Raw genomic sequence first — 135,113 nt, forward strand, 5'->3', positions numbered from 1 at the left:
GCCTTCAGTTGGCCCTGTGTTTCGGATATCCAACTTTCAGACAGTCAATCTTCAGTAAGACTTGTATCCCAGCAGCATTGTCTTCAGTTGGCCCTGTGTTTCGGATACCCATTTTGAAGAAGTGCAGAAATTGCTTATTCAACTGAAGTCATACTTCAATTTCTGGGGGGGCAAGAAGCACTCAGTGCAACTATGTTCGGCAGAGTTGAAGAGAAGAGCATCAAAATAAAGCAACTTAAGAAAAGAGCATCAAAATAAAGCAACTGAAGAAAAGAGCATTAGATTAATATTTCATGCTCAAAAATTGAGCTACAAGTTCAATAATTCAGTATCGGCAGCCGCCCACAAGCGGAAAATAACAGCTGCCGAAATACGTACATAAGCAAAAAAAATAAAACTGCTGTACGACAAGGCAAGCTGAAGCAAAAAACAAGGCAAAAAACTCAGAAAGCGGCAAGTCTAAAGTTAAGCACATGATGAACCGCAAGATTCTGAAGACGACTGCCCGAGTTCCTATGCTTCAGCCTGAGGATCAGACTGATCAGCGTTGAGCCCCATGGTGGCCTCAGCCCCAGCAGCAGAAGAAGCGGGCTTTGCACTTTGCCGAGCCTCCCTTTCCCTCTGCTCAGCTTCCAACTCCAGTCTTTCAGCTTCCTCTTCGGCTTCCTCAGCCTTAAGAATTTCAGCTTCGGCTGGAGTTGCATACTTCATGTGAGGGTCTTCGGGATTCTGGACCCACTCAGCACATTTAGACCAGTCCAGCTTCGGCTCAGCATGAAGGCAGACTCTTCGGCATACTCGGAATCCGTTTCTGAAACCCATCTCATATTCCTCTTGGGTATAAACACGGACTTTGAGTAAAGCCTCAGCATCAGCCAGCTTCTTCTGGGTCTCCTCCAAGTCTTCCTTGGATTTCTTCAGCTCATCAGCGACTTGGGAGGAGGAACCTTTCAGCTCATTCAGCTCTTGCTGAATTTGGAAAGCCTTTGTCTGAGCCTGGGCCACTTCAACTTTCTGGATCAGCAATTGATCCTCAGCCTCTTGGAATTTAGCTCTTTGGGCTTCAGCAGCAGCAGCAGCCTCTGAGAGTTGGACGTCTTTGGCCAGGAGCAACTCTTCAGCAGCCATTCGGCTGGCTTCAAGAGCCTCTAGACGCTGCTGCACTTCAGCTTGTGCAGCAGTTCCTTCTTGAATTCGGCTCTCAACAGCAGCCTTGAATTTGGAGACGTCCACTCCCATATGCTCCTGGAGGAATTTTTCCCCTTCCATCAGTGGGGGAAAAACTTCCTTCTCCATAGCATCGCAGAAGGTTTTCAGGGCTTCGGCAGCTTTTTTCCCGTACTCCTCAACCTCCTGCTGCTTCTCTTCAGCTGCTGCTTGCTTCAGCTTAGCAAGCTTAACTTCCTCTTCAGCCACCTTCTTTTCGTGCACAGCAGCGTCTACCCTATCTTGTAGGGTATCTATCAGCTCTACAGTGAGAGTCTGATTGTGCACGAACTGAAAACAGGAAGACAAAAATAAATAAAAAAAAAAAAATATATATATATATAAAGAGCTGAATTTCGGAGGAAATGAAGGAAAATTACCTGCATCATCAGCAGTTGGTTAGACCTGGCTGGGTCAGGAACTGATCTGCTGGATTCGCCCATCCCAGCAGTGGCCTTCAGCGACCAGATCCTTGCCCTGTCTACTTCGGACATGCCAGCAAAATTGCCGAAGTAGGCTGCAGCTCCTTCTCGGTTTTGACCCCATATGAGGTCCCAGATGTGATCTGGGATTGGAATTCGGGGGGCCGAGAAACCCATTTCTCCAGAATGCAGAGTCTGGAAAGAAGGGAAGGATGACGATGGAGCTTGATTAGCTTTGGTTGTCTCAGCATCATCCTTCTCAGAGGAGTCAATTACTATGACCTCCTCTTCTTCAGGGGTGAGGACGAAAGCCTCAACCTCTCTTGCGATGTCTGCCGTGAAGCCCTCAGCGCTGGACATCACGGCATCCTTATTTTCGTGCTCATCAGCACTCTTCTTCATTTCTTCTTGGACCCCTCCCTTAGGTTCGGGAGTTCTCTGATCCACCTCCATCTCAGGAGGTGGCGGAGGGGTCTTTTGAGGAGATTGGGGTGTTGGCTGGGGAACCCTCGGCGATCCATTGCCTTCCTCAGGTTCCCTTATTGCGACGCCGATGGTCATCGGCCTCTGCTGAAAGTCATGAGGGCCGATGATGGCCATCCTTCGGCGCCTTTTCAGAAGGGGCTGCTCGTCCATATCTGAGTCTGAAGACTCTTGTATTTGGTCTTCGGGACGAACAGGAGCTTTGCCTTCTCTGTGTCTGTTACTCTCTTCAGACTGTAACAGACAGGGGGGAAGAAGAATGTGAGTAAAAAAAGAAAAGAGAAAAAAGAAAAGAAAAAAGAAAAAAGAAAAGAAAAAAGAAAAAGTTGTCTGAAAGCTCACCGAGGTCTTCAGCAAAGCCTCGTCTTCTTCAGCTGCTCTAGCTGCAGCTTCGGCTTCAGCAGCTCTGGAGGACCCTTCTCCTCCTTCGCAAGCCTCAAGTACCCGTGCAACCTCTTCGGCTGTGCGGGCAGCTTCAGCTTCTTCGTTCAGCAGCTAAAACCAAGGGTCTCTCTTCTTCCACCAAGGCTTCTGCCTCTGATACAGAGCAACAGCCTCAATTTGGAAGTGGGAAGAATCCAGATGAACTTCCCTATGCCTCGGCTCAGTGATAGACGGGGCCCGTTCAGTTACAACTCGCTCTCGGTTAACACCAAGACGAGCGTAGTTAATACCAACGTTGGTCTCGTCCCGCTCTGAAAAAAGGAAAGGGAAAAAGTTTAGCTCAGATATGTCGGCACAGCATAAAAAAAGCAAAGCGAGAGAAGAAAAAGAGGTAGTTAAAAAGCCTCGGCCCCAGCCGAAGAAGCTTACCATCCTTAAACTTTCGGCTGAGGCCAACAGCTGCTAGCATGTTCTCTTGGAAAACGTAATGCGTATCGGGGAGCCAAGTCTCCGGGATATGCTGCATTCGACCACTTCCCCCCGGGTTCGGCAGCTTGCCGAAGATATGTTGCTGATCCAGGTTCGGATCCGCCCCGTTATCTGCGGGGGGACCTAGACTTCCCATTTCGGGATCAGGCTCAGCTAAGTACCGGGGAGCGCTGAAGACGCAAGGGTGGCCCGGATCTGTGGGTGCCCTAACCCAAATCCATTGACCTCTCCAGTCCTTGTCTGAAGAGTCATTTGGCCACATGGTCAAGTATTGGGGCCGGGACTCAATCCGATACCACCCAGAACCATGGCTTCCGTGCCCACTTTGAATATTTGGCACTAGCCGATGGAGCTTTCTGAAGCAGTGCAGGTTCGGCACGTACTTGAAGAACTTGCAGACCCATAAGTATGTCATCACCCTTCGGATGCTGGTGGGGGTTAGCTGACATAGGGAAATGTTGTAATGGATCAGCAAGTCTCGGACGAAAACGTCCAAAGGGAACCTCAGCCCATACTGAAGCTGTCTCGTGTACACCCCCACATACCCCGGGGGTGGACGATGGATTCTATCGGATGCTGAGGGCATTCGGCACCAATATCCATCAGCTTCAAAAATGCCGTAATGCAACTCAATTTGCTCGGCAAATCGATATTGATCGGCGTTCTCTACCCACCATGAGTAGGGGCGGTTCTTTATCATGGCCGAAACGACTTCGGCATTCTCCCACTCTGAAAACCCAGGGAGGATATCCCAAAGGACAGCGGGAACTTCATCATCCCGTCCAGAAGCGCTCGGCTCATCCGTTCTTTGAGGAGGAGCCGAGGAAAGGGGAGTCGCCCTAATCCCTTCAGCAGGGTCAGACTCCGGCCTTTGACCATTCCAGGTCCCAATCCTGTTCCTAGGATCGGGAATCGGCCTTGCTCTTCTTGGAGCACGGGCTCTACCTCTAACTCCTCTTGCCATGGATTATTTCGAAGAGAAAAGTCGAAAGAAAAGGGGAAGGAGTTCGAATTCGAAGAAAAATAAACTGAAATCAAAGGAATTTACCTTAATCTGAAGCGAAAGTTGCCGATTTACGAGTTCGTAGTGGCAAGTCTCAGTTTCTAAGCTCAATGCTCGGGGAATTTGCGAAGTTTTGATGCGGGTTCTTGGTTTCTCTCTCGAGGAATTCTGGGTTTGTGTTGGTGAATAAGTGAGGAGAATGACGCGCCTCTGTTTATATCTCCAGGTATGGGATACGAAGAGTCTGTGCTTTAATTTCTCTTAAATACCCACTAAGTAACCATTAAACACATGTCTTGTGATTAAACTGCCCATTATCCGTCCAACTTCCGCAAATCATTAACCGTTGTTATCTCATTAATTACGGTTTAAATTCAAATTTTTGGATCAATTAAATCATTTACTTCCCTCCTTTTCTGAATTAAATCAAACCCGACCCGTCATCCTTCAAAATCGGGTCTGGGGGGCAAGTTGTTTGGGTCCAATTTAGTCAAAATTGGGCCTAAGCACTAAATGATCCAATTAAAAGCCCAAGGTCAAGGTTCAACTCTCCAATTGCACAAAAGTCAAAAGTCAGCCTACAAAGCATGCCAATTGGGCTAAGGCCCAACCTCACCATGTATGATGAGGTATAAAAGCCATCATATTGACACATTCATACATTCACGTTCAGATTCATATGCTCATTCTTGCATTCAGAAATATTCCACAAAAGCCTCAAGCTACAAACTCTCTTGCATAGTGTCTTCCTTAGATACATTGTACTGACTTTAGCATCGGAGGGGCCTTCCTCGGAAACACCCCCGAGGCTAGTTTACGTGTGTTCACTGCGCAGGAAACCTTCGGCCCAACACAACTTGGACCGAATCCAGTCTTCTCCATTTCAGCGGACCTTCGGCAAGGTCCCATTGTTTTCAACCGAAACAACATCAATTCATAATCGCTACATATAGCTATCAGAATCTAAGAGAATAATGTAGAAGCTAACTAATTAATTGAATGCCTCAATAATATAAAAAGGTAGATATAAGAGGACCAAATTGAACCTAAATTAATTAGGGTGACCAGTAATAAAGATGTGATGCGATTGCACAAAACAAATATAAAAAAAAAAATAAATAAATAAATAAAAACGTGACGTGAGAGGGATGGTCCAGTGCATGCAACTACTAGTAATTTAGTAAGCTGTATATGTGTGATATTTTGTCTTAAAATTGTGGTTATTGGTTGATATTATTATGATACAAGCTAATAACTAATAAGGCAGTAAGGCACAAGCTAAGCTTTCATGGACGGCTTGTGAGTAATGGCATGGGGTTCGCTTCGCCTTTTTCTTTTCTTGCTGCACGCCTTTGCCCCACGGATAGGGAAAGGAATGTACTACTGTTCTTATGTCCTTTCTTCGTCAACCTTTTTCTTTCCTATCTTTATTCGATCTTAGGGAAATAAAATTTATGGAGTACTTATACTTGCATTCATCTTGGGGATTTATCACAAAAGGTTTTATAACTTGTATTTGATGTTATAAGCTAAGATTGCATGTACCAACGTACCATGCATAGTTGCTAAATTATTTAGACATACTATTATGGATTTTAAAAAATAAATAAAATGAATTATCTATGACAAAGAAGCTAAAAAAGAAAATATTAAGGATAAAGTAACATTAATTGCACAGAGTCAGCTTAATTCCATTTTAAAAAGTATATTAAATACTTATATATAGCCAAAAGACAACATATATCATTACCCATATTTTTATACTATCAAATTTCAATTTTGTTGAAACATAAGTGTTCCTTTTCTCAAGGTGGTCATTAGGAAAGTGGGCATATGTACATTTGAAATTAAGATAGAGATATCACTATCATTGCATTACAATATATTAATCATTGCTCAAATTTTTTCTTTTTGAATAAAAGATGATAAAGTTTTACTTTCATTGTAAGATTATATATCACAAATCATCCATGCTTCAGTACTAAATTGGGGCTATATATCACAAATCATCTATGTTTAGAGTTTATTCACCAAGTTTAGCTTGAAATTGAGTCTAGACAAAGAGACTAGAGTGTGAATTTTCAATGTGCAAGCAGCAATTTATAGAGGAATAACGTATTTCAAATGTTAGATCAGGCCTAAATACAAGGCTAGATTTCTCGGCCCGTAAATATAAATTGTATTGCTTGGGCCATCAAATGGGAAATACACCTTATTAAAAGCACGTTTATATAAAACTCAATAAATATTTCATCAGAAAATACAAGAAGCGCAACACTATAGAATAATAGAACAGCGTTTTTTTTTTTTTTTAATTAGGACACAAATTAACATAAAACCAAAACCAATTTGGCATTATTCATGGAACACCTTGTTGGTTAATAACATCCGTGGCTGAGGCAGCAGGTGCACCACCCGAAGGGGTGGGTGCATCGGTCCCGCCAGCGCCACGGCCGGGCGTTACATCCTTGTGGCCCTCGGTACCATAGCCTTGTTGCTTGTAGTCTTCCAAGTCTGTGTATTGCACATAAGGACTAGTCTCAGTTGGCAAACCCTCTAACTTCTTTGCTTCCTCTGATTGTTTCTTGTCTTCAGTTTTTGGGGTGCTGCTGTCTTTCTCCATCTCTAAACTTTTTCACACTTAATTACTTCTTTGGTGTACGTAGTTTCTTTAGTTTTTGTATTGTTATTTCTAATTAAAGGATCAGATTTTATAGTTTTGTTGATATACCTCAATTTATGTAATACTGCACCACCTTTATGTTATGTAAATACGTGTCAAGTTTTTACATAAAGATTTCAGTGCATTTTGCATGGTTTTCATCTAGTGCTTCCAGCAATTGTTTCGATTTTCAGAACTATATCTCTATTTCCCGTGTTTCAAGACCATGGCTCCTCTAGACACGTATAGATAAGGAATTTTATGAGTATTGGTTCAGTAATTTCTTCAACGTATATTGAATAATCTGGTGATGTGTGCATAAATTTAAATGATCTACAATTCTATATATCAAATAAAAAGTCCAAATTCAACTTAAATAAGTACATCTACTAACTAATCTGAGTTATAAAAGTTTTGGATCATGTAAATTGAATACGTTTGAGATTGTTAATAATGTTGAATTGTGAAAAGAAATACTTCGCGGATAATACTAAGGACATAATTTAAGTATTCTCCGACTGTAAATTTGAAGGGATAACCGCGTAAAATTGGAAGGAAAGCTCTAATCAATCCTTCACTCTCAGCATCAGTCCATCATGGAACTGAAGAAAGATGACATTGATAGATGAAAGGAAAGGGCTGGTCAGTTGCTATCTGCAACATTAGGCCTTTTGGGCCTTCAGTGAAGCTCAAAATGTGCGGCCCTGAAATCTTAATAGAATTGATTCCCTCTTTTTGAGCTGAAAAACAATACATTATCTTATTTATCTATAATCACTACGGAGTATTTCTACTATTTCGTATACGTATAGGTATTACAAACAATAGCCTTCATATGAGTGATAATGACATAGTTGTGGCTTTAGTTAAGTACTACTCAACATTTAAAGTAGTTATTTAAAAGTACAAGTCTTTGATAAGCTTATTGATCATGGTTGTAATCTAGTAAACTACTTAAGCTTGTGGATACATGTGAATGTTGGTATAAGAACTATAATTATCAGATTAGTAACAAACTCAAAGTTACAACTCTAAATAAGTATGTCTAGCTATTAAGGGTAGGAATCCTAACCATTTAGGGCATAGGGCATGTTCTCATTGACTGAACACAACTGAATTGAACTGAGCTGAGCTGAGCTGAGCTGAACTGAATATTTTATAAGAGAAGGAAATTAAAGGCTGAACTGAACTGAACTGAAATGAAATGAATATTTTATAAGAGAAGGAAACTAGGAGCTGAACTGAACTGAACTGAACTGAGCTGAACTGAACTGAACTTCAACGTAAGAGAACAAGCCCTTAATCCGGTGTATTTCTTTTTACTATGGACTAGTAAAAATAAAGGAGTTTTTTTTTCCTTTTAATTGTTGTAAATAATGGAATATTTAAATGTTGATAATAAAAATGAAAATTAAAAAAGCAATAAGAAAAAAAAAAGGAGCAAAAAGAGGATTTAAATGAATACGCCAAACTTGTGTAGTGTGAAGACACAAAAATATTGGAGATTGTCAATTATACTTGGAAGGATTATAATAATTGAGCGATAAGGATAGTGTGAGATGCTGGATTCAACTACCACTGCATAACCCCAAGTACAAAAATGCATTATCAAAAAAGCCAAAGCTGCCACCCTGTAAAAATGAACTCTTGATTAATAATTTCTCTTTGGATAAAAATCATTGAACAATAGAACATTGGATGCAAGTACATGATTATTTTGTCCTGTTCTTATCTTGAAGAACAGTACATGATTTTTTTTTCCACTCTTCAGTGGCACAACAATTCAAATGTCTTTTTTTTCAAAGTAAAATAATAGACTAATAGACTAATGGGGGAGCCTTAATCTCAGGGCTTTGGTAGGTCTCTAACCATGGCCTCATACCCGAATTTCGGAGGCAGCACCACCTGAATGTTAACTGACTGTTCAATTCCGTGGTAATGTGATGCTACTTGTTGCACATATTCCTGAGAAGCAAACATTATAAATCTCTACGTACTATACTCGAACATAGTGAGCATTGACTTAACCTGAAATCACCAAGGCCAACTGCATTTTCCTTTCGTTGTAAGAAGCTTTATTATCACGACCAGCTAAATGCAATCGGGCTAGCAACTACATGCTTACCATCCGCCCAATCAATCCTAGAAAATCTCATTGTATCTGAAGGCATTGATCCGGCAGAAAAAGTTACAGTGTATGATTTCTTATCATTCATCTTACTGAAGCTCAGAATTTCTGGCTCCACTGATATCTTAACCTCTGGTGCCTGTGAAGTAACGGTAACCTGATATGAGCCGGGAGGGCCAACATTGGTCAAGGTTCGTGTGTGCTTCACCACGGTGGGTCCACTGCTTGGACTTCCGGCTGCGTGAGTTGTTGGGCCTGTTTTAAAGGAGACTGCAAATGAAGGGTAATTGAAATCTGATATGCTGTAAGTCTTAGCACTGTCACAGGTGAAACTTCTCCTAGCAACTAAGTTTATTTGTGATGGGGTGTACTTCAATGCACAAAGAAAACCCAAGTAATCGTCGACTGTGAGATCATACACGAGACCAGGATTCAGGGCAGATACAGGATCGACGTGTCCAGCCCCATGATCCAGTGGTGTGGACGGCTTCCCAGTAGCAACATCCTGCAGTATCTGCCCGTTTTTGTAGGTAACATAAGCTGTAGTCATCAAAGCAGATTTAATGGCTGCAGGGCTCCAATCAGGGTGCACTCCCTTCAAAAACCCTGCAAGGCCGCTTACATGAGGGCAAGACATCGATGTCCCTGAGATAATGTTAAACTCAACTCGCCTCGAGTCAGAAGCCTCTCCGGTGGGCCCCACAGCCCCTGTCCACCCAGCTAAGATATTGACACCTGGTGCGATCATATCAGGCTTCAAAATTTCAGGGGTGATCCCATTAGGACCACGGGAACTAAAGGCCGCCACCACAGGGGACGGTTGCACCCCAACTTTCGTTCCCTCGAAAAGGATGGTGGCAGTCGCATTCAAGTCTGAGATCACATAGTCCCTTATTGCATCTCCATTCTTCTGGCCCACCGTTGTGGCTGGCAATAAATGTGCATCAGCAACTAACTCCTCCCCATTTGCCTCGGTATTCGCTAAAATCATACCAATACCACCAGCTGCTTTGACCACCGCACCCTTCTGTACCCTCGCATTCACCCCACGATCACACAAGACAATCTTATCTTTCACCTTCTCCGGAATTAATGATCCAGTCATACATAAACTGCCGCTTTTGCTCGCATTTCCTGCAATAGTATCAGAGTTCACATTGTGCCCATCATCAGTTACAATTTTGTAATTATAATTGCAACGTCATGAATAACAATATGAATTGGCATTAAAATCTTATTGGCTGCAAATTGTTGGCCTGTCATTCTTTGTATTATTAATGTGTAGACGCAATGAACATCCAAATTATCACATTGTTCTAGCTAGCATACATTTGTTGACTATACTGACAAGAGTCACAGGTAAATTTGAAAGCAGAAATCATGTTATTCAAAACACTTGTGATGCAGTCCTTGTAGGGTCTAATAAATTAGTTACTTTGTCTAAATTTGAACCGATAATGTGACAATGGAATCCCAACAAAGGCCATATGCTATAGGGAAACAAAAACCATAGAGAGAGCTATTCGGTAACTAAACTTCCCTTCCAGAGTCCTAGATGTTCCCAAAACTGTCCTACTCCATATTTTTGTGTAGCACCTTACACCCCGTAATGCGTTCATAGAGCAACAACAACAACAAAGTCTTAGTCCAAAAATGATTATGGGGTAATCCGTTCGGGAGCATATAAAATAAATAATAAAAAATGAATAAAAAAATCTTGATCACAGGATTCTGAATTGTTAACAGTATTGCAGTTTACCTACTTTTCTTTGAATTTAGTTGCAGCTTCTAACTAATATTGTACTCCATAGTAAATTTTTGGTTTTGCTCAAAACTAAAATCTATTCAATTACTTAACCACTAGTAGTGTGGAAACAAAGGCTTGAAAATAAATTTTCTTGTCATGTCAGATACTTGACATTCACCCTCAAAACTAATGGTAGATTGCATATCACCTAAATTTCTGGTCTATATTGTGCCATGGTAAAATATTACCACAATCATGGAAAATGTATAATATATCAATCAAAATTCAAGTTAGTTGAGAACATTGTCGTGAGTAGCCCAAAAGTAATCAGCTCTATAAATGAGGAGAGGTTGAGCAATGTGGGGAAAATCAAAATAATAATCTTTAGCATCACTACTTTTTTTGGTGTTTAGCATCACTAGTTAAATGGTCATCATATCAATGTAATGAAAACTTAGTACTAAAACGGATATATTACAAGCTAGCAAGGACGCTTCAATAAAGAGGCAGGTTTGTGGCAATTACTTACGGAGTATATCTTTAAATCTTATATCATAGACAGGAGTATAATTTTATCTATTAGTCTTAGTATTAAGTTTTGTGTTCATATCTTGCCTAATCAAAATCATGTATTCAAATATTCATACTTGAACTGTATTTTTCAAATCTTCAGCTAGCCGAATCCACGTCATACAACTCTACTCCATATTAGTTCTCATGTAAGATAAAATGTATGGAATAAGCTACATTTTGAAGATAAGTACCAAGTATTTAATAAATTATGATGGTTAGCAAAATAATGTACCTGCATAGACAATTGGAACCATGCTTTTAGGCAAGGATGCACCACGGAAGAGCGAAACTCCAAAGTATTTCTTCCCATTACTAAGGCTAGCAACAGCCGGGAAGTCCCGATCCAATGTACCAGCCCCCACGGTAGTAATCCACGGTGCTACATTCGACAAGCTAAAGGCAGTAGGCCCTGCATTCCCTGCCGAGCACGACACCAAAATCCCCCGTTGCATTGCTGCAAACGCACCAATGGCCACACTATCTTTATAGTAATCCGACATACCCCCGCCTAGTGAAAGTGATAGCACATTGACATTATCCTCAATCGCCTTATCAATTGCCTTTAATATATCCGAACTGAAACATCCTCCTTTCCAGCACACCTACAATAACATCTCCTACATCAGTAACAAATTCAATACTCCCTCATAATTACTCGCAAAATCTCTCCTGTATTGCAACAAATTTATTCAATAACCGATATTTCCTCTTTTCGAAATTAGTTTTCACATTGTCCCTAACTTCACAACCTTACAAAAACTATCAATTTCAATTAAACAAATTATATTTTTCTCCCATCTCTATCAATCCAAATTAAGAAATTCGACCCCATATCATATCTCTACACCACATTTTAAGACAACAAAAATAGTACACGTAACTATTAATACCAAGTAGATACAATATTCTAATCTTAAAACGACAATTAATACGAAGTAGATGAGAATTAGTTAATACTACGGTTGAGATATAATACAAGTATTAAAAAGCGGAGAAAGTAAAAACTCACCTTGTAGACAGCTACTCTGGCTCTAGGGGCCATACCTCTAGCCGTGCCAGGAGCGTACCCAAAGAGGCTAGCTCCTTCCACAGAGGATCCAGCTGCAGTACTTGCCGTATGGGTCCCATGACCATCATCGTCACGTGGGGACTTCGACTCACGTGACCCATCAAACGACCCCACAACAGCCTCATACCCTTGAGAAAAGTACTGTGCGCCGATGAGCTTCCGGTTACAACTAGACGCGCTGAAATTCATCCCTGTCATACACGCGCCACGCCACGTGCTTGGCACGGGACCCATTCCTTTATCGTCGAAGCTCTTACTCTCCGGCCATACTCCCGTGTCTAACACCCCGACAATGACGTCACTTGCTGTCTCCGAATCAAGAACAGCGTCCGGAGTTCTGTCGAGTCCGAGGAATGACGGTGTTCGAGTCGTGTGTAACTCGTAACGTGTCTCGGGCAGCACCGACAGAACTCCGGGCAGGGAAGAGAGTGACTCTGCTTCCGCGTCGGTCAGCCTTGTCGCGTATCCGTGAGCAGCGTTTGTGTACGTGTACATCATCTCCGCCGTGTCGGAAACCTGTCGGAGAGATGACTGAAACCGCTCTAAATGCTGGTCAAAGGTTGCCGGCATTCTTGACTTCTCCACGTGGACAATGAATGTCTTCTTCTCCGGCGACACCGATGAGGACACGTGGCAGATACCCATTAACAACAACATGATTATCGACATAATTGGATAAGTATTTAGCAACCCCATTTTATTTTATTTTTAATTTTGTAATTTTTAGGTTACAAAAATGAAAATCTGAAGTTTAGAGTGGAAGTGAGGGGTATAAATATTGAGAGAAGTAAGATTATGAATTTATGATGGGATGAAAAAGACAAAGGGAGAGACAAGGGAAGTGAGTGTGGAGCAGAGAGCATTAGCTAGGATCAGCTTTCGTCACGTGTGATCCTTTTTTCTGTTTTTTGTTTTTTTGATTCGTAGTTTTTAATTTTTTTTTGGAAATTCTCAAGAATTTCTATTTATCGAGATTCTGTTTTTTAACTTTTAAGTACTCCGTAATTAATAGAGTAACCTTTCAAAAAAAAAAGTAATTTGTAGAGTAAAATGTTTTGGTGGATGGTATAATTAGGAACTGTTTTACGGAGTATAACCAAATGATAAGATTGTGAGAAGGCCAGATTGTGGAAGGTTACCCATCTAAAGAAGGAATTGCCTAAAATGGTGTTGGCAATTCTTTCATTTCACGTAATTTACTACTTTCTTCGATTGTGTAGCTTGTCACATTTTATTAGTTTTTTAAGTGAACCTTTTTTTCAGGAACTTTTGAGGTGGATATGTATATGTTTGTTGTAAAAAAGAATGACAATTGTCATTCTCTTTTCAAACAATTAGGGTCTGTTCTTATTGACTAAATTGAACTAAACTGAACTCATTAGAGCTGAATTGAACTGAACTTATTAGAGCTGAATTGAACTGAATATTTTATGAGAGAAGGAAATTAAGATAAAAACTGAATTGAACTGAACTGAACTGAAAATAATCGTATGAGAACAGGCCCTTACTTACAAAAGATACTGTAAAATTTCATTTCGTCAATTTTAGTAGAAAAATAATAAATGTAGTTTTTATAGCTACACGCAAGAGGCTTACAAGGAAAAAGATTTACAATAACTAAATCATACTGTCGATTGATACATGATTTTGTCATAAAAAAAATTCCAATTTGTACCCCTTTAATATTTTATTTAAAATACTTATGTCTTAAAGCCATTAAGGCTACATCGTCACAAATTATAGTATAGGCTATACAAAAAAACACTAATTAGGCCAGAACATATATAATTATAAAGTATTTCGTCAATATAGGTTAGGAAATAATGAAGGAAATCGTCAACTTATTGTTCATCGTTCTGGATTATAATTATAACTCTAATATAAAGTAATCAATAATCTAGAATCCCTCATGACATCATATCATTGTAAAATAACAGTAGTTTGGTTATAGGTATTTTAAAAAGCATAGATTCATCATTGATTTTTTTTCCCTGCATATTTGCATAAGCATAACAACTTGTAGGATAATGAGGTCCGCATTCCACAATGAATGAAACAATATCCATGATGCAAAGCTTTCGGTGGTCACTAAAACTCACTATTCCTACACTTTTTATTGTGGGTGATGTTGAACGCAATTATGTAAAACAGGTGAAATTTCTTTGTCTTCGAGTTCAAGTTCACGGGTTAACTTGCATTATTCTAAATACTAATATACCTTAATCTTTGTTGTCTCATTTGCCAAAAGAATCATAATGGGGAAAAGGAATTAAGATAATGAAATCTGCCCCCATTATAAATGCATCCTTAATTTGGTACCTTGATTGAGGGTATTCATGGTATTTGCTTTTCATTCAACAAGTTTAGTTACAGGAAAATTTAATGTATATGGATCTACCTACACATTGTCATACAACAATAAATACAACCACTAATGGACTTGCAAGATTAAATAGAAGAATCTTCAATGTTAACAAATAACAACAATAGATCGAGTTACATCGGAATCGAAAACTTGTAAAATGAAAGGAAGTAGTTGTACACCTCAGAGTATTGTTATTGTATACAACATATTTAATCATCAAATTAAAATTTAGAATGACTAAACATGTTAGTGAGCATATACAATACACCTTTTAATACAAAATGTTGTAGTATCTTTGACTGACATTGTACGTACATATTTGTTTTTTTTAATGGAAACACAGCGAGCAAAATATATTAATTAAGGGACAAAGCGTCTGAGAGTACATAGGGAGTAATTTATGATGGATACTGATTAACCCATACTTGTTCTACCCCAAAAGGTATCACCTTTGCTAATACAAAACTTTAACTAATGATATCCTTAGGCCCCGTTCTCTTCACCTTATTTTTGCTGAACTAAAATTATTTTTACTGAAACAAAATTATATTTGCTGAACTTAAATTATTTTTACTGAACTTAAATTATTTTTACTGAACTGAAATTATTTTTGCTTCTATTATAATTCTTCTTTAAGAAAACTGAATTTTACTGAACTGAAATTATTTTTACTGAACTAAAATTATTTTTACTGGACTAAAATTATTTTTACTGAACTGAACTTATTTTTACTGAACTGAAATTATTTTTACTTAATATTATTTTTTTAAGGTGAAGAGCACAGGGCCGTATTAATGATCTATTATTAATCAAGTAATCCATAAATGATAAATGTTCATATATAAAAAGTATGCTTTAAGATGATCCTAATAAGTGTAGAGATAGAGGGATCAGAATTTCTCTTTTTCTGTGAAAATGACAGAAGCCATTCAGATAATTAACATAAAAACAGTTGGGAGTATAAAAATAACAAAAAGTCCAAGGACATGTTCTCTTCACCTTAATTTTAGTTTAGTTCAGTTTAGTTCCTAATTTTGTTCTGTCATAAACAATTCAGTTCAGTAAATCAGAACAAGCCCTAAGTTTTCATACGAGTAGTAACCACTAAACCAATTAAGGCGGTACCATTCCATGTTTTTGCTTTTTGGAAAATTTTTAAACTGCAGCCATTTAAAACTTGTATTTTGCAAACTGTAGCCATTTAAAAAAAAATTGCAAATTGCAGCCCAAAAGGTACTCACATTATTTTTTCCCAATTCCTAGCTCAATTCGGTCCCCTTAAGAACTAAAATGGCCGCTTAACCTTAAACGGACATTTTTCAACACGCAAACCAACGAAAAACTGAATTATGCTGCAATTTACAATTTATAACAACTTTTGGGCTGCAATAAAACTGGCGAAACCACCTCAGCTCGGCCGCCTTCCCTCACACCTCCAACAACATCAACCACGAAATTCGCACCGAAAAACCCCCGTAACCACCTCCACCACCACACAACGAATTCCCACCCCTTGCACCACTTCTAACACCCCTCCAGCCACCAAAACCCCCCTACAACACCCCTTGAACCACTTTCGACACCCCTCCAGCAACCGAAAACCACGAAATTCACACCAAACAACCCCGGCAAGGCCGTAAACACCTCCTTTCCCCACTCAAAACCGATAGCCACCACCATTTTTCTTCCATTCCAAAACAAAATTAGCTACTAGCAGTCGAGATCGGCCATTTAGGGTCGAATTTGACCACTCAGGCCCTAATCCGGCTGATTTCAACCGATATTCGCCATTTTTTGTGGTGGCTAGGGTTTATGGAGTTGCGGGCTGGGGTCAATCGCTGCGTCTAGTGGTCGATAGGGTTTTTCGGGGTTGGTTAGGAGGGTGGGGGTGGCTGGGTGGACTCTGGTGTGGCTTAGCGGCAGTGGGGGGGTAGTGCCAGCGGTGGGATGTAGGGACTGCCGGTGGTGGGCTTGGTGGCTGGGCTTAGGATCTAGTTTTTTTTTTTTTAAACCAATATAAGTGACACGTGTACTTGGTGGGGTCCACAAACGGTTTTTTTACGGCATCCTCTAGGCGGTGGTGAAATCAATTTTTTGGGTTTTTTAGTGGTGTTATAATCAAAATCGTGGCTTTTTGTGGTGTTATAATCAAAAGCGTGGCTTTTTTGTGGTGTTATTTTCTAAAATTTCCTTATTATTTTTTTTGGAAGAAGTAAGATAATTAATCAATAACCCATATGTAAGTACAAGTTATCTCATATTGATAGATAACAAAAAGTTTAATTTGGTCTAACTTGTACTATCAATTTATTAACTACCAGTAAATTAGAATTATAAGGCTAATGAACTCATTTATTAATTAAACGATTCATTTGACTTATTTACACACTTTGTTCTGAAAAGAAAATATAAAAAAAAAATGAAGTTTGGTTTGTAGATAGCTGAGGAATTGAGGCCTTTAGATCACTAGATTGTGTAATGGTGTAAAAACAAAAACAAAAAAAAATATATATATATATTCATCCAGTCATCATTAAAATTTAAGCTGTTATTTATCAAAAATATAAAAAACAAAACTTTAAGCTGTTTTCCGGTGAATCAAAGCTAGTTTTTCCACCTTTTGTATTTTAAAAGACTTGTAACACATTGACCTCTGAACTATTTATTTACTAATATAGACCATAATTTTTTAAAGGTATATAAGTGATATAACTATATACGTTTTATATTTTCTTAAATCAAGTACTAAGTATTTAAAACCAATAGATCTTGTATAAGGCGGGTGTACGTTATTTTTATTGTAGGACCTGTTCTTTTCAGCTTAATTTAAGTTCAGCTAAGCTCCAATCAGTTTAGTTCAGTTCCTAATTTCCTTCTCTCATAAGCAATTCATTTCAATTTAGTTAAGCCCTAATCATTTCAGTTAAGTTATTTTCAGTAAATCGGAACATGCCCTAAGACGGTCAGTTAAAGGATAACTTTAACTATTTTTATGGTAACTTTAACCACTTAAAAGGTAACTTTTAATTTGTTATTGGTTTGAATTTTATTTTAATTGTAATTTATTATATTACATACTATAAAAGCTAATATGATTAATCTCATACGAAGTACATTATAAGTTTTTTTCATAAGATAAAATACTAACATTATTATTAGAAAAATAATACTGGTAACTTTTGTAGTATAAAGGATAACTTTAAATAATTTTATGATAACTTTAGCTCATTTTACAATAAATTAACGTACACACGCCTCTTTTGAGAATTTGTGTTTTTAAAAACTAAATTTAACATTAAAATAAATTATTTATAAAAAAAAAAAAAAAAAAAAAAAAAAAAAAAAAAAAAGCTAATACGAGTAAGTAGCTAATATCTAAAAGTCAGAGGACAAGACTAGATATCGTTTAAAGCCCAAACACTCCAAACAATTGAAACAATAACTAGATACGGAGTATCATTTACCCGAGTCACATCAATCGGTGGGTCGGCACCAACGCTGAGTCGACTCACCCCGATTTCTACGGCGCCGACAACGTTTCCGAGGTTCTCGGAGTTCCGGAGAACCTCGGAAATAATGTACGGGCTATGTTAAAATTGATTAATTGTTAATTGTTTTGGCAATTTTGTTTATGTTTGATTTATTTGCATTAATTTGTATTGTCATGACAGGTTACATAGTGTAGGGTTGTGCTTTGTCATGACATTTTTATATATTTGCTCTTACAAGTCTAGGTCTATGATTTTCATCATATTTATAATTGGCATTTGCTTTAAGAAACGCTCGAGCTCGCTGCTTGTCTGTTGAGCATTGACATTGGTAATTATAAGGTGTGCGTAGGCTAATGTGATCGAACCTATTAGGTTCAATGGTTAATATATGGAAGGTTTTGCCATCATTCAAATTTGGTTTATTTGACTAGTATATGAATCTGGTTGCAGATTCTTTCTGAAATTTGCCACAATATCAAGTGGACTTTCGGACACAAATTAATGATGAACCCTAGATTGTGAAATTGGTGTTCAATGAAAAAAAAAAAAAACACCTTACCTAAGAAGATTGTGAAATAGGTATTCGATGAAATTAAAACCCATGAGCTAATGCTGAAAATTGGATCATCAGAACAATTAATCAAGTTAAAATGATACTAATAATCATGGAATAATCGGAATATGTAGTGCTATTCCTTACCTAAATTCTTTGAAAAACCCTCAAAAACACCCATTCTAGAGAGAGAAAGTGAGATAAGAGAAAACAGCAGTAGCAGCAGCATTTCTCTCTGAAAAATGGAGGGATATCAGGGATGAACTCTTGTTCGGTGATCTTCTTGATTGCTGTGACATGTAAAGCTTGTCTTCGTCGAGTACTGCTGCAAATTGGTGAGGGAGTTTTGGTGGGAGGAAGACAGAGAAGGAGATGGGGATGGAGCAGAGAAAATATGGGAACCGAAATTAGCAATTGAGATAGGCAGAGAAAGGGAAAAAAGAGAGACAAATTTACAGTAAACATCAGTACCTCAATCCACATCCGACCAGAAGATAAAAATCCCTATTCTTCAGTACCTTGTTCCTTATTTCCTACCAAAATAATTTTCACGTTATCAGAAGCATGTTTCTGAATATTGCGTAGCTAGTTTCTAATATCTGAAAAAAGCAGAAGCAAGATTCAGTTTAACTCTAAATGGAAGAACTCTGAACAATTAACTTGTAACTCTTTAAGAATGAATTAAAGAACGTAAAGAGCATATTAGACTCCCAAAAAGTGCAAGATTGAGCCAACATGGTCAAGTACGGCATAACCCACAGTACAGTACAACTTTGTCCAATTACTAAAAAGGCAAGAAATGATCAGCTTTCGCTCAACACACCCTAAAAATCATTTATGATTCACAATAATTGCCAATCACCACGATAATAGATCAAGAAGGTTATACAAGGCCAAATTCCTGGTTATAAATAAATGAGCATGCCTCAAAGTATACGTTGTAATCACACAAACATGCCAAAGATTATTCTAACAATGAAAAGTCACATAGAAGTTATACCCAATACCTGAGAGAATCAACACTGACCAAATCAATAGGCTGGAAGTGTGACTGCACCATACTATTACCTGAAATATTTCTGCTAGACTCTCAAAGCTTATCATATATGAAACCTGACTCCAAAGGTTCAAGCCACTTATATTCATGCAGCAACTGAAAAAAGGCAGCATGTCAGCTAACAAAAGGTTGGAGAAATTAACATAATCCATTTGCAGTGACAATGACCACAAAAAAAAAAAAAAAAAAAAAAAAAAAAAAAAAAAAAAAAAAAAAAAAAAACAGTACTTCATTCAAATTCTCTATAAGTATTACTTCTTCCATTCACCTCAGACCAGTACACCTCTGAAGAGAGGCAACAAGAGAACAAAATGCAACAGATCTGAAGTATGGAAATAAGGCAGATAGGATGTGGTTATAAGATGATACATATATGACAAACATTCATCTTTTACCTTCTCTCCAACGGCTAGGATAATCAATTGACCGTCCTCAGCATATATTTTTTTACTACCGGAAACAAGACCTTCAAGAAACCACCCACCCTTGGATATAATTCCCTGCATATCAAATTAAATTTTGAGTTTACAAAGAGGAAAGTCTTTTGAAACAAAAAATATTAAAAAATGAAGTATGATCCAAAGCTCAGATTGGTAATTAATCAACTAAGGCAGTGAGGCTACAGGGAAGATAAAAATTTAATCACAACTCAAATTACAAAAATTCAACAAAGCACCAATAAAGGGCTTAAGAAATCAACTTATTAGGTAGCTTAAGATATCAACAAATTCCATCTAAAAAATAGGATAAACTCAAACTTCAATTGATTTCCAATGGTAAGCTATTGCACCAAATCATCAAAACCAAGAATCTCCAATCAACTTTCAAGTAAATTTAACCAAATTAATGCAAAGGTGAAATTTTTATAAAAAATTTAATACGCAATTAACGATATTTAGCGATAAGTAAATGAAAATCAAAAGTTTTGATCTGATCTGAATTTATTAAGGAATAAATAATAAGTATCTGAAATAAGTTGAAGAAAACAAGTCCTTAGTGGTTTGACCAAACAAAAAAATGTTAGTGTTTGGCAAAGTAGTGATTAGGGTAGCTTTTAGTGGTAGATGTAGCTTTTATGAAAAGTTAGAAATATTAGCTTTTGAAAGTAGAGGAAGCTTTTGAGGTAGCTGTTGAAAATTTAATCTATAGTTTTAATATAAAATATTGATTTTTATATGTAACAGCTAGTCAACCGTTATTTTACCGAACACTCATACCTAAATTATTTATCTTCACAACTACAGCTAGTTGACAACTAACAGCTACCTTCACAGTTATATTTTGCCGAACACACCCATAATTGGCCTAATTTTTTGGATAATTTGACATATTTTGTAGGATTATATAAATGTAAATATATTATGTAGTGAAAATTCTTTTTGATAACTATTCACTTTCAATTTGATCAAAGATCATTCTTATTTTGATAAATGTTCATTTATATATTAGTATATATAATCATTCAAAAAATAATAAACGGCCATTGAAATTCTAATACTTCCTCGGGTTGTTTTTAATATTAGACCACTTGCCTTTTCAAGAAGTTTCACAAATATTATACGAGTACCATTTTTATTTTTCGACAAATTTTTTTTGTGTTCGCACTACAAATAACTAACTGATACAAGAGGTTGTCCAATTATGATGGAGGTTTTAAATCAATTTTAGTGTATTTTCAATTCTTTTAAGTTTGTTATTTTTGGGTTTTTAGAAAGGAATCTTTTCTGTTATGAATGTGTGGTTGTAATTACACTTGATAATGCTTATTTAAGCACAAGTGAATGGTAATTGAAAGAAAATAATTGAATTAACAACTTCTCTCTCTAACTCTCTTCTTCTACTTCTCTCTTTAAAATTCTCTTTGATCTTCTTCTTCTCTTCTTGTCTCGATCCCGATCTTTCTCCCGTCCCTTTTCTCGGTCCCTCTCTCTACTTCTTGAAGAACTCCTCTCATGATCACGTACGTGAACCATGCTGAGATTTGGCATCATTGTTTTCATCTACGCCCCCATGATCATTCTCTTGAGGTTGAGGAGATGAACCATTTTTATCAGTATTATCCTGGTATTCCAACATCTTTCAAGGCTAATCTAATTGAGCAAAATTGAAGGGGATTGATTGTAGATAAATATTGAGCAAAAAGATAGCGCTTGAACGACATTTATGAATTCCACAATGCTCTTCCATTGAAGATGCGGAATGACAGAAGACGAAGGCAGCGGTTGGCTCTGATACCACTGATAAGGGAGAAGTAATTCTCCAAAAATATGCAGAGAAGTTAAGAGAAGAGAAGGAAGAAGAAGATAAGAAGAAGAAGATCAAAGAGAATTTTAGAAAGAGAAGTAGAAGAAGAGAGTTAGAGAGAGATGTTGTTAATATAATTCTTTTCTTTCAATTACCATTCACTTGTGCTTAAATAAGCATTATCAAGTGTAATTACAGCCACTCATTCATAACAGAAAAGATTCCTTTCTAAAAACCCAAAAATTACAAACTTAAAACAGAATTGAAAATACACTAAAATTGATTTAAACCTCCATCATAATTGGACAACCTCCTTGTCACTAACACACCCATACTTTTTTCTCTTATTCAATTATTATTATTATTATGGGAGAAATTATATAAAAATTATTATGATTAGTTTTAATTATATAAAATCAGATTTTATAATGTTTATGATAAATTAATTCAAAAGGTTCATGTACATATAGTTGGGAGGTTTTAGTTTAATTATTTGTGATTACTTGTTAACCTTATATTAATTAAGGTTATATTTATTTGTAGGGTGTTTTTGATCAAGATTCTTGAGGTTTCGTTTGTGTGTGTTGCTAAGCAAGGATCAAGGTACGTTAGGTGGCTAGATACCTTGAAAGTGATTGGTTTGAATAAGCATGTTTGAATGATTTTGATGATTGAATTGAATTGAATTGAATTATGGTTTATGAAATAAAAAGCATGTTTAAATAAATTGGTTTTGATAAATAAATTGGAGTATTGATTTTATATCATGTTTTAAATGAATTAATTATTATTCATGTTTTAAAAGGGTTTTATTTTGAAAGCATGTTGAATTTAATAAAGAGGAGTTTTGGAAATTTTTATTAAAAGTTGGATGTATTGAATTTAAAGACGATTTATTGAATTATTATTATTAATGCTTTACAAGCATGTTCGTAATCCCACTATCCGGATTTGGTTTATTGATAAGGCCTTGGACTTTGTATGACCGGGTCTTTCCTCAAGAATAGCCTTGTAATATAAGGAGACTAGCTTGGGGGGTGTGCACACTTGGGTGAGGAATTGGTTTTCAAGGAATTGGATTTTTAATATGAGGAATTGGTTTTATTGACTATTGATCTTGGAATATTGAGATTTGGTTTTGAATCATGAGTTCGGAATTATTGGATTAACTATTGGAAATTGGTTTTAAAGCATGTTTGCGAATAAATTGAGTTTAACTATCTTGCACTTATCGTACTTAGCGTATTTTGCTAACCCGTACTTCTTATTCGTTTTGGTTCGCCCTGTTTACCGTAATGGTAAGCAGTGTTTTCACGTGGGAGTCAATAATTGATGCATTGGAGTCCCGGGATTGGTTTCACTAATTAGGAGTTTTGGTCTTTGCATGTAATTTGAGTACTCATAACATTAGTTACTATTTCTAGTTATTATTAATAAGAAGAGTATTGAAGTTTCCGCTGCAAAGTATTGGTTTTAGTTAGTGAGTTGAGTAGCCTTGCGTAATCACGCGGCGGTAATACGCCCAAGTCTATCTCTACGGTATAATTATACGTATTATACTGGTATTTTCGTAGAGGAAGATTTGGGGGTGTTACACCGAGAATCGCATTATAGCCTGTAAGCTCTTTAACCACTAGGAAGCGGACGACCATGTCCCTTCCTTCCCTCTTCTGTCCGAAACGGACGGGCAAGTCAATCTGCCCCACTGGGTGAATAATATTCCCCCCAAACCCAACCAAGGGGTGGGTGATATCTTTGAGGGCATCTTCTGGAAACTTCAAATTTTTCAGGGCGACCAGACTGATGATATCGGACGAGCTGCCCGTGTCAATCAGTATTCGGTCCACCTTCAGATTGGCTATCTTCATTATAAAAACCATGGGGTCATTGTGCAGGGCTTTGATCTCTCCCCTGTCAGCCTCGCTAATGACTATTTTAGGAAAGGGTTCAGGCTTTACAACATCCGCCTGCATCATCTTTCCTAAATTCCAGGAGTCTTGCTTGATTCCTTTCATTGTGGGGCCGCCTGAAGCAAATCCCCCCGATATTACGACCACAAAGCCCGAATCAGTAATGTTCCCATCATCTTCCTTATCATTCTTTTTCTTTTTCTTTTCGGACGTATTCTCTGTCCGGGTGTAAGTGAACTTGGATTTCATCACATATGTATTCAACATGCCCTTCTCGGCCAGTTTATCCAACAGCTTCTTCAAATTGATACAGTCGTTCGTGTCATGCCCCACATCCTTGTGGTAGTGACAGTACTTGTTCTTGTTCCTGAACTGCGCCGAGCCTCTCAACGGCTGAGGCTTCTCAAAATCAAATTTATCCTTGATTTCCATCAGGATTGAATAACAATCTTTGTTGAACTCATATTGCGGCTCATACGTTTTCAGCTTTTTTAACTTTGGCTGCTAGCTGTCTGCTACCCAGACTTCTTTCCTTTTGCTCCCTTCCTTCTTTTTACCGGTCGAGTCTTGCTGAGAAGATTGTTTCTTCTCAGCCCCCTTGGCCGGCACTTTTGCTTTAGTAAGGGAACAAAAATCAGCTGCCTCAATGTAGGCTTCGGCTTCCCGCAGAATGCCTGCGTATGTCCGAACCTTTTTTCTTACCAAGTCAAACTTAAAACCATTATGCCTCAATCCATGGAGAAATTCAAAGTACGCCATTTCATCCGGGAGATTATGAATCTGGGCTTTTTCCTGGTTGAACCTTTGCACGTACGAGCGCAGCCCTTCATTCTTTCCTTGTACAATTGTTGCCAAATTGAGACTTGTTTTTCGAGGTGGAATGTTATAAGAGAAATTTCCTACGAACAGTAGGCTAAGAGTTGTGAAACAGTTAATGCACCCGGCAAAAAGGCTGTTAAACCAGTCCTGCGCCACACCTTTCAACGTGCCCGGGAAGCATTTGCACCATGTAGCATCGTCGACGCTTTGCAGATACATCAGATTTCTGTATGAGGTGATGTGCTCCTCTGGGTTGCATGTACCATCATAGGCTCCCACCAGGACACTCTTCACCTTAGCTGGCTGTGGTGAATTCAGTATATCTTGCAAAAACGGAGGCGGCTTGTCCCCAAGAGCCAATAAGTGCATCTGCCAATCAATTGGCTGCGGCTGCGCGGCTTGTCCGGCCATATATGGGGCCTGACCGAGCACCTGGGCGTACTGCCCGTATTTCCCTAAGACCTGGGGACTATGCGGCATCATGCCATTGAAAATCTGAGGAGGATACTGAAGTGGTTGAACTGGGATGGGGGTTGGAGTGCAGACAACTTGACTTCTACTCGAGATGGCCGTGTTGGTATGTTGAGAGAGTGAATGGTTAGGGAACTCATCCGACATTGTTGGAGTTGAGGCCGTGTTCGAATAAGCGGCACGCTCACGTTGTTTGTGCCGAAGGTAATCTCTCGCGTCCCTCCATCTTCTAGACGGCTCTGGCTCCTCTCTTTGAGGCTGTCCGCGTCTCCTCCCAGCCGGCTGTGTTTTCGCCATCATGCTTGACAGATTGGTCCGCGGGACCCTAGGAGACCTTCCTTTTGGCCGACGGAACGGAGTGTTCCCAGCATCTGTTGCATTGGCCGCCCTGCTCCGAGTTCTTTTTGAAGCACCTTCTCCCTCTCTCCTAGGCTGCTGCTTAGAGGTAGAAGGTATGTTGCTTTCAAACTCCTTACGAAGTTTGTTGAGCGCGGCCTGCAAAGAAGTAACTGTAACCGGAGGATCCTCGACCTCTTGGAATGAGGCGATCAAAGGATCGTTGGAATGAATGGTAGTTTCTATATGCTCTACATGGCCGTCCTCACCAGGACGAGGGCCAGTATTCGGTGCCTCCCGTCTATTGCCATAGCGTACGAGTGTCCCCACAGACAGCGCCAAATGTTTCGGGTAATTTTTTGATATCCTCGGACACTGGTAGCGCTCTACTGGCAAGTAGACTTGGACACCTGCAAAATGAACGAATATTCCTTTCACGGAATATTCGCCTCCGACGATCAAGTTAGAGATCGGAAACGGAAAAGCTAGAGAGAGTAAGTAGAGAGAAGTTGGAGCTATTTAATGCTCTGTTTTTTGGTAATGTCACAATCCACCCCTCCCATCATAAATGATTAGGGTATTTATAGGGGTAGGAGTTTGTGCCCCTTTAGGTTTGTACCCTAAAATTCTGTAACCTGATTGGCTACGCAATCAGGAGCATCCACGCGTAGTACGGGGCGCCGCTTTGCGGCTTTCATGAACATTCTCTCGGAATTTGGGCCTTGATGTATGACAGCCTTCTTTTGCACTGATTTCAGGTGTCCTAGTGAACACAAGCCACGTGTCATCTTCCCACTGGGCCATGTGTCGCCCTCTGACAGGGCCACGTGTCGCTGCGGGATTGGACCACGCGTATGGGGTATTTTTTACCCTAAACACTAATTGTTCAGTTTTTTTTTTAATTTTTATTAAATGTACAAATTATAGATGTGGTGCATTTAAAAATAGGTGCACCATATTGCACGTAATAACTATTGATCCCCGCTCCCCCACCCACTAAATTGAGACCCATCCCTACCCGTTAGAGCGGGTCTTTTATTTAACCCGCCACATTGACATCCCTAAAAATAAAGCCGTGTTTAGAATTTGTTTCGAACTAGCTTAAGGCCCGTGCCATGCACGACAAGTTTAATTTTTGGAATAATATCCAACAAATAAAATTTGATTAAACATACACATCAAATGTAGAAATTATAATGTCATAATCTATATTAATAGGCAAGCAAAAAATTAAACAAAAATGGATTTTTTGGGCTGCCTAATCCCGAGAGTTTTTTTAGGCGGGGCTTAGTTTGATCTAGTCTAGCTAGTGGCTATATTAGTAAATACTTATTTATAAATAAATTTTTAAAAAATATAAAATATTAATCAAACAACATATGATATTTTACCTTTTTCTAGAATTAGACTAAAATTAATTGATATTTTACCTTTTTCTAGAATTAGACATATGATATAATTGTCAAACACAACGTTTATTTTATAGTTATACTATACTCTATAAGTCCTTAATTTGTAACAATATATACGAATTAGTAAAATCTCAGAAACAAAATTATAATTAATTTGAATTTATAGTCATATTGAATTGAAATAAAGTATTAGCTAGAGGAATTGGAAAAAAATTAAGTATTATTTTAAAGTAATTTCTTTAACATCTTATATAAATCAATTTATTATTACATTTTTGCAAAATATAATAATAATTCATTTGAAAGACATTAAAAAGGATCGTGTATAGAAGAAAAATTATGAACACCAAGTAAAATAAAGGAATATATTTGTCATAAAGATAATATAAAAGATTTAAAATGATATTAATATAGAATTAAAATCAAATGTTAAAAAAAAAGTTAAAAACGAAAAGGAAATTTTAGAGGGAAAAAAACTGCACCAAAATATGACACTTGTTTATTTTAATATTAAGTTATTAATAGAAAGAAATTGACGGACATTATTTTAAGGCCATGACTACAAGTCTACAACTAGTACTAGTCTACAAGTGCTCTTATAAAATACGGGTCATGAGCCCAATCATTGTCGATAAGAAGGTAACCCACAATTACCCGCACAAGAGAAGCCCACCCTAGATTGCTTATGCTTCGTATAAATGAAGGCATCTGATCTCGCAAATTGGTTGTGTTAGGTATCAATTGAATTGAATAGAGGGAGAGATGCCGGAAAAAATGGTGGTGGAAAAGAGAGGGGAATTGAAGAATAAGATGATAGTAGGGGGCGTGGTGGTTGAATACAGGGACCCTTTACTTATGGCACCTCGTGATGATCGTGATATTGTTTACTATGTTTTGGATCTGAACACTGCTGAAGTCTCATCACTTCCTCGTATCGTGGTTGGTAATGGTTGTAAGCCTTCCGTGGGTGTTGTGGGATCTAAACTTTATGTTTTTGGGGGCGGCAAATCGTTCTCCTCCGGTGATGGTGATGATTCCGCAAAATCAAAACCCAATAAAGGTAAGAGGAAACAACAAGGCTTATTCTCATGTCATATGCTAGATCTTACCAAACCTAAAGATGGTTCATGGTTGGAGACTAGCCACCGCTGGGCTCGATCAGTCACCAGCCGCAAGGGTCAATCAGTCGTGGCCAGAAGATGTCATCGAATTTGGTGGGAAGATTTATATTTTTGACAACTCCGAATTTGGTTTTGTTTGCGAGGTTTTCGATCCTCAACATAGTAAGTGGCGTCGCTTAAAGTCGCCTCCGTTCCCACCGCCACCGTGTGGGGATGGGGATCAGTTGTTTGATTACCGCACACTAACTCTTCCGGTTATGGCGGATCACAAAAGAAACAGAATCATAACGTACTTCCAGTATATCTCAACGATGTATGCCTATTATCCATATGAGGATCAATGGCGGTGTCTGGTTGAGGACCTTAATGGTGGATGGCTTACGGGAGGAGAGGCCGTGACTATCGCAGACGATGGGGTTATCTATATTCATAATCCTATAATGAAGGCATTCTTTAGGGCTTATGATACAGTCACTAAAGAATGGTTGAACGTAAGACTGTCCCCTGAGGCTGAGGCTAAAGGCGACTATCAATCTTATCTTATTTATACCAGGTATCGTACCTTATTACATCGGTGCAATGGCGTGCTGTGCTTGATCTTTTCCGCTGACGTGAACCCCGCCTTTGATCATATTGTCCAATTCAAAGTCCAACTCGTCAACTTGAATGCCAACTCTAAGGAGGTTCTTGTCACTCCGCTTTCTTCCCAACACTATAATCTCCCCTCTCAGTGCAGTACTTATTTCTACCTCCCTGTCTAGGTATGCTAGTTAACTAACCTTTTGTTAAGGCTATTCAATTGTAACATGTTCTTGATCATTATAAATAATGTGTTCAATTAGTTTATATTTGCTTGCGTAATTTCTATGATAGAAGCATTTACAAGACTCTTGACTATTGACAATCATTCTTTGTATGTTAATCTTCTTGCATATTATTTTTATACTTTATAAATTGTTTATTTGTTTTCCACCTTTAGAAAGTGTTTTCCATCAAAACATACGGAGCCTAAATGCTCCTCAACTTTTTCATTGCTTGTTCAGTAGTTCAAACATGTCATGAATCAATCAAGCCTTTGTGTCCTTAACTTTCTATCGTTTAAGCTTCTCTTGAACATAAAATTGGTTGAAAAAGTACAGGTGAATGAATTCCTGTAATGCTGCACATTTGTCTCTCCAACTCATGAGATGCGTAGTTGTTGATTTTTACTCTTGTTTTTCATTACTGTTCAATAGTTGATCTATGTCCTGAGTCAGGCCTTCATTTAGTCTAATTCTGTCTTTTAAGCTTTACTTCAAGGTATCTACCCTCTTCCCTGTCCCCTGCTCTCTCGTATTTGGGGTGAACTTCAAATTGTACCTGTTGGACTATTTTAATACCAGTTTCTGCATCAAATGTCATCACTCTTACCATGTTCATAGGGTCTTGGAGTTGAGGGTAGGTTTTGCATCCATTATGGATAATGAACCTGAACCATATTCCATTTCTTCCATTTCCTATGTCTCTTTTCATTTTTTTCTTCCTTATGTATGCTCATTAATATAATGCGGAATTAAGCAGTCATTACAAAATGTAGAATTAAGCGTATGAGTTGTGATGGATATGTAATCTTGAGAATTGGTACAAGAAAAGAAGGTTAAATCGTTGTCTGATTTTGGCATGACATCTTAATTTTGAATTTCTCTACAATTTAGAAGTTCCATAAAAACATTATTGCCCATCACTGTGAAGATTTCAGTCTATATCAGTCGTGCATGATTGTGGGTTGTTTTCCTAGTTGGGTTGGGTGGTAGAACTATCTTCCTTTTTTTTCTGTGTGTAAACAAGCTTATACTAGCTGGTTGTATTTGAACACAACCTGTGCTAGTACTGATGGGTGTTCAACTCCTAAGCAAAAGGTTGTGAACAGCTGTTGTGAAGTAGTACGGCTTTAGTATGAGTTCTAGCAGCCAACACCATTGATTGATAGCTTAAAAGTCATGCCTTCAATTTCTAAAAAATAATTATTTGATGAAGTTCTCTTCATGAATTGGAGTTTGGGATGCCTTAAGTGAAGCATCTTCCGGATTCTTCCCCCCTTTCTCTTCCTAAAAATATGTTTAAATACTAGTCCTGCTCTTCATTTATTCATTGTAATTTTCCTGTATAAGAAAATGCACCAGAATTCTCATAGTACAGTTTGACTTCTACAGCTATCACGTTGTGATATGGAAAGTCTATTAGAGAATTTCTTGGTCTCTACCAACTTGAGACCAAGTTGGTCTCTAGTAAGGGTAAGAAGGTAATTCCGCATAAAAGCTTTCCTTCTGTAATAATAGAGAAAAAGGAATGTGGGCCCAATTGTGTTCAGTAAATTTGAAGTGTAAAAATTGGAGAGAGAAAGCATTTTGAGGGTTTTTGGCGAGGAGATCAGAAATTGTAAAGAACTCAAGAATTTCCATTCAAAAGAAATCCCATTCCGGAGAATTGTAGCTCGTAGGGGACGATCTGGAAGCAGCATTGTCGAACACTTCTTGGTAAGTCTGTTTTTATTTTTTTGTTGTGTATAGTTAGGGTTTTTTCATCCTTTTAGTTTTGTTTGTTTAAATTTTGATGATGAATAGGGGTTTTTGTTGGTTAGTTAAAAAAATTAGTGTATAGCATTTGTACGTTGTTGAATTACGATGCTACGAGGCTGTGAATTAGGGATTTTTTGTTGAATTACGATGATGAATTAGGGATTTTTGTTGAATTACGATGATGAATAGGGATTAATTAGGGATTTTTTTTTGTTGAGTTTGTTTCTGGTGTGGAGAATTTGTAAATTGTTGGAAGTTGATGATTTAAATATGTGAATTAGGGATTCTTTTATGTTTAATATGTTTTCTGGAATGGAGTATGTGGCGTAAATGGATTTCTTGGTGTGTTGTTGTTGGTATTTTTTGGTGATTTAGTTGAATATCTATTGTCTTGGATTGTAGATCATTTTGACATAGTGAAGAAGATTTGGTTCCTTGATTGAATTTGGTTACATCTTGTTCATATACCTGTGCTGAACTTCTATCTTCTACTGCTGGTGCATTGTTGTGGCATGTGCATGTTGGCCTCGAATTCATTTGAGATATCCTTTTTTGTTTATCTTTTTTATGCCAAGGTTTATGCTCCTCATTTAGCAAGTTAGCATTCTTGATATGGAGTAGTTTTTTTATATACGATATATATTCCCTTTTTCGTGTTAAGAATTGGTTATGTGATTGAAAATGGGCGAACATTGCCAAATTTTTGTAGTAGTCGATAATGGTGCTTTAATATGCAGTTTTTGGTATTGAATTGGTTGGTATTGGTTTGTAGTCATATATATGCTATATTAGATACCATCATGTTGTGGTTGTTTTGGTGAAAATGTTAGGCTTAGGTACCGTTGATGTGGTGTTTTCATTATAGATATGTGTGTGTGTGGGGGGGGGGGGATTTCAATTCCTGTATTTAATGAAGTGTATTTTTCCGTTGTTCTAGTTATGGTGTCGGAGAGGTCCGGTGACTCCTCAATAAGCTGCAGACGTAATTGGGGGGTGAGTGTAATGAAGTTGTGTTGTATTAAGTTTGTATGTATTAGCTTCTAAATTAGCCGGTTGTCTAAAATGTTCTCCGTGATTTTTAGGGTAGCTTGAAAAAAATCATGAAAAAGGTACCTGCGACTTCTTCTAGCAATCAAACGGATAAGAGGAAATTGAAAGCTGTAGTCGAGGATGTAGTAGTTGAGGATGCAGAAGAAGACCCTGAGGATACAAATGAGGTCAGTGAAGAACGTTCTGAGGATGATTATATTGGAGAAGAGGTCGAAGAAGATGATCCAGAGGATGAGTTAGAAGGTGGTGAGTACGAGGAAGAGGTGGAGTACGTACAACGTACTCGTAGCGGGCGTAAGCGGAAAGTGGTTGAGCAAGAAAATACTCTGGCCACTACTACTACTCGCAGCAGACCTGTTCAAAAACAGAAGAGGATAATTACAACGGTGAAGCGTCCGGCAGCAGCAAAGAGGCAATTTGTAGAGAGGCCGCAGGGCGCAATGGAGAGGCAATATGTGGAGAGGCCGGCAGCAGTAGAGAGGCAATATGTGGAGAGACCAGTACAAAGGCAATATGTGGAGAGGCCGCCACCAGTACAGAGGCAATATGTGGATAGGCAGCCACCAGTACAGAGGCGACGATTTGTAGTAGAACAAGATGATCAGGTGTAGTAAAGTAATAAGTGTGTTAAAAAAGTTTGTAGTTAGGTGTTGAGTATATAATAATGCATTTGTTTTATGATTGTGTAGATTGATCTGGAACCGGGACCATCGGTCGGTGAGAAGGTGAAAATGAACGGGGTTGTGGTTAGTACGCAGTTGAGGATGTGTGGGAAGGTAAACTGAGCTTAAAATTCTGTTTTAACTGGTAATGTATGTTTAGTTGTTGTGCTTAAAATTCTAATGATGGCCTTTTTTGTTTGAATTTGGGAGCAGTCAGCAAATTACAATTGCCGTGTTTCTGCTTTTTGTGACCTGATAAGTGTGTTGACAATTGAGAAGGATAAAATTGACCTCGTGGAGAGGTGTGGGTTTGGCGGGTTGTTGAAGTTGAAAGTTAAAAAAATTGATCGCAGGTTTTGTTACTGGCTCATGACGAGGGTAGATCATGAGAGGAGGATATTTGTTGGAGGTGATGGGACGGAGTTGCCATTAGGAACTGAGCAATGGAGGTGTATATTTGATCTTCCACGGGGTCCAAAACCTGTGCCGGATACTGTTGAGGATCCAGTCATGCAGAGTAAAGTTGACGACATTGTTAGGAATTTTGGTGAGGTGAATGCTAGTGGGCGAGAGAATATTTCGATTCAAAGGGCGTATGATTGTTTAGGATTGATGCCAATTGGAACAGAGGAGGAGAAGGACCATTTTATGAGGGCGTTTCTAATAGTTGTGTTGGGGTGGATTTTGTGTCCTACGACTAATGGTCAGAGCAACTGCTGCTAGTGAGTATGACTGGTGTTCTTGTGTGCACAGCTGGGTTGATGGGTGCTGTGTGTGACTTTCACAAAAGGTTTGACCCTAAAGGGTATGCTGCTGGTGGGGGTGGATGTGGCCTATTTCTAATGGTGAGTTTCCTAAGTTTGGATTGTCTTGTGTATTTATTTCTGTTATGTGTACAAATGGACTCATATTACTTTTGTTGTTGTAGATTTTGTATCTTGATCATCTTGCCTTGCCTCCACTGAGTTGGGGCAGACTGTCGAGAATTGATGTGTGGACTGAGAAGAAAATTAGTGCATCTATTCATGCGGACTTGTTGCCTTCTTTAGATTATGGAAAATTGAAAGTAAGTCCAAGTGGTGTGCCAAACCAATCTTCCCCCCTCTGTTGGTAATCCCTTTTTCCATGTTGTTGATTTGTTTTTTGTATTTTTTTGGTCAGTTGCTTGACGTAGCGTACGGGGAAAGCCATCCATGGGAGCCTAGGGACTCCGCGGATTCATTAGAAGTGAGGGTTGGAAAGGAGGTATTCGATTTAGAATTTATCATGTATTTAAATTTGGTATTTTAAATTTGTAGGTTATTAGTAATTTTTCATAATTAATGTATGTATTAAAGTTTTAGCAAGAATTAATGGGCATTGATTATAAGTAGATGTTGTGTTAATGTTATCAGTAGTTATATTTTGGGTTAGTTATTATGTTCTGTTTTTTATGCTATTTGTAGGTTCTGAAAATGTTGAAGCCGTGTTTGGAGAAATTTGAGAGCATGTTCAATGCTGCTAACAGGGGGTTTGTTAGGAATGCTCCTAAGGAGAGGTCACCAAGTGAACAAGGGTGAGCTTGAAGAGACGTACAGACAGTTGCAGGAGGTGGTTGGTATGAGTTCAAAAGACCCGATAGCACATGTGGTTGAAGAAGTAACCTCAGCCGTGACTGAAAAATTTGGTACGGTGGCAGATCATGGTGATGGTGTTGTGGGAGGTATTGTGGATCAGTCCCAAATCAGTGAAGCAGCTCCCTCAGTTGTAGCTCCCGCTGTTGTAGGGAATGAGGGGCAGGATGAGATAGTTGGGGACAAAAGAATAGATGATGTATCTGGTGTAGGGGGGAAGGGGAAGGAAGTGCCTGAGGAAGGGAAAAATGGTGCAGGTTCTGAAAATGGTGCAGGAGAAGAGGAGAGTAATCGGGACCGAAGCGTTGGGAAGCGAGCATTGAAGCCGTCTTCTAAGGTCTATTCTGATGAATACATTTGTGGTAATCGAAAGACTAGTACGTTAGGGTCTGCAGACACCACCCTTATCAATTATTGCAGATCGTGGACTTCCCAAAGTGGCAGGTAATTATTGAAGTTCAATATAAGATCATCTGCATTTATAGAATATGTACTGTGATATATGTTAATAATTTGTAAATAATTGAATTTTGTGTTGTTGTAATTGAACTATGTTAATAATTTGGATACAACTACTGAAGTCCGTACTTGTTGCATTAGTGGTCCAATCATGTTGCAATGTGATGGAGAATTTGCTTGTCGGGATTCTTGTCATGATGTTCTTCACTCTCGGAGGAAAGTGGGTACCCAGTACGTTTGTGTTGTGTCAAAGATGTATACAAAGGAATGGGCTATTAAATATGAAGGCCATAGCAAACGGATCATGATGCATCCTGCTTATGGGGTCTGTCAATGTCATTTAATGCAAAACATGTAGTCATAATGCAGAACATGTTTTGTTAATGTTTATGGTTTTATGTGCAGATTAAGTTGGTAACTGACATGGACACTCCCGCAGTCCTTGCCAAAAAGCACGGCCAACCAATGCGGGGTGTAGCTGCTAGTCAACTAGCTGTGGTGAGTTTGAGAATTTCTTTTTAATACAGTTTTTAATTTTAGGGGTTTTGATGTGAGAGTTTGAGGTTTTGTTTTGTGATGTACAGGTATTCGTGCCAGTTGTGAAGGAGGATCATTGGTGGTGCGCCGCATTTTCTTTCAAGGAAGAAAAGGTTTGGATCATTGACTCGATTTTTGCTGATCCTGTTGCGCAACACAACGAATATCTAAGCAAACTGGTATAAGCATATTATTTGCAATTTGGTTATTAGGTGTTACAGCTTGATTACATCCCTGAATTAGCGGTGATATTAGGTGTTATTGTTTCACTGTTGTAGGTCACTGCAGTGGATGTGCTGGTGAAGTATCACGATCAGACCTGGCCCGAGGGTTCCATTGGAGCATGGCCTATCGAGTCATTACGTGTCGTTCAACAGCCAAACCTGTGTGTTTCACATTGAAATTAATTTTGCTTATTTTTACCCCACTGAAATATATTTAGGTGTTTTGTGATAACTTTAAAACATTGCGTAACGTGGGTGTTTGATAAACTTGGTTGTAGTGTTTGTTGTGGAGTGGTGATGCTAGCGTGCATCAAGGACAGTACTGACCGATTTAGGACTAGGTGGCAGATGGTTAGTCTCTCGTACCGTATGAAACTCAAATCGAATTATTGACTTTGTTTTGTATTGGTTAAATATGAAACTTATGTTGTTTTGTTGAGCTTTGGTCAATGTTGCAGGATGACGTCAAATCTGGACGGATGCAGTTGCTAATTGAAGACCTCCGATCAGTATGTAATGAACGGCGACAGGAACTTGATGGCCTTATTACCAAAGCCCACGGGCGTTAGTTGTGCTGTTCTAGAAATGGGGTGTTTGAAATTGTGTTACAATTTTTCTGGGGTTACGTACTTAATTTTTTGAGGTGGTAATGGTGTGTTATCTGCACCTATTTTTGGGAAACTGGTTGGTCGTAGAACGATTTCATCACACACCGGCTTTGTATATGATAAGTCCGCGCTTAGTATATGATAAGTCGATTTAGAAATCTTTGTATGGGGTTATTTGACCATTATATGGTTACTTAATTATATCATCCTGACCGTAGATGGTACCTTAATATTCTTCATTATACCATCCTGACCATAGATGGTACATTAAATATACCATATGTGTGTAGTTGGTACCTTATTACTCTTAATTATACCATCATGACCATAGATGGTACATGTAATATACCATACTGACCGTAGATGGTACGTGAAATATACCACAATGACCATAGATGGTACCTTAGTATACCATCTTCTGCCATAGATGTTACCTTAAATATATCATCCTAACCATAGATGGTACTAAGTTTGGGGAGAAGTGCAACTATTTTACTACTTCATACAGTCTGAGAAAAACCCAGAAACTGATCCAGTTTTGGGTTGGTTCGCTGGAGGTCCTGGTTGTTCTTCCTTTACTGATCTTGTTTTTGGGCATATTGGTAAATACACATGTAATAACTTTGTTTTATCTTCTTGATTCATTAAGATCGTGGCATATATATAATTATTTTGTACATGCATGCCGAGTGTTAATGAAAATTTATGACATAAAATAAGTTTGTCACGAGAGTGCGTAGCTATTTTATTTTTGCTAATATTTATGATTACGGGCATGTTCACTTCAGCTTAATTTCAACTCAGTTCAGTTCAACTCCAAATTTGTACTTGGTATCTTTAAAAATTCCTTATTTTATAAAAATATGAACAGACGTACGAATTTTTGTAATATTGCACTTACATTTATTTTCTAATAGCCTTTTGTTGTAATTATAATGCAGTAAAGGGCCTCTATCCCTTGATTCAACAATTGTGTACGTAAGTACCATATTGATTCAACTACACAGTAATGACTACAAGGTAGATCGTCATGTGAGTTCCTTTTGATAAATTCAACAACTGTGTAAGTAAGTACCATCTTGAACTTGGGTACCCTAATCATACCATCCAAATGACAAACTGATAGTAAGACAGGAGTGACCGTGTAGATTGTGCCTTGATTCAATAATCAAAATCAGCAAACTAAGACAGTAATTGACTACAGTAGTGTACCATTTTCACCGTAGATGGCACTGTAATTATACCATCATGACAGGTAGGACTGTAGATCGTACTGATAGTTAACACATTCATAGGTGTAGTTGGTGTTCTGGTCTCAAAGTTGGTGCTATACCCAAGGGTTTGTAGTACACGTTTTGCTGACACCGCTCTACTTAACAATTTCGATATTTTTAGTGTTAATTTCCAATTAAGATAATACCGTGCAGATGTTGGATGGTTTTTATTTATTAGCTATTATCTTATTGCCTTTATAATGCAATGTATTATTTGATTACTTTTGTAATGCAATGTGCCAGTGGCGAATACCAACAACGCCTTAAATGGTACTGTAACGCAGTGGTATTACAACACCATGTCAACATCGTATACGCACTTCATATATCGCGGTGTTAGTTAATATCCACGATTCCGTACTCTTCCTTCCACTTGAGGCTCGTCTCTTATGGAATTAAAACCGAGTGAATAAACAACTAAAATGATAATGAACTAAAACTTTGCACCCATCGAAAATAAGGGGAAAATCTTAACCACAACTATTACCCAAATTACAAAACAACATAAAGTACATAACTGATGGTATTTTTAAGTAATAATTTCCAAATAAATTAGACAACTAAAATCCAGATACACCAAGCACACAGAATACTTAAAACTAAAAATTAACAGTACTCAGAACAAGATCACCAAATAACCATGGTACCAACAAAACGTTGATGGTATTTTTAGATATTAAATTCAGGTAGTTGGTATCGACGACACTTATGTTGTGACTCAACAACTATGTGTAACGAAACCATCTAAACCTAAGACTGGATGGTCTCAGATCTCTTCACTACCATCCGTGTCGGACGAGTCTGTGGTGGTGTACTCCGTTCCAGAACTTAAATCCGAATCCCAAAACAGCCGGTTCGTCATCTTCTTGGCAGCCAAATCCATTTGTTTCTTGTAATATTCAGGATGGAGATCGGTTAAGTATGGATTAGTAAGTAGAATATCCATGTTTTCCATAACATCCAACCCATTCGCCTCCATCATCATGTTTTTGAACGTAAGGAAGTTTTCCTCGTCATCTTGGAGTTCGTACCTCAAATTTTCATGGGAGAAGTTCACCCACTCAAATGTGATGTTGATCTTATCGGCAACATGAACACCCACCCCACTTTCGCCGGAAAACTTGCGGCCTAAGATAACTATACCCCATCTACCCAACTCCAGCACATTCTTCTCAAGGTGTTCATGAACATCTTCCAACCAAGCTTCAAGTGGCTTAAACAAGGCAAAGAATTTCCCCAACCAATTGTATGCACGTTTATTTTGCATGCATTTTGGCAAGACTTTTTTTAGCTTCACCACATCAAAAATAAAAGCCATTTTGTAGACATCTAGTAGGTGAAACAAGAAACAATATGCATCTTTTTTGAACTCTGATGGTGGTCCTAGTTGTAGAAGTGTTAAATAAGGATAATCGGGATGATACCTTAATCCCTATATAGCACCCGAACCTTTACCACTAAAAACAGCAATTTGAAATGGCCGAATTAGACTCTTTGACCGATTCTCGAGAGCAATCGCACCGATGGAACCCTTCACATCCCGTTCTCCGGGTTCTTCAAGCTCCTTACATATATCAAAATCTTCCACTTTAGCTTTTCCTTTCTCGGCATACGTGTACCGACGGGTCATGCTCCTTGTGGTTATTTTGAGTGATGACGAAGAGTCACCATGTTCGTAAGGTTTGTTTTCCATGTTCAAATATCAGATATGTAACAATTTAGCAAAGTTTGTTCCTTGGGGAAGTTGAAGCTTTAAGTGACTCACTGTTGTTTTGTTTTGCCGGGTTGCTTTGGAGGGTTGCAAGTACAATCCTAGGTAGAATGTATTTATTCTGATGCACTTTGCTTTGATTTAAGTTGGTGTGTACGCTATAAATGTCATGTACGGATTAAACGAGTATCTCTTGTTCAGACTACATGTTATTATACTATCCGAATCCACAATGGTATTTATATCGAATTCAAGTACACCATCCAACAATAGGATGGTATTCAATATAATCACACTATCCACAAAAGACATTTTTATTGCTAACACCCCCCCATACATAAATACATGCGCAATACAACTGGTAGCTAGTATGGTAATACAACTGGTAATATCTACGTCTGGGATGGTATAATCAGCCAGTTAAGGTGAATCAGTGTATCTAATCTGACAATCCCGTGGCTGTTATCCTAAAAGCACAACGACGCCCTTGTAGGTGTGAAGTGCTGCTCTGTATTACCATCCACTCCCGGTACCATGATTAAGTGTCTCTGTTGAATTGCTTCGAAATGAACATATTATTTGGAATCAGACCTTCCCCCCAAGAAGTCCCCAAGGCTGGCTTCACTTCCCGCCCTGAAGTGAAAGTTTGCAAGAGCTCCCCCAAGCATCTGGAGAGAAAAATACATCGGTTACCTCGTTCACCACAATGAATGCAATGTTGTAACTTTTAGCGATTTGTTTCATTTTTCTCGCTACAGCAACTAACAACCGGTGACGTGCGAGATATCCTTTTGATGTGTTATCATGATCATGCCGGAATAATTGTGCTATAGAGTCAAGCACGACAACCCTCAACTGCAAACATATTTGTGTTTTACCCACCCCACTTTCACCGTAAATTTCGGTTACCTCACCGTAAACCACCTTCTAAGAGCAAGTCTAATCTTTGACACTTGGTCTTACATTTTTGAATCATTTTTAGTTTAGTTTTTGACTAGTTTTGAATGAACAAAACAACTTTAATCTGCTTATATATAAGGGGTAGTGGAATAGATATCTACATAATGACTTGGATTACATTATCCACAAGTACATGCAAGATAAACAAACACGTGAGTCGATATTCTGTGGATGATGGTATGATTTACATCCTGATTGGTTTTGATGTAGCATAGATATACAGAATCTATCCCTTGGATGGTATGTGTAATTGTTCTTTTGCATACCTTCTAACGGATGGATGGTATGTAATGCATACCATCGGTATGCATGTTACATACCATCCTGACCAATTTTGGTATTGAACCAGCTCAGACAATTACAAGGGGTCTGTATTAGTATGCACAACCAGTTCAGACAGTAACAAGGGGTTTCTATAATAAATAATAAATAATAACAAAGTTACACTAAAATATTTACTGATTTATAACGTCAGGACAAACATGTTGAGTACGTCTAAAGTCAAGTATTATGTAATGAAGAATTGGGATGTGGATTTTGCATATGCGTATTACGCTGTATGCTCGTGTTGGGCACATATGCCGGGTTGATAAAATGCCTACCATTCCCAAACTGGACTTCACTGTACGCATTGTTGGCGGTGAAGTAACCAACTGCCTCACTATGTTGGCTCATATGAATCCCACCAGCTAGCATCCTCCTGTTAACCGATGGGGAAGGGCCACTCCCACTTCCGGTGAACAGCAACGGGTCACGAGCATAATATCCTTGGTTGAGCTATATATTACCAACAAATGAATGTGAATATTCACTATCTCAAACACCAACACTTACAGACTCAACATGACACTTTGGACATAAAACTCCATTCAACTAATTTATTTCACGTACCTGAGTATTGGGAAACATATCCCCAATATGATGGCGAGATGGAGGAGCTACATTTGGGAAAGCAACCTGCACATAAATGTGATTACTTCACCATTACTAAATAATCCAAAAAAAATGTTCCCATAAAAATCAAACACTTAAATCAGAAAAACTTACTTGTTGTTGCATGAACTCACTAGCTGGATGTTGGGTATCCCCAGCTGTGGTTGTCTACTGCCCTATTTCTTCTTACCCCCTGTCTTCGCAGCCTTAGCCATGTCCTTTTCCGCTGGGGATACGTACCGTGTTGCTCGAGGTCTACCCTTTTCTTATTATTACCCTGAGGTTCAGGATCTTTCACACATGTAGAAGAATTTGGTGTATCCGCGGAACCAACAACACTACCTTTATTAACTGAGCTTGGGGTTTTGGGAGTTGGAGGAACATGTTTCACAGGCTCCAGTTCACCACTAGGCCTTTCTTCCCCATCCCCACCCGAACCTTGGCCTGACCCATCAACCATCACATGTAATTCATCAACTTTCAGGCTCATTAGCTGAATCAAGTCCATTAACACTTCTACAGCTTCATCCGAAGCAGAAGCACGCAATACAATAGGTTCAAGGGCTAACATCAGCTTATCATATCTTCGAACCTCTTCTGTTTTTGATGCATCATGATACGCAACTTTAACAAGCGTATGTTTCCTACTAATATCCTTTCTCCACCTATCCACAACGTACATGGATGGAACTTCAGTGACTCCACTCATGTCTAACACCTTTATGATATGCCTGCAAATAATTCCATGACATTCAAAATGTCGACAGTCACAGCTTCCCTCTTTTCTTTCTATATTATACATAACAGTGTATTCCTTCTACCGACCTTTGAGGGGAGTCTCCTTCTTCTTTTTCTTGCAGTAAATCCACACACGATCTGAAAACACATACTCCTCCTCATTATGTGACACTGACTTCTTGGACACAAGGGTGAGATATGCTACACGGTTGCACTGGTTTTGTACTTCCACAAACTTCGCATCCGTATACACCTTCTGAAATTTACGTTCCAACGAAAATTCCGATATTAGAGGCCTAACGAAACGTGCACAATTAGCATCTGCTTCCTGCTCATCATTAGCTCGGCTTTCCATCGCCTTACAGTAATTAGGAGCAAACTCATACAATCGGGTGTGCCTGTTAATATAACCATAAAAAAAACTGTTTATGCTCTCAACACGTTGAGTTGTCTGCATTCCTGCCCAGAACACACCTTTCACATATGCAGGGATCCACATCTCTCGCTCCTCGTACAAACCTACCCACAACAATAATAGCATGAAGCAAAGCACACCACCAGCTTTAAAAACAGAAAAACAGCATGCAAGGGAAGGGGATCAGGAACAAGGGACAGACCAACATAAATAGCAAAATGCATCAATAGTAACCACAACACAAAACCAGCATGGTTTTTAAAATAAATAACTCAGCATTAATCTTGTTTATGTTAAGTTATGAACATATATCCAGAAAAATATTCAGTCAACCAACAACAGTGCAGAAATCATAAAAATGTTTCAACTTATTTCAGTGACAGCGCAGATTTCAGAGTGTGTCTGATCATTTCAGTAACAGAAATTAATTTAATCCTATAGCGCGGCAACAAAATACATGACTTTAAGGAGTAACTTATTCATGCTACTGACCTTCCAGCCACTCGTAGCAGTCATACTGTTCTAGCTTGAACTTATTCACCACTTCCCACCAAGATTCAACAAATTCATCCGGTGTAATGCTGTTGTAGATCACATGCTGCAATGCATCTTTTACATCTTGGTAATCAGATAGAGCACCCAATTTTGTACCAAACTTCTTCATGATGTGCCACATACACCACCTATGCCGTGTTTCTGGCATTGGGAATACGACTCTTATTGCCTTCCTCATCGCGGCATCTTGATCTGTCATGATAGCCGCCGGGCGCTTTCCCCTCATGCAAGAAAGCCATGTCTTGAATAGCCACTCAAACGTCTCAGCATTCTCATGTGATACCAAAGCACAGCCTAATAGGATTGTCTGACCATGGTGGTTGACACCAACAAAGTTCGAAAAGGGAAGTTCGTATTGGTTAGTAAGGTAAGTGGAGTCAAAGCAGACAACATCTCCAAAATACTGATACGCCTCCCTGCTCCTAGCATCAACCCACATGATGTCTTTCAATCGGCCCTTGTGATCAACCCGATGCATGTGGAAAAAATTTTGATTATCGACAGTCATTCTATCAAAATACTCAAGCATAGCCGAGGCATCACCATTTTTTAACTTCAATCTCCTCTTCCTATTAACCAAATTATGAATATCTTTTTTCGTAAAACCAACATTCTCCACTCCGTGTCTTTGGCCCGCCATGTTGTTGAATATCTAACTTACTGAGGCACCAGAGGAATGGTCATTTTCAATCCTATGCTCCAAATGCTTCGTAATCTTTTGCTTTCTGTACATTGCAATGTGCCTTGATAGCTCAGGATTCACACTGTGATTGTGCTCATTAACCGCTTTCTTAATCTGCCACACACCATCACTGTGCCCTTGCCCATACAACATGACTGGACAGTCACATTTTTTACTCTTCCTCTTCTTCGATGGCTCGTCATACACCACAACCCTCTTCCCATTAACCCTCTTCTTGTACGCTGTAATTCCATAACACTCGCACTTCCAAACATAAGTGCTATATGCCGCTTTGTTGTAAACATCATTATTTCTCCCACCTATACACACAACCCCAAATCCCTCTTGCTCTCCATATGTACGATAGTAATTATTCATGTTGTCCCATGTACTAAACTCCATTCCTACTTCTGGATGAGGTACTGCAGCTGCCCCTATACTTCTACCCGATCCTGAACTGTATAAGTGTCCACAATCATTATTCAACTCACCACCATCCCCGGAAAAGCTACAATCAGCGGGGTCCTTATTCAAATGGGGAATGCTACAACCACCAGGGGCCTTATTCAAATAAAAAATCTCCCCACCATCAATATTCAGATCTTCATTCAAATCAAACTGCAAACTATCATCACTATCTGAAGAGCTATCTGAACTGCAGTTAACATATGTGCTCCCCTCCATAACATGGTTGTGGTTCTGAACATTACAATCCTACCCAAACAATCCAAATATTAATCAAAACTAACTCCTCTCACATTATAATAATAAATTACACAGCAACAACACAAGAAGATTAAGACACTCCTACCAAAACATAATTCAGACAACTGCAAGATCATATACTTGTAATCAAATCAATCTATCCCTCCCACAACCTTTAATCTATTTCAAATTTCACCAAAACAATAACAACCCAACTACCACACATAACAAAACAACTTTATATCATTCATTAATATCCACCTTCTTCTGTAATTCAAGAATTTTGTTCAATTGAAACAACTCCATTAAGATTAACATAGGAACAGAACCATATATAACTTATGCAATTCCAACTCAGTCCAATTGAAACTAGTTCATATCATCTCAATTACAATCACAAAGATAACTTAACTCCCTATATATATTTGAGCTTTGCCAAATAAATAGAATTTTTAATAATCCATGCAAAGCTATAATTCATGTCTATTAACCACTACCTATAATTCAGTTCTACTAACAACATTTACTAAAACAATTCCGAAAATAGAAAGCAACACTTACCTCAATCATCTCAATTTCCTTCGAAAAATTATCATAACTCATTTCGCCTACCGCTAAGCTTCTTCAACTCACGGATTAATTGATGAGTTCTAACTCAAATTGCGCGAATTAATTTATCAAAAAACTAAGGGTTTCCCACGAAAATTGGCTTTGAACACTTGCAAACACCCCACCTCCTCCCAGCTGGTTTATTGCTCAAGTCGGCCCTTCAAAAAAAAATGGAGGGGACTCCATTAATTTTTCCCCAAAAATTTGAAGAGGAGGGAAAATTTTGGGGAATTTCGATCCCGCCATGATTTTGGGCTCAAAGTTTTGGAGGGGGAGGAAAAAGAAAAGGTCCCTCCTGCTGTACTTTTCTTTTCTTTCTTTCAGTTATTTTGTTTGTATTATGCTTTTTTTTTTTTTTTTACTAGAGACCAACTTGGTCTCAAGTTGGTAGAGACCAAGAAATGCTCGGTCTATTATGCCTTTAGCATAAAAAGTTATGTAAGTTCTGAACTTCTCATTTGTTGTTTTGCGTGCCTACCTGCAGATAGGTCTGTTGCATCTTGAGGGCCAATGAACGAGCTTCATGTCTAAGTTGGAATTGTGAAGAGCTGTGTTGATGTTGAAAGTCATGTGTTGATTTTAGCTGCAATAGCGATTGTAACAGAGCAATCATAATTTATTAAGGCATGTTATTAGTACTTAATTTATTCACCTTGGATCCGACAATGTAGACTTTTTTATTAAATTGCTACTCTCGTGTTATTAGTCCATGTTGTATATTTGGAATTGTAGTAGCTTGGCTGGTATGCTTAAAAAGAAGTCTTATTTCCTGGATGGTATGACTTTTATCTTTGCTACACACCATTAAACTTTTATTATCAATGATACACCCAAATATAACCCTGATTAACAACAGTAAGTATAGTGTTAATCAAACATTAGTAATATTTTTTTTTTAATTTTTTTTAAAAGGAAGTTAATTAACAACAAATTTGACTTAACATGACTTGAGTAAATTGCCCCCCTGCTAACTGCCAAAATTAAAGAAAGTCTTTTTGATCGTTCATCTTCTTCCTCTAACTCTCTCCCCTGTTTTTGTCTCTGAGAAACCCTAATTGATGCACGAGTGAAGCAAATTTCCAGGAAATTTAGTGCTTCTTTGTTGATTGAAAAAGGTTAGTGCTCTAATGTGTATCAGTGGTCTCCTCTGATGCTTTTGTTCATGAAGCCTACAAGTCGGGGTCGAAAGCAATGCAATTAATGTAGTGCTTGTTGTCAATAACGCCCCAACTAGTTTTTCTCCTATTTATCTAAATTTTGATGATATTGGAAAAGATAGCCCAATGTTTAATAGTTTTATTTGCTCTCATGTTTGTAGAAAGTGTAATACCGTAGCTTTGAACCTTTGGTGGGAATTGCTTGATAAAGTGAGAAAGAAAAAAGAAACAGAAGAAATCCTAAGAATGACATAGCAAAGAGGAGCATGTATATATAAGTCAAATATGGTGGAAATTGAACCTTTATTAAATAAAGGAGGGAAATGTGGGAGGGAAGGTACATGGAGAGTAAATAGGAGGGGCAGTAGGTATTTTCATTGTTTTCCAATTAATTAAAGCGTGTATTATTAGGAATATTTTTTTTTTTTTGAAAGAAAGATTGAGGCATATATTAATTAGGGAGATAAGTCTATCTCTGCCAATGTTACAATACTTTGAGGGAATACACTAAACCGAATAAGCTCTTCATTCCCCCCTATCCCCCTAGCATCTAGGTGAGCTACTGTATTACAATTTCTTTTGGCATGAGAAAAGAGACAAACATTGAAACACGCTCTATCTAATCTAATATCATCATACACGACATGAATTGGGGCACGTCCACCAGTTTCAGGAGAGATAGCTTTAATGACATTAATAGCATCCGATTCCACCCACACGTTCCTATAACCAAACCTGCTAGCTAGATTAAGGGCATATCTGACAGCCTGTGCTTCGATGTACTCAGGGGCAGCAGGGGAAGTCAGCTTCGTTGCTGTCAACAAGATGCGTCCAGCAGCATCTCTAAAAACCACCCCCATACCCGCATTACCAACAGCAGGAATATGTGCATCAACGTTGGCTTTAACGCACCCTTGAGGGGGACACTTCCACACTACACTGCTCGACATGGTTGCTATAACAACAGGAGCAAAAACCTTCTTAGCACAATCTGTGTAATCCTCAACGAGCTTACAAAAACCTGCTGCAAGCATCACTACATCAGGGCGCTAAAATTATCAAGTTCCTGTAACGCCAAGCAGCCCACATCAGGGCTGCCATACGCCTCAACACACAAGACGATCCTTGACAGCAAGATTCCCTTTGACAGCTCCCCATAAAAAATACTAAGCTTAGGTGGCCCTTGAATTCTCCACACCGATCTCCAACAATCCTCGTTGCCCCTAACATCTCCCACAGCCATAGCTACATCTCTAGCCAACCAATAGCATGATTTGACTGTGAAAAAACTACCCTTTGCATAACACCAGTATGTATTGTCCCCTGGTAGCATGCTGCGGTAGAGGGATAGTTAGTATAGAGGTAGCCGTTACATTATCAAACAACTCACAAATTTTAGTAGCATCCCACCTCTTCAAACCCTCTGTCATCAGCTCATTGACAATCATATTTTCATCTAAACCAACTGGTTGTTGTAACAGCATAGACTTGCCATCTTTCACCAACCAAGCATCCTTCCAAGCTTTAATGTCACGCCTATCTCCAACTCTCCAAGCTAAACCATCCCGAAGTAAGCCCTTTGTGCCCCACAAACTCCTCCAAGTAAAACTTGGATCGTATCCTCTATTTGCAGCTAGCACATTTGAGTTCTTGAAATACCGAGCCTCCCATTCCCCCTTTTGCTTTAGGTAGACACAGTTTCTCCCAACTTTGCCAATGCATTTTCCTACTGTTTACAGTAGACCCCCCACCAAAATCGACATAGGAGACTATGAATTTCATCAATAAGGCCCTCCGAGACCTTAAAAATACTCATCATGTAAGTTGGGATCGCTTGTGCCACTGCTTTGATTAGCACTTTCTTCCCCGGCTTAGAAAGTAACTTTTCTTTCCAACCGTTCAATTTTTTCCAAATCTTCTCTTTCAAGCACGCAAAGATGGCCTTCTTCGATTTACCGATAATTGTAGGGAGCCCCAAATACTTCTCATGTCTATCAACCTCTCGAACCCCCAAAGTGTCAACAATGGTCTGTCTTCTTTCTACCGATACACATTTGCTAAAAGCACCTCTGTCTTATCTAGATTGACTTTCGGACTAAATGCTCTCTCATATAAACTAATAATCTCAGCTATTTTCGAACATTCCTGCATAGTAGTTTTTGCAAAGAGAATGTTGTCATCGGCAAAAAAAGATGGGACACCCTCGGAGCAGAGTTGCAAATCCTCACCCCATGTATTTTCTTCTCATGTGCAGCTTTAGATAATAAGCCTGAGAAAGCATCTGCACATAAAAGGAACAAATAGGGAGAGATTATGCTTACGGTAGTTATTTAGGAATACTAAATTCAGGTTAACATTACTAGGAATACTAAAGTCAGGTTAACATTATGCTTACGGTAGTTATTTAGGATTATATTTAGGTGTATCATTGATAAAGTTTAACTATGTGTAGCAAAGATAAAAGTCAAAATCACAAGTAAAAAACCTCTTTTAGGCCCCACCCTATAATTTTTTTTTAAAATTTTGTGAACACTCTAATGTTGCAATTAAATCGAAACGAAGGGATTAATAAACATATACACACATATGTTAATACTGAAGGAAAATTTGAAAAATACTAACATCAATACATCCCTTTTTAGAATTAGCACATCGAATTATTTATTTTCTTAAAAATTTATCACCTACAAAACTTCAAAACATCAAATGTTACCATTACTACTGAACTGAAAATAAACGTATGAGAACAAGCCCTAATTGGGTTTTTTACGGGCTTGGTTCCACCGAAAAGGTTGGCCCGACCCGATTCCGACACTATTTTATGACCTTTACATCCTACGGAGTACGGACTGTACAGAGAGATGTCGAGCACAGTCGTTTCTGAAATGGCCGCGCAATTCCAGCGATCTTATTTTCTCTCTCCTCCACTGGAATTGAGTCCCAGAGAGAAGGCTAGATTTGTTCTGCAATTCATTTACCCGAGTCGGTGGTTTGGTACCAACGCTGAGTCGGCTCACCCTGAGTTCTCCGGCGCCGACAACGCATACGAAGTTCTCGGTGTTCCGGAGAACAGCTCGTTTGAGGATATTAAGGCGTCTTTTCGGAAGCTTGCTAAAGAAACGCACCCTGACCTCGTTTCCTCCGCTGATACTGATCATACTGTCGATCCGAAACGTTTCGTCCAAATTGTCGCTGCTTATGAGGTACACTACTCTTTTGTCGCTTTTGATTTCTTCTGTAAATTAATGTGAATTGCATGGGATAAGTGTTGGAATTAGTGGTCTGAACTCTGAAGTTTCTACAATTTCTAATTTTGTTGGTGATCATGTTGTTCAAAAACTATACGAATTATGTTCAATTGATCAATTGTCAATTGTTTTGGCAATTTGTTTTTGTTTGATTTATTTGCATTGTTCAGAGTTAGAGATATGGTTAAAAAAAAAAAAAAACTGGTTACATAGTGTAGGGTTGTGCTTTGTCATGACATTTTTATATATTTGCTCTTACAAGTCTAGGTCTATGATTTTCATCATATTTATAATTGGCATTTGCTTTAAGAAACGCTCGAGCTCGCTGCTTGTCTGTTGAGCATTGACATTGGTAATTATAAGGTGTGCGTAGGCTAATGCGATCGAACCTATTAGGTTCAATGGTTAATATATGGAAGGTTTTGCCATCATTCAAATTTGGTTTATTTGACTAGTATATGAATCTGGTTGCAGATTCTTTCTGAGCCTACTAAAAGAGCTTTATATGATCAGTATTTGCAAACTGGAAGACACATTGAACAGAAGCATTCAAGAGAAGGTTCGAGTTATCACATGTATGGTTCTTATGTGAACACAACAAAGCAAATGGAGGTTGTTGAGTGGTTGAAGTGGTATAGACATGCTGTGAAGGATATATTATCAGAGAGAAGTTTGCCGTCTGGTTCAGGTTATTTTGATGTGCTTCAAAGAGAATTTTATTCAGCCATGCATTCAGCGTATTTTGGTCCTGAAATCCTGTCTCTGGACCTTCTTCCTGATCGTTTTGAAGCTGAAGAGAGGTCTGTATTTGAAACACCTGAGGTGTTACACTTGGTTTCAGGGCGTGATCTCTTTGGAATTGTCCGCATTGTTGATGATGTTCCTGAATTGTCTGATGTTTCTTATAAAAAACTGACTACTGCACTTGAGGATTTAGAATTGTGTCAGCCTGTGGACAATGTCGGCTGTCAAACAGATTTTGCCAACAATAAAGCATCTGCTGAATTGCCTCAAAACAATATGAACGATATCCAAAATCAAGCTTTAGATGCATACAAAGATTTGGAGTTGCATGTGTGTGGGAGGTTAGTTGCTATGGCAACTAGAATCCCTCCAAAAAAATCTTCTGGTGCAAGCGATTTTCCTGACAAGGTCGATGAGGATAGTTCACAAGATATGATACATATTTTTCTTAATTCGCAAGAGGATCCAGTGCATTTCAACCGTTGTCATTCGAATAAAAGAACCTTGCATGGTTCAGTTTCAAAGGTCGTCTTGGGCACAATAGCTGGGCTTGGAACTAATCCTGATGAGAGCTCCTGTTATGTATACAATAGTAATGGTTCAAAGAGTCATGTGATTCTCAAGCATAGAACACCACTGGTTTGTCTGACTATCTACCCTTTGCTCTATCTTACTGTGGGCTCCATTTTTTACTTACTGTATATATCTTTGCATATATTATATGTTCATTTTGAGTACTGTCGTAATTAGGATCACTTCACTGGTTCACCCTGTATTGTACTCTCAAATTCAGAGCCTCACATGTGTCTAAATTAAATGGCAATCATCCATTCAGTCCTATACATTTATGATTTTACTTATGTTCGTTAAAGCTGATAAGTTAGTTATGCATTCATGTTTTCCAAAATACAAAAAAAGATCATATACTTAAAATTTTGCAAGCAGAATTTATTTTAATTGTCAAACTTATTAGTTTCTAACTTACTACGGAGTATACAGTAATTTTGAGCCTGTGTTTTCTCTCAATTGCCCCCCCCCCCTCCTAAAAGGTTTTTAAAAATGTTTTCTTGTTCTACTGTTTGTCTGCCTTTTCTCTTGCCATTGTTGAAGCAAAGAGTGGAAATTTGACAACTTAAAGTATCTGTTTTAGGTCAAACACATGCACTGGTTTCAGTTGGGAGATGAAGTTTCTATTTGTGAATGTAGATGCACCAGGGCTCGATTGCCATCAAGCAAGTAAGTCTCTTCCTCTACAGGGAATTCATGGATGCGGAAGATTCTGAATTTCATGATTGGCTTTACTTCCTGAAGTATTCTTCTCTCTATTAATGGGGGTGGCAGTGAATTTAGAGTTACAGAGACGCTTCCTTTAATTAATGACTGTTCACTTATGAGGCCTTTCAGGTATAGAAGTAGACTTCCTCAGGTCACTTAAGAGTATGAACATAGTGGTATGGGGTCAGATGTTTACATGGTACAAAACTGGTTCTTTTGTGTGTGCATACAACTTAATTTGCAATGAAATATGTAGTCATTTTGTAAGTTCCTAGGAACATAAAGATCCCCGCTCTTCAAAAAAAAAAAAAAAAAGGAACATAAAGATCCCCGGCAAATTTTAAGGAACTAGAAGACTAATTTGTTCTTTAATCCCCTTCCTCCAGACACAAAAGCAAGTAATGTTAGTTTCAGAACCATTTTCTGTTGATGGAATCTACAGTATTAAGAATCCAAGAAATGTAGATATGTACTCCGTAATCTATGTGTATTCTAATTTGTTTCTGTAATCATTCTTTGGGATTAGCATGCTTGCACATTGTATAGCATAGCATCCATGCTGAAGTTTCTGGAACAGTTCCATTTGACTCTTTAAATATGTGGTTCTATTATTGAATCTCATTCTGAGAATGATTTTTTTGGTAAGTTTCCAAAGATTTATAGCTTCTAGACAATGTGTGTAGTGAGTCCTTATTTACTTTCAACATCATATAGCCGTTGGAATCCAACATGTCTCTTTCCTTGCAGATTTTGGTTGTTTGAGCCACGCTGTAGCACACATGATATTGGTGGATGGTATGTGGAAACATATGGGCGGGATAGGAAAAGAAAAACTGTTCCATCACAAAGATATTGGGATGGCTTTGAATCTCACCAAGAATGTGAAGAGTAAGTGAACTTTGTCATCGTCTTACAACCTTTTGTGTTTTCAAGATCAAAAGCTCAGTTTTTGTTTAGCTCCATGTTTAATATTTGATTTTACCTTATCATCCATATATTTTCTGCAGGAGACTCCACCCGGCAGTATATTTGCTTGCTCTAGCATATAGGACTCTCGATATAGAAAATGCAAGGCGAACAAAGCAAACTTTCTGGGATATTACTCAAGGAAAGTTATTCAAAATGTTTAAATGGTGCAAGAAACTTGTTTAATGACAAAAAGCTCCTATGCTACTTGGTTGCAGTCTTCTTTTTTTTTTTTTCTCTAGATCAAATCTGTCCCTGCAGTGTTTGGTGGTTATTGAGGAGCTTACTTCTATTATGTTTTGGGAGTTCATGGCTCTAAGATCCTATCTGAAGATCAACAATCCGATTGACTGCTCCTGTGTTTCTAAAATTGAAGTTCCAGATGCTTGTCTTCAATTTAGCCCTTCAGCTCCTCTGCTAAGTGATTTTTCCTTGGGAGGTGAGCATTTGCTTTGTTAGTTATTACAGTATATTTTGTGTCTCACTGTGTACCCCTGGCAAATTGCACCATATGCCAGTAAACTAAAAGGTCATTAGTGATTTTCCAGCTTTAACGCTTTGTTTGGATGGAAGGAGATGGAAGGAAAAGAAAGGAAGAGAAAGGGAGGGGGACAAACTCTCTTGTTTGGGCAAAGGGTTGGGGAAGGAAGAGAAAGGAGAGGGAGGGATCCATTTTCCCTCTCTCTTTAATTAGCATAATCCCTCCAAAATTCGAGAGATTTGGAGGGAAAATGGAGCTCACCTCCCCCTCCCTTTCTTTTTCATTCCCTTCCCCTTCTTTCCCTCCCCTTCCTTTCCTTCCTTATTTGCTATCCAAACAAAGTGTAACTGATTAATCCTATTCTTGATTTGGTCCTATTTTCTTTCCTCTTAGGGGGAGGGGTTGATAAATGAGGTCAAATATACATCAATAATTGGAAACATAAATATTATGTATCCCTTTAAATCTGCAATAATGCTCAGAGACATATTCTTGTGTTTTTCCTTGTGTATTTTAGCTATGTAAAGTCCTGCTCAGAGAGGTGCCCTTTCATACAGATACTTCATTTCACACACCCTTATGATATATTGGAGATACTTATACAAACTCTTGATTCCAATCCATAAAATATGATCATTTTAATGTAAAGACAATGTTGTATAGCATTCTATCTTAGTAGATCCTCCCATTTGCAATATTGCCCACCTGCTAATGCTCTGTAATACCTATCTCTGCAGTAGACTGGCCTTCCATCTGCTGCCTCTGCGGCTGCTGCTGCTAGGTCATCATCTTGCTTAACCTCCACTGGCAGCCTCAACAACTCCTCCTTTCTGTGGGAAAAAAAATTTGAAAGTAAAAAGCTGTTAGATTGAGAAGTTGCCTATATTACTCTAATGGTAGAACTTATCTTAGTGTACCTCATATTAAACTTAGTGTCGACATTTGTGCTTGAAATTTCCTGAGAAATGTCTTTTGTGGTGAAAATGGCTTGGAAATAATTCTGCACTGGTGTGGCAAAGATAAATAGCAAGACTCCAGATACAAGCAGGGCCCCAGTTCCAACCAGCGTTTGCTTCAACATTTTGATTACCGGTTTCACCTAAAGGTATCACAAATTTATTAGTTCGTCGACAAGTTATATGCTTAAGAGCTGAATCTTGTGTGTATATTTATGCATTTGGCAGTATAATGTCTTTGTAGATCTCTTATTTCTTTGCTTATTAATCGCTGATCACCCTGGTATAGTATGAAAATTAAGTTGGAACACATGTCATACCTTATAGGATCCCAGCAGCCTATCACGAGCTAGAACCTGAAAGGACCAAAATATATGTCAGAATAATGAGTTACAACAAAAGATAGTTCTTGGGCTTGAAACAGTTGCAGAAGCGTATAAATTCTGACCTCTGGTGGCTTCACCCACATTTGCCCATCATACCATCCACTCTCTTCATAGGGTACTACTGCTGATAAAAGCCTATCGCCCACATAGCTCCATCCCTACAATGTGCCCAGCCAGTGTCACTTGAAAATATGGGATTTTGATGTGCAAAGCACATTGAAATGCACTGCACTAATGAATACTTGTTCAAAATATAGTTATTGACTCTAATCAGTCGCGAAACATTATGATTAAATACCAGATATATCCTCAGTACAATCAGCGACACCAGAAATAGGGTTCCTGTTCCTGAAGCTAATAAAAATCGTAGAGGTTCCTGCGACAGGGAAAAGAGCAAATGAACAATCATATATGCTAGCAGATGAGGAATTCAAATTAACCATTGTGTAGACTTAAGAATTAGAATTTTCTATGTGCCTGTAGTTTCTTGAATATAAATTTGAATTTGCTGCTCAGTGCTCTCACATGCTGATGCTGGGAATTGATTTTGCCCAACTCCAAAAATGATTTCTACACTCCTTTTGTGAGAGCACGGGTTTAGCCTTTTAAGTGCTTGACACACAAAGACGAGTGCTAAATTAAATTTGGGAGTGTGACATCACTCCTGTCTAATGCTCTATGGTTTTTTTAGAACAAGAGAAACCAAGAAGGCGAGAAACTTGTTTGTGGCAAAAAATTAATTAAAATCAAGCAGCATCTTTTGGTTTGTGGCTTGTATTCATTGTTATTGAGGTATTTAACATTCTTCAATCATTTTTTTTTGGTTTCCCTTAGGATTGAGCTAGGGCATACCTTGGAAGGATTGAAGCTAGCAGCTGCAACTGGCATCCCCAGTATTGTAAAAGTTGTTAACCACATACCTCCGAGCCGCTGGAAAAAGGAAGGTGGACTCAACTCAGCCCAGGAGTACAGGCTTGCTTCCTTCAAAGATGAGTACTCATTGACCTGTATGAGAAATGTAAGTGCACATGAGAGCGTGGTACATACATCTCTATAATAACTTTTGTTGGGATTGATTGTGCTTCGCATCTTCTCTCATCCTTACTCAATTAGTTTAATATTATTGGTGAGACATAACTTCCGACTTCAGAGGCATATACCAGAGGGTCAGAATTCAAATAAAGCTTTTAGACCTATGGAGAATAATGTTAAAACTTGAACCAACTATTTTTTTTTGTTACATATCTTATTTATGCAACATCTGGGATTCAATTCAAGTGAACAGCTGATTTTGATGGCAAATGATGTGAAAGCTAATCAGGATTCCATGGGTTGCAGACTTACAGGTATCAAGGAGACTAAAATCACACTTGAAACTACTATGCAAGTGTTCATACATACCGGTCTCTGCTCAAATGGAACCTCGATCTCCAAGCCTGGATCCCAGCTCTGACTTGGTAATCCTCTCATTCCTTCATTTTGTTCATCTCTTAGAGCTTTGACTGAAACATTTCGTAAAATTCTCCACTCTTTATGATTCTGAATCAGACACAACCCATGTTTAATACCCAATTTAATCTGTCTGCATCCAGCAATTGGAGTACAATATACATGGAGCCTCAACATTTGTTTTAAGAAGGCGCCACGTCACCTCTCACCTAATTCACAAAAGCTGATTTCGCTTCATACAATTCTGTTACGAATTTATGGACTTTTGGTATAAATTGGAGGGAAGAGAAGGAACCTTTTGATAAGTTACTTGTTAAGTTTAGATATGGCAGCTGTTGTATGTTCAAGACCGTAAATTATTTACGTGGAGGAGAACAATAGTGCAATATAATGGGGAACAGATCGAGATTTTTTTAAGAGCATGGACCCACAAATTTCCCTGGTCTTAAAAGCAGAGCAGGCAATAAATGCCTGCCATTTCATGAAGTGGTCCTTAGAAATTGGAAGTTTATACTCTGCTGTCCCACGATTGCAGGTGAATTATCCTAATTTTTTTGGGACGTTTGTGGTTTGTATTAGTTTTCCTGCTGTGTAGAATTCTACAGTAGTAATCTAGTTTACAAGTATGTTTTAGGATAAAATTGAAATGAAAGTAACGTGCAGCATGACAATCGCTTGCTTACACGCTTCATTTCGCGTCTTTCTTATTTCTTCCATGTTCAAGCTTGAGTCAATCGTTATCAGAAACCCTGTACATGGTGGCTAAGCCATGGTTGTTTATAGAAAATGCGTTCTTGAAATTTCAACTGTTTGGCTCATGTGAGTCTCCTACTGCAGCATGGTAATCGCTTGCTTACACGCTTCTTTTCTCGTCTTTTTTAATTCTTTCACGTTCATGCTTGAGTCAGTCGTTATCAGAAACCTTGTAGATGGTGGCTAAGCCATGGTTGTTTATAGAAAATGCATTCTTGAAATTTCAACTGTGTGGCTCATGTGAGTCTACTATTCTAAACTAATGCTTTATCGTGTTCTGATGTTTAAATACATTTGGATAAAAAAGTTACATTAGGAAAGAAGTGCTATCAAGATCTATCCTAGCTACACTGGTTCTGCTCTAACTGAATTTTCATTGCCTCTGGAAGAGATGTCAAGTGCTGTCCATTTATGAAATCGAGTAATCAGAAAAAGCGAAGCAGATTGAACGGTGAGGCCACAGATTAAGCCAATCCAAAGACCCTAAACCACAGATCACAAAAAAACGCAGAGTAAGCTTTAATATGAAATATATTCGATCAATTTGATTTGTACTGTAAAATGTAAACAAATTTAGTCCGAATGAGAATAGTAAAGTTGTGATTATTACCTTGACGTGCAAATTAAACTTAAAGGCAGTTAAATATGCAATGGGCATACCAATGAAATAGAATGTTCCCAAATTTATGAATACGGCGAAGTGTTGCCAACCACATCCCCTGCATACCCCTGTTTCATGTAACAAGAATGATTAGAGAAGGAAACTAAATGCGAGCAATCGACAATACAGTGTGATAATCCTGCACCTGATAGTACGCCTTGGATCGAGTCCAAGAGTATGGATAAGCAAATCCAAGGAGTCAAGGCAGCAAATGCTTTGATTATACTGGCATTGTCACTGAAGAAGCTTCCCCAAATGTAACGCCCCAAGCCTAGAGCTAGAGAGATAAGCATGGCTAAGAGAATCGACAGCTTTATTGTAACGCCCATTGCACTCTTCGCTTGACTCGGTTTCCCAGCTCCAAGCAAATTTGAAACTCGTGTGCTATCATGAAAAAAGTTCAAAGATTGTAATCAAATTAGATTTGAAGTCTAAATTTTTTTTTTAAGAAAATAAAGGAGTTCTTATGTCACATTGATACCTTGCTGCCGCGCTCAACCCGTAAGCACCCATATAAGCAATTGTTTCTGTAATTACACTTTTGATAGGAAGAAGTGAGATCGACAATTCGACATAGTAATGGCCTTTAGAATCATAAGAGAAAAAACATAGCAAATCGTTAATCTTACCATATTGCCATGAGAGAAGTAGTTGCTTCAGAATCTGCCATGAGGCCAGCCAACAACACCAAGATTTCAAATGCCCAATACTCAAAACTGTAAAACATAACGTCCAAAATAAGACATTATAGATTTCTAAGTGTAATTCACAGTACAATGTGGTGTAAATTGGAGAAGTGTACCTACCATACCATAGCAGCAGAAGGTAGTGCCAGTTTCAAGTTAGAAAAGACATGTAAAAATGATTCAGTCGATAGCCCTTTCCATGTATGCTCGAATTTATTAGCAAAACTCACGTATGTGATCAGAATTATAACCGATAGCCAAAACGATGCGGAGGTAGCCACCGCCGGTCCCTTAAAACCAAGGGTTGTGAAATGAACCAACACATAGTTAAGGCCACAATGCAAGAGCAACGGAACAATTGATAAAATAACTAGGGGAAAAACCGCAGATTGTGCTTGGAGGAACCTTATGATGTTTTGTAGAATGCCAAATGCGAATATACCCGGTATTAAATATCTTATATAGATTGCTGATTCTTTAGAAATAACAGGGCTTTGATGGAGTAATTCTAAAATGGGTTCCGTAAACCACCATATTACGGATATAATTAAAGAGAAAACTAACGAGATCATACATGATGCTTGGAGATAAATCCCTAGCATATTGTACAAACTTGAACCAAAGCCTTGCCCACATAATGTCTCGAGTGCACCACTTAATCCAAGCTACAATCACAAAAATTTCACAAATGATCAAATTAAAGGGGGGCTAGAGTAACGAAAAAAAAAAATATATCTCTATTATATAAGTAAACGAAAACAAATTAAAAAAAAAAAAGAGAGAAATCTGACCATAAATGCATAACCAGTGACAGTAGCCCAAGAATTGGCAAGAGTAGAGCCAGCCAATGGTAGCTCGCCGAAATGACCAGCAAACATGACTGAAATCATTGGAATTAGATTGTAGAACACATTGGTGAGTATCATAGGGAACGAGAATAATATTTGCTCCTTGGCTTCCTTTACATCTATCACTTTCTTCAACATTTTTCTCCCTACGACGCTACCTATACAGGTGTTTTTCGGGCCTAATCAACTACAATCACAACCGTGTAAGATTGTAAAATTACTAGGTACTTGATTTGGAGTACGGTAGAAAAACTATAACTATTACAACAACAAAAAAAACTTCATATAATCTTTACAAATTGAATTGTCCAGTTACAATATTATCTGAAACATTCACTTTGTAAATTTTTTAAACAATGTGACAGCCTTAACTTGCAACAAAATTTGAAGCCAAATCACCAACTGTTCACTAACACTTCTTCTAAAATAGTGCCTCTCTTTGAAATCAATAGTACATTAATCAATTTTGATAGTGTAATAAAATCTAGAAGGGAAAAAATATATATAAAATGTGATATATAAACCTAGAAAGAAAGAGAATTACTTAGTTACTCCACCATGTAATTTTTTTAGAATCAGATATGAATCTTTTATTTAGGCCACAAAAATAAATTAGGTTAGTTGCTACATCTAAGGATGTTTAGGCTTGGATGATCACTTGTTCCCCCAAACTCCTATGTTAACTGCTTAAAGTTAGGTTATTCCTAATATTCGTTTTTTTGAGGGGACTTATTCCTAACTACTACTGCAATACGGTTTGGAAAAAATAAAATTAAGGAACAATAATAAATTAAATTTGCAAAGTATAATATAAATATAAATTCAATATCAATGATCGGGCAATGAAGTCTAGACATTAGAGAATTGATTTGAAATAGATTCATAACTATGCGTCTACACTGACAAATTAATGTTACTGCGTTTGCATGCATGCTTGATATATAGGAGTATTTGTTTATCAAATTGCATGTAAATTGTATAGTTCAATAATCGTGTTCTTTTGAACTTATTTTCTAAAATTCAATTCAGTTTTGTTCATAAATAATATAATACGGAGTACTTAATAGTAATAATATCAAGTGAGCTCAAGTAAACATATTTATAAAATTATAAGAAGACAATCAAGTAGGCTACTGATCATCTCAAACAGCAACTATATATGTCGGTGGTGTCTCCTCATACATGAACTCAATAAATTCAAGCATGCCTATACATATAAACATAATAGCTCGTGTTCTACGTATATATATGATTCTTCATTTCTTAATATATTTGTAACAGTTTGACTTTTATACAAGTATTTACCAACATGCAATATTGACTATTAATATACAAGTATATATTTATGATTATTTTGTAGTTTAGTTAAAGAATGTTGTTAATATTTTTAAAATAATGTACTTTAGGACTAATCCAACAACCTTTACATAATAAATAATAATCCTTCTGTTTCAACACTTTCAAGTTAGATGCAATAGGTTGACTTTTACAATTTACATGTCTTCTTTTGACCGTAAATGTTTAATTACTAACATGTAAAAATAAGTGTCAATATATAAAATATATATATATTTATCTCAATATATATATATATATATATATATATATATATATATATATATATATATATCAATTTTTCATTGCTATTACAATATTATAATTACAGATATTAGTAGTCAAATTTATACAGTAACAAATAAAAAATCAATTAAAAGGTTGAATTTAACTTAAATCGGTAAGCGTAACATTGTCAATAAGACAATAATAATACATAGTATATTAGTAAAAAAAATTGTTTCGGTTGAAAACAATGGGACCTTACCGAAGGTCCGAAGATGTGGTGAAGACTGGGCTCGGTCCAAATGACGTTGGGCTGAGGATTTCCTGCACAGCAAACACACGTAAACTAGCCTCGGGGGTTGTGTCGAGGAAGGCCCCTCCGATGCTAAAGTCAGTACAATGTGTAGAGAGAAAAACTATGCAAGAGAATTAATTGCTTGAGGCTGTATGTGAATTGAATGTAAAGTGGTACAATTGATGGCTTTTATACCTTAGCATAATTTGGAGAAGTGGGCCGGAGCCAAATGGGCTTGCCATGTTGACTGTCCTTGACTTAGCATGGGCTGGAGAGTTGAACCTTTGACCTTGGGCTTTGAATTGAATCATTTATGGACCAGGCCCAATTGGACTAAATTGGACCCAAACAACTTGTCCCCCAGACCCGATTTGGAAGAATGACGGGTCGGGTTTTGATTGGCAAAAGATGGAGGGAAATAAATGATTTAATTAATCAAGGAAAAATTTAAATTTAAACTGCAATTAGTGAAATAACTGCGATTGAACGGATAATTAAGGAAGTTGGACGGATAATGGGTAGTTAATTAGGAGGGAATGTGTTTAACGGTTACTTAATGAGGAATTTAAGAGAAAATTTAAGCACGAACTCCCAGAATTCCCTTTTCCGGAAATAAAACCAAAAGGAGCGCACTCTCTCTCCTCATTTCATCACAAACACAAACTCGAACCCACGAGAAACCCTTGAACCCGCATCAAAACTTCGCGAATTCCCTGAGATTATTCTTCTGAAACCGAAATTCGTCATTCCGAACTCATAGATCGGCAGATTCCGCTTCGAATTAAGGTAATTTCCTTTGATTTTTGTTTGTTTTTTCTTCGATTTTGAACGCACACCCCCTTTTTTCGACTTTTCTCTTCGAAAACCCGAACATGGTTAGAGGTGTGCGAGGCAGAGCTCGCCAGCCGAGACGAGCGAGACAAATTCCAGACCCCAGGGGTAGGACCAGTACATGGAATGGGGAAAGGGTTAGACCTGACCCTGCTGAAGGGCTTAGGGCCACCCCAATATCTTCGGCGCCTCCTTAAGGAACGGAGGGGCCGAGCACTTCTGGGCAGGACGAAGGGGCTCCTGCTGCGCTTTGGGATGTTCTCCCTGGTTTCGAAGAATGGGGAGATCCCGAAACCATTTCTTCCATGATGAGAAATCGACCTTATTCCTGGTGGGTAAACAATGCCGAATAGTATCGGTTTGCCGAACAGGTCGAGCTACATTACGGCATAATGGAACGGCATCAGATAAGATTCATCGTCCACCCCCTGGGTATGTGGGGGTGTACACAAGGCAACTTCAGTATGGGTTGCGCTTCCCCCTGGAAGACTTCGTCAGAGACCTCCTAATTCATTACAGGATCTCTCTGTGCCAATTGACCCATGTCAACATCCGAAGGGTGATGACGTACTTGTGGGTCTGTAAATTTTTCATATTTGAGTCAAACCTGCACTGCTTCAAAAAGCTTCATCGACTGGTGCCGAATGCTCAAAGCAGGTACGGCGAGCATGGTGTTGGGTGGTATCGGATTTAGTCCCAACCCCCTTTTTTGACAACGTGGCCGAACGACTCTTCGGACAAGGACTGGAGAGGACAATGGATATGGGTTAGGGCGCCCACAGATCCTGAACATCCCAACGTCTTCAGCGCCCCAAGATACCTCTCCAGGCCGGACCCCATATGAGAAGTCTGGGCCCACCAGATGCTGATGGCCAAAGGGACCTACATATCCTCCAAGCTACTATTTTTGGGAAGAGAGAAAACCCTGGGGGTACTGGCCGAATGAAGTTCGTCCTGGAGACCTGGCTTCCGGATTCCCATTATGCCTTCCAGGAGCACATGCTTGCTGCTGTTGGCCTCAGCCGAAAGTTCAGAGATGGTAAGCTCCTTTGGCTGGGGCCGAAAACTTGTTTTTTATTCAATTGCTTCGTCTTTTTCTTTAACATTGTACAGCATTTTGTAGTGCTGAACTAATTCCTGCTCTTTTTGTATGCAAGAGCTGAGCGAGGCAACTGCCAAGGTTGACTATCGGCGCTTAGGAGTCAGCGTCGAAAGAATCGTAACCAGATCTTCTCCCTCTATCACTGAGCCGAAGGATCGAGCTCCGTACTTGCACTCGACGCACCTTCAGATCGAAGCTGCTACGTTATACCAGAGGCAGAAGCCTTGGTGGAGAAATCACGATCATTTCGTCCCGCTACTGCCCTAGGAGGAAGAGGCCGCTCAGACAGCCGAAGAGGTTGCCCGAGCCGTTGAAGCCTGCGAAGGAGGTGAGGGAACCTCCAAGGCTGCTGAGGACGAGGCAGCAGCAGCAGCAGAAGACGAGGCTCTGTTGAAGACTTCGGTAAGCTTTTCAGCTTTGCTCTTCAGCTTTCTTTTCTTTTCTTTTTTTTTTTTTTTTTTTACTCATACTCTTCCTGCCCCCCGGTATTCTGCATTCAGAAGAGAGCAGAAGACCAAGAGAGGGGAAGGCTCCAATTCGTCCCGAAGATCAACTGTAAGAGGAATCTGAAGAATCAGATATGGACAAACAGCCCCTGGTCAAAAGGCGGAGGACGGGAATGGCTATACTGGGCCCCCGTGCCTTTCAGACGAGACCCAGGCCTCCTGGGATAAGCATAAGGGAGCCTGAGGAAGGCAATGGATCGCCGAGGGCTTCCCCGCCGCCAGTACAGCCTCCCCCCCCCCCCGACCCCCTTCACCACCTCCTTAAATGGAGGTGGATCAAAAAGTTCCTGATCCGAAGGGAGGGGTTTAGGAGGAAGCCCAGCAGAGTGCTGTAAAGCAGCCTGCTAAAGCTGCTGAGGAACCCGTTGCTGAGGGTTTCTCAGCAGACATCACAAGAGAGGCTGATGCGCTGATCCTCGAGTCTGAACATCAAGAGGAAATCATAGAGATCAGCCAGGATGAGGATCAGCCAGACCCTGCTGAAGAAGAGAAAGATGTTGAACCATCAAAGGTTCAGGAAGGTCCTTCGTCCTCCTTCCCTTCATTCCAAACCACATCTGGGACATTATTTGGGGTCAAAACCGAGAAGGAGCTGCAGCCTACTTCAGCAATTTTGCTGGCATGTCCGAAGTAGATAGAGCAAGAGTATGGTCGCTGAAGGCCACTACTGGGATGGGTGAGTCCAGCAGAAGGGTTCCTGACCCAGCCAGATCCAACCAATTGCTGATGATGCAGGTAAATTTCTAACTTGCCTTTATTTTTTCTTAACTTCAGTTCTTCAGTTCAGTCAGTTGTTTTTATTTTTTTTACTTACACCTTTTTCGCCAGTTTGTACATAATCAGACTCTCACTGTAGAGCTGATTGATGACCTCCAAGACAAGTTGGAGAAGGCTGAAGGAGAGAGGAAGATTGCCGAAGCTGAGGCAAAGCTTGCTGGGCTGAAGCAGCTAGCAGCTGAAGAGAAGCAACAGGAAGCTGAAAAGCATGGGTTGGAGGCTGTTGAAGCCCTCCAGACCTTCTGCAAGGCAATGGAGGAGGAAGTTTTTCCCCAGCTGATAGAAGGGGAGAAACTTCTCCAAGAGCATGGGGTCGTGGACATCCCTAGTTTCAAGGCTGCCATTGAGCGCCGAATAGGGGAGCGCACTGAAGAAGTACAGCAGAGACTGGAGGCTTTGGAAGCCAACAAGATGGCTGCTGAAGAAGTGCTCACGGCCAGAAATGCTCTCCTTTCTAAGGCCGCTGCTTCTGCTGAAGCTCAGGACCTTATGCTTCAAGAGCTTGAGGATCAGCTGAAGGCAAAGGAGGACGAACTGTCCAAGGCACAGGCTGAAGCTTCAAGGGTTCAGTAAGAGCTGAACGAGCAAAAAGAGTCCTCCTCCAAGCTCACTGACGAGCTGAAGAAATCCAAGCAAGACTCGGAGGAGGCCAACAAGAAGCTGGTTGATGCTGAGGCTAAACTCCAGGTCTATGTCTACACCCAAGAGGAGTATGAGGCGGGTTACAAGACTGGGTTTAGAGTCTGCCGAAGAGTCTGCCTTCATGCTGAGCCGAACTTGGACTGGTCCAAGTGCGCCATCTGGGTCCGAGATTCTGAAGACCCCCACATGCTATATCCAATTCCCGCCGAAGTAAAAATTCTAAAGGCTGAAGAAGCCGAAGAAGAAGCTGAGCGGAGGGAGTTAGAAGCTGAGCAGAAGGAAAGAGAGGCTCAGCTGAGCGCAAAACCTGCCTCTTCTGCTGCTGGGGCTGAACCTGCTGAGGGACCCAGAGGTGTTGATCAGCCTGATCCTTCGGTTGAAGCATAGGAACACGGGCAGTCGTCTTCAGAATCTTGCGGTTCATCATGTGCTTAACTTCAGACTTGCCGCATTCTGAATCCTTTTTTGCCTTGTTTTTGCTTCAGCTTTCCTTGATGTACAAACTCTATCTCTTTTTATATGTACTTCGGCAGCTGTAATTTTCCGCTTGTGGGCGGCTGCCGATGCTTTTATTTTATGTTCTAAAACATTCAAACTTGTAGCTCGTTTTCTGAGCATTATTTATCTGTACAAACTCTATCTCTGTCGATGCCTTATATTGCGTGCTTGATTTTCTGCATTTTTGAATTTTTGCAAAATTTGTCTAAGTGCAAAGCTTCGGCTTGAAGAATATTGCTGAAGGTAGTCATTCTTGCCCCCCAGTAATCTGAAGACTCGGTCTTAGGATTTCTGAGTTGGAATTTGCTTTACTTTGCTTTCAGCTGAAGCTAATTAAAAAAAAAATTTAACTTATGCGATTATTCTTGGTTTTCTGTTTTTCTGAAAAATGGATATCTGAAACACAAGGCCAACTGAAGGCAATGTTTCAGATAATAGCCCTCTGGGATACAAGGCTCAGTTAAGGCAATATCCCAGTTTAATCCATGGACTCACTGTCTTGGAGAACAAGTCTTACTGAAGTTTTTGCTTCAGTTGAAAGACCAGTGTTCTTTTTAAAAGACGAGTTTATCAGCAATCTGAAACCTAGTGCCTTAGAGGCGAAGGTTTCAAACGGGCTGAAGGAAACCCTTAAAGAGTAGATAGAATACAGAAAAATAAAAGAATAAAAATTGCAAATATTTGTAGAAATAGTGGCTCTGAGGCCTTTCATTAATAGCTCAAAATGTACTTACAAAGATTGTTCAGCCCCGAAGGGTTTACACATGGTATTTCTTAAGTACATCGGCGTTCTAGTGATTTTTCAGCTCAGTTCCATCCAACTGCCGAAGTTGGTATGTCCCAGGCTGAAGTTCATCATAAATTTCATAAGGACCCTCCCAAGTGGCTGAGAGTTTCCCATGGATTCGGCTTTTCTGAACAGCTGCAGCATTCCGAAGGACGAGGTCCCCAATTCTAAGAGGCCTCGCATGGACCCTTCGGTTGTAAAATTTGCTGATTATTTTCTTGTATGCAGCCATTCTGTCTCGGGCCGAATCTCTTACTTCATCAAGGAAATCGAGAGATTCCTTCATAAGTTGCTCATTCTCAGCCGAGAAGTAGTGCACTCGCAGACTTTCGGAACCGATTTCCACTGGAAGAACGGCTTCGGCGCCATACACCAGCTCAAACGGTGAATGGCCCGTTGCCTCTTTTTCGGTTGTCCGAAGCGACCAAAGAGTTCCCGGGAGCTCTTCGATCCACCTGGACTTTTGATTTTCAACCCTTTTCTTCAAAGCGTTTAGGATCTGTTTATTTGCGGTTTCGGCTTGAGCGTTACTTTGTGGGTGACACACTGCTGAGTATGTCAATTTGATACCAAACTGGTCAGTGTACCGCCTCAGCGGCAGGTTATCAAACTACCGCCCATGATCGAAGACAAAAACCTTCGGAACACCGAAACGGGTGATGATGTTCTGCCAGATGAATTTCCTGACAGTCTGTTTTGTGATATAAGAAGTCGCTTCGGCCTCAATCCATTTGCTGAAATAGTCAATGCCAACTATCAACCACCTTTTTTGGTATGGTGCATCTGGAAAGGGTCCTAATATATCCAGCCCCCATTGTGCAAATGGAAGTGGATTCAAAATTGGTTGAAGGTCTCTGGCCGGCTGATGGATGACTGGTGCGAATTTTTGGCATTTTTCACACTTTCTAACCAGCTCCGTAGCTTATGAGACCATGGTGGGCCAATAATAACCTGCCCTAAGTGCCTTGTGGGCCAAGGCCCTTCCCCCAATGTGGTTCCCACGGATGTCGAGGTGAATTTCCTGAAGGATATAATTATCATCTGTTGGACCCACGTATTTCAGCAACGGGGTTGAGAAAGCTTTCTTCAGTAGCTCTCCCACGAAGACGATGAACCTGGAACTGGTTCGCTTCAGTTTGAAGGCTAAGCTTCTGTCTTCGGGAATTTCTCCCCGAAGTTTATAAGCCAGGATGGGGTCCATCCAGCTTGGTTCATGGTCAACGCAGCACACTTCAGGTGCTTCGTCAACGCTTCTTTCTCGACGCACTTCCACATATACAGATCGGTTCAGCTCGGTTAGAGTTGAACTGGCAAGTTTGGAGAGTGCGTCGGCTTGAGCATTCTGACCCCTTGGGATCAGCTGAACTTCAAAAGTTCTCAGCTTCGCAATAGTTGTTTTGATCTTTGCGAGATAGGCTATCATTGATGGCTCTTTGGCCTCATATTAGCCTCGGATCTGATTTGCGACCAGCTGAGAGTCTGTCTTCAGACAGACATGCTCGGCTTCCAAGGAGATGCACAGCTCTAGTCCAGCGATTGATGCCTCATATTCGGCTTCGTTGTTCGAAGCTCTGAAAGAAAATTTTAGTGTGTACTCAAAGGATTTGCCTTCGGGAGAGGTTATCACTACCCCTGCCCCCGAACCATTTACGGTGGAGGATCCATCCGTAAAAACGGTCCAGACTTTCTTTCCTTCGTCTAGCATCTCCTGGTGCGAGCATTCGGCCAGGAAGTCCGCTAGAGCTTGAGCCTTGATGGCTGCTCTCGGCTGGTACCTGATGCTGAACTCGGTGAGCTCGAAAGCCCACTTGGCCAGCCTACCAGATTTTTCAACTTTGCCGAGGACTTTTTCCAACGGCTGATCAGTTAAGACCACTATTTGATGGCAATCAAAATAGGGCCTTAGCTTCCGAACGGCTACCACTACTGAGTAAGCAACTTTTTCGAGTAGGGGGTAGCGGGTCTCGGCATCCGTCAGAGTGTGACTGACGAAGTAGATCGGCTGCTAGACTTTTTCTTCTTCCTTCAGCAGCACTGCACTTATAGTAGCCGGAATGACTGCCACGTACAAGTATAGGGTTTCTCCTTCGGTTGGGCGAGCCGGCGTCGGGAGTTGAGCCAGATGCTCTCGGAGCTGCTTGAAGGCCTCTTTTTGCTCGTCCCCCCAAATGAGCTCTTTGGATTTTGGGAGTTTCAGGGCTTTGAAGAAGGGTAATCCCTTATCCGAGGCTCTAGAGATGAACCTCGACAGGGCTTCCATTCTTCCAGTGAGCCGCTGAACATCCCTCTTTGTTTTCGGCTCGGGAAGGTCGAGCGCTGCTTGCACCTTTGCGGGATTGGCATCAATCCCTCTTTTGCTGACTATGAAGCCAAGGAATTCCCCGACTTCACCCCGAAGACACACTTCTTCTGATTCAGCTTCATTTGGTGCTTCCTTAAGGTGGTGAAGGTTTCGGCCAGGTCCGAAACATGGTCTTTATCTTCTTTGCTCTAGATGATAGAATCGACTACATAGACTTCCATGTTTCGGCCTTTTTGATCGACGAAGACCTGATCCACCAGCCTTTGATATGTTGCCCCCGCATTTTTCAATCCGAAGGGCATCATTTTGTAATTGTTCACCCCGACGTTCGTGACGAATGTCGTCTTAGCTCGGTCGTCGGGGTGCATGAAGATCTGATGATACCCCGAGAATGCGTCCATGAAACTAAGCAAGGCATGGCCACTTGTCGAGTCGACTAGCTGATCAATCCTCGGCAAGGGATAAAAGTCCTTCGGACAAGCCTTATTTAGGTCCGTGAAATCAACGCACATTCTCCAGGTGCCATTGGCCTTATGAACCATCACCACATTTGCTAGCCATTCTGGATACTGACAGGGTTCGATGAAGCCTGCATCCAGTAACTTTTTGACTTCGGCTACGATGTCTCGGTTCTTATTGGCGGAGTAATTCCGCTTCTTTTGCTTAACTGGCCGACACGTGGGGTCGACATTCAGCTTGTGAGAGATGAGGTCTGGACTTATCCCGGGCATGTCAGCTGCCGAGAAAGCAAACACATCTCGGTTGTCCCGAAGGAGTTGGATGAGTTCAACGCGGACTTTCGGATCAAGATCCAGCCCAATTGAAACACATTTTTCAGCGTCTCCTTCGGTCAACTCGACCGTTTCGGTCTGCTGATCCAGCTCCATTGCTATGGGGCCGGATTCTTCACTGTCCGGCCTGCTGTCAATGTCGGCAGACGGCAGGCATGCCGGACTTCCTCTTCGGCTGGCCCTCTGAGTCTTTCGGCTCAGACGAAGAACCAGCTTTCTCTTTCTCTAGCTGTTTTTCTTTTGCCAGAGAACCTTGGGCCAAAGCGCTTAGGCCTTTCGGCTTCTTCACACTCGGTTCCCTTTCTTTCTCCTCCTCATCCTCATCTTCGCCTTCTAAACGACTAATGGATGGCTTGAGGTAGTTGCACCTTCGGGCCTCCCTTTGGCTGCCCTCGATCCTTTCGGGGTATCCCGCGTCTGAAACGTAGATCATCAGCTGGTGGTATGTTGAGACTACCCCTTGAATCTCGTGAATTATGGGTCTCCCCATAATCACGTTGTACACTGAAGGAGCGTCAATGACTAAGAATTCAGTCATGACGTTCCTAGCTGCTTCACCGCAGCCGATGGTGACAGGAAGAGTGACCTTCCCATCAGGAAAAGTTGAATACCCTTTGAATCCGGATACCGGATAGGGTACTGGCGTGAGGTGCTTGGGCTTCAGCTTGATTTGGTTATTGGCCTTCCGGAACAAAATATTTGCTCCGCTACCACCGTCGACGAGAACTCGACCGACTCGTGGTTGGCCACCGTGGCGGTGATCACCAACGGGTCCTCATGAGGGTATGTTACCCCCCGGCAGTCAGCGGTAGTGAACGTCATGTTCGGCACCGGTGGCTGAGGAGGTTGAACATTAGCATTGTTCACCTGGTGGGTCAGAGCCCTAAGGTGACGCTTATGCTCCCTTCGAGAACAGGTTCCTCCCGAAATGACATGCATTGGAGGAAATTTTTCCTCCGTAGACTTGTTGTTCTTTCGTGGGAAGTCGATTTCCTGTCGAGAGTCCTTCTCGGACTTCTCAACCTCTTTTTTCTCGCGGTGATCCGCGATATATTTTTTTAAGTATCCCTTCCAAACCATATCTTCGAGTTGGTCCTTCAGCTGGATACACTCTTCAGTGTTGTGTCCCGGGGAATCATGGAACTCACACCACTGGTTTTTATTTTTCCGCTGATACCACTCGGGGAGTGGTCTCGGCTTCTTGTAACTTTGCTCCCCCTTCGTCACGCTGTAGATCTTAGTGCGAGGAAGGGCGAGAGGAGTATAAGATTCGAATCTGCCCAGGAATGGTGCAGACTTCTCTTTATTCGGCTAGTTGGCTGAAGATTGTTCCGAGGCTTTCGCCTTTCCTTTTGTCTTCTGGCTTTGGCCTTCGGACGGTTGATGTTTTTGTTTCCCAGCCCCTGTTTGAGGTTGGGTTTTTGTTTTGTTCCACTCTTCGGCTCGGATGAACTTATCTGAAGCGTTCAGAGCTTCCTCCAAGGTCTACGGGGGATGCATGACCATGAAGTCGAGGAACTTGCCAGTCTGAAGGCCATTTTGCAATGCAAAAACGGCCAACCCTTGGTCCAGCTGAGAAATGTTGGACGACTTGTTGCTGAAGCGAGTCAGATAGTCGCGGAGACTCTCGGTCTCCCCTTGCTACAGGCCCATGAGCTCTGCAGTTGTTTTCTCTTGGCGATTTGCAGTAGAGAATTTGCTCTTAAACTTGGTGGAGAGATCGTCCCACCCGATTATAGAGCCTTCCTTTACTCCCTTAGAGATCCACGCTTGCGCGACCCCCTTGAGAGTGGTGGGAAAGTATTTGCACCAGGTCGCCTCGGACCTGGGGTTCAAATGCATATGCCCCTCATAGGAGGCTATATGGTCCTTCGGATCCAAAGTCCCATCATACGTAATGTGCGACGGGATCTTAACCGTCGGCACGTGCTCTTCCAGAATCCATTGCTCGAATGGAGAGCTGGTTGGAAGCATCACAGTCTTGCCCTTCTTCCTGGTTGAAGGGACCGCTCTCCGCCCTCTTAGAGAGGTAGAAGTGGTTTTCGTCCCTGGCCGGGAAGATTCAGGACCAGCTTCGGCTTGGTCGGGGAAAGAGAGACGACTGTGCACACTTTGCTCCCTAGCGCCGAGGCGGTCGTAGACGCTTCGGCGGGCAGTTTCTGGCCGAGAAGCCGAGTTGCTGCTCTTGTTACTTTGGTAGCCTTGGGTGTTAGACTCCTTGAAGTAATGCGAGTCCCTTTTTCTTTCTCGCTCAGTCCTCCAAGTGTCTTCCTCCCACTCGTCCTCCAGCACTTTTAGGGACGAGGGTCTACCCCCTTCCTGGTCCACTCTCCTCCGCTGGTGCCTGGTGGGCGGAGGTGAGCGAGGACGTGGAGGCGGGGGCGGCATTGTCCCAGCCTGCCAGGCTTCCATAAAGACTACCATTGCCTTCGTTAACTGCTCGGCTGAGGGCCCCGTTTGGGGAGTCTTCGGCTGAGAATGAATGCTTTGAGCATTGGAGTGAGTCGGTGGACGTGAGTCCGCCCGCTGACTGTGATGGGAGGGAGACGGAGTCTTCTCCCGAGACGCCCCTTCCGAGCCGGCCCCCCCTGGGGAGTGCCTGCTTGGCGGAGGTGATGGAGACGGAGAGGGCGGTTGTAACGGCCCTTTCCATGGCGTCATGTGACTCTTCTCGGCTGAGGAAGGGCCACTTCCGTTCGTTTTCTTGCTTTTGCGATTCTTAGTCATTGATACTAAGATTTGAGTAGAACGACTGAGATTGGCTTTATTTTTGAAAGTCTTCCCCACAGACGGCGCCAAATTGTTTCGGATGAAAATAATGGGACCTTGCCGAAGGTCCGAAGATGTGGTGAAGATTGGGCTCGGTTCAAATGACGTTGGGCCGAGGATTTCCTGCATAGCAAACACACGTAAACTAGCCTCGGGGGTTGTGCCGAGGAAGGCCCCTCCGATGCTAAAGTCAGTACAATGTGTAGAGAGAAAAACTATGCAAGAGAATTAATTGCTTGAGGTTGTATGTGAATTGAATGTAAAGTGGTACAATTGATGGCTTTTATACCTTAGCATAATTTGGAGAAGTGGGCCAGAGCCAAATGGGTTTGCCATGTTGACTGCCCTTGACTTAGCATGGGCTGGAGAGTTGAACTTTTGACCTTGGACTTTGAATTGAATCATTTATGGACCAAGCCCAATTGGACTAAATTGAACCCAAACAAAAATTATGGAAATTAATTTGTGATCAATACAAAACTCAAAGTGTAGTATATACTAGATTAAGAAACTAGAAAGACAAATTTTCATCCACTAAGATAGGTAGGTTTTAAGTAGTCTTCTTCTGACTTAAATAATTTCTTATAGTATATGCTGCTATTAATATTGCTGATGTTAGATTTGCACTCAGTTTGCAGAAGTCTGCAAATTAAAGTTCAACCTCGTATAGATTAAATTTGTTATGTGGTAGCTGAATCAGCCGCACGTTTACGAGATCTACAATAACCAATTAACTATAATCTAAACCTTCTTTTGATTCTGTTATTACTAATAATAATCAAATTATTTTCCCACCAGAAGTTGTCTCCACTACCTATATTAGCCATAACTTAACTAACAACAAACTGGATTAGAATTTAATTAGCTTCCATTATATTAAATCCATGAAAGTCGGCTATACAAAAAAATATTTATATTTCATGTATGTCATAGATCACTCTTTCTTAATTAAATCCCGTAAACTAGTACATTAGTTGTGAGTGGTGAACTAATTTTCTTTTCTCAATATATGCTGAGTTGCGCTTCTTTTTGCATTGGGTGGGCAGTAGGCCACATCGATTATACGTTAGCTGCAAAGCTGTTAGGCTTTTGTTGATAATGATAGAGTGGAGTACTAGATTTTCATAGTTATGTTTCACTTACTTTTATTTTTATCATTTGTTGGTAGTGGCTGGCCATATGATGTGGCCAGCTATAATAAGGGTTACTTTATTAGAGTTGTAGGGCTTACTCGGTCAGTATTCAGGGGTTACTTTGTTAGTGTTAATAGGTTACTTTATCAGTGTTATAGGGGTTACTCGGTCAGTGTTACAGAGTTTACTTGGTTAGTATTTTAAGGGTTACTTTAAAAGCAGCCACACACAAGACAACCTGAATTTGTAATCATTATTTGAACTAGACTTTGTAGAAACATTTTTTTAATACAAGTATGGTGTATATGCTTATAAAAGTAATACAGTACTATAGTATCATACGGTCATACCATTCACATCATTTTGAAGTGGATAATATGATACGACTCATTGTGTCATCTTTACTTCTTGTCATGAGACTAATATGATGTGTTGATATTGAATCAACTTAAGGCTAAAATGAAGGGTAGGCTGCAAACACCATCATTAATTAGATAGATTTTTAGATGTTACACTTAAAATTTGATAGTAATAATACAAGTATGTATCACATCTAGCTACCACTAGCACTGAAAAAATCATTCAATTAATTAATGATTTGTAAAGCTAGTTATTCTAATACAGAAACTGCATAGTTTATAGACACTCAAAAGTCAAAAGAAGAGGAGAAAAAGGACTACCCAGAGCCCACCACTGAATAGATCGTTTCGCTATAGCTCTTAGCTTTACCCCCATAACTATACTCTAGGTGGAAAAATATTTAAAAGTTTGATGTTAATAATAGCTTTCTTATCTCATATTAAAAGCTAATTAAAGTAAACTCAAATCATTTGTTTACCATGTATGCTTTATTATAAAAACATGGTCTTCATCAATTCACGCACATTGCCTGATTACCATACCAATGTGGTAATGTATGTGGCATTTTTTATGCACTTAGCTTAGCTAGCTAGTCAGCTTTAATATAGATGACAATAACCTTTGTTGGATTAGCTTTTTCAGGGTGTTGCTCAAGTTAGGACTCATGAACTTTTTAGATTAAGTGATACTTTTATGATACCATGTAAAATATTGGTAAACTTATATTTTTACATATTTACAATTGATATTCGAACAAAAAAAAAATTTATTTATTCTTGATATCTCCACTAATACATAGTGTTTCTATATTTTACAACTCTACAACTATATATAATACGAAGTAATTCATAAACTTAACTTAGCTTGATTATCTTATTTTTTACAAAATTGTATCTCTTTTACATGCACTTGAAGAAGGTATCATATTGAACTACCTAAATCTCTCTCAGGTCAATTATCCCCAAATTAGCGTGCAAGACCCCTTGAAAGCTAAGTGAAGCGGGAGGATAATAGGGAATCTCTACTCCCAAGGCCTCAAATTGGCTCTAACGGGGATAGATATCACAATCTTATCATTATAAATTTATAATGTGACAATCAAGTAAACATAGTACCATAAATCTTTCATTTGTCTATGAATGAGTACATTGCTTAAGGCCCAAAATGCGAGAAGATGAGCTCATCATGCAAGTGTATGTATCAAATCTTGTAAACATTTGTTCAAAATATTTAATCTTTAGTCTATCTTAATTTCCAAATTTTCAATTTTTAAAGTGTTTCAATTCAATCGAATTTTAACCCGCTGAACAACCCTAGAGACAAACAATAAAATAAAAATAATTTTTTTGCCGCATAAAATACTTAATTCAGTTATTCCATTAAGATTTGCAATAATGCAAGAGCATACATAGTGGAAAAGAGAGAGAGACAAAAGTCGTACGGAAAATTCTAATTGTGATAAAAATAATAGAGTTGTAATTGACTCACCGGCTTTTCCTCGTGCTATTTTTCTGACATTTGTAAGTTGTAATAAATGAAACTCCACCAAAATCCATTTTCCTCCCAAAATTAACCAAACTCTTTTCAAACCACACCACTCTCAACCAATGTTGCCGCGTTCTTTGCCTCGGATAATACTTCTATAATCCATTTTCCAATACTCTCTCTTTCTATATATTCCCATTTTTGAATAACTAACAATTTTCATATCTTCACACTTAGTAATTCCGATTATTGGAAAGAAAATTCAAGTTTCTAGAAAAAATTTAGGGTTGATTTGTTGATCAATTTGATCAAATGAAAGTAAAAGAACGAGGAAATTGGAACTCCGGTCGTAATTTAGGGTTACCGACTGTATTTTTTCTCTGTTTCTTCTTCTTTATCGTTGGATTTTTCTCTTGTACACTCATTTTTCAGGTATTTTTATCTTTGATCTTCGTTGTTTTTGCAGTTTTGTTTGAATAATTGGAGGTAATTTTTTGATTTTTTTTTTGTGATCGGAAGATTTCTTCGAGTGCTGGATTAAGACAGAGAATGCTTGAATCGACGGATGTTGAAGATACGGCAACACTTGATCTTGTTCCTTCTGGAGAATCCGGCGATGATTCTATTACTTCCATTCCTTTCCAGGTTTTCTCTCTCATCTTCAATTTTTCATTATTCTCAGTTGAATTTGACGTCGGCGGGAAATTGATGAAGTTGATTTCGTTTTTTGAATTAGGAGGAGATAAACAATGTTATTGAGGAATTTTTTGTTCTGATTTTTTATTTTATTGATCACAAAAGGAAAAAATTAAATAAATAAATAAATAACGATTGATTGTATAAATTCGAATTCATATTGTTTTCATTGAAGTGAATCGTCGTTACTTAAATTACTTATTCGACTTAATTTTTGTCTGATACGGTGCTACATGTATGTAATGTGGATGTGTGTAAGAATCAAGCAGTTTTAATTTGTTGGAAGTAAAAGAGGCTGATTGAAGATGTCTGAATGTCGCAGATTTGATATGAAGGAATTATTATTGATTTAGTTTTAGAATGAGATTTGTCATTGCTGCTGCCGCTGCTTCCTGTCGCTGTTAAATGCTGCAGTAGTTCTTTGAAAAATTCGAATGTTTATGTTCGCTATTCAACTAACTAATGCTTAGTTGAGGATATTTCGAGACAGAAGTGTGGTTTTAAGTTTTCACAATTGGCTCTCCAAAGGTTGAGTTTGAGCTTGTTGAACTTATGAAGTTGTTGAAATTTCCTTATCAATAAATTACTATTAGATTTGACATAACGTTTTCAGTCACCATTCAATCATGAATTATCAATGGTCATTAGTCAACTTAAATAAAGGAGGAGGGAGGGGGGGTAGGGGGTCTAAGAGATCAAATTAGTTGACTATTTGAAGAGTTTAAAAAAGGCACTGTAATAATGTAATAAGTAACAACATAACATTCTTACACTCTATAATCCCTATGTAATTATCTAAATTTGTTGTACGTCAAGTTAAGCCTTATTTGTCATTACGCAAAGGCTAATTATGTCATTAGAGTTTTGCATTACATGTAATTTAAGTTGAAGGATTTTATGACTGGAAACTTGACGTGCATGTAGATTTGATGTTGACTTCGATGTCAAAAGTTGTAGATTAAATCTGTTTGTAAGTTGCTTGAAGTATGAACTACAGACTGCTCCTTATGCCAAGGATTTTTTACATTGTAGAACTTATGTAGGTGATCTGAGGAGACTAGGATGTAAGAGATTGGAACGATGATTAGAATTACAAAGGTCAAGATTCATGGTTGTTACATGCCTGAATCTTCTAGCTGGTATTGGTTAGTAGGAAAATCCTCTACCCAAAAGAAATTACAAAATTGTTGTGGAGGATACCCAAGGGAATGTAGAAAAGTTAATACACACTCTTTTTTGAATTTATATTGAGTGATGATGGAAAGTACATCTGTAAGGGTCTACAAGAAAATTACAGCCGTAGTATTTTAATTTGAGGTAAGTGATGGTCTGGTCTTGGTCTCTTGGATAATTAACAAAGTTAATGTTTATTTGGTAGAGAGTATACATTTTTGAGAAACAGCCACATATTATTACAAGTACATATGTCAATTGATATGGCCTTTAATTTATCTTGTGTATATGCTGAAGAATGGAGTCTATACCTTCCCTTGCTTGTTCATATCCTCTGTCCTTGGGATTCCAGCTTTCTGATGTAATGTGATCAATGTATTGACTTACCATGCTCTCAGTTAGATCTCTTACAACTGTTACTGACTGAAATTTTATCTTGGTGAAATGAAATTGGGACTCTTCATTTTGTAATTGTGAATTAATTGTAATATGTCTTGCTTGTGCAGGTCTTGAGTTGGAGACCACGTGTATTATACTTTCCTAACTTTGCTACCGCAGAACAATGTGAAAGTATCATTAGTATGGCAAAGGCACAACTCCGACCATCCAAGTTAGCTTTACGGAAAGGAGAGACAATGGAGAGTACGGAGGGTGTTAGAACAAGGTTTGATGTAGTGTTAATTGCATATAATTGACCTGGGATTTTAATCTGTGATTGTAATCTTTCTCACTTTTAAAAAAATGTATGGTAAAGAAAACTCCAAGTTCTAGTTGAGGTTACATAAATGCATCTATGCCTTACAGAAATACTGTGATGCTAACTACAGTGCTTGTTAATAATTTTTGTACTTGTATTTGTTATGTTAATTTATTTTTTTTTGTTGAATTAAATTTTTTATATGTATACTGATGTTTGTGCGGCAAATTTTTTTTGTCTACCAGTTCTGGGATGTTTATTAGTGCGGACGAAGATAAAACTGGAATTTTGGATTTTATTGATGAGAAAATTGCAAGGGCCACTATGATTCCCAGGTCAAATGGGGAGGTATACCTTGCCTTCAATCCTTCAGTTTCTACTGGCTAGTATAATTATTTATTAATCTATTGATTGAGTTGTTGCCTGTATTACATACCCATCACTGCTTTTTTAAAATCATTTTCCCCAGCTTTGCATGTGTTTTTTATAATTTTTATGTGGGTCTTTTGAGATGTTCTTTCAAATTACCACTTTCAAAAAAACTCTATGGAGAGCAAACACATGTAAGTATGTGACTTGTAAATGAGTGAATTCTAAAGCTTTCCAAAATATTAAGCAGATGTGAATAGCATGGCATTAGCTCTATGGAGAGCAAACACATGTAAGTATGTGACTTGTAAATGAGTGAATTCTAAAGCTTTCCAAAATTTTAAGCAGATGTGAATAGCATGGCATTAGCTCTATGGTTATCTTAGGGAGTGAATTTTAGCTTTCCAAGTTTATTGGATTATTTCAACTCTTTCGTACACATTATATGATTTTAATGCTAAAGTGATTCTCTCTGGATCAGAACTCAACTCAGAGTTCCATTATGGCATTACTGGCTTACTGCCATATTCAACTTAAGTGTACACCTTCAAGAATTGATTGTCTTGTATAGTTGTATGCTGAGGAAATTCATTGTGAGACTATTATTTATTGTTGTACATTGACTGGTCTATTACACACAAGGTATAGAAAGAGGGTTGGACTTTTTTTTTTATTTTTTTTATTTTGCCTTTATGGTACTTGTTCATGCCTGTGTGTACTCTTTGCTTTGATATTCTGTTAACATTGCCACTGTGTTTATTTCATTCAGCCTCTACATATGTTCATGCGTGCATGTGTATGCTGTTTTATCAAGATGTTATTTCAGGTAAACTCTATTGCTGTCTAATTCAAAGATATAACCTTGTTTTAGGCATACAATGTCCTACGCTACGAGGTCGGGCAGAAGTATAATTCTCATTACGATGCATTCAATCCTTCTGAATATGGTCCGCAGAAAAGTCAAAGGGTATGGAGAAGACAGTTGAGTAGATCATCTCAAGCAAACAACTTAACTTATATTTCTTCTACTGTGTCTTATGTAAACTCAAGCATGCCTAGATGTTTTAGTATGGACTTGCTAACTTGTGCTTTATAATATATATCTTTTCCTTTACCCAACTAGAAAGATGAAAATTGGACTTATTGGTTGGTTACTAATAGCAAGAGGACAAGACTCATGAATTGGCAGGGTGGTGATCATGCTTTTCCTATCGATTTTCCCTTTTTGTTTCCAAATTGCCATCCTAGTCTTTTCTATTGTTTATTTGTTGGTCGTTGGGGGTGAAGTATATAACTTAGCCTTGCTGCAGGTTGCTTCTTTCTTGCTATATTTATCCGATGTTGAAGAAGGTGGAGAAACCATGTTTCCTTATGAGGTAGGACAAGGAATTACTAGAGTACTCTGTTTTTGCTTTTGACTAGTGTTTTTAGATGCCACTGACCTTTTTATCTTATGCAGAATGACAACTTAGATTTCAATTATGATTTTAAAGATTGCATTGGTTTGAAAGTGAAGCCACACAGAGGAGATGGAATTCTTTTTTACTCGTTGTTCATAAATGGAACTATTGATCCTGTAAGTTTATTCACATTATTACTGTTATTGAAGAAAATGACCACTTAGCGACAAGCATGTGTAATTGTAACACCCTTTTCAGTAGATGTAGGTACCTTGAATGTGCCTTGTGTTGTTTTCTTACACCTTAAAAGTTAAAACCAACCATCGATCAACTTCGTTGTGCAGCTATCTTATGGTATACTGCCATTTATTCCCTGTCTTTACTGTTGTTTCGGTAGTTGCTGTGAAAAAGTGTTTGGATGGAAGTGTCTGGGAATTTTACTCTATTGTACATTTGACTGCTTTATTGGCTTGACATACTGCATATGAGTATTTATTTTAGAGATAGGTTCATTTTGGAATATATCAGGTGACTTAATCCAGATTGTGTCACGTACTTGTACTGCTTCCCCAACCTTGCTTAGGGCATGTTAATTATCATGTGCTCCTCTATATTCACAAGTCGCAATTTGTTGGTTTACAGACTTCGTTACATGGAAGTTGCCCAGTCATCAAAGGGGAAAAATGGGTTGCAACAAAGTGGATCAGGGATCAAGAACAAGAAGAATAATACAAAGTACATTTGTAGATTAGTAGTTAGGAGGTAGATAATTTTTTGTACCATACAGGTATCATTCAACGCTCAATTTTGAAAAAGTGTATTTATAAACTCTTAAGTGTATACTTGAATTAAGTTATACAAGAATGAAATCAATTTTTGTAACCTGCAACTTCTCTGATGATTTATTAATATCCCATCTGAAAAAATGTCAAAGCAGCAGCTGGTTGACAAATTCTCAAAAGCTTCATAGATTGTGATCCAGATACAAGCTGGTAGTTGCGGCCAAAAAAAAGAGGAGATTGAGGGAGAGAAGTTAGCCCTTAGCACCTTAAGTCTGTCCAAGCACCCTCTCTGTTGGGAGACTGGCTGATACTTCTAGTTCCATGTAACATTCTTTGGCTGAAGAAGCAGAATGCCTGTTCTAGGATGCAAAAATTGAACCGGTGTCTCCACATTCCATGAGATTTCAATTTCTGAACTTCATAAAGTAATACTCTGTACCTTGTATAACTTCACGATTTTTAGCTATTTTCACTGAAAATCAGCATCAAAGTATCAACAAACCAAATCATCTCTCTCCCTCGCAGATTCGCCTCCATCAGCATTAACCTCAAAAAAAAGGCAATGCTAGGATCATTGTTTGTGCCAGCTCTGATGAGGCTGTTTGCCCAAATGCTTCAACATGTACATGCAACCTGCGGCCAAAAATAAGCCCAGGGCAGCAAAGGCAGTTATAGTGGAATTGTTGGCGTTCCTGTAATAGCCACCCTGCAAAATCAACATAGCCTAAATCAATACGATATTATATACACACCGTGTCAAAATGGATTAGTTTTATGAGCAATGCATGAATTGAAACCACTAGCTCCCCAAACAGAATTACAGAATCTCCTCTTCTATAAGTAGTTCCTAATTCAACTATTAGGACTGTGGCCTTCTTGTCCAAACAGACTGTAAAGGAAAATGACACAGGTTTGCTTAACTCTTGGGTATGGGGCCTCACACATCATAAGAAATTTATGCATATTTTTCGCCATTTTTGTTCCCTTTTGTTTGCCTTGTTTACTTTTTTACATGGATTGTGGGTTTCTAATGTTCATATTGAGCATCATTATATTTGATTATATTACTATAAATTATTAAAAACTTGATATTTTGAAAATACTTGGGGGGAATAGCGACTATGAAAACAGAAATTTCTAGCTCATTATTATACATCACTTCCTCAGTCCTCTGTTTCATTATACTTAAATGTATTCCTTTTTGGGAAGGTATTTATATTTTCAATTACACTCTTACGTCTTTAACTATATATAAGTGTGCCAAAAAAAAACGAAAAGGTATAAAAAAATAAAGGTAAGATTTGTTTTCTACCTTTATTTTTTAAGGTGATTAAGCTACATAAAACCCAAATCCCAGGGCTTCAACGCATGGATTTTATGACCCTAAACCTTGAATATTTTGAGATGAACAGGGTCGCCACAAAAGACCTTAATGTTCATACGACTCTTAGAAAGATAAGATAAATCAAGATTGTTACATATAAATGGGTTCCTTAAATCAGTAAAAAAAAATAGTTCAACATAAAAGAAGAACAAATTATGCAGTAATAGCCATGCTAAGCACATCCAACCACACGTGTCAAGTGTGTGTCTACAGTGGGGAAAAAAGAAAAAAAAAAAAAGAGAGAAGATATCAACAGTTAAGAAATCAAGTAAACATCTAACTACTAATGCGTGTTTATTTGTTAACTGTGGTCGTTACAACTTACTACATCAAAGACCAAAAATCACAACCAGCACCACAGAAATTCAACTGGCCTAAGAGTGTGACTGGATTGTGGCACTTACCTGGATTAGAACACACAAGATAGCAGCATTTGCTGGAGCCAGAGACAAACTTATCATCCCTGCACGGAACTCATTTGGCACATACCTATGGCAAAAACAAACAATAACAGTAATTCAACTCATCTGGAATAGAAAACAACGTTATTTACTGGGAGGAAAAAGAGGAAGCATAAAAAAAAACCACTATCAATTACTTCAAAGGACATATTAGACCGCTACCCTAAATTGATGTACAGTAAATAAAAATAAAACTAGCAGTACCAACTGTCATGACTTTCCAAGGAAGTTGTCTGCAACAGTATAATGATAATAAATCTGTAAAAACCGATAAGTGAACAGTGTCGTGTGGTGGTTGTGCTTTTGCTGTGTGTTTTAATGAGAAGCATAAATTCTCCTTCCTATTCATCTGGTGCTTTTAATGAATTAAACAACATATTACAGCTGATGCTAAAATTGTCTTCAAACTTGAGTCAAAATAGAGGAATAGTACATTACGTCGCTAAAAATCTAAGGGTACAGGCATAGTTAATCAAAGAATCAATAAAATCAATTTCAAAGTCTCCCAAACCTAAAGGTGTTCCCTTGAGAAATTCAAAAACAGAAGTCATTTGAAACACTGGCCTATTGAATGACAGTGTTTTGAAGAGGAGAGAGAGAGGAAAGAGAAAGTACATGGTCCTCAGCCGGGCAATAGTTGGCAATATAAGGCCAGCAACAGCCTGGAATAAGCAGAAAAGTGCAACAAATACTCCTATTTCCTGTTAAAAGAAACCAATGAGTTTCTACTAATCTTAGCATCCTTAGAATTACAAAACGTGGGATAGATTTATAGTAATTCCTCATGCAGTAGAAAAAAACCTATACCTGGTAATCGTATGCTACAATAGCCAGGATAACCCCAGCAGCGATGAATTCATACAATAAGCAATCTTCGACACGAAGTGATAGCAATCCACTCAGGGTCCATGGAAAAATTGTGATTCCGAGCATCCTTGCACCCAAAAAACATGGATACATAAACCCTAATTGCACTTCACGACCATCAGCCTAAACAAAAAAAGGAGTTATGAATTAATACACCACATAACCATTATCAACAAATGTCAACTACTTGAAAAAAGAGGTCGGAAGAAGAGGAATTGAACCCAGGAAAGCCACAAGGTTTCCCATTTATAGAACGCATTTGCTGGTCACATTATTGACAAGGAGTATAACTTTAAAGAACAACAGCTGAGTATCATACTTTACTAATTCACTTATCTCTTTTTGATAAAATATAGAGTAAACAGGAGTCATTAAATCCATACCACTATAGTCCCGTCAAAAAAAAATAATCCGTACCACTATAGTTGGTGCCCATAAAATCCAGAATACAGCAGCAGAGAAGTGAAGGCAAGCTTGGGCACATCCCAATAGCCATACCCGTTTATCTGTGGATTATAATAGTCAATCAACAATGAGAATTTCCTCAAAAGTACTAATGTCAACAGAGGAATTTGAAGAACAGCTGAAAAGCCATCCACTAGAATACAATTATGAATTTTATTGACCACTATGTCCCAAACCAAAATGAACAGAATCATAATTCATTAAGTTTCATTTGCCAAATTTACTTTACTTGATAAACATCACGCACAGGTCTATTCAAGATGCCAAGAGATAATTACATGCAATTCACTCATACAGTGCAATAGTTGACAGTATGACACAAAATGGTGATATAAACTATACAAAACCATGGTCAATTTGTTCACCTAATTAATGATTGTTAAAAATTGAACACTTGAAACAAGACTCAGTGACAATAAAAAGAAACGGACCATTTGTAGCCCAAAAGCACTGGCAACAACTGCTGTACTTACTTAAATCCAGACAAAGTAACACGGGGAATGGCTGAACTATAGTTATGATGTCATAGTATCCTATTCCTATTGTTAGAACTGATACACAGGGAACCATTACCTAACATTCCTGATTTTAAGTTCAATGAGCTGTCTGACTTCAAATCCCATTGTAATTTTATCTCTAAGTTGAGAACTACCTGGATCTTGTCTCGTTCTGATATTCCATTCTCAACAAAGTAATTGTAATCAGTTGTAACTTCTGCTGTTCTATAGAGGTTAAATGCTACACACCTACACATGCAATGAGGATATCAAACTTACTTTCTTTCAATTATACTGTTCTTGTTTTAATTTCTCCTCCTCATGATGCCTCTAAAATCAATTTCCTCATTGTTCACCAAAACATCAAAATTAACAAATGCATAAACCAATCTTGGCATCTACCAATTGTTCCATACAAAGCAAAACATACACGGAATCATTCAATAAGTTGATCCTCAATTACTTTCTTTTTAATCATAGCATTGGAAGCATGCTACATTGTTTAAGATCTCTACGTTGGAATAGAGTAGTTTGCAAGCTAAGTGCAGTTTAATGTAGCCAGTTTTGGCTGCACAATCAATAAGAATACATCGCATCAATCTTACCTCCAAAAAAAAACACAATAAACGCTGCTCTATGTTCCTTAAACTTTCCCCTAGCTGATGATTCTGGCCATCCTCTGATGGTGAAAACAAGATTGACAGATGCCAAGAGCACAGTTATTACTGAAGGAGAAATGAAACCCCTCATAGAACCATGGCCTAGAGCCCAGTTTGCAAGAACTTGGCTTAATATCAAAGATGTTGACTCAAAAAAACTCATCAACCAAAAAGTATCATTCAATGCATCTTGCCTGTACCCTTGCTGCATCAAATATGTAGGAGAAATGTAACAATATAAATCAAATCGAAAAGATAACAGAGAAAGACAGAGTAAATGAGTTATACATGAAGTGCATATTTTTACTTCACAACAAAAAAAATCCAATAACTAATAAAGAATACAGGGAAGTAGAGGATTGTTAAATTTTCTAAAACTGGAAATAAATATGAAATTGTATCGATGATGAACACAAAAAAGCAAAAACATTCAAGTGTTTAACCATGATTACACTAAAGAATTACAACTAACACACACCTTATCATGTTCAACCACCATCCAACTTTCGAAACTGAACGTAAAAATGGAACTGGCGAGAGACAAGCAGAGGCAGACTATCCAAATAGCAGGATGAGCTGCAAGTGTTTTCCACACAGCCATGATCAAATGTAGGATGGAAAATAGAAGACATAATTTCTTGTGGCCTCTGCAACTCATACAAGCATTGCAAAAAAAAAAAAAAATGTACTCAAAATCGATATTAAAGAGCAAGAACTCCATCCTCAAGATTTTTCCTATAGTGTATTTGGTTACGAAGACTTACTTTACACGCTGCACTCTCTTACAGGAGGCAGCTAGGAAACAATAGTTATAGTTATAGCTTCATATACCGTCCAGATGAGCCTAATAGCTCACTTCTCTTCTATTATTTATATATTTTTTCTTAACCTTCCACTTAAAGAATTTGTGATCATGTTTCTCTTTATTCAACTCTCTTTCCTTAACCTACTTTCAAAATAAGCAATCTATAACATAAGTTCTCCTATTAATTTGAAAAATTGGCTTCAAATCCTAGTACATGATCATCAAACACTCGACCTCGCATCACTAAAAACAAACACAAATTCCAGTTCAAACACACAAACAATTTACGATAACATAGGCAAAAATCCGCTGCATTAAACTAAATCAAACAGCAAAAAAAACGCAAATAATATCAAAACAAACAAACAAAAATAGAGTTTGAGAAACTTACAAAGCATCAGAAAATATTCCTAAAAAGGTGCCGAGAATAAGCGAAGCTAAACATCCAGAAGATAGCAACACTATCATCTGCTGTTTAGTCAGTCCATAATTTACAATTTCATACTCTCCGTTCACCAACCATAAACCTTCCAGCACTGATCACACAAATTATCAACAATTTAGCAATCAAATTTATGATTAGAGACTAGTTAATTGATGAAATCAAACATTAAATGAAGAAATTAGGAGAAATATACCTGAGGAGAGAGAATAGAGAAGGAGGAATTTCCGCTGGAATTTGAAGAAGGATAAAGAGGAATAAATGACATTGGTGTCGGAAGCAGAAGACGTCGTTCGATTGGAGAAGTGAGGTAGGAGGAAAATTGATAGGAATGAAGCGACGATAATGAATAAGTAAAACGACGGATTTAGCTCCCATACTTCGCTTGCGATTTCTACTCCCATTTTCGACGGTTTCTGAGAAAGTAGGAGAGATTAAGAGAAAGAGAAAGAGTGAGGAGTATTAGTTTAGGTTTAGTTTAATCGTCCGCCATTGATGTGGAGAAATGGAGAAAAACAATGTGATTTTGGCGTGTTTCTCTCAGATGAGATCTGGATTCTGGAGTGGAAAATCAAACAAATGAGAGTGAAGTTCTCAAGTTTTATGAAGTTTTAATTTCCGTCTTGGTTGAAGCAACTTTTTTCTTTTGCCATTTTTTTTTTCGTGTAATGGGCTCAGGTCGTGGGGCGAATTGAAATAATGAACCATCAAACACAGCGCTCCGGTGAGGTCAGGTGGACGAGGTGATTGCAAATCTGCTTTTCATTTTATTAGAGCAAATTTGGCTCTAAGTCTGACATCATTATTTTGAAGGAATGCCTGGAATGGGTGTAATGGGAGGGGGAAAAAATACATGAGTAAAATTTTTGGATTTTTTTTTTAGTATGGATCAAGGGTAATTAATTAGTGGGGTAATCTATTTCCTTAAAAAGGGGTAATAATTACCCACCTTCCCCCTAGGGTAACAATCTCCCCTGTAAAAAAAAACACTCTCCACTGTTATACTGTATCTTCCTTCTCTCCTGCTTATACTATCTCCTTCACCTCCATATCACTCCGTCCAATTGAAGTTGTTGGCCGCCATTATAGCCGCCCAATGGAAGCTGCTAGCCGCCACCATAGCTCATCAATTATGGCGAATTACAAACAAGTATCATGAATTGAGCCATTGGTTGAAGAGATAGTCGAACTAAAGGTTAGGGCTTTTGATCTTTCAAGTGAGGCAATGCTTTTGGTGGTCTCTAATTTATCAACGACATGATGGTTGCCGCCGATTGCCATGGAGTGGTTGTCTTTACCCCATAATTTTTGCCAAACCTTTGAAAATGAATTATTACTCTCTAAATCAATACTCAAGCAATCTACCCCATAGATATTATCCCTTTTTAATTTCTGGAATTCCAGGCATGCCCTAAGTCTTAAGACTTTTGTTTAAAACTTTTCCCATTTTTTTTCTTAAATCTCAAGCAAGTCTCAAGTTGAGTCTTGAAATTCCAAGACTCAACTTAAGACTTGAGATTGGGACCCATCTCAACTTTATTTCTATTATTTTTTTTAACACTTTTCTACATATAAAGAGATTAAAAAAAAATGTCATATATTTGAGACTTAGGGCTAAAGTGATAAATTTGAACAAGTCTTAATGAGAGGTAACAAGAATTTGATGACATCATTTTTAATGGGGACCACCAAAAATAATGTCACATCGAAGTTTTAAGACTTGGGGCTAAACTTACTCTTAGTCCCTCCTTGTTTTAATAAGTGTTACAGTTTGACTGACACATAGTTTTAGATAATTTAATCGACTTAAATAAGGAGCAAGTAGGGTCGTTGGAATATTAAAAAATTGTAAAAGATATATAGTAAGGTTAATATTTTATTAAAAAGTAATGAATGTGAGAGGAAGTATATATAATAGGAAATTTTGTCAAGAACTACCGATTAAAGCGCGTGTTTTGACAACAACTACCTATTAATTTTTTTTAAAAGAATTACCAAAAACTTGTAAAAAGTTTAAGTAACACTACCACTTTAATAATTCCAACTAGAATATTCGGCATGAAGGTTTTACTTTTTATCTTTACCTCATAAAATCACCATCTAAATTGACTAAATTACCCTTCTTAAAGGTAAAAAGTGATAAAAATTGAGATCCAAATGCCAGAGATTTAACCAAAATTGCTAGTGATAGTACTACTTAAACTTTTTACAACTTTATGGTAGTTCTTTTTTTAAAAAAAATTAATAGGTAGTTGTTTTTAAAACACGTGCTTTAATTGGTAGTTGTTGACAAAATTTCCTATATAATATTCTCTCTCTTCTATAAGTTCTTGTTTAGAATCTTAGAGAATCTTCTAAATTTCTCTTAATCTATAAGAACAAATATAGTAATGTGGGATCTAGTTTTATCGTCTTGATGAGTAGATTATTAATATCTTACTTTTATAATTTTTGTTAGTGTGAGATTAAAGATATTTACAGTAAAAAATGGGTAAAAATTTGCATCGATTTACAAAATAAGAACATCATTCTGAAACGGAGGGAGTAAAAAAATAGTAGTGGGTTTAGGTGGGATCAAGAGATGAGAGAGATATAATATTTAAAGGTAGTGACTCGTTGGGGGTGAAAATTCCCTCATCCCCTCACTCCCAATAAAGTCTTACGGTGTGAGGAAAAAAAATGTAACCACTTGAGTACTTAACCAATGTATTGTGATGTTTTTAGCCTCCTAACCATTGTATTGTGACTTTTTAGCCTCTTAAATTGTACATTTATTTATTTTGTATACTCGTATATCAATTTAATTTAGTAAATCATTCTGAAAAAACTGAACTCTTAGCGGCAAGTTGTGACTCATTTTAAGTGATTGATCATGTCATTAATGCATGCACAATTGGATTCAAATCGTTTAATCTATAGCTTGTAAGTTGTAAAAACTTGCAAAATTGCCAATGCAACTAATTTAGTCATCCTCCATTGAAAGCAAAAGACAAATTTACACACCCAAGAAAGAAGTAAGGAGTATACTTGGGCATTAATGAGAAGTACAAACACAAAATAGTAAGCCTGCAACAAATTGAATCAAAAGAATTTTATTATTCCATATCAAAAGTACAATTAATGGCAATCCCTAAAATCTAAATATTATTCGTCCAAATTAAATTTTATACAAATACAATCAAATCCACAACATTGTAACAATCTCTACAATTAACTTCAAATTTTGATCTCATTTTTCATAATCAACCTCAACATTGTAAAACCCTGCTTTATTGCCAAGAAGCTCTTCAAAATCCTTTCTTCCAATTTCCTCCCAATCATCCATTATCCCAATTTCTCTTTCCCCTCCTTCTTCATCCTCACTTTCAATCTCAATTTCACACAAGTTTCTCTCTCCTCCATTTTCTTCCTCTGATCCAAATCTCACGTTTTTGTTGTCGTTGTCGTCATCATCATCATTACCCTCTGTTTTACCCTCTTCATAACTATCAACAACCTCAACATCTTGAAACTTATAATCTTCCTTATTTACCCCTACTACATTATACAATTCTACTGAAGATTTACCTTCATTTGGGCATTCCTCAAACTTGATCACCTCTTCTTTGAAGGGTGTGTATTGGAATTTGTCGATCATTTGTGCTTCCTCTGTTAATTTATCGTGATTGTTATCGTTGTCGTTGTCGTCGGTGTTGTTTGTTTGCATTGACACAAGCTTGATGAAGAAAGAGGCGAAGATCAAAGAGAGAGAAATCGTAAGAATTAGCTCAGAAAAAATTTCCATTGATCATATAATGGAGTCAAGAAGAGAGTTTGAATCAAAAGTTTCTGCAGATTTTTTCTGAAATTGAGGAATAGATAAAAAGGGGAGGGAAGAGAAGAGCATATACCTTTATCTCCTTGTAATCTTACTTTAATTTGATGTGATGGAGGAGAAACATAATTAAGGATTACTATATTACTGTTAGTTTACAACAATAATTATACGAAAAAATAATCGCATTGTCGGTAATTACTACGAGGTACTCGGTATTAATACTGTAATCGTAAAATAGTATATGGGACTATTTATCGGTGGCGGATGCAATTTATTATGGATTTATTTAATTAAATTTTTGAGAAAGAAATTGTGGGTGATGAAATTGTAGGGACAAGTTGAGATTTATGAAAGAGAGAGGCTGGGCGAGAGGAACAATAGATAATAAAAAGGATGCAGCAGAGTAAGTAGTAGTTAAGGTATCGGGCATCAGGTACCTAACTGACGGGTGTCAGTATGTTTCATTTGATAATAACATTACTTGACGGCATTGGTGGAGTAAACCTCTTTAATTGGGTCACTAATGTTCTTTGTGTTTAGCATAATGATTAAGGAAAACATGAGTCAATGTCAATTAGTCTGGTTGATAAAATCTTGAGATGATGATATTTAAGAATATGGAATCGAATATTATTTGCATAATTTTTTATTGTGATGATCAACAATATATCAATACATTAATACATCATGAGACTATGTCATTACTTGCCTATTATTTAGGAGCTAAATAATGGAGTTTCATGCCCAATTGTTTGATCAGCTTGAAATTGAGTTGGATTCAAATCCAGCTATATTTTACTGAAAGATGTGTGATCGAATTATTTAAAAATCTGAATGAGTTAGTTAGGTATGACTGATGTTCAAAAATTCGATATAACCGATGTTCAAAAATCCGATATGATCCTTTAACCCTCAATTTAGACACAACTCTTTAAATATTTGTTCTTGAATTTTTGTGAACTCTTCCTTCTAGCATTGTTTTCCATATTTCACTTAAAATAATAGATATTTATCTTGTTTGATAGTACTAGTACGAAATTTATCTATCATTTATAGGTGAGAAAATAGTGATACTTGTAACTTATTTAAATGCGTTTATTTTAATTGGGTAATACAATTTTAATTTAGATGATAGATGCGTAAATGCTTTATCCCAAAACAATTGAAAAATATCATTAAACTTTTTTTTTTTTACAAGAAAATCTCATTAAAATTATCCATGAATTATTGCAATCTTAAACAGCCGGTAATTAAGGAAGTTCATAATTGTGATGATCACAAAAGCGTAATTAAGTTCAGCCCATATCACCCTATAGCCCAGTGCCACTACCTTCTCTATGGGCTGAGAAGTTAAGACCCAAAACTCCAAAAGGCAAGATGTCGGTGAAATTAGTCTATTTTCCTCCCCAAAAGAGGCTTCAATTAGACGCCATGTCAAATAATTGTCAACTAGCATAGTGTCCGTGCGATACACGGTTTATAAATCAAATTATTAAACCCATAGGAAAAATAAAAATAAAAACAAAGGTAATTCATTTACTATTAAAGGACTTGGTTACTAATGGTCAATAAAAAAAATTAAAGGAACGTTATTTGAATAGCATTTTATGTTATTTGAATTTCTTTTAATTTTTTATAATGTTATTTTATTAATTGAAAAATAATTGAATAATACTCCACATAGCTATATAAGAAGTGGACTAATTTATTTATATCTCCCGTTGAGAAAAAACTAAAATTTTCTTATCATACCATCCGCATCAGTAGCTACAATCAATCTAATATATACATGTTTTATTTACCCGTCGCATTCATTAAATCTATAGACACAATAATAACCTTATATTTGACCTACCATAACATATATTTTCCTAAGTTAAGCATTGTGCCAAAAACTATATATTATATAATAGTCATATATATAACCAACAACTGATTAAAACACAAATACATCTTATATAGGTATGGATACTGATAATTTTATATAAATAAAATATACGGAGTATATATTACAAAGATTTATCCCTACCTTAATTATAAAATGGTTAACAAAACTCTTATAATAGTGCATGGACATTTATATATCTAAAAATGTTCTTTTTACATATATTTTCCCCCATTTAATTTAAAAGCCTTAAAATTGTCTCTTGAATTCGTTAAATTGATTTAAAAGGTTATGTTGATTTCAATATTTAAAGCCATTTACTATTTTCATTTCCTTTTGTTTTAATTTTTCTATTTAGAATTTATTAGACTATTAGGTTTCAAGATCGAAGTCAATATCTTTTTACCGTACAATCACTAAATCAAAGTCGCTCAACTAAAGTTTTGGACATTGCATAGTTACACAACACCCAACACATTTAATGATTACATGCAAATAATTTTAATAAAACTACGCATTCGATATAAGTTATTAAACAAATTAACTATATATACATTTTGATAGGTTTATATCTTTCATATTAACAAAAATTTACAAATGTTATTATTATATTTTTGAAAAAAAATTTAGACTTTGGAGTTTTGTATAAGATAGATAAAGGATAAGTTAATTCCCGTCATATATGCATTGAGTTTTGGGTATTCTATCCGGTTCATCATTTGGGCTAATCCAGATTTGAGGATTTGTTCTGGACTATTAGGCTCCACTCCCCTTTCGATTGTTGTTGCAGGGGAGCGAACACAGGTCCTCCCTACCAAGTGTAGTCTCAATCACCACTACACCAACAACCAAACACTTGGTATGGAGGACACGTGTTTTAAAATATTATATTATATACATATACTTTTTTATATTATAAAAAATATTATATTATATAAACATACTATTATAGTTAAAAGTATTATTATGTATAAAACAACATAAATTATTGCACATGATTGTTGTATATCTAGTATAGTGCATGAGCAATGCACGATTTTAAAATCAAAATGTTAGTTTTTCTAAAAAAAATTCATAAGTAATAGCATTGTTAATACGAATATTACAATTTAAAACACGAGTAATAGTTATAATACATTTTATATCTATCATTTTTCCGTCAAATGTCTCCTTTTTTTTTAATGCAAGAAAAACAAAAAGTCATTGTAAAAGACATTGTATAGAAAATGAAAGGCCGATTAAAATTAAATTTTTGTTCAAGATTATGTTTTTTTTTTCCAAGACAGCATTTCGGCTCAGCATGCAGTATTTGTCAAGGAGTACAACAAACGATAAAAGTAATTTTTACACTATTTTGTATCTTTATCAAAAACTTTTGTATTCAACCGATTACTTGAATTGAATTTAGGATAACTTGTAGACTATTTTGGGTAATTTTTATCAATAAAGCATAAATAACTTTCATTCATTACAGGGTAGCTTTTATAATAGGTGCACAATATTTTATTGTACATCTGATTTTTTTTTTAAATGTTTGTATTGATTTCATAATTGACGTCAAACTAAATTCTATCGATTTTATTTAATTTTCATAAAAAAAAACAATATTAGCCTTTCAAAATACGAAATATTTGTTTACTTAATTATGGCACTTTAATCATATTGCTTCAAATTAGTTATTATTCTTTAACTTGACTATAAATAAAGATTGGAAAGACTTTATGGATTATTTGTAGTATTGGAAAGTATATATTTATTATAAAAAAAATTAAATCAATATTTATGTTAGGAAATCATGAAAATCTTATACATGTATAGAACTTGCTTTTAAGTTTAACAAAAATAACTATTCTTGAATATGTAAACAGTAATTATATAAATATATTTTATACTTAAGTTAAGCCAATGAGAGAGTGACATTTGTCATCCTCACATTGAGACGTTTGTCTTTTAGTATAATATATAGATAGATAGATTGTCAATTTGTCACTTAATTACCACTTCCTCCGTTTTTTTTACTTGACTCACTTTGATTTTACATTATTCATCACCCCTCTTTTGACCGTGCTTTATGAATAATATGTAAGAAAAAATATATTTATGTTGGATTATTTTGAATTCGTCTCAATAAGTACTATCATAATATATAATTTTTATATTTTTCAATTATGGAGAATTAAATTTATTGACCGTTAAAGTTTAACATTGACAAACGTGATAAAAGAAAATGTCAGGTAAAAAAGAACAGAAGAAGTTTTTTTTTTTTTTCTATTTTAAAAAAAGGGAAATTAAAAGAAAACAAAAAAGAGTAGAGGCAAAGCCGCAAAAGGTGAAATACACCAGAGACTGAGAGAACTTCCCAAAGTGGAGTTAACTAACTACTGCAAGTCTACAACAGACAGTGCCCATTTAGATCTTATACATTCTAGAACTTGCGGTGACCATTAATCCATTATACTCCATTAGTAACATTACTGCATTACACCTTTTATTCCGTGTGTAACTGTGTATACATTTAATTTTTTTGTATTGGGTCACACTTGTACTATAAAATTTGGTTAAAGGCGTATATGACAATCAATGGGCAAGTAAATGAAAACGACATATTGCTTATCTATATACTTTCTCCGTTTTTTTTTTAAATGTATTGAATTGATTTTCACACTATTATAATAGTAAATTAAATAAATGTTATTATTTAATATATTGTTAGATTCGTCATAATATCTACTTTCATACTATAATCTTGTTATAATTTTTACTAATGACAATAAAAGATATTAATGGTCAAAGTTACATCTTGACAAATATACCGATCAAACTGATATATTTTAAAATGAACAATAGAGAGAATACAAAATATAACTACAATTTTCTAATACGGAGTTAATAAAAACCAATTCTATTATTTAACTATTAACGTGTGACATTACACTCCCCCTCTTACAAATAAATATAACAAGCTACTATACTTATTTGTGAATAAAGTTTTATACACATTTGTCACAATTGACAACTTTGATAGTATTGTCAAATTGTCACAAAGAACGAAAGTAATGCTAAGTTTTATACCAATTTGGTTAATCACTTGTCTAATTAATTAAGTTGCGGAGCAAGAGTGAGGGATAACTAAAGTGGTTAAAGCTTCCCTCCCGATTAAAGGAGTTCTTGGATCGATTCTCAACCCCCGCCCTTTATGTCTCTCTAAACACTAAAAAAATTAATTAGGTTACGGAGTGATAATAGACTAGTAGATGTTAGATAGGACGGTGGGCCGTTGGCAAGTGGAAGACGCGTATCTACTATCTAGTATACTCCGTGGTAGAATAATTATACAATTGTAAAATTCTACTTGGTAGGGTTGCACTAAATTCTCTTTTTTTGCCCACCTTATTTCTCCCACTTTCTTTTTTTTTTTTAGATTTTAGATTTTGCGGTGAGCCTCTCTTTCCTGATCCCCCAACCCCCCTTTCTTATTGTACCAAATCCTCCCGAATTAGGGTTTGCATCTTTGAACTGCGAAATCATGGGAGGAGGCAACGCCCAGAAATCCAAGACTGCTCGCGAAAGAAACTTGGAGAAGAACAAAGCTGCCAAAGGTCCTTTCTTCTTATTCTACTGTATTTTTGGGTCAATTTCTTGGAAAATCGACAAAATTCTTCTTGAACAATTGATGAAAAATTCGACTTAATTACTTCTTTCTGAATCTTTTACGTGATAATTTTGACTATATTTTGCATGTAATTGTGTAATCAAGTTGAGATTTCATGGAATTTTTGTTGATGTTTTGGTTTGGTTTGATCTGGTGCAGGAAGCCAACTGGATGCGAATAAAAAAGCCATGACTATTCAGGTAGTTATGCTCTTTGCATTATCAATATCTGTTTCTTTTGAAATTGTTTTTTTTTTTTTTTTTTACTGCCTTTTGTGCTTGATTATATTTTTGTGATATATAGTGAGAGTTGGTAAAGATGTTGCTTAGTTTTCAAGCTGTTCAATTATCTATATGGGAATTTGGATGTATACTGAAATTCTGTGATTCGAACACTATATTTGTCTGCAAATGCTGCAACTGTGGAACTAATTGCTATTAATGTTGTAGAATCTTAGTTTTATATATATCGAATTTTGTGTGATTGGACTAATATTGCTTGCAATAGCTTGGATATCGATCTTGAACAAAATTAATAAGCTGCTTTGTGTTTGCTATCCGAAGCTCCTATATGATCTGGTGTACTTTGACCCCTAATTGCGTGCTTGAGAATCCCTTGCTATCATACTTTTTGTCAAGGGATCCCACAACATAGGTTCAGTAGTTAATAACTCAAGACTCAGAAGCTGCTACTTTTTGTTATTTTTTCTATGAAGAGTACTGCCTATTGCTTTATACGGTTATACCTTGTCGGACTCTGAAAATTTACATGATCACACGTACTAACTCATTAAAATTATATATGTAATCTAATCCCTTTGATGGACCTATCCTTTCAAATTGCAAAGTGTTACATTGTCTATCGTTAGAGGAGCTCCTGGTGTCCTAGCTTCCTAGGCAATAAATGATCCTGCTGATCTTGTTATATAATCTGCACTTAGATGTAAGTTGTCGTAATCTATTCAAGCTTGACTCTGAATTCACATTTGAAAAAGTGGGATCTTAAGTGCTAGTGATCTGGTTTGAATTATAGTCTATATTCAAGGGTGATTTGGTTTAGCTTGTTATAAACAAATATGCTGGAGTGTTTTTTACTTCATTTGATTTATTGTCTTACCTGAAGCTCTTCATATTGTGATTTTTCTATGAATTGCTACATATCTTACGATACTGATACATACTGATCTAGCTTTTGAAGTTGTATTTGAAAACTATATTAGCTATCCATCTTTCTTTGGCTTTTCTGTATGTTGCTCTTTGTCCCAAAACCACAGTGCCAAATTCTTTGTGATGAAAGTGTTTCATGATCTCAAGTCAATGTAATCTGCGTTGGATTTCCATTCCCAACTACTATTGAGCTCACACCTTTATCTTATCGTAGTAATTGATGATGCTAGAAGGTGGCTAATGCTGATTTGTTTATTGTGAGCCTTGTGGCACTTGAAAGAATGCAACTTTATGTGGCCTTTCATTACCATGAAACACTCTTGATTGTTTAGTTTTGTACCTCTATAACAAAATACATAGTAATATAAATTATTGTCTCTGTTGCATCATCAAACTTGGGAGGATTCTAGTGCTAAATTCTTCTTTAAACTTTTAAAATACTTTATCACTATTTGTACTGGAATTTAACTTTTGAATGATGGATGCAGTGCAAGGTGTGTATGCAGACATTCATATGCACCACTTCAGAGGTAAAATGCCGTGAGCATGCTGAAGCAAAGCATCCGAAGCATGCCGTTGATGCTTGTTTCCCACACCTCAAGAAATGACCCATGCTGTTCTATATCATGCCAAGTTTATGTAATGCGTATGATAATTTAAGTCGTTGGTTGATCTTTGTCATGCCAAATTCATGTAATGTTTATCAATCAAATTGTAGCGTTTAAAATTCTTCCAAGTACATTTGTCTTCAAGTGATGGGTTTGTTAAATGTGAACCTTTGTGCTTAATATGACAATGCAATTGGATACTGTGTGATAATTTATCTTGAATATGTTGCAGGCTTAAATCTGCTGAAACACCTCGTCAAAGATGAATGATTATACCTATTTTCTGGTAATAATAATGAGCTGGGTAACACTTACGTTGTTTAGTCAGATCTTATTTGCTACGCTACTATAATCCCAAAATATTGTATGAGAACAATAGATTAATGCCTATATCAACACTAATATGCTTGTAACAATTTTTGGAGAATATATAGAGTACATACATTGCATGACACATCCAATGGTCATATGTTTATCCACGATTTATGAAAACTTAAACTTACCACCAATTAATGAAAACCCTGAGATTTATCCCCTATGGTCTCAAAATTTTTCGCCACCAGTTCCCGTAACCTCTGAAATTCATTAAAAATACGTGTTAATTTTAGAATTTTTTGACCTTTTTTCGCGCGGAAAATAAAAATGGCGAGTTATTCACCATGGTCCCTATTACCCTCCGGGAGTCCAATTAGGTGGGTGGAACCATCCAATTGTCCTTAAAATGGTCGATTACCCTGTTTACAACTTGCATCGATTTCGTGAACTCAAGCCTACCACAAACATTTATGACAACTTATAATGCTCATATATGGTTCCAAACGGCATTATATGACCCTAAGATGTATCCTATAAGGCCTCAAAACTTTTTGCCACCAGGCCCCGTAACCTTCGAAATTCCTGAAAAAACGTGGATAAATAGTCTTCAATTTTTGAATTTTTTAACCTTTTTTTTACCGGAAATAAAATTTGTCGGGATGTTTACCATGATCCCTAATACCCTCCGGGAGTCCAATAAGTTCGGAGAAACCATTCAATTTGCTTTAAAACGGTCAATTTACCCGTTCATACTTGCATCGATTTTGTGAATTCAAGTCTACCACAGACATTTATGACATATAATGGTCTTATATGGTTCCAAAAGGCATTATATGATTCTGAGATGTATCCTCTAGGGCCTTAAGACTTTTAGACATCGGAGCCCGGAACCTCTGAAATTCCTCAAAAAACGTGGATAATAGGCTTCAATTTTTGAATTTTTTTTGACCTTTTTCCGCCCAAAAATAAAAATTTCCGAGAAGTTTGCCATGGTCCCTAATACCCTCCGGAAGTACAATTAGGTAAGTGGTACCATCCAATTTTCCTTAAAACGATTAGTTTACCCGTTCAATACTTGCACTGATTTCGTGAACTCAAGCCTACCACGGGCATTTATGACAACATATAATGGTCATATATGGTTCCAAACGGCATTATACGATTCTAAGATGTATCCCCTAGGGCTCAAAACTTTTTGCCACCGGACCCCGTGACCTCAGAAATTCCTCAAAAAGCGTGGATAATAGTCTTTAATTTTTGATTTTTTTGACCTTTTTTTGTCCGTAAATAAAAATTTCCGAGAAGTTTACCATGGTCCCTAATACCCTCCGGAAGTACAATTAGGTAGGTGGTACCATCCAATTTGCCTTAAAACGATCAATTTATCCTGTTCAATACTTGCACCAATTTCGTGAACTCAAGCCTATCACGGACATTTATGACAACATATAATGGTCATATATGGTTCTAAACGGCATTATACGACCCTGAGATGTATCCCCTACGGCTTCAAAACTTTTCGCCACTGGGCCTCGTGACCTCAGAAATTCCTCAAAAAGCGTGGATAATAGTCTTCAATTTTTTAATTTTTTGACCTTTTTTCGTCCAAAAATAAAAATTGCCGAGAAGTTTACCATGGTCCCTAATACCCTCCAGAAGTACAATTAGGTAGGTGGTACCATCCAATTTGCCTTAAAACGATCAATTTACCCCCATTCAATACTTGCACCAATTTCATGAACTCAAGCCTACCACGAACATTTATGACAACATATAATGGTCATATATGGTTCCAAACGGCATTATACGACCGTGAGATGTATCCCCTAGGACCTCAAAACTTTTCGCCATTGGGTCCCGTGACCTCTGAAATTCCTCAAAAAGTGTGGATAATAGTTTTCAATTTTGAAATTGTTTGACCTTTTTTCGCCCGGAAATAAAAATTGCCGAGATTTTTAACATGGTCCCTAATATCCTCCGGGAGTAAAATTAGGTGGGTGGAACCACCCAATTTGCCTTAAAACGGTCAATTTACTCGTTTACAATTTTTACCAATTTTGTGAACTCAAACCTACCACGGACATTGATGACAATATATAATGGTCATATATGGTTCCCAATAAAATTAAACCAAGAGTTATAGAGAGAGAAAATAATACTAAGAGTTTAAGAGGAGAGAGAAAAGAGTTAGAGAGAGAAAGAGAAAAGAAAACTAAAACTAAAACTAATTTAAAACTAATGAAAAATTAAATTAAGAAAAGAACAAAACTAAAAACTAAGGACATGTTTGGCATCATTTTTTGTTTTTTGTTTCCTGTTTTTTTGAAAACTAAAAACCAAAAACAGAAAACAAGAAAAAGGTGTTTTCACTTTTTTGTTGTCAGTTTTCATATTTGTTATAATTCTAACAAGTTTAAATAATTTTTGATTTATTATGTGACATATATCATATACTTTTATACAACAAAAAACTAAAAAATAGAAAACCAAAGTAATGCCAAACGAACCCTAAACTACTACCCCAAACTCCCTACCCCGTACTACCTCCTTATATAGGAAAAGGAAAAGAAGACCAAGTCAACTTCTAATCCTCTTCCTACTAAACCAAGGAAACAAATTAAATAGAAGCCTTTCCAAGAATTCGGTGTACAATGATGAGCCCAAAATCAACAAAGCCCAAATATCTGAAGTAGGCGCTGATGATATCATCCCGATCGGGCCAAGACTCGCCCGATCGAGCCCGGTCAGTTGGGGCTGCGAATTGGGCTTCACTGCTCCCTTTTGTTCTTGGATCTGGGCTTTCAGAATTGATTATCCCAAGTTTCTTCACTTCTTAAATTTCTCTAACTCTGCATTGGGCTTAAAATATACAGTCATAAAATACGATCAAACTCCAATATCTTTGTAGTGCCTCAATAAGTTCGGAAATTGTCATAATTCTGTAAATTCTTACAAAATAATACCAACTCTACAAAAACACTAGAAAACGTATATTAGTAATAAAAATAGCTCCGTAGAGCTCAAATAAGCACAAATATGACCGTGGGACGGGGAATAAATATATATATAAAATAGACTCATCAAACTCCCCCAAGCCAAACCTTTGCTTGTCCCTAAGCAAAGCAATGAATAAATAAATCAATATTTCACCCCCAAAATAATTTAAATCAATAAATACGATTCAAGGTAAATCTGACAAACATGTATTAAAGTCAACCAATCAAATTCATCTAACTACTAATCTTCCCTAACAATTGTCATATAGAGCAAACCACGAGAGCATATAGAATTCAAGACTAGTGCTTACACACTCAACTCTCATTTATGTGGCGAGTAAAAGATGTATTCGATCGCTCTCCAACCAACCCCTTTATGTGAACAATGCCCTCCCAACTCACACTCTCGTGTGTAAAAAAAGATGTACGCTCAACCTATAGTCGACTTGAAATATGTCAAATCATAACTTGCATTCATAAACAACACTTTCACATTCATACAACTCTATGCACAAAGGTCGGAAGGTCTTTGAAGCTTGTAATGTAAGGCTAGGGTAAAGGGTAGGAATCATTTGGGAATAAGTGAGAGAAAAGCTATGCTTAAAGGGAGCAAATCCTAGTAAAACCCATGATTAAAATAAATAATGATCAACATCTCCTACATAACCAACTCTAACATCCACCAAAAAAATACTCCAATCATAATAAACAATCCCAACTCTTACAATTTCACTCATAAGATATAATAATGAAGAAGTGGAGTGAATAAACAAACTTTATTTTCCAAACTTGAATTTTTCATTGAGGCTCAAAATTATTTCTCTTTTGATCAACCTCCTACTAGAACATTTGAACATTTTTTCTCTTTTCTTTTGAAGTTCACTTATTTTTCAACATTTTTTTCAGGAACTTCTCTTTTTTTTTTTCTTCATAACATCATGCTTTATTTTTTCAAGAAAATATAACTCTCAAACTCATCAAAAATAAACATGATCAACAACAAAACAACTTCTCAAAACCCACCCAAATTGTACAAATAATAAGCACACTACAAACTCCCTCACCTCACTCACTAATAGCTCCCCCAAGCCAAGCTTGGGACTAATAACCAATAGGGCAAAATAGGCTTGTAATATGGCTAATAAACAACAAAAAGTCAAGGCAACAACATGGGTAGCAAGAAGGGAACAAATGTATCTACAATATCTGGAGGCTACCTAAAAGAACAAATGCCTTCGTTCTCCTCAATGTGCATAATAATGAATCATATAAATATTACTAATAGTTGCAAACCAATACTTAATTTCCTTGACATACCAGGAACTATGGAACTATCACATATTTCCTAACCAAATCAACTAGTCAAGCACTATATTCACAAGTAGTTGGACAAAATTGACGCATGTTAAAGTTTCAAGGCAATCAAATATCAAATCATAATCAACTTATCCTCAATATTTATCATCAATAACCAAGAATCAAAACAATTTCGAAAAATTTTCATCACACCAAAAGAAAAAAAAATAATAAAATAAAAGAGAGAGGGTGAAAGATATACCAAGCGCACACGAGAACCTCCCCCAAGCTAAATTAGACAATGTCCTCATTGTCTTAAAGGGAATCTAGTAGTCAAGGTGACTACTCATCATCATCACCACATCAATGTCACCAAAGCCTCGAGGATTGCAATGCATCTCTTTGGAACAAAATAGGGAAAGAAAGAAACAAGGTGTTAGTGGGAAAAAGTTCAAATTTGAGTCAGGTGCACTATTCTTATCATAACTTTTGATATATAAATGATATACAGTGATTCCAATTGCATTGGAAACTAGACTTGAAGAGATTTCCAACGAAAGGTCACACGCAAAAATCAGATAAGAAACGCAAAAGTTATGGCCTGTCAAAGTTGACAAAGTTTGCTGACGCGAACGCGCGCCTGATCGGGCGAGCTCTGCCCGATCGGATATGAGTGCAGTTCCAGCGTGAATGAAGCCTTCTCTAGCTCAAAATCTGCACAAAAACAAACTCCCACAAGCATTAGTTACATTCTCCTTACCTCTCTAAAAAAAATAAAATAAAATAAAATAAAACACGCACACAAAAATAAGAAAAAACTAAATTAAAAAGCAAATTAAAGTACAGGTTGCCTCCCGTAAAGCGCTAGTTTATCAAGGTCCCGCTCGACCATACTCCTTCTCTCAATCGGAAGAATTCAACGCCTTGAGTAACTTATCAAACACTCCTGCAAACATTTCATTAAACACTATACAGGGCTTAATTGTAAGCACGTTAATCCCTTCAAAGAAAAGGTTAGGAGCGCATAAAGAGAACTCAAGGTAGAAGGAAAAATCAAAAGAGAGAGATGAAAATACACCACAACCTTCTACTTCCTCCGTTAAAAATTTAGAATTAATAGAACGAACATGGAGGTAGTCATTGTCTTTATCATCCAATATTGACTTGAAAATTCCACCCTTACGAATAACCTCATCATCAACAAAGGAATTTTCAACCACCGTTTCTACAACTAATGATTTTTCAATCACCGATTCGTCAACCAATGATTTTTCAACCACAAATTCTATAACCGATGGCTCTTCATCCTCAATAACATTCATATTATTATAGTGTCCATAGACTTTTTCATCAAGAGCCTTCCAATAACTTTCATTAGCAACTAATCGTTTCCGAATATGATTATATGTATATGGAAAGACTTTAAAATCATCCGGAGCACACACAAAAAACTCACTATAAAGGCATTCAGGATTTTCATGACAAAGACGTTGACAACTACAGTAGTTAGGTGCTGCATAAAAATTATATAATTCTTGTAGTGGCGTAAGCATGGATATTTTCAACTCATAAAAAAAAAAATTAAAAAAAAAATCTAGACTCTAATAATAACTAGAAATAAAAATAAAACCGTTTCCCTGGCGACGACGCCAAATTTTGGCAGGGTAAAGTCGTATCCCCTAATCAAAAGTATTACCTAAATCCTCTAACTAATGTAGATAGGGAAGTAGGGTCGAATCCACAGAGAAACGAGTCTTTCTATTCCTAATTAATTAATATAATCTAGATTATAAAGTAACCAAAATATAATAATTGAAGGAAACTAAACTACTATGAGTAAAAGTGGGAAAGAGTAAAAGTAGGAGAATAAACAATGAATAAAAGACCTAGGGTATAGGTTCACCGATAAATAATATCCCAGGGTAAGACATAATAATCAATCATCAATGCGTACATTAATCAGATCATAAAGGGCTTTTGCTACGTATTACAATCACACAATTAATTTACCGGTATTAAATCTCATCTTTCAAATCTCGACTCAACCATTTATAAATTAACCTGCCTATTGAAACTAGACCTAAACAACAATTCTCATCTGACGAATCTCGAATCAATATTGTTAAACTCATGCATAAAAGATCTGCGCAAATCTAGTCACATAGCATTAAATCAATCAATAGGAAATTAATCTAGCATTGATAATCAACAATAATAAATTACCCCTTCATATTATTTATGGATCCCCACAAACCCTAGAAATAAAACTACTCATACATAATAAAAACTAAACTAATCAAGACAATTAAAGGAGACATGATCAAAGAAAGAGAATAAATTAATGAAATTAAACCAATAGTTATAGAGAGAGAAAATAATACTAAGAGTTTAAGAGGAGAGAGAAAAGAGTTAGAGAGAGAAAGAGAAAAGATAAATAAAACTAAAACTAATTTAAAACTAATGAAAAATTAAATTAAGAAAAGAACAAAACTAAAAACTAAAAACTAAACTACTACCCCAAACTCCCTACCCCGTACTACCTCCTTACATAGGAAAAGGAAAAGAAGACCAAGTCAACTTCTAATCCTCTTCCTACTAAACCAAGGAAACAAATTAAATAGAAGCCTTTCCAAGAATTCGGTGTACAATGATGAGCCCAAATCAACAAAGCCCAAATATCTGAAGTAGGCGCTGATGATAATCATCCCGATCGGGCCAAGACTCGCCCGATCGAGCCCGGTCAGTTGGGGCTGCGAATTGGGCTTCACTGCTCCCTTTTGTTCTTGGATCTGGGCTTTCAGAATTGATTATCCCAAGTTTCTTCACTTCTTAAATTTCTCTAACTCTGCCTTGGGCTTAAAATATACAGTCATAAAATACGATCAAACTCCAATATCTTTTTAGTGGCTCAATAAGTTCGGAAATTGTCATAATTCTGTAAATTCTTACAAAATAATACCAACTCTACAAAAACACTAGAAAACGTATATTAGTAATAAAAATAGCTCCATATAGCTCAAATAAGCACAAATATGACCGTGGGACGGGGAATAAATATATATATAAAATAGACTCATCACTAACCAAAGAAACATTCTTATCCTCTGTGGAATCGGAGCGCGCCGAATATCCTTCTACTGCCTCTTCTGCTCAGCACTAATCTCCCTTGAATTACGAATAATCTTGATGGTAGATTGAAGTGAAAAACCTCCACTTGGATCCCCATTCCAATACACGTCCACAACATTCTCATCGTCTAATACTTCATGCGCTGCAATTTCTTCAAGCAACGATTCTGAAAGGAAATCAGCAAACAACTCAAATTTCCAACCTGTATTTGAGTCCCAAAATTCCCTTATTGTAGCCTCATGAATTGCATCAGGAGGAGCAGGGTCAGCCATCTGTAAGAGCGGGGTCTTAGTAGCCCATAAATGTTTCCAGAATAGGGTACTTCAACCATTGCCTATTGCCACGCTTATGCCTTTCTTCAGTGTTTACATTGCTCAGAATTCCACGCCATACATTCGACACTCCTTGACTATCTTTAAACATATCTAAGTCACAACGCCCTTCACAGTATTTATTTTGTAGCACCCTTGACCAAAGAGATTGAGGTTCTGCCAGCACCCTCCACCCCAATTTTGCAAGAAAAGCCGAATTAGCTTGACGCATTGAACGAATACCCAAGCTACCTTCCAACTTTAATTTCGAAACTTTTTCCCAGGCCACAAGATGAATCCTTCGATTGCTATCATCACTACCCACAAAAATTTCCTAGTTTTCTTATCAATTTCATCACAAGTACTCCTAGGAAGCTTGGTAGTGCATTGTGTAGTATGGAATAGACGAGATACAAGCTTGAGCCAATGTTATCCTTCCTGCTAGAGATAAAGTCTTAGCTTTCCATCCTGCCAATTTCGAATTCACCTTATCAATAAGATATTGGTAATCCTGTTTAGAAGTCCTTAAATTAATTGTAGGGACTCCCAAATAGACACCTAGATCATTCGTACTCTCCATGTTTAAAGTCTGATAGATCGAGTCTCACACATCCAAATTCGTATTTACAGAGAAGAACACCCTGGACTCAGCACAAGTTACCTTGCTCCTCGAGGCATTACAAAATCTATCAAGGCATTGTTTCATACACATAGATTGCTCCACCAATGCTTCACAAAATAAAATCAAATCGTCGATAAAAGCCAGATGAGAAATTTCAGGTCCTTTCCTACTAGCTTTGACCGGTTTCCACCCTCCAAACTTAACCTCATGCTCAATTAAATGAGCCAATCTCTCCATACAGATGACATAGATATAAGATGATAGGGGTTCACCCTGTCTAATACCCCTATTAGTTGGGGAAAAAGACTATATCGGTTCTCCATTCCATAAAATCTGGAGCTTCGTTGAGGTTATACAATTCATCACAATATCCACCATCAGTTGCGGTAATCGTAATTCCATAAGGGAGTCACGAATAAAACTCCATCGAACACGATCATAGGCCTTTTCAAAGTCAATTTTCACAGCCATCCATCCAACTTTACCTTGCTTCTTTCTCATTGATTGCAATATTTCCTGCACGATTATGATATTATCTGTAATTTGTCTTTTCGGAACAAAACTACACTGAGTAGGGGAAATCAACTTTGGGAGGAGAGGTTTCAACCTGTTCACAATCACATTGGTCACAACTTTATATGTAATAATATTGCACAAACCAATAGGGCGAAAGTGGTTCGGTTTTTGAGGGGTCTCCATCTTTGGAATAAGAACCAAGTAGGCATCATTCAAGCTCTCCGGGAAGATCTGACCATCTAGCACGCCTTTCACCAATTCAACTAAATTAGGGGCAACTAAATCCCAATATCTATGATAGAACAACGGTTGGAACCCATCCGGCCCCAGAGCTTTGAAGGGTTTCATCGAAGACACTATTTTTTTTTTATTTCACATTCATCAAAGGTTCGTGAAATAATTTCTCGAGCATCATCATCAATATAAGGAAAATGGTAAGTTAGCATCATTTCCCCAACAAACATCGAAGGCTCTTCCTGAAATAGGCATTTCCAATAGTCAACCAACATTGATTTTACCATATTTGGACAGCTAACCCATTCCCCATTATCATTTTGAAGCATCAATTCGATTTCTTCTTCGACGAATAATGGTAGACAAGTAGAAGTATCTTGTGTTTCTATCACCATCTCTAATAGCATCCACTCTAGATTTTTGAAACCACAATAATTCCTCCTGTTCAAGAACATCATCTAACTCTCTTCTTAGCCGATTCTCGAGCTTCAACAAGTGTCTATATTTTCGTTGAGCCAGTCGACGCTGAATGCCCTCCATCTTTGCTAAAAGCTTAGATTTCTTCCTAAAAGTATTATGGAACACCATCTTATTCCATTCATCCGACAAGCCCGCCATCGATTTTAAGAAGGGATAAGAGGAGCCTTTGCATCCCACTTCTCGCGCAAAAATTCTTCGAACTTAATATGATTCATCCAAGCCGCTTGAAACCTAAAAGGTTTGGTAGCCGAAGGAATTGGCGCAAACCCAGTCGTACTAATCAATATTGGACAATGATCACTCTTCGACTTGGGGAGATTCCTCAAGGCAGCTTCATCAAATTTCAATCTCCACTGATCTTTCACAAATCCTCGGTCTAACCGGGCTGACTTGAACGTAGCTGGCAAATTCCCTCTAAACCAGGTATGATTTGGTCTCGAATAATTCAAATCAATGAGACCATTATTTTCAATTCAATTAGTAAAGTCCCGGCACCTTCGAACCATCTCTGGACCACCAACGTCGTTTCTTTCACTCATGCTAGCAGTCTCGTTAAAGTCCCCTGCCAGAAGCCAAGGTCCCGAATAACGATCCTTAATTTTTTCCAACCTCTCCCACAGTTCCTTCTGAGCAGTACTATTTGGACTAGCATATATAGCAGAGAATAGACTAGGATCACCCCCATTCTTTTTGATCTCGACAGTCAAGTGTTGAGTGTGATTGCCAAAACTAGAAATACTCACATCATCAGTTCGCCAAAGGATCCAAATACCACCAACAAATCCTTGGGCTTCGACACGGAGTTGGCCATCAAAACCAATAGTATCACGTACACTTTGAGTCTGCACACCACTTATACGAGTCTCTACTAAAACCAAAACAGAAGGCTTATTAACTCTAAAAAGCTCTCGAATGATTGCTAATTTATTACTAACACCTTAGACATTCCACACAAGAATTGTTATCGTCGGTAGTTTGTTACTACTCTGTTAGATGGACTTCGTGCATCTTGACAACTTTACCCTTTTTGAGTAGGCGAAATTGTAGAAATGACACTTTAACCCTCGTATAAACGAAACCTGTTAATATGCCATATGAAACAAGTATTTTCTCCTGACTTCTGACCCCAATCGCTAAAACCATTCACGCACCCCCTTCTTGTTCCCTCTCTGGCCCGCTTAGCGCTCCGGCGACACTATTAGCCACCTTCACTGTCAGAGTCACTGCTTACATAAAGCCGTCGCTCTCTGCTTTTCTCTCTCGTCGCTATTTGTTCACTTCCATAGACCCTTCTTGTGCACTCGCCATTTCTCCACCTCGCCACACCAGCGTTGCTTTTAACAGTCTCACCGCAAGCCGCTTACTCCGCCATTTACACGACAGTACTATCGTCTCTCCTTCTTCGAAAGGTTAGGGTTTATGGATGAACTACTTCTTGTCTAGGATTTTTATTTTATTTTTCTTTAAATTCTGTTATATAATTGAATTTCTTCATTGATTAGCAGCTTTCACAGCCTTGGAGTTTTATGAATTTCTTCGTTCTTACTGCTAAATTGAGAGATAGAAAATGTTGGATACAATTATAATTTGATAATAAGCTCTTGATTTAATGGAATATTAATAAATATACTATAGTTTGTTTTAATTGGTTTCTGGCAAATTAGGTTTTGATTGAGCTGTATTATAAACAATTTTTTAAAACGATTGATGTGTGTTAGTAGTACCCTTTGATATAATTATATGCATTAGGAAGTTGATGAAGTTAGCCTGTTTTGGTTATGAATGCAGGAGTGTGATGAATGTTGCTGCCTTATGTTATAAGGTCCCTCATTCTCTTACTACTGGAGCTATGGCTTCTTCCAGTAGACTGCTAATGGTCTATCAGTGTCCGGTAAGGCGCTCGTGTCTTCTCGTTTTGCATTATGTTGGGGTAAAGAATAAATTTCATTGAAGTACCTTGAGGTATTTTGGTATCATCATGCTTTACTACACACGGAGCTATCCTTATATGATAAAGAAACTCTTATAGCCTTATTCCTAATATTGCCGAGAGACTACTCACGTAGTTATGCTAGACCCTTGATCCTAATGGTAGTAAATGCACTTAACATTTTGCTGAAAATAATTTTGATTTAGTACATTGCAATCCAAAGAGTGATAACATGTCAATTATAGACTGCTTTGCAAACAATTAAGTAGAGATTGATTAGTAAGACTTTTGATTTAGTCCTTTGTTATGGTTCATACTTCCAAAGTTGCTAATGCTTAGAGTTCCAATGATGTTGAAAGTAGACCCAAGAGTCAAGGAAAAATCTTAGACTATTACAGTGTTCAGATGCTCAATATTTGTTTTTGCAATTTTATGACATGCTTTGTTTCGAACATGGAATTCAGTGATAGGATTTACTCTCTTCATCCTTCATTTATAAGTAAGCATTTTGTGTGTGTGTGTGTGAGTGCAAGTGAGTGAGAGGGTGACTGGAAATTAGCAGTCCAATGTAGTGCAAAATATAATGTAATAGAAGTCCCAATTTCCATACCTGCCTTAAGTGACACTTCCTTTAATGGAGGAAGTACCCTTCTCAGATATCATTGTTCTAAACTTCTACATTGTCAGAATATATTCGGAGTAAGTAGGTGGTATTGTTGATGGCACTGGTTAAAGGCTATATTTTTTTCACCTCTCACCTTCTTATATATACTCAAGAGTTTTTATATTGAAGTAGATTTTCTATACCACTATCTGAATATGTACCTGTTTTAAGGACTCATTTGGGTTTCCATTTTCCTATAGGGTGTACATCAAAGGCCTCATACAGAAAAGTTACCAAAACAATCTCTGAGTCTGAGCATCATCTGTTGGAAGCAGAGGCAGAAAAGTGATCGGTCAGTGAATGAGGAGAGATTTTCATCAAAAAAGTCTTATCGATCAGTGAAAAAGGAGGTACTTCCACAGAATGTGGATCTTCCACCTGTATTACCCAAAAAAAAGAAAAAACCCTATCCAATCCCAATAACAGAAATCCAGCGGATGGCACGGGCCGACAAGAAACTTGCTCAAATGGGTATAGAAAAGGCACTTGAACCTCCTAAGAATGGTATACTAGTCCCTGAACTGATTCCTGTTGCACATGAAGTTCTGAATGCATGGGAGGGATTGATTAGAGGTCTTGCACAACTCTTGCATGTAATTCCAGTCTATGCTTGTAGGTAAGCTTGATTTGGTTTTCTTATTACTGTAGTTTATGTTAGTTTTGTTATCATTATGAACTTTTCGCAAGTAAAATCTGGTTTTAAAAAATCTCTTCAAAGTATTATATCTGGCTTTAACTTCAGGTTTTAGTTTTGGTTTGTGATTTTCTGATTTATGATTAGCCTATTATATGCATCAGTAATTCATCAATTCTTAAGTGAGCTATGTGAACACTCCTATAGTCCTATACAAACACTTGAAAACTAGTAGCTCATTCAATTTGACTTGAGAGTGAAGCCGAAGAAATCACTCTTTTGTTTACATGCGGTTTGTGTCACAAGTCATGAATAAGATGATTCTTTTGCAGTGAGTGCTCTGAGGTTCATGTTGCTGAGACTGGGCATCAAATACGAAACTGCCGGGGCTCAAGCAGCAATAAGCGTCAAGGGCTCCACTTATGGGTCAAGGGATCAATCAATGATGTGATTATCCCTACCGAGTCATACCATCTCTATGACCCTTTTGGTCGACGAATTAAGCATGAAACTAGGTTCGATTATGATCGGATCCCTGCCATTGTTGAACTCTGTATTCAAGCTGGTGTTGATATACCAGGTTACCCATCACGCCGGAGAACCAAACCTATTCGAATGATTGGGAAGAAAATTATTGACCGAGGTGGGTACCTTGAGGATCCTACACCTAAACCTAGAGATTCCTCAGCACTCCTAAGCTATGATACACACGGTGCTTTGTTGAGGTTTCCACCTCCACCACCCTCAGATCTGTCTAGGGTTGCTCAAGAAACAATGAACGCATATGAAACTGTTGCAAAGGGTGTGAGAAAGTTGATGACGAAGTATTCTGTCAAAGCATGTGGATATTGCCCTGAAGTTCACGTGGGTCCATGGGGTCATAATGCGAAGCTCTGTGGGGAATTTAAGCACCAGTGGAGGGATGGGAAGCATGGTTGGCAAGATGCAATTATTGATGAATTATTCCCGCCAAATTATGTCTGGCATGTTCGAGATCCTGGAGGACCCCCAATGAGGACTGAGCTCAAGCGATTTTATGGGAAGGCTCCTGCTGTTGTTGAAGTGTGTCAGCAAGCTGGTGCCGTGGTCCCTAAGAGGTATGAACCCATGATGAGGCTTGATATTGTGCTTCCTGACAGTGAGGAAGCTCGCTTGGTTGCCTGATATGACAGTGGAGGTCTTGTATAAGTAGGCACTGTAGCAGAGGAGGGCTTGTAAAACTATCGATTATAGTATGGTGGATTTGTAAATATGTGTATCAAATTTAGGACTCATCCAATGTTAAAACAATTAATTTTTTTATAATATATGTTAAATATTGTAAATTGTTAAGAGTTGATATATTCCACTAGTAAGTACTTGTATTTTTTTTCCAATCAAATAAAAAGTGAAGGAACTCATTGAGTTGTAATAAATAGGGGAAAAAAAAAGCTTACTAGTTTGAAATTTGCTCATGAAAAGATTGATATTGTAAACTTGTAAATCTTTAATACAATAGGGGGGGGGGGGGGGGGGGAAAGCTTACTCGTTTGAAATTTGTTCATGAAAAGATTGATATTGTTTACTTGACTAGAGTTCAAATAATGTGTGACCTTTTTGAAATTGTGTCCATTATAGCTTTCTGCATGCATACGAGCATACCCGCAGGCCATATGCTCTATAGTCTATCCTTGGTGTACATTGGTCAATTGGTGCCTATATCAATATATACTTCGTATTAACTGTTTACTCTAACTATTAATTATCAGTTTAGCCGGTTACGGACACAAGGTCACCATAGACATTTATGTCACCGACCAGTAGGCATACATGACTCCAAAAAAGTACACTTGACTATTTTCAGGCAAAATAGATGGTTATGACCACCCAAATGGCCACCCGAGGTGCTGTGGGGTCCATGGAAGAACCACGACCACTTTTCTTTCCGGGTCCGAAAAAGTCATAAATTCTAATAAATGTAAGGCTATAATCCACGCTTTGGACCAATCTAAAGGTTTCGAGATCTGTTGTCCAAAATCTTGGGATTTTAGGGGATACATATCAGTCATATATTATGGTTGTAACCATATATGACTACTAGTCGGTCATATAAAGTCACGTGATAGCTTTTATTTAATAAAAGACAGTAAGTTGTAATTGTATAAATTTGCAATTTAAAGACAAAGTAGACGGTTCCAATCAACCAATTAACCTCCGCGGGGTGTCTTAGTGTCTATGGGAAGCACCAAGACTTGTTTCTTTTTAGGTAAAAAAAAGTCAATTTTTGTTCAAAACTAAAGGTTATAATCTACATAATTGGGCCAACTTTGGTTTTTTTTTTGGTAAAAAATTGAAGTGAATGCGTGAGTTGCCCTTCAAAAGTCATATAAGTTGGTTTGAAACCATAACAACTCTATCAATAGGCCTATAAAGTCTCGATAATGAATTTGGTTTAGTTATATAAAGTTATTATGGATTTATGTTGTACTGGTAGTAAAAAGTTGCAAAAGATTTGGAACCAAAATCAATCAATCAATAACTATATACTAAAGGCGAATAAAAAATGACACGTGGCAAAATCTGGTTAAATAATTTCCCTCCACTTTTTTTTTTTTTTTTTTTTTCGTCAAATTATATTAGGCAATTTTAATACACTATAATATTTTCATTCCTACTTAAACGCAATCTTTACGTCCCAAATTCAATAAAACATTTTTGTAACAACTTATAGAAAATTTAAGCAAAATAATATTATTTAAAAAGATATGCATAATTTTTAATATAATTAGCAGAATATCGAATTTTTTCGTACTTATTATAAAAAAAATCATATAAAAATTGTTGAAATAAAAATATTTATAAATTTTGGTAAATCGGTACATTGCACGGAACCATAAGCTAGTTAATTACTCACCACCAATCATGACTTCATGAGTCCATAAGCTAAGAAATCCTTGCTATTTTAGCGGCAAATCGTATGTGGCACACTGACACGTCAGAATCCACATCAGATTTGGCGCCCATAACTGTCCACATCAGATATTCACAGTACAAGTGTACAACTATTTAAGTTTTCTGTATCCAATTCATTGAAACAAATTCAGATCTGTTTTTTTAGTACCGTAATAAACCTAAACTTACCCTAGTCGAAAATGGAATCACAGCCGTCGGATTCACTCAAAATGCCGGAAAAAACTTCGCCGGCGGAGAAACCTCTACTGTCCGATCAAATTAGCTCCAGAACTCCGACGAAGCTTCCACATCCTCCTCAAAGATTCAAACTTCATCGCCGTTCTGTTCGATTGCCGGAAAAGTAATCTCCTTATTTTATACTTTGCAATTTCTGTAATATATTCTCATTTTATTGCATAATTTTTCTTTCAATATTGTTAATTAAAGTTCTATTTTTTATTATTTTGTTTTGATTTTTGATTTTTTTGGTTTATTGTTTTTTTTTGTAATAAAGGTATGAGACATTATTGAAGTTTTTCGATGCATTGGATGCTTCGTTGAAATTGCTTCGCTTGCGGAATTCAATTCCTTTGTTTGGGAAGATTAGGCTTATGATTGAAAATATGTCTGAGAGGTATTATTTCTTTTTTTTTTTTTTCAATTACTGCATACGTTTTAGCTTATTTGATTGGAATGTTGAATTAATTTGTTTAATTCTGCGCAAGTTTTGATGATAGTCATTTTTGTTGGTCTAATTTGTTGTTTTGATGCTTTTCCGTTCGTGTTTTTGAAACCTCCATTTTACCCCCCTTCTCTGACACTGTGTTATTATAGCCTTAAACCAGTTTAGTAGTAGCTTGAGCTCAACAACTGTGAAAGGACTGACATCGATAAAACCTGAATTGTTGTTTGGTGAATTGTAATCATTCGGACTTGCAATAAGTGCTCAATGTGGTAGCCAATCTAGGGCATAGTTTCGTGTCCATTTGACTCATGGACTCAATTATTCATTTGGGGATTGCTTATTGAACAAATGAGCAGAAATTCGAGTGAGGTTTAAGAGGGGGGGGGGACTTGGGGGAGTATGTGATCCACTTAACCAGGGATGGGCTACAAGCCTACAATGCTATGCTAGATAACCTTATTATGTTAACCAAATGCCGAATCTTTACAAAACAAAGTCTTTCGATCTGAATACTGTTTTACTCTTACAATGTGCCTTTCGTTTACCAGTCAATCTTACATTATGAAATTTTAACCTCATAACTTCTTCTATTCAACTATTTCCCCAATTCTGGGAAGACCAATATTGTTTAGGATCCTCAAACTCTTGGGTATCAAATGTGATATTTCTATGTTAGCTGACTTAGCTCTATACAAATTTATCACAACAACAATTAACCCCTATGGATGTGCAGCCTTAATGCTTATTGGTCAAAACCTCCAGGAAGTTTGCTTTCCAAAGACCTGGCAGATTGAATTTGGTGGTAGTAATTTTATAATTTGGATGATTCTTAGGAGGTTTACTCATCAACATTTGGCGCAATTGAAGTTTCTTTTGCCAGAGGAGATTGGAATCAGAAAAGTCTTGATGGCTGACGAGGAGACTCGCTGCATGGAACATGATCTTCATCTCTCATTGACTATCAATAGGACGACCCGTGAAGACAAAAGGAAGCGAGGAAGTAAGAACCCCTGTTTGAGGGATCTCTTCATTTCAAAGCTTTTGGATTTTGCAAGAGATCATCCTGAGGTAAATACTTATTAATCAGAAAGAGCTTTTTCAATAGGTTTAATCTAAATAAACAGATATTAAATCCTAAAATTTGTAATGATTCAAACCAAGTATTTGATCCTCCACTTCGTCCATCTGTGCCATCTGTGTTTGAGTATATAAGTCTGCATAATGCTTCCGTATAGCTCTTTGAACAAGTTGTGTAAAATCGTAGAATTTGAAATGCATCATTTTGAATGAAGAGGGTGATGTTCAGTTCACTCAATGAATTGTTCAGGTTCTGTACATACCTGTCAATCTGTCATTATCATTTCCTGTGGAAAGGAAGATGTTAGAACTTCCCTGGGTTGATATGCACGTGGAATAATGTTTAATATGTACATGAAATTCTGATTTGAATAGTCATAATAATATCTGATTTATGAATGTAGGGTACTGATATACCTGAGGAGAGTCTTCCTGAGTCATTTAACCAGAAGAAGCATGATCTGCTGTTACGTTCCTTCAAACAATCAAGTGCAAGCTCTCGCATTCAGAAATTTGCCAGTGTAGCAGAGTCAGACGCAGCTCAAGCAACCCATTTTTCTCCATCTTTCAGGAAGCATTTTTCAATGGGAGGCTCATACAGTAAATCAAGGAACAGTCTCCAGAGTCCATCAGATTTCTCAGACCAATTACAATCGATGTATAGTTCTAATCCATCTTTGGACAGAGATGAAGTGGAATCTGTAACTCTTCAACCTGAGACTGTGTCATGTAGGCTACCTGCTGGTCAAATCAAGCGGAAACCTTTTGTTGACAGTGAAATTTGTTCTGCACATAGTGCTAAGATGAAGCAGGGAACACCTATGAAACATGCTGATACTCCTATCAAGCCAGCCACACCAACTTTGCAAACACCTAAGAGGTTTAGGCTGAGTGCAGATAAATCATCTGATCTGCCTTCTTGCGCTAGGTCACTTAAATTCGAGGGCCCTTCGGGATCTGTAAATATTGATCTTCAAGTTGATGATGTTGAATGCTCTAATAATATTAGTGACATTCTTCCTGAGAACCTTTTACAATCGGTACTGCTTTGTATTTTCTTTTTGCTTCATAATGTCAATATAATATAATATTAGTGATCTTTTGCAGCCCAATAAATTCTCAAATCTACTACATGATCTTACATTTGACCTACTGATTTTGCTTTATGCAGATAAAGGCGAAAGAGAAAAGAAGCATAGAGCTGGCAAAGAGGAAACAGATGATTAAGTGCCTTCCTAAGCTGTTCGACAGAATTTATATATTGTTTCAGAATCCCAAGTTTTCAGCTATAAAAAAAGAGGCACTAATTCGCAACCTGACTGAGTGTCATTTGGACATTACTGATGAAAGTGAGTACAGACTTTTAAATCACATAAACTCCACTTCTTGAATGGAAATATACTGACTCAGAACTTTATTTACAGGTGAAATCGAGGAACAGCTAAAACTACTGCAAGAATTTATCCCTGAATGGGTAGTCTGTAAGTTTTCACCTTCGGGAAACGTATTTTACAGGTGAGAAATAATATATTCCTATTTGAACTTTCCTAAATTCCTTGCACATTGTTATCAACTTGTCAATTTTTCATGCACTTTGCAGAATCAACAAGACATTAGACCTAAATTCGTTACGACTGACACTTGATAAAGCTATTTGATGACTGACGAGTGCTCCTATAACATAATCCATGGTAAATATTGTTTTTAATGTCACCTTTTCAGAACTATAGGTAGCTGAACATTAGAATGTATCTATCTCTTTGCAAATTTGTACACGAGGGATGTTTTGGTAATCTTAGTATCACAGACTTGGTTCCCTCAAGTCTCTACAAGGGTTGTAAGTTATCCCAGGGGCAGAGCCCTTTACCACTTTTTTCACTCTTTTGTCATGTTCAATGGCAAAGTCGTAGCTGAAAAGACAAGACCAATCTAAGTTTTTGTATAATTCCCTCGTCTTCCAAGTTAATATCTTTAAAATATCATGTGTTAAGCCTTAGCTTCGATTTGCTTTGTTATAAGTTCAGAAGACATCCAAATAATGTTGCTCTCTTGAGTTGTATGATCTATGGTGGTTTAGGTTGGTCAGTACTTATATGGGCCGTTGTCTAGGTATTGGTAGATCTGTCAGAACTTGACACGACCCGAAATACTGACTTAAATCCGATTATTAACCGGAAAAATAGTGATCCAAACCCGACATGAAACCAACCCTAGACCCGAGTATGTGAGACCTGAACCCGAACATGAACCGACCTGGAGATTACTTGACCCAAATTCAACCCAACCTGTTACAAACCTGACCCGATTAAACTCGACCCGACCCGTTCCTAACCCGACCCGAATTTAACCCGACTCGTTACAAACCTGACCCGAAATCAACCCGACTTGTTATTGAACTAACCCAAATTCAACCCGACTTGTTATTGACCCGACCCGAATTTTACTAGACTTATTACTAACCGACCCAAAAATTCAACCCGATTTGTTACTAACCTGACTCGAAATCAACACGACTTGTTATTGACCCGACCTAAATTCAATCCAAATTGTTCCTAACCCGATTTCAAATCACCTTAAATGCAATTTAGACCACCTTATTATTGTTGATCAAAACATTTTGTCAAGGGAGACCAAGTCGGTCCAGGCCAATAAAAGAAAGGAACATTGTTTCGGGATTTTCTGATGTCCTGCGGGAGAGTTACAATTCCGGGACTGGTATCCTTGCGCTTGTACCTGCAAAACAACGGAGACTCCTTGTGGTGGGAGCTCCGCCTCCAACGGTCAAGTTAGTACTTGTTTGAGGAGTGATAAATGCGGAAAGTAAAGGTGGGAGATCTGGTTCCTCTAGGGGAGGAGTGATCAATGTGTTTTGGTTTTCTCTAGGTGAGAGTCATTCTGCTGAATCCCCTTTAATGAGGATTAATTAAGTATTTATAGTCTTGAGAAGCGTGCCAATTTTAGGTTTAGGTTAACCAGGGCAAATTGGGCTTCTCTCGGACTTTGGGCCTTGGTGGCCATTTTGCCTATTTGGCATATGGGAGGCCACGTGGCGTGGCCTGATTAGTCCATGTTGGACCTCTTAGGGTGACAAATGGCGGACGCTGATTGACCCACGTGGTGGACACGTGGCAGGTCCGGATTGGTCCATTTGTCATGGGTAATTTTTACCCTAAACATTTGCCCCTCGGAAGGAGTAATTTCTCTTTCCAAGAGGGATTGCTCCTTACGAAAGTTAGACCCTCGAAGCTTTGCTAGGTCGGCATCTTGTCTAGTTCTAATGGGAGATGGACTTGATTAACTTAGAAAATTTTGATACCTTGGGCGGTATGACATTTTCAAAGTTAATCAATCATAATAATGATTGCCGCCGAACTAGACAGATGCCGATTCTTTGCCCCAATATGCAGATAGCCCCTGATCAGGTGGACTGTCAACTATTGCATAAGGGGTAAGCGTTTAGCATTATTCGGCCATTGGCCTCTTTTGATTCAATATACTAAGTTTGGTACTTAGTTTATTTCGTTGGGGGATGGCTGGTCGTCTGCTTTGGTGGCTGCATAGAAGCAGGCGTCAGACAGGACGTCCTACCAAAGTAGCTACGCCTGTTGGGTTACAGACGACAGCTTTAAGTATAGCCAACCTAGTAAGAATAGTGGTCGAGTACCTCTGTTTACCAAAAAACAGGCGGACTCCTCATACCTTTTAGGTTCCGTACTAAGGAGGGCGACTGGTTAACCTTGCGGTTAGTCAATCACTGCCTATTTTGTTTGAGTGGTAGGGAAACCAGGCAGCGGGGGCCGGATAGTCCCCTTGATTCGCCAAGTTTTTCTTGGCTATTAACTCATAGGTTGTTAACCTAGCAGGAGTAGTGGTTGAGAGCCCCTGTTTGCTAAAAACAGGCGGGCGACTCATACCTTATAGGCTCCATACTAAGTTTGAGAGAGTGACTATGAGTTAACATGGGAGTTACTCAGTCTCCGTCACTCTCTAGCTTGAGTAGTAGAGGTACCAGGCGGCGGAGGCCGGCTGATCCCCTTGATTCGCCAATGTTTGTTGGCTATTAGCCCAAGGAGTGGTTACCTAGTAGGAATAGGGGTTTGAGTGCCCCTGCTTGCCAAAAAACAGGCGGTCTACTCAAACCTTTTAGGTTCCATACCAAGTTTGAGGGAGTGCCTATGAGTTGACTTTGGTGTTACTCAGTCGCCGTCACTCCTGCTTGAGTAGTAAAGGTACTAGGCGGCGGAGGCCGGCTGAACCTTTTGATTCGCCAATGTTTGTTGGCTATTAACTCAAGAGGTACCCCCTGCATTTATCCCAAGTAATACAGGCGGTCATCTGACTCAGATGTCAACTGCTACCACTGGTTTGGTTAGTGATAGAGTTATCCTTGTCTCAAAAACGGCTACGTGGTTGCCCTTGGGGACAGTCGTATAGGTGCCGTGTAATTAGTTTATAGAGCAATGTTCCACCCAAAAGGGAGCTGCTCTCTGCGACGAATTTCATCCGGAGGGATGCCGTCGGACGCCTGCTATGATGTTGGGACAGGTCGTATTAGTTTAAAAATTGGATCAGTTGGCTTGGCGCCTGGGCTGATCATCGGGCCTGTGGCCTTGGTTAGTTCTTGGCGAACGTAGGTGCTAAGTAAGAAGAGGGCAACCGCTTGTTTAGGCACATGGTCGGCCTGACCCTAATCTTTTTTAGCTAAGTATAAGGGGGGTGGCTGTGTGTTTTGGAACCAGTCGGCCCTCTTCTATGGAGAGTAGCCGACTATATGTCCAGACGGCATGCCCCTCTAGTGATAGAGTAAAATAATCAAAGCAGAGAGTAGCCGACTATAGAGGTACCGCTGCTATACTCAATGGAGAGTAGCCGACTGTAAAGGTACAGCGGCATGCCCCTCTGATGATATAGTGATATAATCAATGGAGAGTAGCCGACTGTAAAGGTACAGGCGGCATGCCCCTCTGAATTAGTATCAAGTATTGAAATAATTTCAAGTGTTAGAGTAGATAGATCACTTAGCTCCCTTCCATGGAGGATTGATGACTCTACTTTCTTCGAATGGGGACAGGTGGTCGTGCTAAACTTGTTAATGTGGTTTGCGACCTCGCTGCTCGGCCTACACATTTGCCGCCGATCTTTAGCCCCTTAGTGAAATTAATGAGGGTTGACTGCTTTCATAGCTACGAGACTTCGTCGTATAGGGGGCCGACTACTATTCATGCCGCCTCTCTTGCTTGATAGACTTAGACAATATTTTTTGAGAGGATCTTATGTTTTTGTCTTATTCTCATGCATGAGAATGACAATTAGCCATACTGTTAGGCAGCATTTTTTATTTTTTATTTTTTTATTTTTTTTTCAATCATAATAGTGATGATGGTAGCCTAAAACAAGGCTGCAAACCCACGATAAATAATTCCATTCGGTATGCCGCTTGTTTTCCTTAGGCAAGACCTCCAATCCTCAGCTTTGAGACCACGATGCTCGATACCCATGAACGCCTTGTGATTAAATGTTTCCGGAATATCAAGCTAAATATCTCGCATTTTAAGGTTCGGCTTTAAATGACCGAATTGTTCATGCGATTGTTCAGGTAGCCGCTTGTTTTCATGCTCAAGTTCGAAGCTATTACTTAAACTTGCTGTTTTACCCAAGAGCCGCCTCCTTGATTTTGCTATCAACATGAGGCGCCTGGTGAAGAAGGCTCGGATACCAAGTGGGCTTTTGTGATTTCTTGGACATGCTAGCGGTCATGTATATACAAAATGAGATATGGGTGTGGCCCATATTATTCTTGGAACGAAGCTTGGGAGCCGGTTGTTCAAACATAGGCGCTCCTACTCCGCCTTGCTCTTTTGAATGGTTTAAGGGGCCGACTGTTATGAACCATTCGAGTGTCTTGATTTTAATGCTTGTGTGCATTTGAGGTAGGAGTCATCAAGCCCTCGCTTATAATCAAGGCCTAAGTTCGAGGCTACATGCTCACACACTCGGCAATGTAACTCATGCCCAACATCGAAGTGCCGGACGCATGGTTAAAGTTGATCGTGGCTACCACCTGCTACTTCGTGGCTGGGACTAGGTCGGCTGCCATTTAGCCACCTGCTTTCTTGGGCGAGACGCCAATGCCCAGCTTTCACAATAAGAGAATTAACACATGAACAAGTTTAAGCATTCACTCTCATGGCCGATTATATTACTACGAGCCAAGCGCTACTCCTCTCGGCAGGCCGTGAGGTTTGAGGTTTATATGTGCGAGTATGTTGGCTGTTTACTTTTGGAAGATCAAGCTGGAACCAAACTCATTTGTATCAAGTATACTTGGCATTATATTTTTGAGCAAAAACCATGCGGTTATACCATGATAAAACATCATATAGAGCAGGCTGGTCTTATCACAATAGCAAAGATCATAGATGCTCGCATGCCGGGGCCGTTTTTGAACCTCAAGTAAACCGAGCACAATGGTTTTTTTGGGTATGGCCTGCTGTAATCTTGAGGAGCACTTGTGATTGTGTAATTATTCACGGCATTCTTGCTTTAAATACATATAGCCGGTTTTTCAAGGCTACCCTCGACGAGCACCGGCTGTTTGGCTGACCGAATGCCGACTAACTCTATAATGTCGCCTGCTCTCAAATGCTGAGAGTGCCGGATGTTTTATCAAGAGCTAACTAATGTTGCGTAGAGATGGCCGGCTGCTATTCATGCACCTAACTCTTGTTTTTTACGGCTGGTTTTCGGTTTTGTTTCAGCCAGACCAAGACCCACTAGTTGACCCGCATATGATGCAAGCTGGAAAAAGTTTCATTTGAATTGAAATACATATGGCATTATAAATGTTGGGTGAGCATATATGGAGCTGGCCGGATGTATTGCTTGCAGCCTTTGATGCCGCCTATATCAAACAGATGCTTGGCATGAGGAGAAGTCCGCCTGGTTAGAAGCTCACAAACGACTTCTTCCAGAATTTACTCAGTAATTAAGATTCACCTTGGGTAAGAGCTTCCTCACGGTAATTGCAACGGAAACAATTGACAATCCTCAATAGGGTGCCGCTTGTTTTTACATGACTAGCCGTTTAATCATTGCTTTGGTTGCAAGGGCCACCTGATTTAATCATTACTGCCGCCTAGTTGGCTGATACTAGGCCGGCTGTTTTTAGCGACTGGATGCATTTAACAAAACCATTGTGAAGGCCGGCTGTTTTAGTGCCTCTAGCTGGGACTGAGTTGGAGATGGCTGTTCCGTAACGTTCAGGTTTAATAGTGAAGGACCGAATGTTTAGCAGCTGCATAGATTGCCGTTTGTTTGCATTTCATCGTTAGCATGGCCGGATGCGTTGCACCAACCGACTGCTCATGGGGTGTTCTTGTTTCTTTATATGAGCACCTGTTGTTCTCCCACTTGCCGCCTGCTCATACCACACTTGCATCGAAACCATTCGTGTTAGTAGCTGGCATCGTGTTCACCAAATTTGCATGTTTAGGCAAGCTTTCCACTACCAGTGCAAGTATGAAGAGCAGTAGTAGCATGCGCATATTCAACCATAGCAACAACATATATTGGCCGGCTGGTTAAAAATACCATCTTGATGTCGATTGCTTGTGCTATGTCAAGAAAGGTTTGTCAAAGGTGATGTTGGATGATACTTTGATTAGTTTGAGAGCTAAGAGAGGTGCCTTAAGTATCCATTTTCGGCTTCAAGGGTGTAATGCTCACAACGTTTTGAGAGTCGATTGTATGCTAGCGTCTATGGCCCTCATTAAAGAGTTCCGGCTATTTTAGGGCTAGTAGGCCGACTGCTTTGTGGCTGAGTTGGAGCCGATTGCCGCCTACTAGCTTTGAAGAACGAAGCCTGGGTGTCGGTTTGTTCAAGAAGCATAAGGGCCATTACTCCACCTAGCATTTGCGAATCTTTTCAAAAGCTGAGTGTTTAGTGGGCGACGGTTATGATCATGTAAGTCTTGTTTGGTCTCCATGTTAAACGACACATGCCTTGGTTTATATACCCTTGGTATTGTGCCTTGTCACTTGAAGAGCCGCCTCCTTGTTATGATCACATGGGACTTTGCCACCTAGTTGGTCTAAGTGACGTGTGGCTAGCAATGTGCTTCTCACGTAATGATATGAAGTAGTCAGCGCTTGATTCCATGTTTACCTACGTTGTATACATATACAAGGTGGTATTAGGCGGCCTAACTTTGCATACCTTCTTTTATTTTTTATTTTTTTTTGTAAAATCATAATAATGATTTAATAATTATACCAGCCTACAAGCTTGACCATCCGACTCCCAACATTTGTTCGTATGACGCATGCAGTACTTGGCTGCCTGGCCGGATGCTTGGAGGCTGGTCTTCTACCGGCTGTACCCATTGAGTGTCATGCTAGGCGCATGTAACTTTAATCGGGGTTGGTTAGACCTGGCCGACTGCTTATATTGCCGCCTGGTCTATTAATTTAGCATGGGCAAGAACTATGTCGGTTGTACCCTGTGAGTGTTAGCACACTTTTGTGAGGGTGAGTGCCGCCTGTCTGACTCTCATGGTTAGATTTTGAATACCTCATGGAGGTATGGTGGAGACTGTCTTGAAAATCAGACGTAGAGGCCGACTCTGATAGTCGGTCATTCTTCTTCTGCTCCAGCAACATTCGAGCATCAGAGAATGTTCTCTTTGACTCGTCCGGTTGAACATAACGGATGGGCTTTCTCTTCCCTTGTGAAGGGAAGTGATACTTCGTTTAGTCGATCACTGGCGACTGCCTTACCCCAGGCTTTGGCTAGGGTCGCCACACGATCCTTAAAAAGTCTAGTTCTCCCGGGGTGGGAGAACGTTCTGGCCGACTGTTCCTTTGCGGGAACAGGCGTTCTCTTTTTGATTAGCTCCTGGATTTCTCCCTTGAAACCTCTCATGAAAGACATGAGTTCGTTCCTGGTAACAGGAGCAGACCCCTCGATCGCCTGTTGATGCTCAGGCGGTGGGACGGGTACGTCAAGCTCTAAGGGACCCGCCGGGGGTCGTGTGACTCTCGACGTCGATTTCATTGTCGGTGTCCTGGTCCGACCGAACCAGGGGGTCGTCCATGGGACGCTTGTCACTTAGAATCGGTACAGACTGTGATGCCATCTCGAAAGTACTCTCCCCACAGACGGCGCCAAAATGTTTCGGGGTTTTCTGATGTCCTGCGGGAGAGTTACAATTCCGGGACTGGTATCCTTGCGCCTGTACCTGCAAAACAACGGAGACTCCTTGTGGTGGGAGCTCCGCCTCCAACGGTCAAGTTAGTACTTGTTTGAAGAGTGATAAATGCGGAAAGTAAAGGTGGGAGATCTGGTTCCTCTAGGGGAGGAGTGATCAATGTGTTTTGGTTTTCTCTAGGTGAGAGTCATTCTGCTGAATCCCCTTTAATGTGGATTAATTAAGTATTTATAGTCTTGAGAAGTGTGCCAATTTTAGGTTTAGGTTAACCAGGGCAAATTGGGCTTCTCTCGGACTTTGGGCCTTGGTGGCCATTTTGCCTATTTGGCATATGGGAGGCCACGTGGCGTGGCCTGATTAGTCCATGTTGGACCTCTTAGGGTGACAAATGGCGGACGCTGATTGGCCCACGTGGTGGACACTTGGCAGGTCCGGATTGGTCCATTTGTCATGGGTAATTTTTACCCTAAACAAGCATCATCCTCAAATTTAAGAGTTAAATATAGTATATATATTTGTTGTATGCTCAAAGGAGATAATTATCTTCCTAAATTATAGACTATAGTTCCCTATATATTGCCATATATATTATAGTCAAAGGAAATAATTATTGATAAAAATTATAATTATCTATTTATAGTTAGTTAAACCCAAATATAACCTCACTTGGAAATGACTCGACCTGATTGTAACCTGTAAATTATTGACTTGAACATAACCCCACTTGTATCCGAGAATGACCTGATTTGAAAATGACACAATCTGATTATAACCCGCAAATTATTGACTTGAACCGAACCCAACTTGCACCCGAGAATGACCTGACCTGAAAATGACCCGACCTGATTATAACCCTTAAATTATTGACTTGAACCGAACCCGACTCAAACCCGAGAATGACCCGACGTAATTATAACCCGCAAATTATTGACCTGAACCTAGGGATGTCAATGAGGCGGGGCAGGGCGGATGTTGGCATTCCCGTCTCCGCCTAACATTTTCATCCCCATCCCCATCCTCGCGGCGGGTCTAAAATTCATCCCCATACCCCGCCCCAGCGAATACAATTCCAAAACAATCCCCGCCCCAGCCCCCACTTGGATATCCACCCCCACCTAATCCCCGCCAAAGATCCGCCTAATCCCCAAGGCCCCACCCAAGACCCACCTAACCTCCACCTTTCAAATACACAATCCTACATAATAAATATAGATTACTTTTTATTAAAAAATCATTCTTAATATTACACATTTTTTTTATAATATAAGTGTATTACGAAGTGTTATCATTAATATTTTATTTTACATAAATATTTTATAAAATAGTATAAATATATAGAATTTTGTTTTAAAAGATATATAAATGTAGGTATAAGGTGAAGATGGGGCGAGTAACAAGGTGGGGCGGATACAACCTAAAATCCACACCCGCCCCACCCTCGCAAAACCGATACCCATACCCGTCCCACTGAAGCGGGAATGGGGCGGGTCTCCTACTTGACCCTCCCCACTGACATCTTTACTTGAACCTCACTCGAACCCGAGAATTACTCTAATTCGTTTTAACCCGTGAAAACTCAACCTATTGTTCACACGACCCGAATGTAACCCGACCCAAACGCGATAAAAAGTATGACATGAGGTGACCTGACTAAAGTATGACCCAACCCAAACCCGACCCGTTTACCCAAATTGACAGCTTTATTCGAAACCTCTAAAATTTCTCATAAGCATGGATATTAGTCTTTAATTTTGGAATTTTTTTATCTTTTTTTTCACCCGGAAATAAAAAATTGCTAAAATATTTACCATGGTCTCTTATATCCTCCGAAAGTCCAATTGGGTGGTTGGAACCATCCAATTTCCCTTTAAACAACCAATTTACTAGTTTACAACTTGCACCGATTACATTAACTCAAGCCTACCACGAACATTTATGACAACATATAATGAGCATATATGGTTCCAAAGAGCATTATATGACCTCTTGATGTATCCCCTAAAATCTAAATACTTTTCGACACCAGGCCCCAAAACATTCAAATTTCACAAAAAGCGTGGATATTATTAGCCTTCAATTTTGGAATTTTTTGACTTTTTCCGCCCAAATATAAAAATTGCTGAAATGTTTACCATGGTCCTTAATACATTCCGAGAGTCCAATTGAGTGGGTGGAACCATCCAATTGGCCTTTAAATGACCAATTTAGCGGTTTATAACTTACATTGATTGCATTAATTCAAGCCTACCACGAGCATTTATGACAACAAATAATGATCATGTATTGTTCCAAACGACATTATATGACTCCGAAATGTATTCCCAAGAATTTCAAGACTTTTTGACTCCGGGCCCCGAAAACTCCAAAAATTCTCAAAAGGAGTGGATATAGCCTTCAATTTATGATTTTTTTGACTTTTTTTTTGTTCGAATATAAAAATTGTTGAAGTTCTTACCATGGTCCCTTATATACTCTGGAAGTCCAGTTTGGTGGGTAGAATCATCCAATTTACCTTTAAACGATCAATTTACCGAATTACAACTTGTACCGATTTCTTTAATTCAAGCTACCACAAACATTTATGACAACAAATAATCATCATATATGGTAACAAACGACATTCTATGACCCCGAGATGTATTCCTTAGAATTTCAAGAACTTTCGAAACCGGGCTCCGAAGAATCCAAAAATTCTCAAAAAGAATGGACATTAGCTGTTAATTTTGGAATTTTCAAACTTTTTTTCACCCGAATATAAAAATTGTCGAAATGTTTACCACGGTCCCACTGATTTCATTACTTCAAGCCTACCACAAACATTTATGACAACACATAATGATCATATGTGGTTCCAAATTATATGACCTCGAAATTTATTCCTTAGAATTTCAAGAATTTTCGAACCGACTACAAAAATTCTCAAAAAGCTTGGATTAAATTTTTTTCGCCTGGAAATAAAAATTGTCGAAATGTTTACCATGTTCCCTAATACCCTCTCGGAGTCCATTTGGGTGGGTGGAACCATCCAATTTGTCTATAAACGACTAATTTACCGGTTTACAATTAACAACGATTTCATTAATTCAAGCCTACCATGAACATTTATGAAAACAAATAATGATCATATATAGTTCCATACGACATTATATGACCCCGAGATGTATTCCCTATAATTTCAAGAATTTTCGAAACCGAGCCCCGAATACTCCAAAAATTCTCAAAAAGCGTGGATAATTAGCCTTAAATTTTGAAATTTTTTTGACTTTTTTTTTTTCGCCCGGATATAAAAATTTCCGAAATGATTACTGTGGTCCCAAATACCCTCAACGAGTCCGATTCGGTGGGTGGAAACATCCAATATTCCTTTAAACAAACATTTACCGATTTACAACTTGCTAGATTTCATTAATTCAAGCGAACCACGAACATTTATGACAATAAATAATGATCATAATATGGTTCCAAACGACATTATATGACCCCATGATGTATCTTATAGAATTTCAATACTTTTCGACACCGGGCCCCAAAACCTTCAATATTTCTCTAAAAACGTGGATATTAGGCTTCAATTTTGGAAAATTTTGACTTTTTTTCGGTTGAAAATAAAAATCGACGAAATGTTAACCATGGTCCCTAATACCCTTTAGACGTCCAATTGGGTGGGTGTAACCATCCAATTTGCCTTTAAACGACCACTTTACCGGTTTACAACTTACACAGATTTTATTAATTCAAGCAACCACGAACATTTATGACAACAAATAATGATCATATATGGTTCCAAACGGCATTATATGACCCCGAAATGTACCCCATAAAATTTCAAAACTTTTCAACACTGGGCCCCGAAGTCTCCATAATTTCTCAAAAAACGTGGATATTAGCTTTCAAATATGGAATTTTTTTACTTCTTTTTGCCCGGATAAAATAATTGCCGAAATGTTTACCATTGTCCCAAATACCCTTTAGGAGTCCAATTGGGTGGGTGGAACTATCCAATTTGCCTTTAAACGACCAATTTACCTGTTTACAACTTGCACCGATTTCCTTTTTTCAAGCCAACCACGAACATTTATGACAACAAATAATAATCATATATGGTTTCATCGGCATTATATGACCCGTGATGTATCCCATAGAATATTAAGACTTTTCGACACCAGGCCCCGAAACCTCCTAAATTTCTCAAAAAGCGTGGATATTAACCTTCAATGTTGGAGTTTTTTCTTTTTTCGCCCGGATATAAAAATTGCCGAAATGTTTACCATGGACCTTAATACCCTCCGGGAGTCCAATTGGGTAGGTGGAACCGTCCAATTTGCCTTTAAACGACCAATTTACCGGTTTACAACTTACAACGAATTATTTAATTCAAGCCTACCACGAACATTTATGATCATATCTGATTCCAAACGACATTATATGACCCCGAAATGTATTCCTTAGAATTTCAAGAATTTTCGAACCGGGTGGCCCTGAAGACTAGAAAAATTCTCAAAAATCGTGGATATTAGCTTTCAATTGTGGAAGTTTTTGACCATTTTTTTCGCCTACCATGGTCCCTTATACCCTCTCGGAGTCTAATTGGGTGGGTGGAACCATCCAATTTGTTTTTAAACGACCAATTTACCGGTTTACAACTTACAAAGATTCCTTTAATTTAAGTCTACCATGAACATTTATGACAACAAATAATGATCATATATGGTTCCAAACGACATTATATAACCCCGAGATGTATTCCCTAAAATTTCAAGAATTTTCGAATCCGTGCCCCAAAGACTCCAAAAATACTCAAAAAACGTGGATATTAGCCTTAAATTTTGGAATTTTTTGACCTTTTTTCGGCCGGTTATAAAATTTGCCGAAATGTTTACCATGGTCCTAAAAACCCTCCGGGAGTCCGATTCGTTTGGTGGAAACATCCAATATACCTTTAAACGAACAATTTACAGATTTACAACTTCCACGATTTCATTATTTCAAGCGAACCACGAGCATTTATGACAACAAATAATGATCTTATATGGTTCCAAACAGAATTATATGACCCCATGATGTATCCAATACATCCGCCCCCAAAACCTCCAAAATTTCTCAAAAAGCTTGGATATTAGGCTTCAATTTTGGAATTTTTTGACTTTTTTTTTTGTCTGAAAATAAAAATTGTCGAAATGTTTACCATGGTCCCTAATACCCTCCGGTCGTCCAATTGGTTGGGTGGAACCATCCAATTTGCGTTTAAACGACCAATTTACCGGTTTAAAACTTGCACTGATTTCATTAATTCAAGGCAACCACGAAGATTTATGACAACAAACAATGATCATATGTAACGGCATTATATGACCCTGAAATGTATCCCATAGAATTTCACGAATTTTCGACACCGGGCCCCGAAACCTCCAAAATTTCTCAAAAAACATGAATATTAATGCCTTCAATTTTGGGAGTTTTTGACTTTTTTTTTTATTTTTTTCTCTCGGATATAAAAATTGCCGAAATGTTTACCATAGTCTCAAATACCCTATGGGAGTCCAATTGGATGGGTGGAACTATGCAATTTGCCTTTAAACTACCAATTTACCGATTTATTACTTGCACCGATTTCATTAATTCAAGCCAAACACGAACATTTTTTACAACAAATAATGATCATATATGGTTTCAAATGGCATTATATGACCCCAAGATGTTTCCCATAGAATTTCAAGACTTTTTGACAACGGGTCTCGAAATCTCCAAAATTTCTCAAAAATCGTGAATATTAGACTTCAATTTTTAAATTTTTTGACTTTTTTTCGCCCAGAAATAAAAATTGCCGAAATGTTTACCATGGTCCCAAATACGGTTCAGGAGTCCAATTGGGTGGGAGGAACCATCCAATTTGCCTTTAGATGAGAAATTTACTGGTTTACAACTTGCAGCGATTTCATTTTTTAAAGCCAACCACGAACATTTATGACAACAAATAATGATCATATATGGTTCCAAACGACATTATATGACCCCGAGATGTATCCCATATAATATCACGACTTTTCGACACCGGACACCGAAATCTCCAAAATTTCTCAAAAAACGTGGATATTAGACTTCAATTTTTTAATTTTTTGACTTTTTTTTTTCACTTGGAAATAAAATTGTCGAAATGTTTACCATGGTCCCTACTACCCTCTCGGAGTCTAATTGGGTGGGTGGAATTATCGAATTTGCCTTAAACGACCAATTTACTTGTTTACAACTTGCACCGATTTCATTTTTTCAAGCCAACCACAAACTTTATGTCAACGAATAATGATCATATATGGTTCCAAACGGTATTATATGACCTCGAAATGTATCCTATAGAATTTCACGAATTTTCAACTCTGGGTCTCGAAACCTCCAAAATTTCTCAAAAAACGTGGATATTATCATTTAATTTTTGAATTTTTTGACTTTTTTTCGCCCGGATATAAAAATTGCGGAAATGTGTACCATGGTCCCAAATACCCTCTAGGATTCCAATTGGGTGGGTGGAACTATCCAATTTACCTTTAAACGACCAATTTATCGGTTTACAACTTGCACCGACTTCATTAATTCAAGCCAAGCACGAACATTTATGACAACAAATTATGATCATATATGTTTTCAAACGGAATTATATGACCCCGAGATGTATCCCACAGAATTTCAAGACTTTTTGACACCGGTACCTCAAAATCTTTAAAATTTCTCAAAAAGCGTGGATATTAAACTTCAAATTTTGAATTTTTTGACTTCTTTTCGCCCAGAATTAAAAATTGCCGAAATATTTACCCTGGTCCCAAATACCCCCCAGGAATGCAATTGGGTGGGAGGAACCATCCAATTTGCCATTAAACGACCAATTTACGGGTTTATAACTTACACCGATTTCATTTTTTTAAGCCAACCACGAACATTTATGACAACAAATAATGATCATATATGGTTCTAAACAACATTACATGAACCCGAAATGTATCCCATAAAATATCCAGACTTTTCGACACCATGCACCCAAATCTCCAAAATTTCTCAAAAAGTGTGGATATTAGACTTCAATTTTTGAATTTTTTGACTTTTCTTCACATGGATTTAAAAATTGTCGAAATATTTACCATGGTCCCTACTACCCTCTCGGAGTCTAAATGGGTTGGTGGAACCATCCAATTTGCTTTTAAACGACCAATTTACTGGTTTATAAATTGCACCGATTTTATTTTTTCAAGCCGACCACGAACTTTTATGTCAACAAATAATGATCATATATGGTTCCAAACGGCATTATATGACCCCGAAATATATCCTATAGAATTTCATGAATTTTCGACTCGGGGCCTCGAAACCTTCCAAATTTCTTAAAAAACGTGGATATTAGCCTTCAATTTTTGAATTTTTTGACTTTTTTTTCACCCAGATATAAAAATTGCGGAAATGTTTACCATGGTCCAAAATACCCTGTAGGAGTCCAATTGGGTGGGTGGAACTATCCAGTTTACCTTTAAACGACCAATTTATCGGTTTACAACTTGCACCGATTTCATTAATTCAAGCCAAACACGAACATTTTTGACAACAAATAATGATCATATATGTTTTCACAAAGCATTATATGACCCTGAGATGTATCCCATATAATCTTAAGACTTTTTGACACCGGGCCAGAAATCTCCAAAATTTTTGAAAAAGCGTGAATATTAGACTTCATTTTTTTAAGCCAACCACAAACATTTATGACAACAAATAATGATCATATATGGTTCCAAACGGCATTATATGACCCCGAGATGTATCCCATAGAATATCCAGACTTTTTCAACACCGGACACCGAAATCTCTAAAATTTCTCAAAAAGCATGGATATACTTCAATATTTGATTTTTTTTGACTTTTTTTCACCTGAAAATAAAAATTGTCGAAATGTTTACCATGGTCCCGACTACCCTTTTGGAGTCTAATTGGATGGGTGGAACCATCCAATTTGCCTTTAAACGACAAATTTACTGGTTCACAACTTGTAGCGATTTCATTTTTTAAAGTCAACCACGAACATTTATGACAACAAATAATGATCATATATGGTTCCAAACGGCATTATATGACCCCGAGATGTATCCCTAAGAATCTCACGACTTTTTGACACCAGGCACAGATAGGGGTGTACAAAAACAGGACCGGACCTGAACCGACCTGATCCGGACCGGACCTGACCCGGACCTGTTGATTCAGGTCCGGTCCCGGTCCTTAAAAATCAAGGTTCCCGGTTCCGGTCCGGACCCGGTCTAAACCCGGAGTTTTCAGGTCCGGACCTGAAACCCGGAAAAATTGTATTTTTAAAAAAAAAAAAAAAAAAAAAATTCAAAAATCAAAATAACGCTGCAAGCTGCTTGAGTGACGCTTCAGTTCTCTTTCATTTCATTCTAACCCTAACAAACAGCTATCTGACTATCTCCATTCTCCAAGACTCCAATCTCCAAACTCCCTGACTGTCTCCCCCTCTCCCTCACGCTCACTGTCTCCATTCTCAGCCCAACGCGGCAACGCCCACCGCCGACACCTCCTGCCTTCCTCACTCTCTCAGGCGAAGCCCAGGCGTCCACCGGCCACCGCATGAGACATCTACTGCGCGATTTTCCATTTCTCCAGTAAGTTATTTTTTTTTTAATGTAAATCTAAATTATCTAATTATGTTTGGGTATTTTGTATTCGAAATAATGAATTAAGTGTTAGAATTTATATGTTTATTCATGTTTCAATTGCTTATAATGATTATTTGATGTTTGCATGTTGAATTTCTTTTTTTTTACTTCAATGTTTTCGAATTTATGTTTTTCTTTTTTGGTTTATTTTCGAATTTCTTTCGAATTTATGTTTTTTTTTTTGGTTTTTTTTAGTTTAAAGTTTAGGGTTTTAGGGTTTAATGTTTAGAATTGATAACAAGTATGGTTTATCTTCGAATTTATGGTTTTTTTTTTGGTTTTTTTTGAGTTTAGGGTTTAGGTTTTAGAATTGATCACACTATCACAGATTCACAGCCTTTGAATCTCTGTTAGGCCAAATTTAAATAAATAAATAAATAAATAAACGTAGTGCATGATTTGTAAGAGACTCAGATGATTAAATAAGTTGGCTAACTTGTATCAAAATTGATAAGACATGGTTGTATGCAGTTCAGAATTCAGATTTGAGTTGGCTAACTTGTTTAGAATTGATAAGATCATAAGACATAGTTGTATACTTGTATGCAGTTCAGGGGTTCTTATTCTTGTTCTTATTCTTGCAGACTTGCCTAGGGCTAACAAGGGAGTGGAGGAACCACGGATTCTTATTCTTGCAATGTAAGTTGCTCTTAAATTTTTTTATAAAATGGTATGTGTATATAATTGTTACTTTAAAATTACTTATATTGTCTATAATTATATTGTAGATGGAGAGCTCTCAATCCTAACGGTCTGCTTCTTTTTCTGAACAAACGTCACAGCCACTTTTGAAAAGGATATGGAAGAATTGCAATCTACTTTGCCTCCTGATAAGAAGCTAAAAGCGGGGCGGGAGTATATATGGAACAGAAAAAGTAAGAGGAAAGCTGAGTATTGGAAATATTACTTAGAGTACGTCGAGAATGGAAAACTACGAGCTGAATGTAAGTTTTGTCCTAAAACTTTTGCTGCTGATGGTAATCTTAATGGTTCCAAAAATGTTAAAAATCATGCAGAATCATGTCTCGGTAATCCTATTAATATAGAAAAAGAAAAGGGCAAAGAAAAGAAAACTAAATTGTATTTTGATCAAGAACATGAGAGTGGTGAATTAAAGTGTGGGAGTAGGATTATTAACTTGAATGATGTTAGAGAGGCATTGGTTCACATGATTATTGTTGATGAGTTACCATTTAAGCATGTGGAAAAACCCGGTTTTAGGCACTTTGTGGAAGTTGCATGTCCACAATTTCACATTCCATCTCGTGTTACCATTGCTCGTGATTGTTTAAAGTTGTATTATAGTGAAAAAGAGAAATTGAGAGAAATGTTTAAGACATGTCAAGGAATTTTTGTGACCACTGATACTTGGACTTCAATACAAAGAATTAATGATATGTGTCTTACATCTCATTTCATTGATAATGACTGGAAATTAAATAAAAAGATCATAAATTTTTGTCCAATTTCTAGTCATAAAGGAGAGGCTATTGGAAAAGCAGTTGAGGCATGTTTAGAGTATTGGGGTATTGATGATAAACTTTTTACTGTCACTGTTGATAATGCTTCTTAAAATGATGTTGCTTGTGCACACTTGAGTAGAATGGTTAGAAGAACAGGATGTATTAATGATGGAAAAAATCTTCATGTTAGATGCATTGCTCATATCATTAATTTAATTGTGTGGGATGGTATTAAAGAACATGGTGTGTGCATTGATAGAGTTAGAAATGCTGTGAAATATGTTAAGAACTCCCCTGCAAGAATACTTAGATTCAAAGATCTTGTGCAAAAAGCAAACATAGATTCAAAATCTTCTTTATCCTTTGATGTCCCCACTCGTTGGAACTCCACATACATAATGTTGGAAACGGCTTTGAAGTTTCGACGTGTTTTTAGTGGGTTATCTCTTCCTGATGGAGAGGATTTGAATGACAATGAAAGGCCTCCCGAACCCGAAGATTGGGAAAAAGTGGAGAGGTTAGTTTTGTTTCTAGAGGGGTTTTATCTGTTGACTAAACGAATTTCTGGTTCCCATTATGTGACAGCTAATAAAGGTTTAGGAGAAATTGCTTCTATGTATGATATGTTGAATAATTGGGAACAAAGTGAGGACTTGAATTTTCAAGCTATGGCCATTGCAATGAAAAAAAATTTTTGATAAGTATTGGGGGGATGTGGATAAGATGAATAAATTCATTTATGTTGCTCTTCTTCTCGACCCTCACTCTAAGATGGTCATTGTTGAATTGACACTAACGGACATGCATGAACCGGAAAAGGGTACAAAACTTGCTAATGATGTGAAGGAGTTCGCTTACTCTTTATTTGAGGAATATAGAAAAATGTATGCTACTTCTAATATTCCAGATTGTGGAGATAATATGTCAATGGATATTGATAATAGTAAAGGAGTGGGTTCCGATTATGTGAGGAAACTAAAAGAAAGAGCAAAACGGTTGAAGGGGACAAGTGGGTATGCGATAAGTGAGTTGGATAGGTACTTAAATGATCAATTAGGGCCGGAGGAGGAAGAACAAGATGCATTGACATGGTGGGGTAAGAATGGTCAGTATGTGATTCTTAATCGCATGGCACGTGACATACTAGCCATCCCATTATCGATCGTTGCATCGGAATCTGCTTTTAGTACGGGAGGTCGTATTCTAGATCCATTTCGGAGTTCTTTAACTCCTAAGGTAATGCATCGTTATCTTTTTATTTTATAAAATCAAGTTTGTTTATATCTTAATATGACTTTGTTTATACATATTTGTGTAATATTTTTGTATTGAAGATGGTTCAAGCTCTACTTTGCACACAAGATTGGCTTAAAGCTAAGGAAGTGCCAATTGTCGATGTGGAAGAAAATTTGAAAGAGTTAGAGGAAATAGAGAAAGGTAGTAATAATTTTATGTACTTGAAATTTTGTTACACCAAATTTATTATTTCATTGTTATCAATCATTAATATATTCTATATTGTATTTTATTTAGAGGTGCAACGTGGTGAATCTAACGATGTAGACGATGAAGTTGTTTTCGTGGACTCATTAGTGTGAATCACGCGATCAAAGGGAAAACAACTCGTTGGAGAATTTATGTATTTCTAGTACTTGAGACTTAAGAGAATTTATGTAATGTTATGAGTTTTCGTGGACTCATTTGTACTTTCGGTGGACTCATTTGTATTTTTGGTGTTTGAGAATTGGGACTTTATACTTTTATAGACTTTATGTAGTTTTGTACTTTTGTGATTAATAATTTTGGTTTGTATGTAATTATTAAATTATGCAACAGGTCTAAAAATCACAAAACAGGTCCATACGCAGGTCCATATGCAGGCCCAACAGGTTTTTTATTAAAAAAAATAAAAAAAACGAAAAAATCACAAAACAGGTCCAAACCTGGACCGGACCTGATTTTTCAGGTCTAGCCCGGAACCGGACCTGTTAATTCAAGTCCGGTCCCCGGTCCTCATAATTACCCAATTCAGGTCCCCGGTCCAAACAGGTCCGGTCCGGTTTTGGACCGGTGTACACCCCTAGGCACAGGTATCTCCAAAATTTCTCAAAAAGCGTGGATATTATTAGACTTCAATTTTTGAATTTTTTGACTTTTTTTCACCTAGAAATAAAAATTGTCGAAATGTTGACTATGGTCCCTACTATCCTGTCGGAGTCTAATTGGGTGGGTGGAACCAACCAATTTTCCTTTAATATCCAATTTACTGGTTTACAACTTGCACCGATTTCATTTTTTCAAGCCAACCAAGAACTTTATGTCAACGAATAATGATCATATATGGTTCCAAACGGCATTATATGACCGCGAAATGTATCCTATAGAATTTCACGAATTTTCAA

The 135,113-nt window shown here is 38.0% G+C and overlaps 15 protein-coding genes and 2 long non-coding RNA genes across 23 annotated transcripts; 8 read left to right on the forward strand and 9 right to left on the reverse strand.

Annotated features, from left to right (window-relative positions):
- Positions 1 to 6,149: 6,149 nt before the first annotated feature.
- On the reverse strand, positions 6,150 to 6,688 carry LOC110682390. Its single transcript, XM_021858721.1, has one exon. The coding sequence runs from the start codon at positions 6,608 to 6,610 to the stop codon at positions 6,347 to 6,349; it is 264 nt and encodes an 87-aa protein (XP_021714413.1). The 5' UTR covers positions 6,611 to 6,688; the 3' UTR covers positions 6,150 to 6,346.
- A 1,585-nt stretch (positions 6,689 to 8,273) lies between these two features.
- LOC110682389 (subtilisin-like protease SBT1.7) lies at positions 8,274 to 13,398 on the reverse strand. The gene is made up of 3 exons (XM_021858720.1): positions 12,107 to 13,398; positions 11,330 to 11,699; positions 8,274 to 9,911 (listed from the first exon to the last, which is right to left on the reverse strand). Exons 1-3 carry the CDS (start codon positions 12,860 to 12,862, stop codon positions 8,731 to 8,733), a joined length of 2,307 nt encoding a protein of 768 aa, XP_021714412.1. The 5' UTR covers positions 12,863 to 13,398; the 3' UTR covers positions 8,274 to 8,730.
- A 5,206-nt stretch (positions 13,399 to 18,604) lies between these two features.
- On the reverse strand, positions 18,605 to 20,478 carry LOC110682391. The gene is made up of 4 exons (XR_002503405.1): positions 20,028 to 20,478; positions 19,644 to 19,728; positions 19,047 to 19,108; positions 18,605 to 18,900 (listed from the first exon to the last, which is right to left on the reverse strand). It is a non-coding gene; the product is annotated as an uncharacterized LOC110682391 (long non-coding RNA).
- Positions 20,479 to 28,577: 8,099 nt separating this feature from the next.
- Positions 28,578 to 36,036, forward strand: LOC110682392. 4 transcript variants are annotated; one of them, XR_002503406.1, is made up of 9 exons: positions 28,578 to 28,706; positions 30,138 to 30,461; positions 31,441 to 31,496; positions 31,586 to 32,158; positions 32,243 to 32,329; positions 32,429 to 33,060; positions 33,144 to 33,281; positions 33,377 to 33,460; positions 33,661 to 33,682. XR_002503406.1 is itself a non-coding variant. In XM_021858723.1 (9 exons), exons 3-9 carry the CDS (start codon positions 33,710 to 33,712, stop codon positions 35,615 to 35,617), a joined length of 1,263 nt encoding a protein of 420 aa, XP_021714415.1. In that variant the 5' UTR covers positions 33,149 to 33,281; positions 33,377 to 33,460; positions 33,661 to 33,709; the 3' UTR covers positions 35,618 to 36,036. The 4 variants fall into 4 exon arrangements, 1 of the variants encoding a protein (XP_021714415.1); XM_021858723.1 differs by lacking the exons at positions 28,578 to 28,706; positions 30,138 to 30,461; positions 31,441 to 31,496; ... (1 more) ...; positions 32,243 to 32,329; positions 32,429 to 33,060 and adding exons at positions 34,429 to 34,612; positions 34,693 to 34,785; positions 34,872 to 35,003; ... (1 more) ...; positions 35,327 to 35,399; positions 35,507 to 36,036 and having other exon boundaries at positions 33,149 to 33,281; positions 33,661 to 34,272; XR_002503407.1 differs by lacking the exon at positions 31,441 to 31,496.
- Positions 36,037 to 39,693: 3,657 nt separating this feature from the next.
- Positions 39,694 to 45,149, reverse strand: LOC110682393 (protein FAR-RED IMPAIRED RESPONSE 1-like). Its single transcript, XM_021858724.1, has 5 exons — positions 44,191 to 45,149; positions 42,180 to 43,638; positions 40,649 to 41,791; positions 40,493 to 40,558; positions 39,694 to 40,378 (listed from the first exon to the last, which is right to left on the reverse strand). Exons 2-3 carry the CDS (start codon positions 42,880 to 42,882, stop codon positions 41,352 to 41,354), a joined length of 1,143 nt encoding a protein of 380 aa, XP_021714416.1. The 5' UTR covers positions 42,883 to 43,638; positions 44,191 to 45,149; the 3' UTR covers positions 39,694 to 40,378; positions 40,493 to 40,558; positions 40,649 to 41,351.
- A 3,062-nt stretch (positions 45,150 to 48,211) lies between these two features.
- LOC110682394 lies at positions 48,212 to 52,569 on the forward strand. 2 transcript variants are annotated; one of them, XM_021858726.1, is made up of 5 exons: positions 48,212 to 48,598; positions 49,157 to 50,026; positions 50,538 to 50,623; positions 51,410 to 51,550; positions 51,670 to 52,569. In XM_021858726.1, the coding sequence occupies exons 1-5, from the start codon at positions 48,257 to 48,259 to the stop codon at positions 51,812 to 51,814; spliced, it is 1,584 nt and encodes a 527-aa protein (XP_021714418.1). In that variant the 5' UTR covers positions 48,212 to 48,256; the 3' UTR covers positions 51,815 to 52,569. The 2 variants fall into 2 exon arrangements, with proteins under 2 accessions (XP_021714418.1, XP_021714417.1); XM_021858725.1 differs by having other exon boundaries at positions 48,214 to 48,598; positions 49,118 to 50,026.
- Positions 52,570 to 52,601: 32 nt separating this feature from the next.
- On the reverse strand, positions 52,602 to 55,169 carry LOC110682395 (uncharacterized protein ycf36-like). Its single transcript, XM_021858727.1, has 7 exons — positions 54,853 to 55,169; positions 54,304 to 54,456; positions 53,750 to 53,827; positions 53,514 to 53,609; positions 53,386 to 53,421; positions 53,027 to 53,208; positions 52,602 to 52,939 (listed from the first exon to the last, which is right to left on the reverse strand). The coding sequence occupies exons 1-7, from the start codon at positions 55,075 to 55,077 to the stop codon at positions 52,777 to 52,779; spliced, it is 933 nt and encodes a 310-aa protein (XP_021714419.1). The 5' UTR covers positions 55,078 to 55,169; the 3' UTR covers positions 52,602 to 52,776.
- Positions 54,339 to 56,151, forward strand: LOC110682397. Of its 2 annotated transcripts, XR_002503410.1 has the most exons (4): positions 54,339 to 54,469; positions 54,790 to 54,908; positions 55,044 to 55,741; positions 55,961 to 56,151. It is a non-coding gene; the product is annotated as an uncharacterized LOC110682397 (long non-coding RNA). The 2 variants fall into 2 exon arrangements; XR_002503409.1 differs by lacking the exon at positions 55,961 to 56,151 and having other exon boundaries at positions 55,044 to 55,756.
- LOC110682396 (protein DETOXIFICATION 18-like) lies at positions 56,038 to 56,840 on the reverse strand. The gene is made up of 2 exons (XM_021858728.1): positions 56,460 to 56,840; positions 56,038 to 56,382 (listed from the first exon to the last, which is right to left on the reverse strand). The coding sequence occupies exons 1-2, from the start codon at positions 56,641 to 56,643 to the stop codon at positions 56,063 to 56,065; spliced, it is 504 nt and encodes a 167-aa protein (XP_021714420.1). The 5' UTR covers positions 56,644 to 56,840; the 3' UTR covers positions 56,038 to 56,062.
- Positions 56,841 to 57,029: 189 nt separating this feature from the next.
- Positions 57,030 to 57,986, reverse strand: LOC110682593 (protein DETOXIFICATION 19-like). Its single transcript, XM_021858948.1, has 2 exons — positions 57,792 to 57,986; positions 57,030 to 57,665 (listed from the first exon to the last, which is right to left on the reverse strand). Exons 1-2 carry the CDS (start codon positions 57,984 to 57,986, stop codon positions 57,117 to 57,119), a joined length of 744 nt encoding a protein of 247 aa, XP_021714640.1. The 3' UTR covers positions 57,030 to 57,116.
- A 3,388-nt stretch (positions 57,987 to 61,374) lies between these two features.
- On the forward strand, positions 61,375 to 63,948 carry LOC110682594 (uncharacterized abhydrolase domain-containing protein DDB_G0269086-like). Its single transcript, XM_021858950.1, has 7 exons — positions 61,375 to 61,573; positions 61,692 to 61,753; positions 61,904 to 62,038; positions 62,453 to 62,663; positions 62,777 to 62,877; positions 62,971 to 63,483; positions 63,607 to 63,948. Exons 1-7 carry the CDS (start codon positions 61,375 to 61,377, stop codon positions 63,946 to 63,948), a joined length of 1,563 nt encoding a protein of 520 aa, XP_021714642.1.
- A 9,708-nt stretch (positions 63,949 to 73,656) lies between these two features.
- Positions 73,657 to 78,903, forward strand: LOC110682400 (probable prolyl 4-hydroxylase 9). The gene is made up of 8 exons (XM_021858730.1): positions 73,657 to 74,118; positions 74,206 to 74,331; positions 76,062 to 76,219; positions 76,498 to 76,600; positions 77,493 to 77,588; positions 77,932 to 77,997; positions 78,081 to 78,197; positions 78,664 to 78,903. Exons 1-8 carry the CDS (start codon positions 73,999 to 74,001, stop codon positions 78,748 to 78,750), a joined length of 873 nt encoding a protein of 290 aa, XP_021714422.1. The 5' UTR covers positions 73,657 to 73,998; the 3' UTR covers positions 78,751 to 78,903.
- Positions 78,904 to 79,334: 431 nt separating this feature from the next.
- On the reverse strand, positions 79,335 to 85,454 carry LOC110682399 (molybdate-anion transporter-like). The gene is made up of 9 exons (XM_021858729.1): positions 84,580 to 85,454; positions 84,333 to 84,477; positions 83,615 to 83,783; positions 83,083 to 83,341; positions 81,933 to 82,021; positions 81,456 to 81,638; positions 81,264 to 81,349; positions 80,592 to 80,676; positions 79,335 to 79,509 (listed from the first exon to the last, which is right to left on the reverse strand). The coding sequence occupies exons 1-9, from the start codon at positions 84,785 to 84,787 to the stop codon at positions 79,375 to 79,377; spliced, it is 1,359 nt and encodes a 452-aa protein (XP_021714421.1). The 5' UTR covers positions 84,788 to 85,454; the 3' UTR covers positions 79,335 to 79,374.
- A 2,002-nt stretch (positions 85,455 to 87,456) lies between these two features.
- Positions 87,457 to 88,575, reverse strand: LOC110682401 (protein PFC0760c-like). The gene is made up of 2 exons (XM_021858731.1): positions 88,274 to 88,575; positions 87,457 to 88,098 (listed from the first exon to the last, which is right to left on the reverse strand). The coding sequence occupies exon 2, from the start codon at positions 88,087 to 88,089 to the stop codon at positions 87,613 to 87,615; it is 477 nt and encodes a 158-aa protein (XP_021714423.1). The 5' UTR covers positions 88,090 to 88,098; positions 88,274 to 88,575; the 3' UTR covers positions 87,457 to 87,612.
- Positions 88,576 to 93,449: 4,874 nt separating this feature from the next.
- On the forward strand, positions 93,450 to 95,760 carry LOC110682402 (uncharacterized protein At2g23090-like). Its single transcript, XM_021858733.1, has 3 exons — positions 93,450 to 93,684; positions 93,897 to 93,937; positions 95,392 to 95,760. Exons 1-3 carry the CDS (start codon positions 93,612 to 93,614, stop codon positions 95,509 to 95,511), a joined length of 234 nt encoding a protein of 77 aa, XP_021714425.1. The 5' UTR covers positions 93,450 to 93,611; the 3' UTR covers positions 95,512 to 95,760.
- Positions 95,761 to 106,474: 10,714 nt separating this feature from the next.
- LOC110682403 (APO protein 1, chloroplastic-like) lies at positions 106,475 to 110,005 on the forward strand. Of its 2 annotated transcripts, XM_021858735.1 has the most exons (4): positions 106,475 to 106,819; positions 107,199 to 107,301; positions 108,205 to 108,620; positions 108,971 to 110,005. In XM_021858735.1, exons 2-4 carry the CDS (start codon positions 107,206 to 107,208, stop codon positions 109,800 to 109,802), a joined length of 1,344 nt encoding a protein of 447 aa, XP_021714427.1. In that variant the 5' UTR covers positions 106,475 to 106,819; positions 107,199 to 107,205; the 3' UTR covers positions 109,803 to 110,005. The 2 variants fall into 2 exon arrangements, with proteins under 2 accessions (XP_021714427.1, XP_021714426.1); XM_021858734.1 differs by lacking the exon at positions 106,475 to 106,819 and having other exon boundaries at positions 107,167 to 107,301.
- A 1,712-nt stretch (positions 110,006 to 111,717) lies between these two features.
- Positions 111,718 to 115,664, forward strand: LOC110682404 (CDT1-like protein a, chloroplastic). Its single transcript, XM_021858736.1, has 7 exons — positions 111,718 to 111,930; positions 112,084 to 112,203; positions 113,088 to 113,322; positions 113,736 to 114,371; positions 114,503 to 114,680; positions 114,756 to 114,846; positions 114,932 to 115,664. The coding sequence occupies exons 1-7, from the start codon at positions 111,770 to 111,772 to the stop codon at positions 114,987 to 114,989; spliced, it is 1,479 nt and encodes a 492-aa protein (XP_021714428.1). The 5' UTR covers positions 111,718 to 111,769; the 3' UTR covers positions 114,990 to 115,664.
- Positions 115,665 to 135,113: the final 19,449 nt, after the last annotated feature.

This window comes from Chenopodium quinoa, unplaced genomic scaffold (assembly GCF_001683475.1).
Source record: "Chenopodium quinoa cultivar QQ74 unplaced genomic scaffold, ASM168347v1, whole genome shotgun sequence".
Lineage (NCBI taxonomy): Eukaryota > Viridiplantae > Streptophyta > Magnoliopsida > Caryophyllales > Amaranthaceae > Chenopodium > Chenopodium quinoa.

Excerpts from the sequence above, each read along its gene's own strand:
- LOC110682390 (XM_021858721.1), bottom strand. The coding sequence starts at position 6,610 with ATGGAGAAAGACAGCAGCACCCCAAAAACTGAAGACAAGAAACAATCA.
- LOC110682593 (XM_021858948.1), bottom strand. The coding sequence starts at position 57,986 with ATGTTGAAGAAAGTGATAGATGTAAAGGAAGCCAAGGAGCAAATATTA. Across the intron at positions 57,666-57,791 it reads TCACTGGTTATGCATTTATG|CTTGGATTAAGTGGTGCACT; the intron begins GTCAGATTTCTC and ends TTGTGATTGTAG.
- LOC110682395 (XM_021858727.1), bottom strand. The coding sequence starts at position 55,077 with ATGTTGAGGCTCCATGTATATTGTACTCCAATTGCTGGATGCAGACAG. Across the intron at positions 53,610-53,749 it reads TTGTACTGAGGATATATCTG|GGATGGAGCTATGTGGGCGA; the intron begins GTATTTAATCAT and ends GGCACATTGTAG. Across the intron at positions 52,940-53,026 it reads GACACTAAGTTTAATATGAG|AAAGGAGGAGTTGTTGAGGC; the intron begins GTACACTAAGAT and ends TTTTTCCCACAG.
- LOC110682394 (XM_021858725.1), top strand. The coding sequence starts at position 48,257 with ATGTCGAGCACAGTCGTTTCTGAAATGGCCGCGCAATTCCAGCGATCT. Across the intron at positions 50,027-50,537 it reads TCAAGCATAGAACACCACTG|GTCAAACACATGCACTGGTT; the intron begins GTTTGTCTGACT and ends TATCTGTTTTAG. Across the intron at positions 51,551-51,669 it reads TCTCACCAAGAATGTGAAGA|GAGACTCCACCCGGCAGTAT; the intron begins GTAAGTGAACTT and ends TATTTTCTGCAG.
- LOC110682400 (XM_021858730.1), top strand. The coding sequence starts at position 73,999 with ATGAAAGTAAAAGAACGAGGAAATTGGAACTCCGGTCGTAATTTAGGG. Across the intron at positions 74,332-76,061 it reads TTACTTCCATTCCTTTCCAG|GTCTTGAGTTGGAGACCACG; the intron begins GTTTTCTCTCTC and ends TTGCTTGTGCAG. Across the intron at positions 76,601-77,492 it reads TTCCCAGGTCAAATGGGGAG|GCATACAATGTCCTACGCTA; the intron begins GTATACCTTGCC and ends ACCTTGTTTTAG.
- LOC110682401 (XM_021858731.1), bottom strand. The coding sequence starts at position 88,089 with ATGCAAACAAACAACACCGACGACAACGACAACGATAACAATCACGAT.
- LOC110682399 (XM_021858729.1), bottom strand. The coding sequence starts at position 84,787 with ATGGGAGTAGAAATCGCAAGCGAAGTATGGGAGCTAAATCCGTCGTTT. Across the intron at positions 84,478-84,579 it reads TCTCTATTCTCTCTCCTCAG|TGCTGGAAGGTTTATGGTTG; the intron begins GTATATTTCTCC and ends TTGTGTGATCAG. Across the intron at positions 80,677-81,263 it reads ATTGCCCGGCTGAGGACCAT|GTATGTGCCAAATGAGTTCC; the intron begins GTACTTTCTCTT and ends TTTTTGCCATAG.
- LOC110682389 (XM_021858720.1), bottom strand. The coding sequence starts at position 12,862 with ATGGGGTTGCTAAATACTTATCCAATTATGTCGATAATCATGTTGTTG. Across the intron at positions 11,700-12,106 it reads CCAGAGTAGCTGTCTACAAG|GTGTGCTGGAAAGGAGGATG; the intron begins GTGAGTTTTTAC and ends ATGTTATTGTAG. Across the intron at positions 9,912-11,329 it reads GGTTCCAATTGTCTATGCAG|GAAATGCGAGCAAAAGCGGC; the intron begins GTACATTATTTT and ends ATACTATTGCAG.
- LOC110682594 (XM_021858950.1), top strand. The coding sequence starts at position 61,375 with ATGAGAAGTCTGGGCCCACCAGATGCTGATGGCCAAAGGGACCTACAT. Across the intron at positions 61,754-61,903 it reads GAGTCAGCGTCGAAAGAATC|GAGGAAGAGGCCGCTCAGAC; the intron begins GTAACCAGATCT and ends CTACTGCCCTAG. Across the intron at positions 62,878-62,970 it reads ACCAATTGCTGATGATGCAG|TTTGTACATAATCAGACTCT; the intron begins GTAAATTTCTAA and ends CTTTTTCGCCAG.
- LOC110682404 (XM_021858736.1), top strand. The coding sequence starts at position 111,770 with ATGGAATCACAGCCGTCGGATTCACTCAAAATGCCGGAAAAAACTTCG. Across the intron at positions 114,372-114,502 it reads CTGAGAACCTTTTACAATCG|ATAAAGGCGAAAGAGAAAAG; the intron begins GTACTGCTTTGT and ends TGCTTTATGCAG. Across the intron at positions 114,681-114,755 it reads TTTGGACATTACTGATGAAA|GTGAAATCGAGGAACAGCTA; the intron begins GTGAGTACAGAC and ends CTTTATTTACAG.
- LOC110682403 (XM_021858734.1), top strand. The coding sequence starts at position 107,167 with ATGAAGTTAGCCTGTTTTGGTTATGAATGCAGGAGTGTGATGAATGTT. Across the intron at positions 107,302-108,204 it reads TAATGGTCTATCAGTGTCCG|GGTGTACATCAAAGGCCTCA; the intron begins GTAAGGCGCTCG and ends ATTTTCCTATAG. Across the intron at positions 108,621-108,970 it reads ATTCCAGTCTATGCTTGTAG|TGAGTGCTCTGAGGTTCATG; the intron begins GTAAGCTTGATT and ends ATTCTTTTGCAG.
- LOC110682392 (XM_021858723.1), top strand. The coding sequence starts at position 33,710 with ATGCTGCTAACAGGGGGTTTGTTAGGAATGCTCCTAAGGAGAGGTCAC. Across the intron at positions 34,613-34,692 it reads TGATGCATCCTGCTTATGGG|ATTAAGTTGGTAACTGACAT; the intron begins GTCTGTCAATGT and ends TTTTATGTGCAG. Across the intron at positions 35,400-35,506 it reads TTAGGACTAGGTGGCAGATG|GATGACGTCAAATCTGGACG; the intron begins GTTAGTCTCTCG and ends TCAATGTTGCAG.
- LOC110682396 (XM_021858728.1), bottom strand. The coding sequence starts at position 56,643 with ATGGGCGTTACAATAAAGCTGTCGATTCTCTTAGCCATGCTTATCTCT. Across the intron at positions 56,383-56,459 it reads GATCCAAGGCGTACTATCAG|GGGTATGCAGGGGATGTGGT; the intron begins GTGCAGGATTAT and ends TACATGAAACAG.
- LOC110682393 (XM_021858724.1), bottom strand. The coding sequence starts at position 42,882 with ATGGCGGGCCAAAGACACGGAGTGGAGAATGTTGGTTTTACGAAAAAA. Across the intron at positions 41,792-42,179 it reads CTGCTACGAGTGGCTGGAAG|GTTTGTACGAGGAGCGAGAG; the intron begins GTCAGTAGCATG and ends TGTTGTGGGTAG.
- LOC110682402 (XM_021858733.1), top strand. The coding sequence starts at position 93,612 with ATGGGAGGAGGCAACGCCCAGAAATCCAAGACTGCTCGCGAAAGAAAC. Across the intron at positions 93,685-93,896 it reads GAAGAACAAAGCTGCCAAAG|GAAGCCAACTGGATGCGAAT; the intron begins GTCCTTTCTTCT and ends GATCTGGTGCAG. Across the intron at positions 93,938-95,391 it reads AAAAAGCCATGACTATTCAG|TGCAAGGTGTGTATGCAGAC; the intron begins GTAGTTATGCTC and ends TGATGGATGCAG.